The sequence below is a fragment of the Dasypus novemcinctus genome, chromosome 6 (genome assembly GCF_030445035.2).
Source record: "Dasypus novemcinctus isolate mDasNov1 chromosome 6, mDasNov1.1.hap2, whole genome shotgun sequence".
NCBI classification, from domain to species: domain Eukaryota; kingdom Metazoa; phylum Chordata; class Mammalia; order Cingulata; family Dasypodidae; genus Dasypus; species Dasypus novemcinctus.
In genome coordinates, this window is record NC_080678.1 from 65,581,761 (window position 1) to 65,725,939 (window position 144,179).

Here is a 144,179-nt window from a genome sequence, read left to right on the forward strand (position 1 = left end):
GCTTTGGGAAGAGAGAGGATTTAAAGGGGAAGATAACCATGCTATAACTTTCACAATAACAGCCTCTATCTCTTACAGATCTAATCTCTTCAATAGCAAGCATAGTGTCTTGTATACACACAAGGTAATAAACATTTGTCGAATTTTCAAGTAAGTATACAAAGGGTACAATCATATGAGATTGAAAAATAAATACAACACTGTGTAGCCTGGAAATATAACATATCTATGCATTAAGAAATAGAATCAGAAGGAAGTAGACTTAGACAGCTGTAGCAAGTTGCTCTTATACATAGCGCATCATGGGAACACAGGCTTAGGCATGTTGTACTGGAACTAAAATAAACAGACTTTTAAAAAAGGGATGCAGAGCAAGTTTATTGAGCTAAAGTTGCATTAACACAGGAGCAGCACCAAAAGAGGTGCCTGCTCAAAAGATGGAGTTGGGGGACCAGCTTATCTGGCTGCTTGAAACAAAGGGAAGGAGAGGGAATTGAGGAGGGGTGAAGACAATGGGGTACTTGAGCTATGTAAACTACAGGGTGGGAGGGTGTGGTGTCTGGCAGGGTGTCCCAGTTTGTTAATCAGCAACCAGGAGGTTGACGTTAGATTGTGGCCATTTGGTGATGTTGGCCATTTGGTGAAGATCAACAGACTTTACTGGTGCCAGCTGAAACTCTTGATTACAGCTCTTCTTCCTTGGATGGAGAAGAGGTTTTTATCAGCACTTCAAAGGGTAACTGGTATGTCAGCCTGCTTCAGTTAACCTCTGTTTCTTCTTTGAAATTCTCCAGATAAAATAGAAGTTCAAACAAATCAAGATGGTTAGTAAAATAATTTATCATTCCAATTTCACATTCTCTCTTTTTGGTTGAGGGAGTATTTTGACTCCCTAAAGACAAGGTATGACTAGTTTGGGGCTCTATAGACTGATACTCTAGACCTACAGGGGAGAGGAGTAAAAGTCCATTGGCTTTGAGACTCTGTGTGATGAAGTTAGTGATGATGCGAATGAAAACACAGGTGCAAGGAGAAGGATGCTGCATGATCAGCAACGAGACTAGGGAATACAGCTGAGAGGTGTTAGGCTGAAACCCCTTAATTGATTCCCATATGTCTTTTGGTTGCTGGTTTATGCTGTGAAGCCATTTGGCTTGCTTGAAGATTTCCTGGATGTCATTCTCGACTTGCCAGGTGATGTTGATCCAAGTACAACAGGATGTGTTGGCAACAGCACAGATGCCTCTTTCTTCTGACAGTAAGTACTCTAAAGCTAATCAGTTGTCCATAGTTATGGCTCTGAGGGAATTGAGATAGGTAGTTAGGCCTTGCAGGGTTTGTCTTGTTTCTTGAATTAAGGCTTCAAGGGTGGCACTGAGGTCGTGGATGGTGTGTTCTTGGCATCCAAAATCTATCCAGAGGGCTTAAAGTCCAAGTCTGAACCCTATTCCAGCAAGAATTAAACCAATAGTCCTTTTATTTTGCATGGGAGAAGTAAATTTATAAGTGTAGATGTTGGGGTCTGTTACAGAGCCAGTTGTGCACTGTCCCACGAGCTCTGGGTCAGTGAGAAGGCAAGGAAATGCTACAGGCCCTAGAGTGGTATTGCATAGGAAGGCAAAACCTGAAGGGAGACAAAGAAGTTTTTGGTCCATGAGGGAATATGAAACATTTAGGAAGGTCGGGTTGACTTGGGTGAGGAGAGTTGAGCAAGGGTTAGGCCACGTTTTCATCTGGGGGTAGTACTATTGATTAATTGGGCATTGCCAATGGTTTGACCATCTGAATTGGTGGTGCAGATAAGAAACTTTGGTGCCATAAATAAAGAAACAGGGGAAGGGGGGTTGGTTGAGAGGTAGGTAGAATGAGACTCCTGAAGGGAGGTGAAATCTGGTATCTCTCAGGAGACCAATTCCATTCCTGGATCATACTAGGAACTCCCATTGGGAAAGATCAGTGCTGAAAAGACTAGGGAGGGGTAGTCCATAAATAATGGATTGGGCTCCTTGAGGTTGACAAATCCAGCAGTCTGAGAGATTAAGCCTGGAGGGGATAATTTGGGACATGTTAAGGATAAGGTTTTTTTTTTTTCCTAGTTGTAGGTGGGATAGGGGAGACAGAGGAGGAGGCAAAAGAATAAGGTAGAGATCATTTTAGTTAGACCATGGAGGTTAGGGAAGATGCTATTTACTACAATCTAGATAAAGGCAGTGGAGCTAACTGCAGGGAAGGAAAGATAACAGAGTCAGTGAGGATCTTTAGGGGGTGCTCTTTCTCCCAGGCACAACTATGCAAATATTTGAGATCTGGGGTTAGCATAGTCTGCTGGGCTTGTACAGTGTCATTTATGGATGACCCATTTGGCACAGTGCAGAGGGGGAAGGAGGACTGGCTTGGCAGTTTGCCATAGTTCACTAGGTGTTCCATACCTTCCCCTTGACAAGCTGTTGTGTCTGCTAGCACATTTCCTCAGGCTTCTTCTGAATCAGTTCTGCTATGTCTTGCAGTTTTCACTACCACTATTACCCTGTGGAGCAAAAGACTGGAGAAATTCACTTACCCAAAGCTTGTTTTTGATGGGTTGGCCAAAGGATGTAAGGATATCTCGATGTTTCCAGAGCGTGTCAAAGTTGTGGGCTACTCAAAAGTCATGTTGGTAACTACTTTACCTCTCGCCAAATGGCAGGCCAGCAAGTTGCGCCTGATGAGCTGAGGAAGCTTCAGGGAGGGGACTGCTTTTGATTATTTCAGAAGAGGTCATTATGCCATATCCTGTAGCTAGATGTTCCTTTTTATTATGATAGTAGGATCTGTCGGTGAACCAGATATAGGCAGGTTCTTTCAGAGGGGTTTCACTTAGGTCAGGTCTTGGACTGAGAACTAAGTAGAGAAGGGTGATGCAGTTATGAGGCTCAGAGCCATTTTGGTAGCCTAGTCAGGGAGGAAAGTGGCAAGATTGAGAGTCTAAAGACATCAATTGAAATATTTTAGGGTTGCTTAATAGGAAGGCTTCTAGGTGTGCCAGGCAGCTTGCAGAGAAATGCTGGGTATGATGGCTATTTAGCAGAATGTCCCACAATATGAGGCACCAAAATTGTGAGAGTCAAGTGTAGGGTTACTTCAGAGACTGCCTGAGCCAAATTCATAGTGGTAATGACTGCATGTAGACAGAAAAGAAGGCCTTGAGTTACCACATCCAAGGTCTGGCTGTAACAGCCAGCTCATGGGGCAATAATGATCAGCAAGGCTTTGGGTTAATACCCCACATGCATTCCTTTTTCATTCACAAACAGCTAGAAGGGGAGAGAGTAACTAGGAAGTAGGGGAGTTTTAATAGAGCTTTCTGCAAAGACTGGAAAGCTCAAAGGGAGAGGCCAGAGAGTGAGAATGGTTCAGGTTGGGAGTTTTTAAGGCAAACTAAAGGGTCCAGGCAATGGAAGGGACCCACAAATGGCAATATCCAGTGAGCCCAACAAACAGAGTTGTCCTTGGGTGGTGGGTTGGGGGAAGTTAAGGATGGCCTTTATGGGAGAGTGGTCTAGTGAGAGTCTTTAAGAGGAGATGATATGACCAAAGAGGACTGGGCAAACTGAAATTTTTCCTTAGAAGCTTTGTGCCCTTTTAACACTAAAGCCCTTAGGAGTGTTAGGAAATCTTGAATGCGGAATCAGCAGAAGAAGAACAGAGTAGATTGTGGAAGATCATCAACATACTGGAGCAGAGTTGATTATGGAAAAAGAAATGTCAGCAAGATCTTGTTTTAGTGCTAGGGGAGAAATAAAAGGTGGACACGGTATACCCTTCGGGAAGTACAGTGCAGTTGTACTGCTGATTTTCCCAGGTAAAGGCAAAAACATATTGGCTCTCAGGTGAAACCTTCAGAGAAAAGAATGCACTACAGAGGTCTACACAAGTAAAAATTTGGCCATGGGGCGGGGATTTATACTAGAATAAGGAGTATATGTGGATTAGGAACAATAGGTGATTTAGGTAGAACAGTAGCAATAATCGCATTAAGGGCGTGGAGATCATGGACAAGTTAACCATGATTGTTTGGTTTTTGCACAGGGAAGATGGAGGTGTTGTACAGACTGGTGCAAGGACTGATAAGACTTTTAGCAGGTAAATTTTGAATTATGGGTCTAGCTCCCTCAATTCCCGCTGGGTTTAGGGGGTATTGCGGGAAAGAGTATGAATGGGAGAGGTTTAGAGAGGGGGATGGAAGAAAAGACAGTTGGCAATCTCCATGACAGTATAAAGCTCAGTTCTCCAGGGAAACTCTCGGCACAATAAAATGGGGTAGAGGACAGAGAGAGTAGCCCTGGAGACAGTGAGGACAGAAAGGGGGCTACCACAAATGGCCACTGGAAAGAGCACAAGAGTTGTAGCTGAGATGGTAGTTGCCACATAGATGTTAATTTCCCTCAGGCTGAGAATGCGGGGTTGAAAGGTGAAGGAATCTCACTGATTTATGGTGGAGGAGGATTTTTCAAAAATCCCTCTCAGTTATATTTACAGGGACATGTGTTTTTCCAGTGCCCTTTTCCAGTGCCAGGGAAATTTGCAGTAATGACAGGCTCCTGCTCCGAGGGCTGGAGGGAGGCGGCCCCAAGGGTGACTAAAGGAAGAGCTGGGTAATGGTGCTCCTGCTGAGACCGGAGGTGACAATTGCATCTGCAGGAATTTAGTCTTTTTCTCTGTTTCAAATGGAGGGAGTCCTAAAATCGGACAATGGTTCCAAGGAGGGTTTGAACCTATAATTAGCACTATACTTGTTAAATATATATCCCAGAGACTTAAATCTTCCTTTCCATTGTTGTTTAAGATAGGATTGACTGTCAGATATGCTCCCAGCAGTGAACCAGTGGAGAGCATGTCTTTGGTCCACAGTGAGTTGGGCTATTTGAAAGAGGTCTGGGACACCTGGCTTATCCCTGAGACAAAGAATTTCAAATAGCCTTTGAAAGCTGGCTGGGTCTTCACAGAGGTTGGGGAGGCTCTTAGCAAAACTGGCCAGTTCACTCTGAGTCCATGGGGCACTTTTTAATTTTATTTTCTTCATCCCAAACAGTGTGGAATTTGTTTTTAAAGGGAAACTGAGGGACAGGGTTGGGGCAAGGAAGGTTAACTTCGGGGATAAAAATGGGGGGGGGTGCAGAAATGATCAAGGTTAGGCAATGGGGGAGGAGGAGTTTAGAGGATTTGGGCTTGGAATCCAAGCTACAGATTTTACTTTCAGTCATTTCACAGAGGTTTCAAGTTTCTGCTTTAAAATCTTCTACAAGGTCGTGGTTTCTGTTTTAAGGTCTTTTACAAGATTACAAGTTTCAGTTTTAAGGTCTTTCATTTTCTCTTTAATAGATTCTAATTGGCCTTTGTGCTTGTGCTCACTGACTTCTAAAAGCCATTTATTAAAAAGCATCCCATTCGGGGAGCCTAGGAACCTTTTGATGAGCTCAAATTTTCCCTAAGATAATTAAGTTTAGAATGATCAAAACATCCCCACTAAAGCCAGGTAAATTTGGGGTTATCAGATGTTAATTTTATCCCCTTAGTTAAAAAAGAAAAAGAATTTGACCCAAAATTGGGAACATGAAATGAGCGGCTGTCCTTTTTGGAAGCCCTTCTAAAAAAAACTGACTGTTTCCCATAGCAACAGTTAGAGAAACAGTAAAGAAACAGAGAATTCTCTTATTCGATGGCTGAAAACAGAGGCCTTGATGGAGGGCCCGGCCAGACTGTAGCTCAACAAATGGATTTTTACCTCAGCTGCAACATGGTGGAAGCTCAAAGATCTGAGAAGGGTTAGTCAGTGAGCCAGGTGACAAACTCGGGAATACTGAATGTAAAGGATTCCTGCAGGTAAAGGATTCTAGCAAGTACCTTGCTCATCTCCAAGGCAGCAGAGGTGGTAGAGGCGACAGACCAGCATCCACCTTCAGATCTCACTTCTCTACACCGAGAACTGTTGTACTGAAAATAAAATACAGACTTTTTTTAAAGGGGTGCAAAACAAGTTTATTGAGCTAAAGTTTTGCATTAATGCAAGAGCAGCACCAAAAGAGGTTTCTTCTCCAAAGGCTGAGTTGGAGGAACAGCTTATATGGCTGCTTGGAACAAAGGGAAGGTGGGGGGAAATGAGGAGGGGTTAGAATGATGGGGAATGTGAGATATGTCAACTACAGGGTGGGGTGGGTGTGGTATCCTGTAGGGTGTCCCAGTTTGTTAATTAGCAATCAGGATGTTGATGTTAGATTGCGGCCATCTCCTGATGTAAGGCTGTGGCCATTTGGTGAGGATCAGCAGACTTTGCTGGGGTTAGCTTGAACTCTTTGTGACAGTTCTACTTCCCACACTGACACAGGGGTTTTTATCAGCACCACAAATATTATTGATATGTCAGCCTGCTTTCAGTTGACGTCTGTTTCTTCTTTATTATTCCCCAATCAAATGAAAGTTCAAGCAAATCAAGATGGTTAGTAAAATCATTTATCATTCCAATTTCACAGGCATAATGAAGACTTTAAACAAATGGCTACTTTATTACTTACATAGCACAAAAGATCGAAAAGAGTAGGGGAAGAGATCCCATTGTGGCTGGTCTCCCCACATACCAACTGCTCCAGTCAGGGCTGATGGTGGCTCCACATGTCTCACTTCATATCAGAGATGAGAGAACCTGGTTTGCCAAACAGTTTGTATTTATACACCACAGGAAGTAGGTTTTGCAGAGTTCTCATCCTGGAAGCAGTTGGACTGCTTGTTTCCAGTTTCAGATTCAAGGAATAGTCATTCAACCTAACATCTCTCCAAGGTTTTGAATGGAAACATGGAAAACAGCTGCACGCAAAGCAAACTAGGATTTAGGAGAGGTCCAGGAGATGGTTGCTGAGTATTTCTGTGACTTCCCCAGTAACAAGAGGAGCAAAATATGCAACGAGGCTTAAGAAAGTAAAATGGGTATTTCATTGCTAATTTCATGAACACTGAACAGCCACGTCTTCTGGAGTATTTCTTTTATGTATATCATGACATGTTTTTCTGGTCCTCGGATCAGTTCTTACTGAAACAGGGCCAGACTGATTCATGATGGGGTAGAAAATTATTACAACTTAAAAAGTCACTAGCTCTTTCCTATGTTTATCCAAATGAGAATCTGTCCATGTGTTGTGCAACCTGAAGGCAGATCTGATTCTGAGTATTCAGGAAATGAATGAGTAACTAAGTAGTTGAACTTAGGAGTTATCACAGGATCTGTCTATTTCAAAATACTACTTATTTTGAGAATATAAGTATATAATACAATTTTATTACCTTGGAGAAATGAGTGGTAGTTTCATCCCATTTCCATGTATGTTTTATCTTTATCTTTTCCTTTTTTTTTTTTCCTAGAGAATTGTTTACTCTGCTGTTGTTGTTGTTAAATATGCATCCTATTAATTTCAGGATTTAATGCTCAGGTTAAAAACAAACTTGCTAAATTGTTGGAAAGCATGTACATACAGTATATGTAGTTCCTTCAGTAAAGAAACAAAGGAAAAGTTAAGAAAAAAACCTGGTCTGATTTACAAACAAAATATGGAGACTTCTTAGCTGAACTTTACCCTACTACTTTTTAAAAACATCTACAAACACTCTCTATGCTTCAGATATTTAAAAAAAAAAATTACTTCACATTGCCATTTTCTACTTTCTTGTCCTCTTTCCAACGCCATTCCCCTGTACTAAGTTGATAATTGGATATTCTCTATTTTGAAATAAGAATGTATTTTGAAAATAAAATAGTAATAATAAAACCCCCACTAGCACTGCTAGTCAACCTGGGAACTCAAAATTAAATTGAATTCTTCTGCACATTGCCACTATAAAATTTACCATCAGAACTTTAAAAAATGTGCTGATGATGCACAAAGCAAAATGAAATCCATGTTTTGGGGGAAAATAAATTAGCTCTCTGCAGTGGGCAAGCATAGTCCCCAAGCAATAGCCTTGAGTCTATAAAGAACTGAATGCTTACAACGAGAACTTATATAAAATCAGGAGAGTAGATCATATTTTTAGTATATATTTCCAACTTCAGAACAGTGTATACCCTTTTGTTACTCTCCCATGTTAGTCTATTGAAAATTTTCATTCAAGACAAATAAAGGAAAATTTATAATATCTGGATACCAATACAATATAGGCACAAATATATTCTCCAATATACAGGAACTTTATTCTTCAATTATAATTCTGCCAATTATTAACATTTTACTCCTCTAATTTTAATTCTCAAACTGATTTAGCCAAGGATATAATATATTACACATTTTAATTCAACAATCCTATTTAAAGTATTTTAAACACACACACAGAATCTAACCTATAAATAGTTTGGAATAAGGAATATATATGAAATTCAATATTCCATGCTACTCTTCTGTAAAAAGTAAAATATAGTAGCAATTGATGGAAAAGTGCACACGAGGAAAATAAGTTTATTTAAAAAGGTGATTGTAGAAAAGAAAGAAAAGAGCAAAAAAAAGGGGGGGGGACAAAAAATCGAGTATGTCTTTACATCATTCTTTTAGTGAGTAGTATTGCTATGTGATTTCAATAATTGTGATACTCATTATTTGCAATTACTTTGTGCCTCCCCGGAAAGATTCATAAAACTTGTTTAGATTCTTAGATGTGCTACACAAAGACACACACACACACACCCAAAAAGACCTCAATTATTCATCCATCTACCTGTGCATCTAGTGTCTATCCACCTATCTACTCTTGGGATGCTTTCCACTTTGTGGGGATCTCTTCATAATGAATACATGCTCGCCTTATTAATTTTTTTAAGAACTATGTGCTTCTTTATTTTTCTCTCCACTTACTGAGCCTTTTTATGAATTAGCAGTTACTATGTTAAAAAGAAGAATAAGATGTACCAGGTCTGTAAAGATCTCAATTCCATGCTCATAAACATTATGCCAGATTGCTTCCATTAAAAACAAAAGATAAAATAATCCATGATCCTAACTGAACAAGTTATTTAATCTCCTCATGACTCAAATTCCTTCTTCTGTAAAACAGGTTTAGTTAAAACATCTACCTTATAAGGTGATCATGAGAAACAAATGGTGATACACATATGAAACACCTAGGACTGGATTTGATATGTATCAAGTGCTCAAAATTGTTAGCCATTATTTTCATTGCTTCAATTCATATTCTAAGAGTCAACCAGTCATGGTTACTCCTCAGAGTCACTGAGGCCTCAAGGGGATAAAAACTCAAGTGTTGTCAGATGTGCAAACTATTATCAAGTCAAGAGCTCTGGTCCATAGCAAACGAGGGTATTGGCCAAGTTTAGGTGGCACCACTAGCTGTTAATGCTGACTGAGTAAAGACCACCAGGAACATATCTACAATAAGGTCAGATTAGGTTTAATGATCTGGTTCAGCAAGAGAAAAAGGGGTCTAGAAGAACCATGAGCATCTCAAAACGGATGAGTTAAGAAGGGTTGCTTAGAGAACTTGGGAAGTAGGTTAGTCACAGGACGGTTTTGGCAGGGCTTAGTCAGAATTCGTAAATTGACTGAAAAAGTCAGTGTTATCTTTAGAACACAGGACGACATGCTAAATCACTATTAGATTTGTTTCAGGTTCTATCACTAACATATGGGAATTAAAAAGTGTTTGTGCTTAAATAATTTGTTTTTCGTCTTCTGGTTTGGTAAAGTTTATCTGTTTTGTGACTCATATTAAGGTTTTATAAGTTATGGTTTTTATTCAAATCTAAGTTCCTCTATAATAGTCTATCTGCCAACAGGATCATTTTTCGAGTTATGAGCAATAGTTTGGAGACTTCAAGTAGTTCTAGTAAGAAGTAACTGACTTTTAAAATGAAGAGGAGACAAATAGCTAACGTGAGGAATATTTCCTAGGTAGAAATATTTCCTAGGTAGAAATGTGATGAGATGCCAGAGGATAAAAGAAAAAGACTTTTCAGATTTTGCTAGATATCTGAGACCACAAAATTTTATGGAAAATATGCATAAACATACATAGAGCAAAATGCATACCCACCACAACATGTAAAATGCTACCAAGTGTGTAACAGAAAGATTGATATTAAATTGAATGCAAAGGATTATATAAATTTTTGCATATTCCATAGCACAGGTTTTATAATCATGAGTATGTATTTTATCCATTCATTTGAAAAACTGAATTTATTTTACCAGTACCTTATAGTTCCTGAATGGTTTATTTTAGCTTTTTAATGCAATGGTCTAAGCACCCATATTTTATTTAACATTTGAAAACTCCATTGAATTTGATCATTTGGGGGTGGGGCAAATATTTTAAGAATTCATTTTTTTATTTGCATAAAAATTATTCTTCTTCCCTGAATAGCATCTTTGCTGCTATCATATTCCTAATACCTATGCATATGCAAAAGGAACACTTTTAAATAATGCTCAGTATTGGGCCTGTTTCAGAACATTCACATATGCACAGGACAGTGGTAAATCAAAGATCCCTTGTTGTAAGCATTAAGGAAAGCAGTAGAAGAGAATTAAATGAAGCTGAAACTTAGAGCTCCATTAAAAGGTCCAACTATAATCTAGAAAATAATTATACAATGATGTTGGTTTATAAACTAGTTGAAGAACCCTGCTGGTATAGAACATATGTGAAATCTGCCTCTCCAAGGAAATCTTTGATTGTGGTTGTGTCTTCCTTATCTGATCAAGTAATTAAAGAAAGGAATGATGTAGAGCCTTATAATGCAAGCTGGAAAAGCAAAACAAAGTCAGACTCTATTCCCAAATATGCTAGAATATCACCCATTACAGGCTTGTGGTCACTCATTCCAGTTTACCCAGTTAGAATCTTCAGTTCCAGTCAGACTCTTTATCCTTTGGCCCTCCTCCCCTTAGAATGACACCTTCTACTCCTCCAGGTAAAGACTCTCCCTAGGCATTCCCTTAGTACTGGACTAGATGCACAGCCTGTATACTCACACACTGTCACTCGGTATTACCCATTCACATAAAAACCTCTTTAAAAATTTATCTATAATTGCCAAACAATGGAAACAACCCAAATATCCTTCAGAGGGTAAATGGTTAAACAAATTGTTTTGCAGTACATCTGTAACATGGAATACTACTCAGAAATAAACAGAAGTAAACTTAATATACACAAAAACTTGGGTGACTTTCAAGGGTATTACGCTGAGTGAAAAACATGAAATCTCAAAAGGTCAAATACTATATGATTCCATTTATAAAACTTCTCAAAATGACAAAAGTATAGGTACAAAGAACAGATTAATGGTTGCCATAGGTTGGGTAGGAAGAGTGGGTGAGATTATAAAGGCATAGAATGTGGTAGATCTTTGTGTGGATGGAATAATTCTATATTGGTGATGGGAGTGACACAGATCTTCATATGAAATAAAATGGTATAGAACTACACACACACACACAAATGAATATAAAACTGCTGAAATGTGAATAAAATTTGTGAATTGCACAAATGCCAATTTCATAACTTTATATTGTGTTATATAAGGTGCTACCACTGGGGTAGCCTTAGGATACATGAGATATTTATATATTATTTTTACAATGTCTTGAGAATTTATAATTGTTTCCAAATAAAAGTTAAAAAAAAACACTGTAGTGCAATTCACCTTGATAGTGACCAGTTTGGGAACGTGCTTTTGGCAAAACAGATAATGAGAGGAGGAGATATTCTAGGAAGTTTCTTCACTCATAAAAAGTCTTGGGAAAAGAAAATTTGCTTTCCTAGCTTCATCCTTTACTGTCTGGATGTGATACAGAGATCTGGGAAGCCATCTTGAGACCAAGGGAAACCACCATAATGAGAGCTGCCTGGAGAAAAGTGCAGCGTACCCAGGAGTGGCGCCACACACACAGAGAGCCAATGCAGCAAGACGACACAACAGGAAGAGACACAGATTCCCAGTGCCACTGACAAGAATACAAGAGGACACAGGAGAACACACAGTGAACAGATACAGAGAGCAGACAACCGGGGGGGGGGGGGGGGGGCCGCGGGGCAAGGAAGGGGAAAGAAATTATAAATAAACCTTTTAAAAAATGAAAACAAACAAACAAATAAATAAATAACATGATTATAATGTTTAAGAAAAAGAGAGTTAAGGAAAATTTCACTAAGACTGGCAATATAGAAAGATAAGGTCAAAACCCTGCCATTTATAATGTCAGTGAACTTATGAATTAAGGAACCTTGTAATTTTCTTAGCTTGGAACTTCTTTATTTATTTGAAAAATATTTATCGAGCACCGTTTATGTGCCACACACTTGTTACTCCATATTGTTTAAATCACATCAGTAAGATTTTCTGATGAAAAGACTGAAGAGAAGCCAAATAGCATGTGAAGTGTTACACCATAAGTAAGGAACTGAGCCTCATCTTCTATTCATATCTCCCATATGCTAAATTTGGTGTTTTTTTCCAATTATAATGCTAATCTTATATTTTAATGACAATCTATTGACTGTTTAACATCTGTAGCACCACAAACCATCTTTTTAACGATAAAGTACACAAATAGGAAAAGATAGACTGAAATTACGGTGAAGTACACAGAACATTTCAAGTACATTCAGTTTATTTTATTCGTAAGCTGATGCTAGGTACATGAGTTTTCATATTTTTTTCTTCTATTTTATATCCCTTAAATATGTCATGAAAAATTTTAAAATAACAAAAAGTTAAAAAGAATCTCCTATGTAAAATTTAGTTTGTTTCCCTCAACCTAGAAATGAGTGCCAACAAAGGTTCTGAAAACAAAAGCCAACGAAGTGATCTGGAGTTTTGTAAAAGGGCACCCCTGGAAAATTATTTCTAGGTCATCAGTACTAATAGACACAAGTTCATGTAAAGTGAATCTAGAGTTTTCAGCCCACCAACGTTTGTAAGAGGAAATGATTAGGAAGTCTAGACCTTATTTGTGCCACACAAAATGGAACTTCTGCATCATTATGCTTGGTTCTTAAATGAAAACAAATAAAACTTTTCATGAAGGAAATAGTAATATTGTCTGACTGTCTTTTGAACTGAGATAGAAAGAGATTTATCAACATATTATCAGATTACAAACCCCACTCAAGCTTTGTGTGACACTGTCTTCTGTGGTGTTGGGAGACCATGAACTGGGAACGATAGTTACATCCTGACTAGAGTATTATCAGCAACAGTGAAATTAGTCTTTAGCAAGTTTCACAAGTTATAAGTCATGTGTCATCATATGTCCAGATACGTTTTCTAAAATAGTGTGTGTTTTTAAAGATATTGGAACTTCTAGCAAGGCACCCAGAGGGCTATGCTAATGAAACTCCATGATGGTAAGAGAATGAAGAAAAGTTAAAACCCTATATACATGCAGGACAAGGTATATCATCATGATTATTTGTTTTATTCATATGTACAAAAGTCATTATACTTCAAACAAGATGAACTTTGCAGATATGGATTAGTAAAAGATTTATTTCACTAGGGTAAACAGTAAATGACAGAAAATATTTTATTGCATAGTGAAGATTATATATGTGGAGATGTATTTATTAGAATGGATTCATTTGAGAAAAACTTGATTAAATGAATTATGGGTATATATTATTAAGTAAATGTATTCATGTTACAAATTAAAACTGAAATAAGAGTCATACATTCCAAGTATCTTTCTCCCTATCCATAATAAACTGAACTTTAAAAGATGTATTATGTGCTTTTCAAAATGAAACTATTCTTCAACCACTTTGCTAGGCAATTTCTTTTTCACATAATGACTTGTACTCAGCATCATCAAAAATTAAAACTGTCAAAAATTTAATTGAAAATACCATGTATTTTTATACTAACATATGAAAAAATACCAGTCTGAATGAGTTTGACTGGATTTGTGCATATATATGCTTTTACATACATATGCTTTTACATATGCTTTTACATACATATAATGTTTTGATCTATATATTTTCCACTATTATTAATCCACTGAATTATGCTTAGATTTTTTTCTATTCTAGAGTTTTTCCATGTCTTAGTTCAATTTTCTAAAATGATTTTCTTGTACATTCTAAAGATTTCAAAGTGGTTATTTTTTTTTAATTATTCTTGTTTTACTGCTTTTTTAGTTCGCAATTTTTAATTTCTACTTATATATAGAATTATTTCCTTTTGAAGGCTTAAGTATAATTGCTTCAAATTTATTTTAAATTTTCACTATTTTCCTTTTCTAGATGAATTAATTTCCAGAATGCCACTGTATAATTAATTCCCTTTGTTCCCCCATGCATTTGGAATTTTTAGTTTCTAAGTTCTATCTTGATCTTTGCGTATCTTTGATACTCAGCCTTCCTCTTCTGGTATTTGTTCTACAGTTTCCTCCAGACTCCCCCAAGAGGCCCACTGTCCAGAACCAGGTTTTATGATGGTGGCATAGAAAACCTATCCCAAGATGACAGTGTCAGGGATGGCTTTATGGACACATGACCTGAGCAGTCACACAGGGCCCCACCCTTGCTTTCATGCTGTTATCCCCATTTTGAAATTCTGAATACTTTTACCTTTCAATCTGTGTTTTATAAGTGAAATCTGCTGTGAGAATGGGGTGTGCATGTGAGCAAAGGAGATACATACATTGCACATGTCCCAAGTTCCTTGGTGCCTGTTTTAGTTTATTATAAGCTGCCAAGACAAGATACCAGAAATGGGGATTTATTAGCATATCAGCTTACAGTTCTAAGGCTATGAAAAATGTCCAAATCAAGGCTTTATCAGGTGATGCTTTTTTTCCCCCTGAAGACAGGCTGTGGGTGATCCTGGACCCCACCACACAGCAAGGTACAATGGTGGCATCTCTGGTCTCACCCTTCTCATTCAAGTCTCATTGCTTTCAGCTTCTGGTTTCTTTTGACTTTCTCTCTGCTCCTGAGACTTTCTCTCTCCCAAGTTCTATTGATTTCAGCCTATTGCCCTTATGGCTTTCTTTTTCAGATTCTATGGGTTCCTCTCTGAGCTCCTGGGTCTTTTCTGGCTGTCTCTGCTTCTCCATATCCATCCCATTTATAAAGGACTCTAATATGAGGATTAAGATCCCCCTTGAGCCATCCCTTACTGAAGTAATCTAATCAAATTCCCTAAACAGAAGTGATTTAATCAAAAGTTTCCACCCACAATAGGTTCACACCCACAGAAATGGATTAGCTCTTAAGACATGAGATTCTGAGCTACACCTAGCTTCAAACTGTCACAGTAGCCCCTTCACTTATAACTTTTGTGATGCCCATGAACACAGAATTCCAGTGGACTCACCATGAATGGAAGTTCAGCAATCTTCAAAACAAGTATAACATACATGGGTTAGTTGTAAACAGGGGCACTGACTTCCTCCAGTGTCCATGCTTTGTTAGAACCAGAACTTTCTTCAAATGCAGAAAGAAAGAAATGGAGTTCTAAGAAACATGAAAGAACCCTGTAATACCCTCTCTTGTTTGGATTTGATTTTCTTATATTACTGAAAACGAAGAGATGAAAGGGAAGAGAAAGGGTAATCCAGAGCTCCTTTTCTTTTCAATCCCTCCCTACCCATCAATAAACCCAAAAAGTAGAGTGTTGCTAGAATGTATGCATATTGATATGCTCAATAAAAACAGGTGGTTTAGTTTTATACAGTGTTTTCAGTTGGTAAGAACACAATACATATGCATACATGAACTATGAAATAATAAATCGTATAATTTTCATGATTCTCCAATATAATTTTATATTTGCATATTAAACTGTTATTTTGCAATATAAAGATGAATGTTAAAATTTATGCTAACTAAAAATTTTAATTTTTCTTTACTTGAAATGATATTAAATAGTAAATTAAAAAGCACCATGACAAGTTGGAAGAGAGATGGCTGATGAAAGGAAAAAGCTTTAAATTTTAGTACCTATAATACTTTGCTACTGTGTTCTGTACTAGGGCCCTACATTTTAATTTTTCACTCATCTCCACAAATTATAAAGCCAGTGCTGGATATTAAGCTAAAGAAAAACTCAATATTTGAGCCAATAGGCACCTGAGTCCAAGTTATTGTTTGGACAGAAACACTGGTTCCTGCTTAAAGCTGTGAATCTGAATGCCGTTTTAGGAAGTAAGCATGGTCAGGTCCTCTGTTACTCAAGAACTCAGCACAAGCCTCTGCATTTATGAATAAAGACCTTAAAAATCAGAGACCACAGCTTGTGTTTATGTATGCCCCAAAAGAGACAGGGCAGCCCCTCCCTATTACAGATTAGAGAGATTAGTGGCCTTAGCATTTTACACCTTTAACTTTCTGGTTAATGGATATGTTTATCTTGTTTATCTCTAGTGGTTAACTTTTATCTATTTATAGTTTATCTATCAATGCCCTGTATTTGAAGCAGAGTTGGGGGCAGCTGTCTTAATGAGAATACAAACTAATAAAAATAAGGAGAAAGCACAGTTTTATATAAACAGATTTAATGAAATATAGATTAAGCATTAGATATGATATATTTACCATTTCTAATAAAATAAGGAATTATTGAGAGAAAGGGGAAAACCAATGGTTTAGTTTCCAAAATATCTACTACATCAAAATGATTCACCCCAGCTATCCTTCCTTTAGTGATTGTAGAAAAGCTCAAGCCTATAATCAGCATTCATATGAACACAACTCTGTATATCTGATGGTTACTAACAGTGAGTGGCTACTTTCTTTCTTTGCCAGATATTTTAAATTTTAATTTATGTTGCAGACAATGATTATTACATTTAACCAAAAACCTCTTTTGTCCCTATTTAAATTTGTCTCTTGTCATAAGAAAATGACATTGTGAATAATCAGAATATCTTATTAGCAGTCTACACAACTGGAAATAAAGCAAGCAAATTGGGTGCAAGCCATCCAGACGACTTCATCAAAGATTATTATACACATACAAGGAAAGAATTATGACTCTTCCATTTCAGCCAAGGCAGTTCAAAGAACCTTCATATTCTGAAAACTCTAGTCTTCCATAATTACAATTCAACTGAGAACCAGTCACAGGACTATGTACAAAGGAAACTATATCCTTGTCTGAAATCTTTGCAGGAGGTGAGGGTTTGGGGGTGTTGATAATTATGAGCTAATTTCCTGTGTTCCTTAGCTTCCAATGGATTGCCTCTGAAGTGCCCCCAAGCCTATATTTTTATAGTCTAAAACCCTGGTTAGAAGAGGCATCTCTTCTGCCCTGACATAATTTGCATGGCCTGGAAAGCTGAGTTTCAAATGCAGCACTTTCCTCGTATCAAAATTAGCAGGTTAGAAATGGTACAGCCTGTTCATTTTCCAGCCCAAAAATGCAATTGCCACTTGGTGTTTTATCCCATTAAGGCAAGGAAGTGTTTGCTGTCCCAACATGGCTTTGTCAGCTGTGCTTGAGTTTCGGCAGCTGACCTAAACAGCTGGGTCCATGTCTTCCATCCTACCTGACCTGTTTAAGGATTATAAAACGAGATGGATGACCTTGTTCTACATGTATTTATATGCCTCTGAGAAACACCATCTTCCTTGACTCTGTAAGATATGTGTGCCTTCATCAGAAAGGCAAGTGCATTTTCAGTTGGACCTTTTGAATATCTCTATGGTAATCCCTGAACAGGTAGAATTCAATCAATAAAATAGCTACAATGAATACAACCACACTCTGAAGTGAAGCATAAACAGAAAATGTGGAAATTATGAAGTTAAAATTAGCTTTGTGAATCCATGGTCTTTATGTTTGCCTTAAAATAATTGTACGTCTTTGTAATTTATCAACTAAGCAGCATGTAATTCACATGGCATCCATTACCTCAGAGTGTTCTTAGTTGCTATAGGAAAAATTCCTGTGTTCAAATACTGGCATTGCTTACTTAATAACCATTTCATATAATTTTTAAAAACATTTAATGAAATTATATGTTAATGAATTGCAAACATGTCTAAATGCAGGTTGTATGGGTTATAGCTCCAAAGATTCTTATTCAGAATCTCCAGATGGTGTACAAGAATTTGTATTATAATCAAAGCTGCAATGATTCTGATTCAAGTGGCCAGTGGATACCTGAGAATTATCAATATGTAAACCAAGTAGTACAATAGTATAGAGTTAAGGATGCTGCTGATGCTAGCCATTATATAATCTAAAATTAGAACTAAAAGGAAATACTGGTGTTACCTTTTGTTGGTTTAAGTCATGGCCATCTCCCAGCATTTGCCAACCAATCCAATCCTTTTCTATTGTGTGCAGAAATTTCGATATATTTTAATTCGCAGCCTGGGGAGCTGTTAGGTCTAATGAAGTAGCCTGTCCATGTCTTACACCTGGAAACCTTGAACAAGCAGCTGAAGTTATGTATCAGGGTAGGAATTCTCAATGGCTCAGGAAATACCCCGCCATTGGTCAACACAAATTCCTTTCTCCTTTCCAGGGAAGGCAGGGTGTGAAGAGCTGCCGTTTACTGACCCAGACCTGAGCAGGTGACTTTCCCAGGAGACCCGCCACAATAGGATCTCTTTCCCTGCTGTTTTGGACCCTTTGTCTAAAAGAGAAGTCATTTGCTGAAAGTTTCTATTGTGCCTGGGCCAGAGACACCTACCTGGGACCAGCTCAGTTCCAGTTCCACTTTTGGTGTTACTGTCTTCATGTTAAATCTCTGATCCTGTTCATAGATTATGTGTCTTATATAGGTTTGGTGTTTCTGCTGAAAATGTAGGCATGTGAAGTGTAGAGATTTTATTCTCTCCACTGGAATTACTCAGACATTTATATCTCTGGTATTTATATTCCTAAATTCTCTGCGCAAGTCAGAGTGGCAAGGGGATTGATATTAATGCCTTCTTCTGGATGTCTCCCTTTAGAATTCCTGGAAGGCATGAGAATGACCTTCATCTTTTGCCTCTTCTTATATCCATTATTCAAATGTTCTTTCAACCACATCCCCCATTGAAAAGGAAAGTCCCTCCACAGGACAAAAGTAAACCTAACCTGCCCATCTGGAGCCTTGATAGAATCCAGGAGCACCTGAAACGGTTTATACATTTATAAAATGGCCAGAAAAGACAACATTTAGTTAAACAAATCAACTATTCTTTTCTAGGCTCACCAGTAGCCTTCTTTTCTAGCAATCTGGAATGGCAGATATGGACCCTTGTAAACTGGTTGGAACGCAAACTTCTACTATAATGAGACTGTCCAAAGGGTAAATAAAATAGAATATTAGAAAAGTTAGATGGTTTGTTAGGAATCAACTGCAGATCCTTCTCTTTACAGTGCTAAAAGTCCATGACTAGAGGCTCATTTCTTAGATCAGCATTGCAAATTAAGGAATCCCTTATTAAAACTTTCTTGGAAAACTCACTTCAACAAACTTATGTCACATATTAGCAGAGTCTTAAGACAAAGGAAGGGAGTACAGGAAGGGATGCTTCCCAGACTTTGGCAGAATGCCTCAGGATGGAGCGATTTCACTGTCATGTGAGAGCATATACCTGGGAGGACACACTCAAAAATTGGGAGATGAGGGTAGAGTTGAAAAATGAACAGAACTGAACTGAAAATTCAATTATTGCTCAATTTTTCCCAGATATACTGCCCTTAAATCATCCTGAGGGGTGATCTCATTCTGCGCTATGCCCAAGGGTAGGGTAGAAGAATGAGTATTACTTTATATTCTCATCCTTTGTTTAGGAAGAGTGAAAGTAACACCCTCTGAGTGATTGAGCTCCTGAGTAATATGAACAATTTAGATTATTTCATGGTGACTGAAAATTTTTAAATAAATTAATTAAATGATTTCTGTTTTTATGTAAATAATTTTAAGTAGGACAAATGACAAGAATGATTTTCAACAGGAATGGGTTGATTTATTTGTTAAAAGATTTCCTAAATAAATACTCATATATTATATAGTTGTTTTAAATCAAAGTTTTAAAATCATCTGAGTTTTCACTCTGCCTAATGCTTAGTGAAATTGACTTTCCACCAACCACAGAATTGTTTAATTCAGGAATAAGCAAACTACAGTTCATGGCCAAGTTCAGCCTACCATTAGTTTTTATAAATAAAGTTTTATTGGAGCACTATCACACCCATTTTTATAGTGTTTCTGACAGCTTTCTAGCCACAAGAGCAGAGTTGTATAGTTGTAACGTATGACCTGTAAAGTATGAAATATTTGCATTTTGGTCTGTTACAGAAAAAGTCTGTTGACCCCTCATTTCAATGTAATCCTCTCTTAAAACACCCTAAAGTCTAGACATATTTTAAAGGAACCTCAGCAGCCGAACAGTCAACTGACCAAAGGGGTCTTGCAGAGAAGACATCATATTATCAGATGCAAATTTAACATTTTGACTGGAAACCTGATTTTCTCTTCTTGGATATGATTTTGGTGATGATGATTTAATATATGCAAGTGTCTGTGGCCAGCTATTTCATGTAACCCTATATTGTGGGGTCATTACTATGTCAGTGAATACATGTCTATTTTAATATTTAATGAACAAATACTTTGCTTAGTATTCCATACCTTAACTCAGTTACCCAATTGAAATAACGTAGTTAGATTATCTCAGATTTTCTCGGTTTCTGTCACTGATTAGTGATTGAAACAATAAAGTAAGAATTTGAGAGAAGCTAAACATTCTTGAACTTTGAATGCTACTTCTCAGACATTTATAATTGTAACTTTTTATCCTTTCATATGTATTTTGGAGTCTTTTTTTTTCCAAATTTTAACCACTCTTTCCCAAAATAACCTTAAAGGTTTTGAAAATTATTGTATATATAAAGGTATCAATAAATTTTGATAAATTGACAATTTAATAATTTGCAAATAATAAAAAATTCCTCTGAGCACCTCCTCAATTGATGTTTACCATGACTATTACATTTTTGGTATAATAATCATCTTGCGTAACTATGTAATGTTTTTAATCTAATGAGGTATCTTTCATTAATGCATCTTCAATTACAAATCAACTATTAAATTGGCTTTCTTAAAAGATGTTACAAAAGCACACTTCTTGGTATGGATTATATAATTCATCAAAGAGCTAAGTGATCATATAAATAGTTTTTCTTGATCTGTGGATAAGTTGCATAGGTTTCTAATTGTGAATAAGTAGACAATGTACTAGCCATGTTAATCAATATTAAGGAAAATAATTGTGAGTTTTACATTATTTTACAACTTGGAACCAAATGAAAATGTTGCTTTAAATCCCCCTTTGTAAAAGGAGACCCTCAAACTTTGTTAAACTTTTTGTCATTGTAGACATATGGAAAATCATTCTCATCCACTGTACCTTGGATATAAGGAAATTATAAAATTTATTTAAAATATTAGTAGACTTCTGGATAACAAAATGCATACACATATATACATACACATGCATATTATTATACATTAGTATTAATACATATATTAATATAAGGAGGAACAGATTTCTAAAATGCTAATCTAAATTTCTTTCAAGTTAGAGCTAGAAGAGTGATAAGTCCCCTCAACTGTTTTTGATGCTTGCTTGCCCAAATGTCAAAATTAATAAACCCAGAAACAAAAAAAGTTCATACTTATTGGCAGTTAGAGTATCACTGATACAGAGGGAAATACAAAAGGCATAAATTTGGAGAAAAGGGCAGTTGATAGACAAAGGAACATGTAAACCAAGAACTCAATTTTGGAGAAAAGGCTCAAACAAAGAGGAGACTGAGGAGTTGAACACAAATCTCAGAGAATTTATTCATGAAGGTATGCAGATGCACCCCAACCAGGATATGGGTAGTAAAGAATTTGGCATTCTTCAGACAGCAATGTGATTATAGATGTTCTTAGAAGATAACAGGAAGTCCTCGCCTTTTTGCTCTAGAGTCTAGAGTCTTCCTCTCCAAAATAAAATTTTTTCCTATAGACTTCTTTTGAGACCAAATAAAAACAGAAATAATATAACATATATAAAATTATGCGTAAGAGTTATGGCCCCATCAAATACTATTTTAACATCTTTGAGAATAATATGTATTTCTTATTGAAACACTAAAAAGTGAAAGTTTACCTAGAATTATTTTAGCAGACATATTCAGTGTAAATAATGATAGTTAACATAAATAATATTTGTACCCCATAAATAATCTTAACCACTAAAATCAAAGAATTTTGGTTGAATTTCTTACAAGATTACAGTCCATAATTAGAGATCACATAGAAGAATGGTGTCTAATCACATTTTGGCACAAGGACACTGAAAGAGACATTCAGAACTGTACAATTTCAAATCAGGGAAGGGTAATTTAATGTGAAGCATCCTGTCTATGAACAAGATAGAACTCAAAACAAAAAAAAAAGAAAACACATTCAATTCAGTCTCATTTTACAATGTGGCTCTTTTAATCCCCAGGAAAGAAACCCAAGAAAATCAACTTTTGAAAATCCCATTAAATGGATAGTTCAAATATATGCACATTGGTAGTTGATGTTTTTGGATGGGTGGGAACTTTTTAATTTTCTTGTATTACATCAACTTTTTTCCTTTTAATTTTCTGCCATTAAAAATATATTACATGGGAGGTCCGCGGTTCAAACCCCAGGCCTCCTGACCTGTGTGGAGCTGGCCCACACGCAGTGCTGATGCGCGCAAGGAGTGCCGTGCCATGCAGGGGTGTCCCCCGCATAGGGGAGCCCCACACTAGCAAGGAGTGCACCCCGTAAGGAGAGCCACCCAGCATGAAAGAAAGTGCAGCCTGCCCAGGAATGGTGCCGCACACACAGAGAGCTGACACAACAGGATGACACAACAAAAAGAAACACAGATTCCCTTGCTGCTGAGAAGGATAGAAGCGGTCACAGAAGAACACACAGTAAATGGACAGAGAGAGCAGACAACTTGGGGGGAGGGAGGAAGGGGAGAGAAATAAAAAAATATATATATACATATATACATATATACATATATATATATATATACATATATACATATATATATATATATATATATATATATATATGTGGGAAGTGCATGTGGCTTAACCAGTTGGGTGCCCACCTACAACACAGGAAGTCCCGGGTTCGAGTTCCAGTGCCTCCTAAAGAAGACGAGCAGATGCTGCACCCACCACAACTAGCTAGATAGCGCACTGCTGCAATAGGCAAACACCTAAATGAGCAGATGCCTCAAACCAGCAGATGCTGCAGCCTGTGGGGAACAGATGTGGCTCAGGCCATTGGGCACTTGCCTCCCATCTGGGAGGTCCTAGTTTTGGTTCCCAGTGCTCCTAGAGAAAGCAAGCAAAAAAATGAGCAGACAAGAGAACCATCTGGGGGGAGGGGTGAGATAAATAAAAAATAAAAAATAATAAATAAAGTAAATAAGTCTTTTTTTAAAAAATAGTTAGCATCCTTAAAAATATATTTCTCACAGGAATTTCCTTAATATGCTAACTGTAACACAATAATATGATTTTCAGTCACAGGCAAATTTGGGAAATTCTCATATAAAATGCTGAATAACTGAGGTAAAAATATACATGTTTTAGCATTCTGGCATCTATTTTACTAAAAGCATTTGATTTATATTCTAACCCATTATTTGATAATAATATTACTCCATTCTTTTTTTTTAAAATATTAACATATCCCTGGGACCAAAAGTAAATTAAGATGGGGTTATTGACTCAATTTGCATAAAAATCTGTATCATGAGATTGACAAATTACTCCACAAATTCCTCAAATGCATTTAAAAATAATTATATACATTTTCTTTTAGGCACAGGAGTATTTCTGTATTTAACTAAAATCCATTATAGAGATCATTGATTAGTGATTAAAAATTTAATATGAACTTTAATGTAAGCCATTGGGCTTGACCATAAGAGATTTGGGTCAAAGTATTACTTAGAATGGGCCTATACTAGTATCAGGACTAGAGAATCTAACTGGACAATGGACCATCCCCAAAGAAGACTAATGTGTTGAAAAACAACAGGGCATGTTTGTGTGTAATCTGGGCGGATGCCAATCAAAAGAATCAGATCTGGTAGCTAGATATTCCACTCTACATCAAAATGTATACTCAGGAAGGTGGCCAGTTCTGGTCTCTGTGAACTGAACCCCGTTTAAAGCAGGACTACAGCAAACAATAATAGGTGCATCCTCCATTCTCTGTGATATTGGATATGATGGCCAGAACTCTTGCCACGATTTAGCTTTAGCTATACCTTTCATGCTCTGGAATATGATTATTACTGAATGAGAAGAAGATCAAAAACCAAAATCTCCTCAACAGAATTTAAATAAACAGGATGTTCAGCTTTTAACTAACATCTTTATCAAGTCCCAGAAAGTAACATTTCACCTTCAAATGTGGAGGAATAGCTTGCTAGAGTTAAGAATCCACAGGACTGAATTTTTAGAAACTGGACTCAAATCTTATTCTGGCCACTCTGTCTGATGAGAACAAGTCATTTTTTCTGAACCTTTACTGAACCTTGGTACCCTTTCTAGGAAATCTAAAAGGAGAACAGTCCTAGTTATCTCAAAAGACAGTGTATCAGGATTATATGACAGAAGTATTTGAAATTGCTTTGTTTGTGGGAAAATGGCTTTAAAATTTGTGAATTTTTTCACATTATTATTAGCATTGCTAGTGATATCAAAATTTTCCCTTAAACCCTGGCTAATAAATATGTTAATATAGATGCTTAATATGTTGCATGGACTTTGACAAATGTTTTCTTTTATATTCTTCATTTTAACCTATTTTACTTTTATGGAGTAGTTTACTCATTTCTTTTTCACAATGTTTGTGTGTGATGGAAGAGAAGGATGCCATGACTTGATGACTGGCACATTACAAATGGGTCTAACAAGGGAGCATACCTCCTTCATACCTTTTGTAATATCCAGATAACACAACACAGGGCTCAAATATGCCTGTTTATGGCCACCTTGAACTGTGGTCATAACTACGCAGGACATTTGCTTAATGGAAAAGAATGATTAGTACTTAAAGAACCCAAGCCATAGAAGAAAGACAATATTGAACTGGGAAATGTCACCAATTTTTGTATAAAGCCAAGATGCAAAACTGAAAAGAAGATTGGAGAATAAGAGAGGTAAGATGAGAGAGATGGAGTGGAATATAGGTAAGCCTTATAAGAGAGTGGGGAAGGTAAAAAGCAAGGAAATGAAAGCAGTCTGCAAGACAGATCAATCAGTGCTGAATCACCCCCAGGATGTTTCTTTTATAGAGAGGCTACCTCACTGAGGTCAGATAGAAGTGAACTCTTTAAAAGGGTTGACCCGGGCCAGATGCACAATGCTTCAGATGCCTGCTTAGCAGGCAAAATAGACTTTTCAGACCACCTTGAACCAGAGGAGAGGGAGAAAGTTGTCTGATCATGTTTGCAGCCAGCAGACATTCTGCTTATTCTTACTTCCTGAGAGAAAACTGCCTATCCTTAGCACATCACAGGAGGAGAACAGTTTCTACATCAGAATTCTATAAGATGTCTGATAATTAAAATTTGGAAAAGAAAATTATATCTTTAAGGGGGGAAACCCAATAACTGTCTCTAAGCTATCAATAATGACCACATTGATCACTTCTGACTAATTTTTTATTTATACTTATGTTTCTTTTTATAGCCATTATTTAGAGCAATGTTTCTATTGTACCAAAAGAGCTTTCCTGGAAATTACTCATAAGTAGATTAAAAATATGCAGGAGAGGATTGTGGGAAGCTGGCAATGGATTACAGACAGAGCTCAATGCTCTCACAAAAACAACAGAGAAAGAGTGAAAAACTGTCCAAGGGACCTGCTTTGGGGGTCAGCAGACCAGTACAATACTACACAACTCCCAGGAGGGTGAGGGACAGATAGACAAGCCAAAATGAAAACTGGGAATTACCAAGCCCCAGTGGCGGCTGGGAAGGACTCCCCTCCCTCATTCCCAAGATATTAAGCTGAGATAAAATCACTGGCTCATTACAGTCGACTGAGTGGAGAACAGACATCTTCCTCCCTAACAGTTGTTTCAAGGGAAAAGGGAGGGGGAATTGAGGGGGTTTCTTCAGTGAATTCAGCCAGCAGAGTCTGTTTTGTATCTCTGTTCTGGAGATTCAACACAGGAAAACAAGAAAGCCCAGACTGAAACACCACCAGGGAAAGGTGCACTGATGAGCGCCATCTGCTGGATGGTCTGGAAATTGCATGGAAAAAAACTGTCTCCTAGGAGAAAATCTTTACCCTATGAGTCCCTGGCCTGATTTTGATAACTATAGCCAGGCAATTTTAAAGACTTAAAATAAGTTGAACCAAATATCAAAGAAGAACTGTGAAAGAAAAAAAAAATTAGTCAAGGAAGAGAAATTGGCCATCAGAGTAAATCCACCAATTCAGAAGCATAGGCATCAGCAAAAAATTACAAACCATACTAGGAAACAGGAAGAGATGGCCCAGACAAAGGAACTAACCAAATATCCTGAAGAGATACAGGATTTAAGATAATTAATGATAATCACAAAACTGCCCTAAATTACTTCAAAGGATTTAAAGAAAATATGACTAAGGAAATAAAAGATATTAAGAAGACACTGGAAAACATAAAGAACAATCTGAAAGCCTGCAAAGAAAAGTAACAAACCTTAGGAGATTGCATTGATGTGGAGAAAGTGGCCACAGTAGCTGCTGAGTTTAGAGAGAGGGAAGAAGAGATATGATGTGGGGGCATTTTCAGGACTTGGAGTTGTCCTGGGTGGTATGCAGGGACAGATGCTGGACATTTTATGTCCTGCCATGGCCCACTGGGTGGAGGGAAGAGTGTAAACTACAATGTAAACTATTATCCCTGTGGTGCAGCAGTGCTCCAGAATGTATTCACCAAACACAATGAAAGTCTCATGATGATGAAAGAGGTTGTTGATGTAGGAGGAGTGGGGTGAGGGGGGTGGGAGGTATATGGGGATGTCTTATATTTTTTGAATATAACATTTTTTAAAAAAATAAAGAGAGATAAAAAGGAAATATGAATAAATTGTAGATTTTAGTTGATAATAATATAACAGCATTTGTTAATTGGGTGTGACAAATGAATTATATTGATGTAAGGTGATAAAAGGAAATAATATGGAAAATTAAGTGTGGAAAATATGAGAACACTAATATATTTGTAACATTTTTGTATATATAAAATTATTCTAGGCAGCGGACTTGGCCCAGTGGTTAGGGCAGTCGTCTACCAAATGGGAGGTCCGCAGTTCAAACCCCGGGCCTCCTTGACCTGTGTGGAGCTGGCCCATGCACAGTGCCGATGCACGCAAGGCGTGCCCTGCCACGCAGGGATGTCCCCGCGTAGGGGAGCCCCATGCGCAAGGAGTGTGCCCTGTAAGGAGAGCCACCCAGCACGAAAGAAAGTGCAGCCTGCCTAAGAATGGCGCCACACACACGGAGAGCTGACACAACAACAACACAATGATGCAACAAAAAGAAACACAGATTCCCGTGTCACTGACTACAACAGAAGCGGACAAAGAAATAAGACGCAGCAAACAGACACAGAGAACAGACAACCAGGGTGGGTGGGAGGGGAGGGGAGGGGAAGGGAAGGGAATAAATAAATAAATAAATAAATCTTTTAAAAAAATTATTCTAAAATAAAATATTTAAAAAATACATTAAAGGCACATAAGAACTGATTTGAATTACTTAAAGACAGAATTAATGATTTTGAAAACAAAACATCTGAATTGGAAAAGACAGGAGAACAGAAAGAGAAGAGAATGGAAAAAAATGGAACAGAGTCTTAGAGATTGAGTAATAATGTGAATTGCACAAATTTGCATTATCTATTTCCTGGAAGGAGAATAAAATGGAAAAGGGACAGAAAAACTATTTGAGGAAATAAAGACTGAAATCTTCCCAGACCCTATGAAAGAAGTAAATATCAGTATCCTAGAAGGACAACGTACCTCAAATGGAATAAATCACAAGGCTTACCCTGAGATACCTACTATTCAGCATGATAAATATCAGAGATAAATGGAAGATTCTAAAAGCAGCAAGAGCAGAGCAAAGCAGCACATACAAGGGAAAATTGATAAGATTAAGTACTGACCTCTCTTCAGAAATCACAGAGGCAAGAAGAAAGTGGTATGATATATTTAAGGTACTGAAAGAGAAAAACTGACACCCAAGAATTTTGCATCTGGCAAAACTGTCCTTCAAAAATAAGGGTGAGTCCAAAGTCTTCACAGACAAACAAAAACTCATAGAATATACTATCAAAAAACCAGAATTATATGAGATATTAAAGCTAGTGCTGCAGCCCGAAAGGAAAAAACAAGAGCGAGAAATTTGGAGAAGAGTTTAGAAATCAAGATTATTAGGAAGGGTGAGAAGACAAACAATAAAACAATATGACATTAAAGAGTCAAAGAACAAAATGGAAGAAGTAAGTAATGCCTTCACAATAATAACACTGAGTTAATGAATTGAGCTCCTCAATCAAAAGACATAGACTGGATTAAAAAAAAATGAGCCATCTATATATTGTCTATAAGATTTGCACCTCAAATATAAGGTCACAACCAGGTTAGAAGTGAAAGTTGGAAATCAGTAATGGATGAAAAAAAGGAAAATTTCGTAAACATATGAGGATTAAATAACACAATTTTACAGAATCTGGGGGTCAAAGAAGAAATCACAGGAGAATTCATTACATATCTTGAGACAAATGAAAATGAGAACATAACATATCAAAACCTATGGGACACAGCAAAGGCAATGCTGAAAGGGAAATTTATAGCTCTCAATGCCTACATTAAAAAAGAAAAAAAGAGCTAAAATTGAAGATCTAACTAAATAGCTGTAGGAACTAGAAAAAGAACAGCAAACAAATCCCAAACCAAGCCAAAGGAAAGATGTAGTAAAGATCAGAGCAAAAAATAAATGAAATCAAGGATAAAAACAAAAACGAAAGAATCAACAAAACCAAAAGTTGGTTCTTAGAAAAGATCAACAAAATTGACAAACCCTTAGCCAGATGACAAAGAAAAAAAGAGAGAAGATGCAAATTTTAAAAAATGGAAATGAGAGGGGTCATTACAACTGACTCTGCAGATGTAAGAGAGATCATAGGAGGAAACTATTAGCAACTGTATGCCAAAAATTAGGCAATATAGAGAAAAGGACAAATTCCTAGAAACACACAAACCACTTTCACTGGTGGTAAAAGAAATAGAAGACCTCAACAAACTAATTACAAGTGAAGAGATTGAAACAGGCATCAAAAACCTACCAAACATGAAAAGCTGGGACCAGATGGCTTCACAGGTGAATTCTACCAATCATTCAAAGATGATCTAATACCAATCTTGCTCAAGCTCTTCCAAAATATTGAACAGGAAAGAACACTACCAAAGTCATTCTATGAAACCAACATCACCCTAATACCAAAACCAGGTAAAGGTAATACGAAAAAAGAATTACAGACCAATATCTCTAATGAATATAGATGCAAAAATCCTCAAAAAACACTTGCAAACAGAATCCAAAAGCACTTTCAAAGAATTATGCACCACAACCAATTGGGTTTTATCCAAGGTACGCAAGGGTGGTTCCACACAAGAAAATCAATTAGTGTAATAAACCATATTGATAAATTGAAGAAGAAAAATCACATGTTCCTCTCAATTGATGCAGAAAAGATATCTGACAAAATACAGCACCCTTTCTTGATAAAAACTATTCAAAAAATTAAGCCTAGAAGGAAGCTTTCTCAATATAATAAAGGGCATATATGAAAAACCTACAGCTGACTTTGTACTCAATGGTGAAAGACAAAGCTTTCCCACTGAGATCAGGAACAAGAAAAGGATGTCCAGTCTCACCATTGTTATTCAATATTGTGCCACAGGTTCTAGCTAGAGCATTTAGACTAGATAAAGAAATAAAAGGCACCCAAATAGGAAAGAAAGAAATAAAACTTTCACTATTCACTGATGATATGATCCTATATCTAGAATCTCCTGAAAAATCCACAAAAAAACTATTGGAAGTACTAGATATGTTCAGCAAAGTGATGGGATATAAGATTAATATGCAAAAATCAATAGCCTTTTTTATACTATTGATGTGCAATCTGAGGAGGAAATCAGAAAAAAAAATCTCTTATAATAATAACCAAAACAATCAACTATCTAGGAACAAAGCTTAACCAAGGACATAAAGGATCTGTATTCTGAAAAATACAAAACATTGCTAAAGGAGGACTTAAATAAATGGAAGGACATTCTGTGTTCATGGATTGAAAGACTACATTTGTCCTTTTCCCTATATTGTTTAAATTTGGCATAGAGTTGCTAATAGCATCCTCCAATTATTCAATGCAATCCCAATAATAATCCCCACAACTTTATTGCAGAAGTGTAAAAACCAATTATCAAATTTATTTGGAAGGGTGAGGGGTCTCAAATAGCCAAAAATGTCTTTAAAAAAGAAGAACAAAGCTTTAGGACTCTCACTTCTGGATTTTAAAGCATATTAGTCAGCTATAGTGGTAAAAACAGCATGGTACTGGCATACAGACAGACACATTGACCAACGAAACTGAATACAGAACTCAGGTACAGACCCTCACACCTCCAGTTAATTGATTTTTGACAAGGCTGTCTGTCAAGCTCTCCCAGCTCTGTGAGAACAGTCTGTTCAACAAATGGTACTCGTAGAACTCAATATTCATATCCAAAAGAAAGAACCAAGGTCTGTATCTCACACCTTATACAAAAATTAACTCAAACTAGGTCAAGGACCTAAATATAAAAGCAACAATCATAAAACTCCTAGAAGAAAATGTAGGAAAACATCTTCAAGATCTTGTGGTAGGCAGTAGTATCTTAAATACAAAGCATGAGCAAGAAGAGAAAAAAATAGGTAAGTAGGACCTCCTCAAAATTAAACACTTTTCACTTTGAAGGACTCTGTCAAAAAGGTGAAATGGCAGCCGACTCAAGGGGAGAAAATATTTGGCAATCACATATCCGATAAGGGTTTAATATCCATGATATCCAAAGAGAGTAAACAACTCAACAATAAAAAGACAAACTACCTAATTAAAAAATAGGCAAAGAGCTTGAAAAGATGATTGGCCAAAGAAGCAGTACAAATGGTGAAGAAACATGAAAAAAGTTCACCATCACTAGCAATTAGGGAAATGCAAATCAAAACTATAATGCAATATCATTTCACACCTATTAGACTGGCTGCTATTAAAAAGTTGGGAAACTACCAATGTTGGAGAGGATGTGGAGGGATAGGAATGCTTATTCACTGTTGGTGGGGATGTAGAATGGTACTGCCATGGGTGGAGGACAGTTTGGTAGTTCCTAAGAGGTTGAATATAGACTTGCCATGGGACCCAGCAATACCATTACTAGGTATATACCCAGAGGAACTGAGAGCAGTAACATTAACAGACATCTACACATTTATGTTCATAGCAGCATTATTCACAATTGCCAAAAGCTGAAAACAATCCAGATGTCCATCAATTGAAGAATGGATAAACAAATTGTGGTATATACACAAGATGGAATATTATGCAGCAGTAAGAAGAAATGAAGTCGTGAAGCATATGACTACATGGATGAAGCTGGAGGATATTATATCGAGTGAAGCAAGCCAGACACAAAAAGACAAATACTATATGATTTCCCTATTATGAATTAAGTATACTGTGTAAACTCTTGGAGTTAATAATTAGAATATAGATCCAGAAAATAGAAGAAGGGTAGAGAATGGAAAGCTAAGGATTAATCTGTGCAGAATTGGTAAAAAGGTTGTTTGTAAATCTTTGAAAATGAATAGAAATGGTTAAAGCATATCATGATGTTTATAACTAGCAGTACTATTGTAAGTGTACAACAGTGGTTGAAAGGGAAAGGCTAAGGTCATCTATATTACTAGAAGAAAAGCTAAAAACTGTAACATGGGACTATACAAGATAGTAAAATCTCATGTAAAACATGAATATGTGTGATATTACATATATAACACTGTTTTTACAAAATATAAATACAAATATACTAGAGTGAAGTAAAAAGAATTGCAGTTATGCATGGCAGGGGAAACACAGAGATTGAAAGGTGATGAGTTTTGGTTGTTTGTTTTTTGTTTATTACTATTGTTTCTACAATAATGTTACTGCTCTAAGAATGATTCAAGTGATGAATGCACAAATATATGATTATACCAGATACCAGTGATTGTACACTTTGGAGGATATTTCCTTTATTCGTGTGTATCAATAAAATTGATCTGTTAAGAAAAAAAAACTGCTTTTTAAAAAATAATAAATAAGTGCAAGAATAGCCAGAAATAGTAGCTATTTACAGCAGCGGAAGCACAGAGAGACTGAGAAATGATGAAAAGTTTTTTGCTCTGATTTTTGATTATTATTATGATTATTGAATAATGAAAATGCTCTAATACTGATGAATGTGATGAATGCACAACTATGTTATTATACCAAATGCCATTGGCTGTACATTTTGGATGAATTGTATACTTTAATATGTATCAGTAAAGTTGATTTGTTTTAAAAATTTCAGGGTAAAAAAAATTACACTAAGGCTTATACTATTGATCTAGAACCTTGCTACTCCACAGAGGACACAAATTCTTCGTAGAGCAATGGCTAAAAACATAAAATTACAATGATGATCTTGATATTTGTAATGATAACGTTCAGTGCTGTTTATTTTCCATGTGTTTCAGGCATATTAATGTATTATCAAATTAATCCTTCCAAAAACTCTATGAGATATATGATTTTTTAGCTAAAAAAGAAAAGTAAGTCTGTTTTCTCTATAAAATTTTGTATTTCTAATCTCACTTTCTGGCAGCTATAATTATGGGTACATAATGGAATTAAATTAATCAAAGTTAATGCTCACATATCCATATTCCAATACCTAAAGACATAGAATGTCTAATTTAAGGACTGTTCTTCAAACTGCAGCTAAGAAACACAGTTAATAATTAGCAGAATCAAGAGTCTATCTAGATCCAACTAATTTAAATCCAGTGATATTTCCTTGAAGCTTAACTACCCTCAAGAGTCAATGGCCAGAAAACCAAACAGTCTTCTTTCCAAAAGTAAAAGTACTTTTCTTCATGATATAGTTCTAGAAGGAACAAATCTAATCATATTCTTTGAGAAATACATATCTGTTTATCATTTGGAAGTATTATTTTTCTCAAGACTTGAAGCAGCTTTCACATTTCAATTGGGGGGAAATGTACCTAATTCTTTTTACTAGCAATGGAGAGGATCCGATGTTGATAGACAGAAAACACATTTTAAAATTTTGACATTTCAAAGGAAGAAAAAGAATATCCTCTCAGGAAGTCATCTGGAAAAATTTAATATTCACTCAGATTAATAGAAGAAACCCATAAAATTTTTTAGTGTTATGAACAGGAAAGGAAAAAATAGATGTAAGTTAATCACAAATATTGATATTAATTAAAGTATGCTGAGAACGAGGGATAGCATAAGGAACACAGTTCAAAGATTAGCTATACTTTCTAATCACATGGTGAATTTCATTGTATAATGCAGCTGCAACTCTCTAATATGTACATAATTACTAAAATTTCACATTAATATATTTATGCCTGCTAATTGATATGCAGTTACTGGAACATGTAAGTCTTATTGCCTATCTAAAAGAGATGTGTCAATGGCTTAGTGATTGTTTTCAATATGATCATTTCGTACTGAAAAAACTCTAAATTTGAATATAGATTGATTTATAATGTACTCTTTGGCACTATATTCATGTGCAAATGACACTTGGTATTTACAATTTTAACTTTGTTCAGTCTATAGGATTAGATACATTTTCCAAAATAACTATAAATGGCATCATTTGTAGAAAATCCACAGGAAGACATTTGGATACTTAAATATAAAATCATTTCAAAATTAATGGGTCCACAATAGAAAAATAAGTTAAAAAACCTAGGACAATTTACAAAAAAAAAATCAAAAATAGCCCTTGAACACATGAAAAGATGTTCAATGTCACTCATATTTGGAGAAATGCAAACTTCAATTACAGAGATATTATTTTTGATCTTTGACTAAAAAAATAAAAATTATTATGACTCTTGATGAAGCTATGGGAAACAGGTACTCTCACACATTTCTGGTGGTAAAGTAAATTTGAAAGGAAAATTTGGCACTATCTAATAAAGTACAAATTCAGTTAGCTTATGACTGACTTCTAGAAATTTACCAAGAAAAGACAATATGAAAATATGTCTGTACAAAGTTAGTCACTGCAGTAAAGCTTATAATTTAAGAACTTCATAAACAATTCAAATGTCCAAATATAGAAGAGTATTTGTACAGACTTTGGTGAATACTCATAATGGAGTTCTGTCCAGCTACAAAATAATGAGGGATGTCGCTGTAAACTGATGTGGAGTATTTTGCAGGCTACTATTCATTGTTATGTAAATAAAACAAAGTGCAAAGGAGTATCTATAGTATGTTCATTTTGTGTGAACAATAAAATAAATAAATATACAACACAGGAAGGATAAGTCAAAACAAATGGGATCAGTTACAGGGATGAGTCAGTGGGACTGGGTGGAAGAATGAAGGATAGGAAGAGTAAAGAAGAAATGGGGAAGAGAGAGCATTGACACCTCTAAGAATATACTTTTTGGTACAATTCTATCTTTTGAAACAATATTAGTTATTCTTATGCTGAAAAATAGGGTAAATAAAATTATGTAGATTAGAGGTGAGGGGCTTGCCCAAGGAACTTTAAGCACACTATTTGGATTAATGCACTCAGGTTAAAGATAAATAGCTCTAAGCAAATATTGAGTCATAGTTGGTAAATTTCTATTATTCTTTCTTTCACTCTTTTTCTTTCTTTTTTATGTTGTTGAATTTTAAAGGCACTTCTGTGAATTCTAGGATTCAGAAAAATAAAATAAAATAATTCACTTCCTTCACATTTATTCCCTGGTTCATTGAAGCAATATACATTTATTGAATATATAATATATAATAGCAATCGCATTACATGCAGATAATCAAAAGATAAAGAATGGCAAAAGTATTCACTAAGTTAAAATTTTATTTGGGGTATTAGATACACAGAAAATAATTTCAGGTAGATAATTAAATGGATAAAAAAACTATTGGAGAAATTTGCTTACACCTGTATATGCTTCAGAGTGGAGGGTCAAAAAAAATTTCTGGAGGTAAATGGAAATGTGCACTCACCTTCTTAGGTAAAGATGTGGTTGCTCACTCATTTGTCCTGAAATAAGTTAAAAGAGACATTAGCCCAATATAAGTGTACTCTACATGGGTCACTGCTGAAAGTCTCATAATTAATGTAGCTGCCATAATTTCAAATATAAAGACATTCTTTTCATAGACATTCAGCTGTCTTGTGAAATTAGCATAGCACACACAAAAAGAACCATACAAATGATTTAATAATTTATACCTAAATATCTCTCAAGCACTTTTATTGAATTGTCAATAGGCATTGTTTGCTAAGTGATTAATGATGGCCCTAAGAATAAAAGAATACTTTGTAAAAATCCTTGTAATTTACTTTTTTGGGGTATTCACGTCTAGAGAATAGATGACCTTATTGCTCACATTATACAAAGATGTCTTCTAGAGGCAACCATTTTCAAATTGGTTTAATTATATGGAACATAATTTTCATTTATTAGGATTTATAGCTTCTAATCTATTCCATTTCAAATGAAATACAAGACTCAATAAATGTATAATTAAGTATAAAATCTTAGAGAGGAGAGAACATTGGACAAAACAGCACATTTTTTAATGTCACTAGACTTGGACAATTTGTCAACTTGCAAATGAACTATCAGAAGATCAGGTAAGGAAAATGTGCTTTGCATGGCTATCACAAATTTACTTTATGCAAAGAATATTTGCATTCTTATGTACAAGGTAGGTCAGAAAGTAGAGGACATTTTTATGTTGAGTACCATTGCACTATGCAATATCATATCACATCAGGAAGAATTTAAGTATGGATATATAAATACAAGTTTCATATATTCGAGTTGCAAATAAACAAGGATTTAGCACATACTACAGACTGGGTTGTTTCTTGCTACTATTTCAATGAAAAAACTAATGTTCTGTAATGTAAGGCGTTCCCCTCTATGTTCAAACTTGAATGGCTTTGGCTTAGAAGATGTATAAAACTCAATGTTCAGGAAGGAAGTTACTTTGTTTTTCCTAAAGAAGCTATATATGTCTTTGGAAATGCAGCCATCATTTCACTAAAATGCTTCTCCTGTGTCTTCAATGAATATGGCTTTCCTCTTCAAAGAGGGTAAAGATTCAACTCAAAGATTTAAGATTCAGTATTAGAAAGGAAATCACTAACTGAATAGCTTAATCTTCATCTCACAAGTTATTCTTGAATTCTGCCGCTAGTTGCAAGGAAGAATTCTATAGTTTTATATATTAAGGATGCAGAACCATATGTTGACTATTGGTTTAGTACATCTAAAGTATTTCAGAAATGCTGGCTACAAGATAACAAAGATGTTAATGGGTCATTCCATTAATTCCGTTGTCCTATTAGGCCAGTCCTGTTTTTTTCTGCTGTTGCAATATGTGAAAGGATAGGTAGATCTATGATCACTCCTCACTACCATACCTCCTTTACCATAAAATGGATCTCTTGCTATGAGAAAATGCTGTGTGGTATCCCTTGTTGGTAAGTCACACATCTGTAAGCCTTCAGGAAGTGGTGGAGCAGTTAGAGAAACTACAAAAAGGATGAACGATTGTTGCCTACAGGTTGAAATGTGTCTGATGTAATTATCTCTCAACACATGGCTGGCTGGTCACCTTGAGCTATATGGTACCATATTCAAGGCTTATCATTGGTTGTTGCTGGTGGCAGATAGGGAGACAGTTCTGTCATTATCTAGATCATACTTAAAATGAAAAGGAGTCCATGATGTGGAGACCATGCATTGTAACCCTTCCTGCTACCCTGCCTCCTCTATTCCTGGGACTTTTGCACAAGCACTAAAGCAATCAAGGACACAGGATGTCTGAAATCCACTGGAAAAGTCATCTTGTCCAACTGGTTGTCAAGTAACTTTTCATTAGCATATGCTCTGTGGTAGGCATTTGCAAGAGACATAATATCTACAAGTTTTGTGCTCACTCCCATAGGTCTATCTACCTTTTGCTTGCTAGACATCTTTGCTGTTGATTTTTCAATTATCCTCCTTTATGCATTTAACCAAAAGTCAAGCTATTCACAACTGCCTGAATCCATGTATATCTTTACATTGGGCAACATTTTTCTCTGTATATGTGAAAGACCAAGTTAACTGCTCACAGCAATGCCCATTGGGGGGATTTCTCCTCACTGTTATCTTTTAGGACGACTTCCAAAGAAGGGATTTAATAATGATGCAGCAGTCTTTTTTTAGTTCACATCAACATAGTAGTAAAACCCATCCTTATCTAGGCCCAAGATATTTTCCCCCTCTGAAAGGTCACAGTAAAACATTTCCATTGAGGGAAAAGATATAGATTAGGTAATAGCATTGTTGTAAATGGAACAGGTTATGCAAGAGTCAGGGCTACCTATTCATGTAGTATATTTATAAAGATTTAACTGTTCAGCCTAATACAAAATGGAGTATTTCAATTATATGAAGGATTGTTATTGTAATTGCATGGCCTTAAGAATTAGAGTATCTGATATTTTGTAATTTGTTATGTGCCTCTCTGGTTTATTAGTCACTTGCTGTAATAGCATCAAAAAATCAGAACACTAGTAGAGCCCAATAACTCACCAAGAGAGCTATTACAGATATGGTAGATAGTTTGTTACAGGTGATATGGCCTTGTTGACAATCCTTTTGAGGTATGACCAAGAACCCACAAAGCACATAGATCCATCATAAATACCTATAAAAAATATTTGTACTGCCTTTAGATATTCACAGTAATATGTCTACATCCAGAATAGCTTGTACTATAGCCTGGTCTTGCTACAGAGCCCAATCCCTTCTAGGGACAGCCAAATAAAGTTTACATTGTCTCAAAAATCCAAAGAAACCTACCAAGTATTATGCCTTTTTGGTAGAGGTTTAGGGTACAATAACCCATCTTTGCCTTTAGGGGAATGCTTCAGAACATTGAATCCCTAAACATTTCTTTGATGGGGTAGAACTTTAATCTTTGTAGTATTTTTCCTTCCACATTGTGACATGCATGTATCTCACATGTGCTTGCCAATTATGCTGAGATTATCAATATAATGAAGTAGCATGAATCGTTCAGAAAGTCAAGAAAGTAACTTTTCTGTGGCTATATGACAGAAATCATGATAATTAGCATAGCCTGTGGGAAAACAGTAAATGTTTAGTGCTGTCTTTCTCACATAAAAGGGACTTACTTTTGATTTTCCTTAATAACTATACTCCAAGTGCCATAGGCTCAATATTAGCCAAAGCCACACAGAGTTATCTGACAAAGCTACAGTTTTAATCACAAATGAAGTTGAGGGGATGAGAGGCAGTTGCAGCAAAAGTATCTTACACAGAGTAGAAAGCTGATTGTCATTAAAATTAATACAAATTTCTAGCTTGGTGGTCAAAATTCTTTTGAAATCTTTAGTAAAATATTCCATTCTGTTACTCACATAAAAGTAAATCAATGACAAGTTTATGGCCAAGCTAAATGTGTTATCTTTATATAGTATGTGTGTATCACATGTGTGTGTAATAAACAGAAAAATGGAAGCAGTAGAAAAATAAGTATTTCACATTTAAGTATATATTTGGCCATTGCAAGTAAGGTGAAATGGAGAGATATATCTCTGCCTATTGTTCATTATCTTTCTCCTATTTACAAATAGGTAAGTATACACATTAAGCAGTACAGGCTAATTTTTTTCTTTTCATTTCTTAATTTTTAAAAAATACTTAGATTATATAAATGTTACAGAGAATATATAGAGGATTCCCATATGCTCTGCTCCCCATACTTCTCACATTTTCCCACCTTAGCAACATCTTTCATTAGTCTGGTACATTCATTGCAATTGACACATTTTGGAACATTGCAACTAAGCATGGATTATAGTTTACCTTGTAGTTTACACTCTCTTCCACTCAATTCTGTGGCCTGTATCTGTTGTTATAATGTCATTCAGGATGATTCCCAAGTCCCCAAAATGCCCCTGTGTTAAACCTGTTTTTCCCTCTCCCTACCCTCAGAACCTCTAGTGGTCATTACCTCCACATCAATGTTATTTTTTCCATTGCTAGAATCGCAGTTGTCTATAGAATACCAGTAAGTCTACTTTAGTCCATAGTTCCTCAATCCTGAGGATTCTGGGATGGTGATGTCCACTCCAGCTCTAATTGAGAGGGGACTGTGATACAATAGGGCCAATGGATGGGACTCTCTTGCTAGCAGTTGTAGACATTCTTGGTTCCTTAGTAAGGTAGTTGTCGTCACTACCTCCTTGTTATTTGTCCCGGATAAGACCAATGAAATGGAGAGTAGGTGTTGCAACTCCGTTGAGATTCAGGGCCCAGCTGGCACATGGGCAGCCCAAAGATTTAAGTCTCTTGGACAGACACCCATTAACTTTAGTACTAATTATAAGTTCAAAATGAAGGACAGAAGAGCCATGTGTAGGGAAACCACAACTGAGTCCAACTCTGTCACACTGGGGGGCATAAATTGCAAAATGGAGCCCATTGGCAGGGTGCCACTCTCCTGAGCTATCTCCCCTGACTATAGTATCTGGAAGTGTAGGCTAAATTGATGCAACTAGCTGCATTGATGTGAACTGAGCCATAGATAGTTTCTCTATTTGCTGCTCTTTTATTAACAACATTACTAGTTACAAAAAACCATGACCTTCTCTACAGCTTCTGCCATGTCGCTTCTGAATCTATTTAGAATTAAATAAATTCAACCAGAGACTGGCTTTATAACTCAGCATGAACTTCTTAGCCTGATTTGCACAATATCTCCACTTATCTTTACCTTTATCACTCAGTTAAACAAGCTTTAGTGATTTCCCTTGACATCAAAGTCACACATTCAGAGCTACTTAGTGAAATGTCATATTTACTTTTTCATATTTTCCTTTCCTTTTCAATGTATGGATTGCTATGATATATTTAAAGATCTTTGTTCATATTTTGCTCTTTGTTCATATCTTGCCTTAAACAAATAAAAATTCAGTAAAACAAATATTCCCAGTTGTTCAAGTTCACCATCTCTTCTTTCCTAGTAATTTCAGAAACTATTATAAATCTTGTAATGATGGATAGTCTGCATCCAGCCAATCCTCTTGCTAAGAATTACTTTAAAATTTGTATTTCAAATAAACAAAGAAAATATTTGATGTCATTTGCCCCAAAAGGGGGCAAAATGCTGGGTACAGTGGAAAATCACTGAGCTACATCACATATTTTCAGCTGTTTTCCACACATGCATGTGCAAACTGAACTGCTGAAGGCAAACAGCCAGGCAGAAGGTGACCAGAGATTTCTGCAATCTCTTTAGCTAGGGAGATAAACATTTTAGCTCAGTGATACAAGGCAACCACATCTTGAAAGGCCAAGAACCAGATAAAAGAAAGCCAAAATTTCATAATTCTTGATGAAACAAGTATGTTATTTGATTGGAACAAAAACATATGAAAAGGTAATGATATTATATAGACTTTTTCCATTTTTTGAAACTTATGCCAGTCACTGTACGAGACACCTTATATAGTGTAGTTCACTTAATTGTTTTATTAACCCTTTGAGGAAAGTTGGGCTCAAAGAGGTTAAGTTATTTGCCAAAGTCATAGTCATTACCTGGAGGAGTCTGAGATTCAGATTTGGCTGACTGTTAAGTCATCATACTTTCACATAAAAATACCTGATCTTCCACTTGATTACCTGGTACCAGGGGCTTTTATTTTCCAACACTTGGTTTACAGCAACGTTATTTTCACAGTTGGACATTTGGAGGGGGGAAAAGAATAAACATTACAGAGTAATGCAAAATTACAGACTCTACATTCTCTAATAGCTAAAGAAATTAACATATAATAGTACCAATCAGCCAAATTTTATCAGCAGCAACCTACAAGAAAAAAGGAAACCTCCTTATGACAAAAATTCAGGAAGGAGAAAAAAAGAGATTCTGGATCCATAAACAACATGGCTGTGGGCCACAACACTAGGAATCCTCTGAGTATGTTCATCAAACCTTATCTAATCTAAAATCCATTTAACTAAGTAGATGCTCTTACAGTTTACTCCTCTCTCCCTTTTGACAGGTTTGGAATACATATGGATTTTTGGGGAAAGGTGGGTGAAATGGTGAGGGTCTGGTTTATCCCCAAGGCTAATTCTCTTGGTTGAAGTTAAGATCCTGGATTGTGCCCCCCAAAGGTATCTACCCATGAAAATGGGTTTTCCACATTACACAGGGTTCAGTATGAAACAAAATAATGCTACATCTCTTCAGATCATATACATGGAGCCTGTCTTCATCAGAGACCCAAGGTCCAGGACAACATATCTGCTGTAACAGCTCCTCATGAAAAAATCTTTCTCCCTAGTCTTAAACTCACTTAAGTTGGCCTAGACCCATTCCCAGTACAAGCTATAGCACAATACAGAAACAAGAAAAAGTGGTTGGTCTGGATCATCCATATAACTCCAGACATTAAAAAAAAGTCAAAGAACCAAATCAGAAATCAAGGCAACTTGAACCTCTTAGAACTTGGGGTTATTTGGCAACCTCTCAGACCCAAGGCCAAATCAAAGTTCCCTTGTAAAGAGTGAATCCCATTAAAATAATAAACAGCATAGAAATAAAGTGATTTTTAAAAGTTCTATGTTTCCCAGTGCTTTCTCTTCTGGTTTCAATAGATATACTTTGTCTCTTGATACTCTATTATCCTTTATTTCCTAAACATTAAAATTAGATGACCTCAGTCTTGCAGGTAGTAAAAACGAAAATTATTGAATAAACATTAGCGCCACAGATGAGATTGTTCTTTTAAAGTTAAAAATTTTTCCGCTTTATGTGCCTTTTCTAAAGTGCAAGCATTTCAATTTCCTGTTTGCCCTTTCTTCTATTTTAATATATTGAATAAAAATTATGTTCTCTGGATATGTTCTTTTCAGAAAAAGTTAGATAACATATATTCACTAGAGGGAAGAAAATTCTTTCTAAAATTCTTTGCGCAAATTATACTTTGTAACATCCCATTTGTTTTGCACTGCAGAATCCTGTGCGTTGAATGCGTTCTACTAACTCCATGGGGAGTCTTCTCTCTCTCTCTTTTTTTATTTTCAAGGGAAAGGTTTGAATTATCTTAACATTTCTGTATTCTCCTCCTTGGGATTTTCTGAAGTCATCTCTACTCTTATAATTACTAAGTTAATGCCTCCAGCCACATCTTCTCCCCTGAGTTTCAAACTTATATACTTAACTACCTACACAACTGTCTTCATTTGGATGTTTCATAGACATTTCCAATTAGCATGCCCACAACAGACTCCCTGGGTTCTATCTCTGCTAGTGATCATCAATCTCAGTTTTCCCCATATCAGTAAAAGTTACCAACTTTCATCTAGTTCCTTAGGTCCTAAACCTAGAAGTTAATTTAAGTTTCTCTCTTTTTGTCATATCATGCATTTAGTTGTAAGCAAGTCTTTCTTGCTGTCTTCAAAATTTACAGCAAATCTGACTGTTTTTATTGTTTTTACTGTTGGTACCTACTCAGTCCCAACTGACACCACTTAAAACCTATATTAATACAATAACTACTTAATTGGTATCATGGCTTTCATTTTTGTTCCTCTGTAGTCCATACACCACACAAAAGCCGAAATGGACTTTAAAAATTAAATCAAATCATGTCATTCTGCTTTTAAAATTCTTCAACAGGTTTGTACTATGGGGCAGTCCTAGCACAGCCTGCCACTTTTACCTGGAACCCACAAATACATCCTGTGCTCAGGACCAAATGCAGCTGGCTAGATAGGGAATCAATAGATTGATCTGGAACCTGGCAGAGAGCCGACGTGGACATCAATAACCCCCAAGATGGCTGCTGGGAGACCATCTCCAAGACTCTGCCATTCAGGATAGGATTTCCTCTGGAGGCCAGGAGAAGCCCCAGATATTCCTCAAGGACTTTATCGTTGGACCCTCCCAGGGAATTGACAGGTAGGATAATCAATCAAAGCAGCAAACAGCTGGGACTCCTCTCCTGCCATCAGCAAAGAGGTGGAATAATTAATGGTTCCAAAAGCAGGCGCAAGACCTGAATGTACTCTCTCTCACCTTTGGGCCCTGTTCCTGCCCTCTGCACCCTGCTCTGGCCATTTTTCCTCTCCACATGGTCATGCAAATAAAACCTGGGCATTTATAATCTATAAGTGGGGAATTGTAGTCTGTCAATCAGTCTGTTTTATCACTTTTCAGCCCTTTCCTCTCTACCTGGGACCCATGATCTGTTATTTTCTCCCATTTCTCATCCCTCCCGACCTGAATTAATTACTGGCTAACCCATCTGACATGCTCTTGAAATTCATTTCTTCAGCATAGTCAAGAACCTAGACAAAATCTGGTAACACAAGTGTGTCAACTTGCAGGATAAAACATTCCCCTTGAAGATAATCCATACAGTCCTGAGCATATGTAAATATTCACTGGAGGTGAGAAGATGTAGCTGGAGTGGTTGAGTGCCTACTTCCCATGTTCAAGGTCCTGGATTCAATCCCTGGAACTTCCTAAAAAAAATTCACTAGAGGCCATCTAAGTCTGGTGGGCACGTTTTATGACATCCAGCTCTCACACCCAGTGGTATGTATGTCCTTGGTGGCAGGGAGAGAGCATGGTTCTTCCACTGTGACACACAAACAAAAGACTGGGGTGCTACATGCAGTACATTTCCCTGAGTTGGCCAGATTGAGTCTTGCTGGCTATGGGGAACCCATGCCCACTAAAGAAGCTGTGAGTAAAACTTCTTTCCCTCAGAGCCTGTGTGAGTCGTCTTTTTGCTGATGACTCTGAGACCTGTACATGGAGTGTGTTGACATCTCTTTAGGTTGAGCAACAAGATTCTAAGCACACAGAATAAAACTTAAATTCGTACCAAGAGCTATTTTGCTCTTGCCTACCTCTTCACCCTTATATTGTAGAACTGCTCCCCACTCACTACTTCAACAAAACAGGATTTTTTGTGGTCCCTAAATATGCCAATTTTATCCTTGCCTCAAGGGCAATGAATTCACTTTGCTCCTTCCTGGTGTGCTTCATTCCCAGATTTTCAAATAGCTTTTCTCTCGTTTCAAATTTCTTGTTCTGATTTTATCTTATCTACAGTATTTCTCCCTTTCTTCAACCATGACCTCATTAAAACCTCTCACTCTATTTTACTTTCCTCCTTTGCACTCAATCAACTTATTTGTCCTGAATGTATTGCCTGTCATAGCCAATATAAGATTCATAGGGGCAGGAGCTTGGCTTGCTTTATCTATTTATGTACTGACATAGCTCCCGAACTGGAATTCTCAACTGACATTTCGAGCTAAATAATTCTTTGTTGTGAGAGGCTGCCCAGCGTATTGCAGAATGTTTAGTAGGGCTCTACCCTTTCCCCCACTAGTTGTAACAACCAAAAATGTCTGTGAACATCGTCAAATGTTCGGGGCGGGGGGCGCAAAATTGACAGTCCCCTCTAAAAAGCAATCCCCAGCCCCTAAAATTTACCATTGTCTGTCACATAAGAAATACGGCCTCTCTCTTTGTCTCTCTGCCTCACTCATTCTGCTATACATACAAATATCTATACACATATATATAATGTATAAATATATATATTAGACAAATTCACAAAGGATACATTTGAAGATGCATTTGTAATCATAGTTTTTAACATTTAAAAATAAAGTAAGAAAATTTTAACATGAAAAAAAACCAACCCGGAAATGATATTATATTACACTAACAGAACCTAATATTTACAGAAAAATCCAAATGTCCGTGATACCTATTTGAATAAAAATGTAGTTTTTTTTCTTTAGGTCAATAACATGGCACTATTTTAACAGTCTTTTTGTAAATTTGAAATAGTCCTAAAATTAAACAAATTTGTTTAAAAAACAACAAAGAAAATCTCTTTGTCTTTATTTTACCTTCATTCCTGATGGTTGTTTTCAATGAGTTTTGAGTTGTGATTTGACATTTTTTAAATATCTACATTTTAAAAGCAATGTTTCATGTCTTCTGACTTCCATGGCTTCTGATTAGAAATATTCTGTTGTTTGAATTGTTATTCTCCTACACATAATATATTACTTTTCTCTGACTGCCTCTAAGACTTTATCTTGTAGTTTCAGTTTTATTATGATGTTTCTAGGCATGTTTCTTTTTATATTTATTTTATGTGGGTTTCATAGAGCTCAGAACTCTAACTATATGTCCTTCCACAAAGTTGGGAAGTTTTCAGCCATTATTTCTTCAAGTATTTTTCTGCATTATCCACCTCGTCTCATATTCTGGGACTCCAGAGACAACAATGTTGGACTTTTAAGAACATATAATGTTCCACAGGTTTCTAAAATTATGTTAAATTTGTTTAAAAAAAATTTCCTATTGAGGACAAATTGTATTGCTCTATCTTTAAGTTCTCTGACATTTGTGTCTGTCCATTCTGCTATTGTACCCTTTTATCCTCATTATTGTGTTTTTCAGCTCTAAAATTGTCATTTGGTTCTTTTCTACATATTCTATTTCTCTTCTGATTACATTTATCTTGTCATTTATTTTAACACTGTTTGCCATATTTCATGAACAAGTAGCTGCTCTAAAGTCATTGTCTGGCAATTCTAATATGTGCATGATCTTAACATCTGTTGATTGCCTTTTCACTTCAGAATTATTTTGATTTTCCTGGTCCTTTATATTGCAAGAAATTTTGGATTAAATCAAGAACATTTTGAATATTATATTATGAGATTCTGGATCCTGATATCATCTTTTGGAGACTGGTGTTTTAATGTGGCCCACCCATCCTGGTTCAGATTGCATGTCTAGATCTACTTTCTGTAATCTATGGTTCCAATGTCTGCTTGGTTTTCAAAGACTTTAAAGTACTATTCTGGTCTGTTCCATATATATATTCCTCAGGATATATCTAGGACCCTAGTGTTCTACACTAGGGTGGACAAATTATGGCCCATGGTCAGAATCTATCTCACTGCATGCTCATTTTTTCCCATATTGTCCCATTTTGTCTACGGCTGCTTTCATGCAATGACAGAGTTGATTAGCTGCAACAGCAGTCATCTGCAACTGGTCTATAAAATGAAGTAATATTTACTATCTGGTTCATTATGGATAAAATTTCCCAACACTTGGACTAGACCATAGTTCAATTTTAAAAACATTAATTCTGGGCAGAGCCACACATGAGCAACTTGGGGTTGAGCCCAGAACTTCATATATATATTTAAAGGGCCCGTTTTTCAACTTCCTCTTCTTCATAATCTTCCCCGGATTCTTTGGCTTTCAGGTATCCATTTCCTGGTCTTTTGGCTAAGAAATGGAGGTTATCCAGAGGGGTAGCTTCCTACAACAGGGTCCACCTTTGGAACAAGCAGCAAAAAAAAAGTCTTTGCATCCCCTGCTGTTGCTGCCACTGCCACCATGAGAGTGCAGGTTTTTATTAGGGATGGCCTGGCATAGGGCTGGGAGAATCACATTAGCTCTAGCCTACAGGGTTCCTTCAGAGTCCTTTGGCTAGATTGAAAGAATTTATTCTTCGGGAATTTTCTGCTCTTGCCCATTCACTGTTCAAATCCAGGCTACTCTAAAGTCTAAGTCATCAGATATGGCAGAATTAACATATCAAGGAAACTCAGGGCTTTAGAAGTCATTCTTTGAATTTTTAATTCCCTACATGCTTTACCTGCTCTGATTTACGTTTCAATGTCCCCTCATTTGTGTTTTATGTATTCTGACAAGGAATTTTATTGTAATCAGTAAGAGAGAAAAGGTAGAAGGTGGTTACTCTGTCTTAAAAAAAATTTAATCTCATTGTCTTGTACCTCTTCAAAAAATGTTATTAGCATCCTTATTAATTCAGAAGAACAAGTTTAAAAATTGTCAATTCCTAATTTTATTTTTTATATGTTGAGGTAACAGAAAAATTGGAGTAGACATTCATTTATATCTTAGGTTCAAAGTCAAATTTATAAAAGCTACTTGAAAATAAAAAACTTTTATAGTCACATAATTTTTAGATCAGTTTCCTTATTACACTATTCATCTATTTTTTAACTTATCACAGTTTGTGTGTGTGTGTACACATGAATATATGATCAGTGCATCTCTCCCTAACTATACTGTAAATTTTGTGAAGATAAAAGTAATACCTGATTTGCTCATCATTGTGTTCCAAGCACCTAGTTTGATGCTTGCAACAAAGATGTTCACAGTATTTGTTAAATGAATTAATCAATTTGTTTGATTGACTTTTATCCAGCATAATGTAAGGAGTTTGACATATATGGGGAAATAAACAGATAATGTAGTTCCTGCCAGTCAAATTTTGGTCAGTAAACCAGCAATTCAGTCACAGATTTGACCAATCTGTGTGACTACTCTGGGATTCAGAACTCTCACTTAGGTTTTTCAGTATTTTGCTATTTTAAATAAGTAAACAATATAATACTTTAATATCATTTAATAGGATATTTATATGATATTTAAACCTACTATTAGACATAGACTGGAACTAATTAATTATTTAAATAAAATTGATCAGTCTCTACTATTTTCTAGGTTCATGACCAGATGGCTGTGGTCACAAAGATGAGACACATGTCCCTTCATGGCTCTTTAGTCTGGCACTTAAATAAAATGGGACCTGAGAATATTTTAATTGACTTTGCCTATATTGTATCAATTTTATTTACATTCATCAAGCAAAATGTAAGTATTAATTTAGTCATTTCTGTTCTTGTTTCTTCTCACACAGATCCAGAAAGTCCATTAACTTACTGTAACATAATTCACTTTGAATTCTCTCAAACAACAAAAGGTTTTATCTGAAAGGGTTCCATGGGAATATTTGTAAAATTACCATGAAATTAATATCTTTATAACATAGAAGAAGGGCTTGTTGTTTATACTCCAGAAATGTTGTAATGCTGTGTCTAAATGAACTTATCAATTGTTATTTTTATATAAATAGATTCTGTTCTTGTTCAAAGATTAAGTTTTTAAAGTGGCAATGATAATGTGGTTTGGTTTCTGATATTTTACATGAAGTTGGAGAAGAAAGACTAAAGTAAATTTGGAAGGGAAAATAAATACATTTTATGGAATCCAGGTGACCTAGTTTGTGGCAGTTTTACCTTTTAGAAGCTCTTTAAGTAGTCAGGTCACTTCCTCATTTTGGGTCTCTCATTTATAAAGGAAAAAGGTTTGAACTGGATCTTTTTAACTTCTTTTAGTTCTAATATTCTAGACTCTAGATAGAGATTTTATAGTCTACATACATCTCCATATGGTAATATAAAAATATTTAATAATGGTAAGAGATAATTCATCAGCGTTTATTCTCAGGTTTATCCACATTAATAAAGTAGTTCATATTCATGTGCATGTCACTATATATGGCTGGTTAAGCAAACCACTGGTTAGTTCTAAAAAAAAACCCTTACCTTTTGCTTGAGTAGTGACACCCAAATCATGTTACTGTGCCCAAGGTACAGAAAAGTGAGTAATCAGAATTTATTCACTTCTGATGGATAATATTGATATATAGAATGATAATCAGACTTTAAAAATTATTATGAGCATATAACAGATGAGAGGAAGTTATTGTTTTCCTAATGACATTGACATCAGTAAAATGTTCAAAATGGGATCTTAATTTAGCAATCAAATATTTGTTCCATGTAAGCCAAGCAATCCAGTAATGATTTCTAAGTTCTAGTCAGACAAGCAAGTCTGTAAACACAATTTCTATTTAGTCATATTAATTGTTCTCCCATTATTTTTTTAGCTATTTTTGTTTGCTTGTTTATTAATTCAATAATTTTTAGAAACATTATTATACTGAGATTTCTTAAATTTATGTAAAAAAGACTTCAAAATACTCCTCTTATTTTCTTTATAAAGTTTCTCAAGGGACTCCAAATAATGAATGGGCATCACACTTACAGTGTGGACAGCTATCATATCATTGCTTAGGAAGAAAAATGCCTTAATGGAACCTGGTGACTAGTGAAAGAGATATAGTTGGTATAGTTTTCTTCTTAACATCTTTATGCAAAGATTATGAAAAATATAAAATCTAGATTAGTAGTAAAATGATCTTTACTAGTCCTTGGGATCTGTAAAAATTTACCTAAAAACTGGAAAAAATCAAAACTGCTTTCCAACAAGCTTGGAAGTTATCTCAGAGTCATATTTTAGACATGGATATCCACGTTCTCGGAAAAGCACTGGATTGAGTCATGAGAAATGAGTTGGGTCCCCACTTTGCAGCTTCTCATCTCTGGGATCTTGCTGTTATGCACAGCAGCCCTTTATTCATAAAATTAAGGGATTAATTTCTCTTAACAGTCCCAAAGTTCCTTCTAGCACTTCAATTCTGTGAGATCAGAGCTACCTATGAAAAAATATCACCATAGTAGTGTAGTGTTTTCCCACAAAATAATAGTTTTCGTTTCACTTCTGAATTGCCTAACAAGACAGTTTGACATTAACAATTATTAACATTCTAATATAACTTTTTAACTTATAGGTAACTTTGAAAATGGTTTCTGGGAACTAGTTCCCTCAAATTATTCTTCCGTCTTTAGAAGGTAAATTAATAAGCTTAACCCTAACTGCTTGACTCTAACCATGAGAAAATTTTCTAATGGTATACTTATTCTGAAAAGCAAGTCAGGTAGCCAAAAATCTTTTGAAGTAACTTTTTATTATTAAAGTATAAAATAGATACTAAAAACTGCACAATCACAAATGTACAATTTAAAAACTTTTATAAACTGTATACACTATTAACCACCATTAAGATAAAGTAAGAATATTACCAAGATCCCAGAAGCCTTACTCTCATTCCTAGTCATTATCCACAAAAAATAATCCCTTATTTGACTTTTGTTTCTCTAAATAAGTTTTACCTGCTTGTCATCTTTTAAATGAAATTATCTAGTGTGTACTTTATTAAATTGAGATGATTTGACTCAATATTATGTTTTCAGAATTCATTCATGTTATTGTGCAAGAAATGGCTTATTGGTTTTCATTGCTATGCAGTATTCCATTATAAAATATACCACCATTTATTTACTCATTCTGCTGTTGGTAGACATTTGATCCACCTCCAGATTTGGACTTTTACCAAAAGAATGCTGCTTTAAAGATTTTTTCCTATGGCTTTTGGTGTAAGCATATATGCATTCCTTTTGTGTATAGAACAAAAGTGGAAAAGTAGGTCATAGAGTCTGTGCATGTTGACCTTTGGTAGAATCTGCTAAATTGTTTTCCAAACTGGTATCAGTTTATGCTCCCACCAGCAACAGCATAGTAAATTTGCATTTGTACTTGGTATTGTAGATTTCTATTCTATTTTTCCTTTTGTTTTCCCATTATGGTATACAGGTAGTGATATCTCACTGTGAATTTCATTTTCATTTCTCTGATATTTAATGATGCTAAGGGTTCCAACCCAAATCCTGAAGGGTATAAGGTGGTGAGGCCACGAGACCAAAGAACACACCTGGTATTTAGTTAGGCATAAGCATTATTGGGACTTATGGACAGGAGAGAATATTTGACTGAGGTCCCTCAAAGAATGAATGAGGTTAGTGCTCCGTAAAGAGACAGGAAAAATGAGGGGTGATATAAGGGGTCACAGAACAAGGACATTCCATAAGGATGATAACAAGGACATCCATAGGGTATGAGAACAGAGTTGTTGCTAGGGTCCCATGATGGTGCACATGGAGTTTGGTGATGTTTTCAGTACACACATAGGAAGGATGTTTATCAAGGACACTTACTGCTATGGAAAGATTATAGTTTATGATACCATCTATGCATACCCTCCCTTCTGGGGAGGGTTGTTAACCTTTACCTTATGCCTAGGTCACACAGGCAGCTGTGTGCTGTGGATTTAGTGGGGGTCTGGGCTTTGGTCCCCCCACACACACTGAGTATAATTTCTTTTTTAGAGTGTGGATATTTGGATGAGTTGGCATTTGAAATGCCTTTAAATCTTTTGCACATTTCAAATGGGACTTCTGCTATTTTTTGTCAATTCATAGGACTCATTTGTATAATTTAATTACTATACTCTATAGATATATGTATTGCAACTATCTTCTTCCAGTACTATATGTGACTTATATTTTTACTCTCCTACAGGTAACTTTTGATGAACAGAGCTTCCCAATATTAGTGATATACAAATTATTAATCTTTTCCTTTATGGTTAGTACTTTGTTTCTCCTGCTTAAGGAATCTTTCTTTTCCTCAAGTAATATTATTCTTTTAAATCATATTCCAGAAGCTTTATTCAGAATCCATTTCAAATTAGTTTTTATATGTCATATGAAATGATCAAGGGTATAGTTTTCTTTGTGTTTATCTATTGTAAACATTTAATGAAAAGACTATCTTTTTTCCATTTTTTTTTCACTATGTGATGTAAGTCAAGGGACCATATATGTTTGATTTGGTTTCTGGATGCTATTTTTCTATCTATTTTTCTAGCTACAATGATCACTTAATTAGTGTAAATTATATTAGATTACCTTAATTAATATAGATTTACATAAATCTTAATGTCTGATTGTCTAAGTCCTCCAAATTTGTTCTCCTTCTTCTGGATTTTAATGGATATTATGTTCAATCCTTTGAATTGCTGCATTTAATTTAAAACAAGGAACAAATCTATTTTTGTCATAAAAGCAAACCTATTAAGATTTTATTTGGGTTTTATTGAATCTATAGATCAAATGGAGAATTCATTTCCTTAAAACACTGAACATGATATTTATTTTGGGCTTCTTTAGTTTCTTCAGTGAAAATCTTCTAAAAGTTTCATTGATTTTTTTTTCCCCAACATAATATATGTTTTTTAAAAGTAGTTTTATAAATACAACCTTAATGAGTTCAATTTCAAATTGTTTTTGAATTGGTAATATACAGAAATATTTTTGAGATACAACTTATAATACAATAAAGTATAGCCATTTTAGTGTAATGTTTAATGAATTTTGACAAATGTATGTACCCATGTAACCACTACAAGATTGAAATATTGAACTTTTCCATCACCCCAAAACTTCTCCATCCCCCACACTGTTCCCTCCTGCTCGCTCCTTTTCAGTTAAGCACAGATACAACCTCAGGCCCAGGAGGCAACCGATCTGCTCCTGTCACCAAATTTTGTAACTGTCTTTCCTAAAATTTAACATAAATAGAATAATACAGTATGTAGTCTTTTTTGTCTCACTTCTTTTGCACAACATCATGTTTTTGTTTTCATTTTGTTCCATTGTTGTCTGTTTGTTCCAACCTTTGTCATGAAATTTTTCAAAAAATGTATTGAAGTTGAAAGATTACAGTAAGTACATATATAACCACCATCTAGACTCTGCAGATGACACTTTAATATGCTTTATCATATATCTAGCCATCTATTTATTGCGATCTATCCATCAGTCCATTTCTGATGCATTTCTAAGTAAACTGTAGACATCACTACACTTCCCCACCAATACTTCAACATACATATCATGAATTAACAGTCCAATATTTGACTATTGGTTATTTGTTTTCCCTTTGAAGTAAAATTTACTTGCAATTAAGAGCATACTTTGTGTCAGTCGATAAATTATGAAAAGTGTGTACATTTGCGTACCCAAACTCAAGGCAAAATACAGATAATTTTATCAGCCCAGGAATTTTCTTCATTTCCTTTTCTCAGTAAATCCCTGCCCCCCACTTCTAGATTAACCTTTTTCTAATTTTTTCTACTTCATGCAGTTTAGCCTATTTTAGAACTTCACTTAACTCAAGTCATGGAGCATGATTCTTTTGAGTAAGGGTTTTTTCAATCACTAGAATGTTTATGAAACTCATCTACATTGTGCATATCAGCAGTTTATCTTTTTAATTGCAAGATAGCATTGTACAGTATGAATGTGCCTCAGTCGATTTATATAGTTTCTTATTGATGGACACCTAGGCTGATTGCAGTTTTTGTTTATTATGATAAAGTTCTATGAATATTCTTTTAAGATTCCTTTTTTGGAACAAATGATTTTGTATATACATAAATATATTTTTTTAAAAAGACTTGAATAACAGGTTCTCATGATGAGTTTTCACAGAATTCACATTTTAAGAATTTATCATAGCCTAAATAAAAATTTTCATCCCACATTCAGTTCAAACCTTTTCTTCATCTCCCACTCCCCACACCAGCTTAGACCTGATGAGGTGTTTAGGTTGAAGAAATGAAATAGAATTATTAAAATAATTTAAAAATTATTTTCCAGTTTGCTCTTGTACTCATCCTCCCACACTTCTGTTACTTCTTTCCTCTCCATTTTGGGGCAGGGGTAGGGTAGGATAGAATATGAGAAAAGTGTGCAAGCTGCAGATTATGAATCCTTTTGGATTTCTGCCATTTTCTCCATCATACCAGGCATCCCTTGGTCAAACAACATTGGTGGATTCTTCAGAGAACCCTCCAAGATCCTGTCCACTGCAGTTGCTTGACACAAACTGCACAAGTAATATACTAACTGCTGACCTCTCCAGAATTCAGAAACCCTTATTGAATATTCAATTTTTATGACAATATAATTATTTGCATAGGTTTAATCAGAATCTGTCCTCTTTGTTAATAGAATGTAATTGGAGAAACTGGTTATTAACCAAGACATTGAATGGAATGTCATGTTTGAGAATGACGCTCATTTAATCAGACACGATCAGAGACTTTTAAGGAACCAAGGTTGATTTTATGGAGCTAATGCTTATAAAACCCTCTTGGAAATACTAGTGTGGTACCTGGGTGCAGGGTTCCCAGCCTACACATCAGTAAGGAAGGTTACTTTCTGGCAGGACTAGGAACTGTATGATACTTTAGGGACCTCAAGAAAGAGGAATTGACCCAAATCTATATAGGTACTGTCTGTGAAATTTGATGTCACATTTTTGACTTGGCTTGGCTTCCTAGCCATGACACTTTTAAAAGGCTAGTCTGACATTCCTTATGAAAACTACCAGCAAAGCAAACTTAAAAAGACCTACATGGCAAATAACCATTCTTGCTGTAGCAATGTAAATAGTTAGGCCAAATCTAATTAAACCAATTTCATTTTGTGATCAAGAATAATTTTTCTTTGGGATTAGCTTTAGTCAAAAAGAAGAAGACTACAGAGAGAAATTTTGTGTTTCAATAGAAAACTATAGCACACTCATGTGGGTTATCAGATTCTGCTCCTGTTCAAAGACTGTGCTAATTTGTATCTATTGGTAGACAGCAGATAACTGGATGGTTTCATTTTGCTTTTATACTAATAAATATGGTACAGTAAACATATTAAAGGACCAAATTAAGGTGCTTCATTATAACAGTCAGGCTCAAACATTTCAATGGACAGATTTATTTCCTGACTTGGGTTTTTGGTTTATGGGAATATGAGGATACCTAGTACATTTTGGATTTATGCTTTTAGTTGTGATTATCAGTCTATTTGTTTTTATTTCTTGTTGTTCACACCATGTTTCAAGATTCTGTTCAATTCCTTATCACCCTTAAGATAGCTGGTTGCACTTAAGAAAGCTAATCAAAAGGATAATCATATAGAAATGTGACTGTCTCTAGTGGACTAAGACTAAAAACGAATATAATAAACACTTCCATGTGTAATCCCACTATGAAGGTCATAAATGTACTTGAACAGCCACCCAATAAACCTCACTGCAATCAATAAAGGAAATAAACATGAAAAATGGAAGGGAAAAGGAAGAAAATGACTGATCAAATTTACTCGACTCTCCAACAAGAAAAGAAACTTATGGTGTGACAGAATATTCTGGTCAAGCTTCCATGCAGTCATAGAAAAAAATGACCAAAAAGGGGGACTGTAAAATAAAATGGCCACCTACATTGGGTGTTGTCAGGAGTGAACTCTTTTGAAAAAAGGTTTTCCACAAGACCCAAAATTGACCCCTGGAGCTTTCCAAGAAAATGGAACTATGTAATGCTTCCTACAGAATTGCAGATAAGCAAAACCTGGTGATAAACCAGTTTTGACCCAGAAAAGACAGCTTATCAGAATGGACAAATAGACTCTATCTGATCCCCATTCTGTATGACCCCCCCCCAAAGTAAAATGGAAATTTAGCGCCAGCCAATCAGAACCTTGCATCACTTGCTTCCTCTTTGCCCTATGTAAATGTCCCCTTTCCACTCCCTAGGTGGACCTCTTTTCCATGTTTGCTTCAGATGCTGTCCAAATCATGAATCTTAAACTGCTCAGACTCCCATAAGTTTTATCTTTGATATCTTGTCTAATATTTTATTTTAACATAGTTCATATGCTAATGAGATGACAAGTAGAGGCCCAGCAACACCTGCAGCCTTAGGGTGGGGGCTGGCCACCCAGAAAGACCAACCATGAGATGAGAGGATTGGAGCTTTGAACCAGGTCATATCAACCCACCTCCCTGACCTTTAGGAGGAGACATGGGGCTGCAGCTTGAGTCCAACCAGGAGAACGTTGATTCTATCAGTTATAACAACATAATGAGACCCCATATAAACTCAGGGCACTTTTAGCTCCGAGAAGCTTGCATGATTAAGAAAATCTCTCCCTTTCTGCTGTGCTGGGGAGTGTGACATATTCTGATTCCATATAGAGAAGATACAGTATTTCTTATTTCAGACCCTCTCAGACTACACTCTATGCTTCCCTTCTTTTGGCTTCTTATTTATTTCTGTCTGTACTGGCTTCTTTTTAATTTGTATCTTTTTGCTATAATAAAGTTATAATTGCAAGTATGGCACTTTCAGTGAGTTTTGTGAGTCATTCTAACAAATTATCAAATCTGAGGGTATGATGGGAATCCTGGAATTATGAATCCAAGGTGGCCTGGGCCCCCAAACCCACAACTGGTATCTGAAGGACATATTGTAGAGGATTTCCCTTAAACTGTGGTGTCTGGCCTTACTTTGGGTAGTCAGAATTGAATTGAATTGAATTGATTTGAATTGAATTGCAGTCTTTGCAGTTGATGTCAGAAGTTGTGTTGTAGAAGCTGTTGAAGTTGCTGACAGAAGCTTTGGATAAATTACAGCTTCACAGGATCTGATAAATATGAATGAGAGAACCTATTAACTCAAAATGGAATCTCATATTATGTTGTGAAATGTATGTATATGCATATTTAATTATAGACTATAGCTTTTATATCTATAAAAAGCCTTCCAAATTTTGGCTGCAAGTTCTGTTATATGAGTGTTTGGGAGTGTTTTAAGTTTTAGCTAAGTTTCCATGTTCAGTAAGATGTAAAGGAAAATTTTATTATGTTATTGGCAGAATCAAGATTATGAGACTATATTGTATCCATATTTGCTTCTGGACATATTGTGAAATGAACTAAGATCCCAGCAGGAGACCAGACCAGACAAGATGAAAAAAATAAGGACTGAGTTGCACAAGCATGGTGTGTTCAGGTTATAGTTACTCTTTCCCATGCTACTGAGATTAAATGAGATGTCAACAGGTAGATAAATTGAAAAAAAAAAAAAGAACAACAAAAAAAACCACGAAGAGCAATTAGCACTGATCACTTTGTGGTCCTTAGTTTTACCCTAATGGAAGGTCTGGACAGGAATTGGGGGTAATTTGTGAGGATCACCAAGAATCAGATCTCAAGGGATGGATTACACTGATGGTATGTGCATGAGTCCTTCCTGAGTACAGTACAGGGGGATTATTTTTTCCAACAATTTGGACATAGTCATTTCAAATTAACCAAGTGATTTTGTGGAAACCGACAGCTCTACTTTGTCTGCCTATTAGCACTGTTACAAGGAAGGACATTTGATTTGAGAAACAACAGAAATCATTCTCCTAATGGCCTGAGTGAATCGTCTGGGGATTGTAGCAACTTTGCAGCCTGTTGCTTAGGGTGTGCTTTCAGAATCTCCATTCTGCCAAAGAGGTAAAGCCCTCCTTAAAGAAGAAGGGGGGGATAGAATGATAAGTCAATAAGCTAGAACTATAGTGAAACAAAGAGGAAAAGAAATCTAACAGAAGTTTAGGAGAATTATATGCCAGACAATCACAGCTTCTAAAACCCTCTTTAGAAAATCGATAGTAATTTCCAGGCAACACTATACTAAAAGTGTTCCTAAAGCATTTTTAGAATCTTGAACCTTTCAATTGGAAGTTTTGCTTTTAGGCCTTTATCCTTTGACACAATATATTGATTTCATCTCCATTGTCCATATGGTACTTTCGTTTTTTTAAGAGAACTACTATACTGTGGTTCACAAGTTGGGTAGTTACTATTTTTTGTTAATACTCTTGGGTCCACAGAAAGCAAGAGTAAAAGGAAAGAGAAGCCCTGAGCTTTGATTTTCATTCACCAGTAGCCGTATTTCACGTATTAGCTAAAAAAATTTCTCTTTTTTTATGGCTGTTTTCTATTATCTCTTAAAGAGATGCATTATGGAAATAAGGAGCCTTAAAAAGTCTTGCTTCTGCATTTGAAATTTTCATTTTGTCTGAAGGAGCCAGTTGAAGTGTATTTCTTCACTCTAAATCCCTTGAATCTTCTATAAAATCATCATTAAATGGGATAACAATTTTAAGAGAGAAAACAATAATTTAATGAATTTGTCTGATAAATATAGCTATTTTAATAATAATTTTTTATATGACCTCCTTGCTCAATGAGAAATTTTTGAGAAATACTGATTAATTTAACACTTGAATTTGATGAAACTAAAAGGTTTTTCTGTAAAGGGACAGATAATAACTGTAAATATTTTAGTCTCTGTAGAAACTATAAGTTCTCTGTCACAATTACTCAAGTCTGCCCCTGTAGCAAGAAAGAAGCCATAAATAATATATAAACAAAGGAGCATGGCTATGACATGCGAAAAACCTTTTCTCTTATTGTAAAAACTTTACATTTGTTTAAAATTGTAGGAAAACTAAAGAGGAAATACACACCACAATCTTTCCCCCTAAAATATTGATCATTTAAATTAAAACACTTCCCAGATTTTTTCTGCACATTTATATGACAATTAAAAATGATTAAACATATTTCTATACTGTTTTTTATATTCAACATTACCTTGTTTCTTAATATAGACATATTATGGTTTTGAAGACCTCATTTTAACAGCAAAAAGAAAATTAATTTAATGACTACAGCCCAATTTTAGAATCATCACCTACTGTTGAAATTGTGTTTTGTTTTTGAAGTGCCTGTCATAATGCAAAAAAAATTAACTACTCTGGTTTTTAAGGTACATTTTTAGAAGTGGAACACACACATCATAGTGTATAAGCATTTTTTTGTTATTCTGAATGTGCAATGCCAATTATTTTTTAAAAGTATACGATAGTGCCTGTTTCATCACATACTCATCAAGAGTAGCAGTTATTTTATTTAAAAAAAACAACAAAATTCTCCATCACTGCTGTTTCTAAATAAATGAGAGATAGGGGATGGAGAGAGCAAATTTTAAAAATTATTTCTAATTACTGAATGAAGTAAAATATCTCTAATATATTTATCACATGAAACAGAATTTTTTTCTTCTAATGACAAAAGTTTATAATAACTATAATTCCTGGTACTTATTTACAATAAGTTCATTTTTCAATCTCAGTAAACTCCAAGATTGCAGTATTTTCAGAAGGCATCAAAAAGTAATGTTATATAACCTTCATGAAGGAATCTTGACAGACATTCAAGTAAGACCTGAGGGTTCAAGGATTCCAATGTTAGATAAAGCTATGTAACATCACACTTAACAGTGTAGTAAACTGAAGAATGATGTTTCTCAATGCTAAGAGAATTCGAGGAAATTTCCATAGCTATTTTTTTTTTAACTCAGTGGTTAAATTCATTGAAGTATAGGTAAAAAAATAAAAAAGAATTAATTCTATATGAAATAGGGCATATGTATAAATACAAAATACACATAAATAGAATACATCTTGTAGTCATTCTAATAAAACCAGATTATAGAAATATCTTAATCCTAGCTAAGTAGATACTAAGTTATTTTCATTATACCCATTTTTTATTTTTAAAAATAACACTTAAAATTATTTATTTATCTAGTGTATTAGTCAGGGTTCTCTATGGAAACTGAACTGACTGGAGATACCTGTAAGTCTAACAAGATTTTTATGAGAATTGTCTTATGTGACTGTGGAGACGGGCAAGTTCAAGTTTCATAGGACAGGCCAGAAGCTGGGAACATGGATAAAGGCTTCTGATGAATATATATGTAATTAGCCATAGACACAATTAACTTACTGATGATCCAAGTCAAAGCAATGGTGAAATGTGGGAAAACTCCATGTGACCTACTATATGTACAATTGTAATCCAGGCATGAAAGCAGAGAAAGAAGATGAAAGAAAACAATTGACTTGGAGGGGAAATTGCAGACATGCGCAAAAAAACAACAGATATGATGGAAATGAACACCACAGTTCAAGAAATCAAAAATACACTTGCAGCAAATATCAGCAGAATAGAAGAGGCAGAGCAGAGAATTAGTGATGTGGAAGACAGTGCACTGGAAATCAAACAGATAGTAGAAGTGGTCAATAAAAAGGTAGAAAAAATCCAGATAGGACTTAGGGACCTGAATGATAATGCACAATGCTCAAACATACGTACTATAGGCATTCCAGAAGGAGAAGAGAAGGGAAAGGGGTCAGAAGGAGTGTTGCAGGAAATAATGACTGAAAACTTCCCAAATCTACTGAAAGAGACAGAGGTACATATCCAAGAAGCACAGCGCACTCCACTGGTCATAAACCCCAACAGGCCCACCCCAAGACATATACTTGTCAAATTATCCAATGCTCAAGACAAAGAGAAAATTCTAAAAGCAGCAAGAGAAAAGAAAACCATCACATACAAGGGAAGCTCCATAAGATTAAATGCTGATTTCTCATCTGAAACCATGGAGGCAAGAAGGCAGTGGTATGATATAGTCAAGGTACTAAAGGAAAAAAATTTCCAACCAAGAATACTCTATCCAGCTAGACTAGCATTCAAAAATGATGGAGAGTTCAAAATATTCACAGATAAACAGAAACTGAAAGAGTATATCAACAAGAAACCTCCCCTTCAAGAAATTCTTAAGGGAGTTCTGCAGGAAGAAAGGAAAAAAACAGGACAGTCAGAGATGGAGGAGAGTGTAAGAGCAACAAAAAAGACAAAAGTAGAAGGGGAAAATATAATAATACAAACAAAATATAACAAACACAAATCCAACCAAAATATGGCTACCACAAATAATTCTCTGAACGTAATAACACTGAATGTCAATGGATTAAACTCACCTATCAAAAGATTCAGACTGGGACACTGGATAAGGAAATATGACCCATCTATATGCTGTCTACAAGAGACACATCTTAGACCCAGAGACGCATGGAGATTGAAAGTGAATGGCTGGAAAACAATCATACAAGGAAACAACAACCAAAAAAAGGCAGGAGTAGCTATATTAATATCAGACAAAATAGACTTTAAATGTGAAACAATTGTGAGAGACAAAGAAGGATACTACATTTTAGTGAAAGGGACAATCTGTCAAGAAGATCAAACGATCATAAATATTTATGCTCCTAACAAGGGTGCCTCTAAATACGTGAGACAAACGCTGGAAAACCTAAGTGAAAAAATAGATGCATCTACAATTATAGTGGGGGATTTTAATACACCACTATCAACTCTGGACAGAACATCTCAAAAGAGAATCACTAAAGAAACAAAACATTTGAACAGTATATTAGAAGAGCTGGATCTAATAGACATATATAGATCATTACACCCAAACACAGCAGGATATACATTTTTCTCAAGCGCACATGGAACATTCTCCAAGATTGACCATATGCTAGGCCACAAAGAAAGGCTTAATGAATTCAGAAAGATCGAAATCATACAAAACAATATCTCTGACCACAGTGGAGTGAAGCTGGGAATTCGCAAGGGACGGAGGCCCAGACTTCACACCACAATTTGGAAATTAAACAGCACACTCTTAGAAAAACATTGGTCAAAGAGGAAATCTCAAAGAAATCAATGACTACCTTGAAACAAACGATAATGATAACACAACATACTAAAATTCATGGGATGCAGCAAAAGCAGTACTGAGAGGGAAATTTATAGCCATAAATTCACATATCAAAAAAGAAGAAAGAGCAAAAATTGAAGAACTAACTGCACTTTTGACGGAATTAGAAAAACAACAACAAAGTAACCCAACAGGAAGAAGAAGGAAGGAAATAACAAAGATAAGAGCAGAACTAAATGAAATAGAAAATAAGAAAGAACTTGAAAAAATAAACAAGACCAAGAGCTGGTTTTTTGAGAAGATCAACAAAATTGACAAACCTTTAGCGAGACTAACAAAGAAAAAAAGAGAAAAGATGCAAATACACAAAATAAGAAATGAGAAAGGGGATATCACCACTGACCCCACAGAAATAAAGACTATCATAAGAGGATACTTTGAAAAACTATATTCCAACAAAAATGACAATTTAGAGGAAATGGACAAATTCCTAGAAACACATAAGCAGCCCATATTGACGAAAGAAGAAATTGATGATCTTAACAAACCAATCACAAGCAAAGAGATAGAATCAGTCATTAAAAATCTCCCAACTAAGAAGAGCCCAGGGCCAGACGGCTTCACAGGTGAATTCTACAAAACATTCTGGAAAGAACTAACACCAATCCTGTTGAAACTATTCCAAAAATTCGAAACAGAAGGAACATTGCCGAACTCCTTCTATGATGCCAACATTACCCTAGTACCAAAGCCAAACAAAGACACCACAAGAAAGGAAAATTACAGAACAATTTCTCTAATGAACCTAGACGCAAAAATACTTAACAAAATACTTGCTAATCGTATTCAGCAACACATTAAATGAATTATACACCATGACCAAGTGGGATTTATTCCAGGTATGCAAGGATGGTTCAACATAAGAAAATCAATCAATGTGATACACCATATAAACAGATTGAAGGAAAAAAATCACATGATTATATCTATACATGCAGAAAAGGCATTTGACAAAATACAGCACCCCTTCTTGATAAAAACACTCCAAAAGATCGGAATACAAGTAAACTTTTTGAACATGATAAAGAATATATATGAAAAACCTACAGCCAACATTGTTGACAATGGCGAAATCTTGAAATCCTTCCCTCTAAACTCAGGAACAAGGCAAGGATGCCCATTGTCTCCACTCCTATTTAACATTGTCTTGGAAGTACTTGCTCAAGCACTGAGGCAAGAACCAGATATAAAAGGCATTCAAATTGGAAGAGAAGAAGTCAAAATTTCATTATTTGCAGATGACATGATCCTATACATAGAAAACCCTGAGAGATCTACAACAAAGCTTCTAGAACTCATAAATGAGTTCAGCAAAGTCGCAGGTTATAAGATCAATGCACAAAATCAGTAGCATTTCTGTACACCAATAATGAGCAAGATCAGGAGGAAATCAAGAAACAAATACCATTCACAATAGTAAATAAAAAAATCAAATACTTAGGAATAAATTTAACTGAAGAGGTAAAAAACCTATACACTGAGATCTATACAAGACTGTTCAAGGAAATCAAAGAAGACCTAAATAAATGGAAGAATATTCCTTGTTCATGGATAGGAAGACTAAATATTATTAAGATGTCTATCCTACCAAAACTGATCTACACATTCAATGCAATCCCAATAAAAATCAACACAGCCTTCTTTAAGGAACTAGAAAAACTAACTATGAAATTTATTTGGAAAGGAAAGAGGCCCCGAATAGCCAATGACATACTGAAAAAGAAAAACGAAATAGGAGGAATCACACTTCCTGACTTCAAATCATACTACAAAGCTACAGTAGTGAAAATAGCATGGTATTGGCATAAGGAGAGACACACAGACCAATGGAATCGAATTGAAAGTTCAGATATAGAACCTCATGTATATAGCCATAAAATATTCGATAAAGCCATCAAACCCTCTCAACTGGGAGAGAATGGCCTATTTAACAAATGGTGCCTGGAGAACTGGATAGCCATATGTAGAAGAATGAAAGAGGATTACCATCTCATACCTTATACAAAGATCAACTCAAGATGGATCAAAGACCTAAATATAAGAGCCAAGACCATAAAGATCTTGGAAAGCAGCATAGGGAAACATCTACAGGACCTTGTAATAGGAAATGGCTTCATGAATATCACACCAAAAGCATGAGCAGCAAAAGAACTGATAGATAAATGGGACTTCCTCAAAATTAAAGCCTTCTGCACCTCAAAGGAGTTTGTCAAGAAAGTAAAAAGGGAACCCACACAATGGGAGAAAATATTTGGCAACCATATATCTGATAAGAGACTTATAACTTGCATATATAAAGAACTCATATATCTTGAAAACAAAAAGATAAACAACCCATTTAAAAAATGGGAAAAAGATTTAAACAGACACTTCTCCAAAGAAGAAATACAAATGGCTAAAAAGCACATGAAAAAATGCTCCAAATCTCTAGCTATCAGGGAAATGCAAATCAAAACAACAATGAGATACCATCTTACTCCCATAAGATTGGCAGCTATGAAAAAAACAGAAGAATACAAATGCTGGAGAGGATGTGAAGAAAGGGGAACACTCATCCACTGCTGGTGGGAATGCAGAAGGATCCAACCATTCTGGAGGACAGTTTGGCGGTTTCTCAAAAACCTAACCATAGATTTGCCATATGACCCAGCAATACCACTGCTGGGTATATACCCATCAGAACTGAAAACAAGGACACAAACAGATATACATACACCAATGTTCATAGCAGCATTGTTCACTATCGCCAAAAGTTGGAATCAATCCAAATGCCCATCAACAGACGAGTGGATCAATAAAATGTGGTATATACACACAATGGAATACTACTCGGCTGTAAGAACAAATACACTACAATCACACGTGATAACATGGATGAATCTTGAGAACCTTATGTTGAGTGAAGCAACCCAGGCATTGAAGGACAAATACTACATTACCTCAATGATATGAAATAAGCAAACTGCCTCAGAGAGCTAGAGTCTGGAAAAGAGGCTTACAGGAAATCGGGGGGTGGAGGAAGGATGTGAGTTAACGTCTACAGGGGTGGAATATGTGATGAGCTGGCGGTAAGTATGAGCACAAAGAAAGGACAAAATGGGGGCAAGGGGATGCCTTCGGGTGGGGCTTTGTGGGTTTGGGGGGGCTGGGGATGGGAAGAGGGGTAATATTGTTCAAAAATTCGGGGGATGGAGGGGCAACATACAAACATGGGAGAGTGTCAGGTGTCCGGTGAGAACAAAATGTTGAGAAAATCGTATCAAAGTATAAGTAGGAGGGACACCTGGTTAGGATGCTCAGGGGGTATGGTCTGATGCGGGACGGACTCCGGGGGAATAGCTGAAGGCTCATTTTGCCAAGGTGGGTTGTACCATTGGGAAGAGACCCAAGAAGTGAGAGTTGGGGTGGACCCACATCCTGGGGAGGACTAATGCTGTCAAATAGAGAGAATTGTATCTCTTGTGAGAAAGGATGGCTCCCAGGGCATTAGGGCAGTTGAGAAAGTCAGGTCCTGAATACTGCTGCAAGTATCTCTGGACATGGCTTCTTGGGAAATGGAGATTGGCTGGCTTTGTGGGCCTCAAGGTGAGGGGGAAAATGGATGTGGAATGGATGGAACCAAGGTAAATATGGGGGCAAGAGAGGAGCTCTGTGAGAGTACACGAGGATGAATATAAAACATGTAATATTACACCAGAAACATATAGTGGACGACAGACTAATAATGTAAACCATAAGGCAAAACATAGGATAACTAAAAAATTTAGAAAACTGTACAATCTAAAGTATGGACCACATAGTAAGCACAGATGTCACCTTGTTTGAAAGCTATTGTCCCGGAATCTGTACATCAGTATCAGGAAACATGATATGAATAAGCTAAAAGATTATCGCTGTGGAAGGGAAAAGGTTTTATGGTGGATCTGGGGAAGTACTGTATATTGTATATATGAATTTCGGTGATCTAAGACTCTTGTGAAGCTGACATTATGTTGGGATTCACATTACAGGAAGTTTTGGATCACAGAGTGGTTCAACAATGGCAGTGGAGGAATACTGATACAGGATGTTATTGACAGGATATATATGGCTGACAGAGAGTTATACAGGGCATATGCCCAGGGTATATAGTAATGTCTAGATATACTCATAGTGGAAACAATTAAAAACAACAGCTGGGGCGGGTACTGGGCGCCTGGCCGGGGGGTCATGGTCATGGACCCTGGGGAGCAGCAGCAGTCCCCCAGGGGCAACGGCAAGAACCAGGAAGGAAGGAGGGCCCGACAGTGGGTTCCTGATACTAATGGCTATGCTTTTGAGCCTATACATCTGCAATAAGAACAAGGCCTAGAGTAGCACTGTGCCTGGGAGTTTCCTCCTGACAGCCTTCATGTTACTCAAATGTGGCCACTCTCACAGCCAAACTCAGCATGTAGATGCAGTGCATTCCCCCCAACGTGGGACATGACACCCGGGGATGAGCCTCCCTGGCACCGAGGGATCACTACCACATACCAGCTGAAGATGCAACTAGAAAATGACCTTGAATTAAAGGTTCAATACGGATCAGCAGAATATCCCTGTCTACATATAATAACATGACTTCAAAATGCTGTTTGACCTAATATAAGGGGGAAATGGAAAGGAGAAATGAGAATATAAGGCTATGAGTCTCCAAAAAAGAGTCTGGAGGTTGTCAGAAAGAATGCCCTTATGCACAACTGAGCAGAGTCTAAGAGACAGATAAAGTAGATACAACCCCAGGTATTGGTTCTTATGAGGGATAAAGAGACCCACGGGTTCTGTGGTCATGGCAGATGGGGTTCACTGCCATGGCAGATGGCCCTTCTTTGGAGCTGGTGTTTCTACATGATGGAATTGGACTCAGAGGGGATCTCTTCCCACAAGACTTGCACGCTACTTTATTGGAATCGTAGTTGGTGCTGGGGTTTAAGCTATATTTAGGGGATTTGAATCTCTGGACTGATAATAAGACACCCAGGCCCAGAGCCTCAACAGACTTCAGCTCCTACACTTTGATTTATTGGACTGACCCCACTCAGCTAACATGGAGTTGAAGAAGGTCAACCACCACACCATGGAGCCTAGAGTGTCTACAACTGAAAGCAGGAGGATTGCATCCAGTATCCATGTGGAATCTAAGTCCCCACTTGACATAGATGTGCAATGGACACAACCAATCCAATGTGCACAGAGAAAATGTGGAATGGGTGTGGGAAGGGTAGCCATGGTAGCTGCTGGGTTTGGGGAATGGGAGGAAAAGATGCGATGTGGAGGCATTTTCGGGACGTGGAGTTGTCCTGGGTGGTGCTTCACGGACAATTACAGGACATTGTAGATCCCCCCAGGGCCCACTGGATGGAACGTGGGAGAATGTGGGCTATGATGTGGACCATTGACTATGGGGTGCAGTGATGTTCAGAGATGTACTTACTGGGTGCAATGGATGTCTCACGATGATGGGAGGGAGTGTTGCTGTGGGGGGGGAATGGGGGGTGCAGGCGGTGGGGTTGATTGGGACCTAGCATTTTTTTAATGTAATTTGTAAAAATAAATAATTTTAATAAAAAAAAAAGAAAGAAAAAAATTGAAGAAATAATGGTCAAAGCTTTTCAAAATTTATGAAAAATATAAATTCAGATCCAAGAAGCTATCAAACTGAAAGCATAAGAAACCAAAGCCAATACAGACAATTCTCTAATGGTATCTCACATTCCTGTTTCGTGAGCAATGGCACTTGAAGGACTTTCTTCTGGACTATATTTTTCAGTATGTTTGCATACAAAACAACCTTAGAAAATATAGATAATATCCATATTTCTGTGTGTCTGTCTGTCTGTCTCTGTGAAGTAAGGTCAGGCATGCCTACTGCCACTTAAAATATTGAGGTTTCCTTATAAAGCAACTCATCGAACGTGAAGGGGTCACATGGTTCTTGTCAAGTTGTAACCAAGGATTAAGAAATAACATATAATTATGATTACTAAATTACTAAATCATTATATAGATGCCTTTATATTATAAAACATCCAAAGTTTAATATCTAAAATTACTGAAGCTAGCTAGAATGGTCTCCTCACCCCTGTTCATGATTACTCTAGACTTGACCTCACCCTTGTGTATACTTACTATTGTTATGGGAATTCTAGCCAGCCTGACCTTACACTTTTTTATAGTTATTCCAAATCTAGGTTCACCCTTTTGTATGCTTTCAATTGTGATGGTAGCCACTTCACCCTCTATTTAATAGCCATATGAATAACCTTGTAATTGACCTTTGTTCTATATACCCTTATCCTAGACCCTTGTAACTAACCTTGGTTTTGGTGCCCACTCCCATTCTGTTCAGCCCCTTTATATTTATTAATGAAGGAACCTGTCCCAACTCCACCTCAGTTATTTATTAGCATCCTGATGTTACAAAATAACAAAATTAATGCAGTTCCAGGATACAGTTTTTTGGGCCATTTAAGGCAACTGCCCTCCCTTTCTTGTGCAAAGAAATAAATTCTTTCTCTCTTTGAAATCCCTATGTCTCAGGAATTGGTCTTTAAGATACATCAGGCAAAAGAACGACATTTACTCAGTATTAAAGTCTCAATTTGAGAATTGGGTCCTGGAGAACCAATACAAGAAAATGCTGATGCTTAAACAACTGGATATCCATATGGAAAAATATGAACTGCTGTCTTTACATTGCATCATATATCTCATATAATAATGAATTATTATATAATTCTAAATGTCTTTTGGATTCTCTGCTTCAGTTTTTTGGGGAAGAAATGGTATTGCAAGCTCAGATGGTAATTCTATGTTCAACTTTCTGAGGAACAGCCAGACTGATTTGCATAGTGGCTATACCATTTTGCCATCCCAACAATAAAATATATAAGGGTTCCAATTTCTCTGCATCTTTGCCAGCACTTGGAAAGGATTTAAAACAAATTCAAATAATTTGTTTATTAAGAATAAATACATGCACTGATGATTAAATCTTTTATTTCCTAAATGTTGTAAGAAAGAAATCTCCTTCTGGAAGAAAATAAGGCTCACCTGATTGTGGAGAAGAAAAGAATTTATTCTCAATCTTGCAAGAAGAGGCACACAACCAGAAAACGTGGCTGGCACCCTGAACAAAGAAAAATGACACAATTTATACCCCTAAGCCCAGCATGCAAGCCCTTCCCCTGTTTCTCCTTATATTGGATACTTCAGAGGTTACAGCCTATCTGAGAAGTCTAACTTTTCTGTACAAGTTTTCCAGTTTTTTATTAACCACTTCCCCCACCATATTCCAACTGTTTTAGCTTCCACCTGCTCCTTTTGCCAAATAAAGAATGGAATTTAGTGCTGAATTGGTATTAACTTAGTTCTTTCTAGTGCATCCTTTTTACTGGCTATAGGACTGGTTTAAGTTGGTTTTCTTTGTTCCTGCTTAACCTGGGAGTGGGAGATTGAGGCAGTCGGCCGCCAGGTTACATTAATTAATATTTTCTTCCTTTATGTGAAAACTAAACTAATCTCCATTTCTTACAATGTCAAGGACATTTAAAATGAAAACAGTTATTATCTGAACAAATTAAATGAAATAATTAATACCCATTTATAAGGTCAAAATCATAGTATAATCCCACTTCAATATTTTGCCTTAATCATTCTTAATTCTTAGAATTATTCGTTATAATTACCTCAGTTGATAAAACTGAATAAATTCCTTACTTTCTGATATAAATAGGAGGGCTGGAGCAACCTGTAGGGACTTCCTCAAAATTCTCTTTGTCTGGACCTCTTTCCTCCCACCCCTCCCCATTTTCCTTTGCACATTTCTTCTCATGGAGTACGCATCTTTTGCTTTTTAATACACTTTATTTTTTCCATATAAGGCCCTATTTATTAATTGACTCGATACTTATAGAACAATGTGCTCTGGGGATAAGAAGTGAATGAAACAGAAAGAATCTTTTTATTTGTAAAATGTGGCTAATGGCAGTTGTTTTGAAGATAATACATATGTAAAGTACTTAGCACTCAATAAATGTCAATTTTTGTTATTAGTATCTGTGCGATATCAGTTCACTATGACTTTAACTCTTGATGATTCACATGTATACACTTAAATTTCAAATAATTAAAAAATTTCACTCAAAATGGATCTTAGACTTAATGTAAAAGTTAAAATTATAAAACTTGAAGAATAAAACTATAGTGACCTTGGGAAAGGCAAAGATTTCTTAGGACCAAAGGGAAGAATATTATAAATCAGATTTCAAGAAAAGTAAAACCTTCGACTCTGTGAAAAACACCATTAAGAAAATGAAAAGCTATGGAAAAAAATATACCAACTGTATGCAATGGACCATAGTTAGTGGTAATAGTCCAATCCTATTCTTTCATAATCTATAACAAATGTTCCGTAACAATGTAAGGTGTTGGTGGAGGGGAGATGCATAGGAATTCGGCGCATTATGCATGCTTGTTTTGTGAGCTTACAACTTCTCTAATAAAAAAAAAAAAAAGAAAAAGAAATGTATGTTACAGACTAGAAGAAAATATTCGCAAAGTATATATCTTGTAGAAGATATGAATCCAGAATATATAAAGCATAATTACATCTCAATAATAAGAAACCAAACAACCAAACTTTAAATAGGTCAAAAGACTTGAAAAGTGTTGCGTAAAAAGATATTCAAATGGTTGATAAGTGCTTGAGAAGCTGCTCAATATAATTTTAATCAGGAAACTACAAATTAACATCATGATGAGATACCATTATAGAATTGTTAAAATTTAAGGACTTATGGTATCAAGTGCTGACAAGGATGCAAATAACTAGAACTCTTATATTATTGCTGGTGAAAATATATAATGTCACAACAACTTTGGAAAACATTTGGCAGTTTCTTATAAAGTTAAACATGTACTTACCATATTGCTCAAGAATTCTTCTCATATGTATTTACCTAAGAGAAATGAAAACATGTCTTCAAAAGACTTGTATGAAAAACTGTTCACAATGGCTTTATTCATAATCTGGAAAGAATCCAAATTTATAATCGACATGTTAATGAATAAAAATAATTTGGCATATCTATACAGTAGAATATTACTCAGCAATACAAAGAATGAAGTACTGATATGTGTGTTAAGTAGTAAAAGAAGCAGGGACTTAATCATATGAGCTTGATTATTTAACAAGTACTTATGCTGTATTAGACACTATGATAAGCAGTTTTCATGCATTATATTAATTATGAAATCTAGTAAGGCAGAGAAGTGCAGAAAGAGGAAGTAAGCAACATCCTATTTTAACCTCAAAATTGTCAGATGAGGTCCTATACTAAGTTGTTTCATTTCCATTTTTAAATGACATAAGAAGTAAGAATGCAAAATGAATAAAATCTTCCTACATGGAGCATGCAATCTAATAAAAGAGTAAGACATACATATAGAAATGTGATGCTATGTGAAGATAATTGTTATAGAAGGTTAATATAATGTGATATTCAGGAAAATAGAAGACACATTACCCCTGTTTAAGGATGTTGGAAATGTTCTTATGTAAAGTAGAATGCAAACTAGGATTCAAAGAAACAGTGCTCTTTTTCTTTAGCTTATGGACATCCTCATCAGAAAGTAGAAAATGTACAGAGCCACATGTTAAAGCATGACAAAATTTTCTACACAAATACCTGTTAAAAATGTCTCTATTAAATTTGAGATGGTAGCTTTACCAAACCATTGGGCTTCATTAAAAAGGGTAATAGATCTCCAAGTATATGGATAATGAATCTCTGCTGTTATTAGTCATGCAAATCATAATTTAACATGAATAGATAAACATAGTTTATAGTTTTTAACTTTTTAGATGGGTTTCCTTCATTTTGATATCTAAGATGCCTTTGCTCTATAATGATCAATTACAGAAAAAACACTTTTTCATGTGTCTCATAATATATTAGTTAAACATTAGCTTAACCACTAAGTTTATTTCTAAGCACTCAACCCCATGTATCACAAGAAGATTCTCTATCTCTAAATACAATTTGAATGAAGTGAGTGCTAGTATTCGCATTCTTCCACTGCATTTTCCCCACACGTTTTCTTTCTCCTGGCTTACTACTCACCCCCTCCTTCAATTTTTAGGCCTATTTATACAGGCCTTTCTTCTTTTTTTCCTGGGTTTTGTTTTGTATTTTGGGATTTTGTTTGATTCTGTTGCACATTTTTATGAACACCATGGCAGAAGTGGAACATGATAAAGACATATTGTATATATTTTAAGAAGGTGGTTGGTTTATTCCCTTATGAAACTATTCAGATTGGAGATTTAATATTATGCATAAAGTGATTCCTAGAATGGCCTATTTTAGAAAATGGCACCCAGTTCAAATCTTTTTTTTTTTTGTACAATAACCCCATCTGTCTTTTGGAAAGAGGCACTATAAACCAACTCAGTATCACTTGGCTTGCAAGTTCGCCTAAACATTGCTTCCCAAGTCCCAAAATGGATTTGGGACAGACTAGGATCATTCTCAGAAAAAAGAAAAGAAAGTTACAAATGTATGCTTTCTGTCTATTTCAGCAAGATTAGCACATTTAGAAACAACTTTATGAAGCCCCATCTGCAGAAGATTAATAGCATTTTCTTTTCTGGATTTAAAAAGCTCATATTTTATTTATATTGCAATTAAACAATGTAAGTACAAATGGCAAGTTATGTATGAGCACTCCTTGATGGTTTTTCTATACATACCTCAAAATTCAATTGACATTTTGTACTATTTATCCTTCTTATTTATACCTTGTAGTAAACTGTTGCTTTTTGGCTATTTACATTTTATTTTTAGAACTTTGTTTACATTACTAGATGGATCTACCATGCATCATCTATCAATTCTCAAGTGGTCAAACAGGCACGATTGAAAAAAAAACACATTTATTTAAGTGTCATCAGATTAGAATGACTTTGAGATAGAATTTTATATTGTGTTGCTTAAGTTTGGCATCCTTTCTTTCATCTTCCTCAAAATGCCAGGAGATGAAACTAAAATTTTGCACATTCAGTTGATTGCCTAATTGATGACATTCACTTAATTATCATATGAATATAACACAAGGTAATGTCCTTCCTCGATTGATCCAAGTATTTCTCTCTATATAAGTATAATGTGTACTTCATACCCTACACTTGGTTTCTTGATAAAAATTATGAAAGTCAAAATTCTTCTTTCTATGCATAGAAAGACTCTTTTAAGAATCTTGTTGGAAAGGATTTGTCTTTGGCCAATAATTGGAGGTGGTTTCACTTGATTTTTTACTTATTGTACCGTAATTTGTGACTGGAAGGAAAATTATAGAGCAAAGTCATCTTAGATATCTAGATTAATTATTACAGATTTCATTAAATTTATTAAATAAAAATAAAATTCTCATCTTTCCAAACTTTGGCTAACAGTGTAAATGAATGATCTATAGGGTAAATTTTTATAATCTTTCAATATTTGTAATATATATATTTACTGAAAGATGTCTCTTAATAGGCTATTTTCTTCATATTTGATGTGCTATGTGCTATTTGTGAAATGATTCTGTGGTAGTTTGGAATTATTATTGTACTCCAGAAAAACATGTCCTTAAAGTTAATCCTTTCTTGTGGGTGTGAACTCATTGTAAGTAGGACCTTTAGATGAGGTTACTTCAACTAAATTGTAACCCACCTCAATCAGGATGGGTCTTAATCCTATTAATAGAATCCTTTATAAGAGAATGAAATTTAGACAAAGTGAGAGAAAGCCACAGAAAGCAAGAAGCTGAAACAGAAGCCAGAAGAGAAGGGAGAGATCAGGAGACACTGCCCTGCACCTTGCCATGTGACAGCGCCGGCAGCCAGCTGCCCAGAAAGCAAGTCTTTAGGGGAAAACATTACCTTCATGCTGCCTCAATTTGGACATTTTCCTGATCTCAAAACATGAGTGAATACATTCCCATTTTATGGCATTTGCTTGAGTAGCCTAGGAAACTAAAATAAATTCCTATAAGACTTCACTGAATTATAAATACCCAAAGTCACTAATGGCACATGATAACATTTACTAACCTAATGCTTGATCAATAAAATTATTTTCATTATTTCAGGTGTGATATTTACAGACGCATGTCAGTTGAGGAAGTTAATTAGCCATTCTTAAATTCCTAAAAGCTAAATGCAGATAATGTCTTCTGATACCCATCACCAAAATATAAACAGACAAATTTAATAAGTCTTGACTGAAAATATCTACCTGTTGTTGTGTAGTTGTGATATCTTCTTTAGCCAACAAATAAAATACACTTGGAACAAATAAAATACACTTGGAACAATACTAAAATCTAGGCAGTTATTAAAATAAACAATGAAAAGAATTTTCCCAGCCTCGATGAATGATATAACATCTATAATACAAATGCAAATTTTTCAGAGAAAATCTTTGAGACCCCACTCAGGACACCAATTTACATTTCATTCATACAAAATTGTAAACAGACATGAATATTTGGCTTTCCAGATTGCCAATAATATGAGAAGTGACTTTCCTAAATGCAGTGCAAATGCAGTCTGTGAGAAGTGATATAAAGAAGTAAAATAGGAGACTGAAGTTTTATACAGAATTGATCCAAGAATCCTAAAATTATCTGAGATGATTTAATGTAATATGAAGTTGCAAACTCTTTTACTTTCTAAAGGTATTATATATATGTTACTATGGAGCACTACAAAATGAATAAATATGTCCATTTATATTAAAGAAAGCCAATGCTAGTTAAAATAAGGTATGGACAGTATATCCTGCTAAAGGACAAAAAGAATTGTGTGAATTCTTCTGGGTGGTTGCTATCACACATTTCTATGATATTACAAGAAAATATTTCTTGTTTATTCATTTAGGCGGAGTATAAATATATATAATACTTCTCGGGTATATGCATGTGCATATATGGATACACAGCTGTAAGACTTTATGTGAGCAAACTATGAGAAAATGAATAGGTATGTTTCAAAGCTCAAAGTAATGGGGAGTTAAGGAGACACATTTTTAAGGCTACTTTAATAACAAAAATACCACCAAATTATTACTTTCTTACCAACTTTAAAAATGTATAAAATTACTTAAATGGTATCCTAACTACTTAGCAATTTTACTCATATATATATAAAACATCTGCTTCATATCCATAACATATTACATACCTGGATATATTAAATAGCTCTTCATTTTGACTAGGACGAATCTGTTGTCTGCACGAAGGGAAATGGCACATATGGAATAAAACTTGCTTTATTCTATTATTCTTTTTACCTTCTACAATTTAAAAACAGCACATTTTAGTATCATATGCCATTTTGTCATTTCTGTGCTCTTCTCGAAGGCTTGCATTTTTAAATCCACAGCTGTGTAAAATTGATGAGTTCAGACAGTAATGTTGCTGAATGCTAGTTATGCTTTATCCTCATTGTTATTTTCAGCTTCAACCTACTTACATTGATAAATTTCCATCCTCATTCCAACAATTACATTTTTAGTTTAGCTTTTTCCTTGTTTTTATTTGAGTTAGTACATTAAGTGAATGTCATTACACTTTTAAGTATCACCACTTGTTCAGTGAAATATTTTAATAGAGATGAAAATTTTATCAATTCCACATAGGGAAAGTGGGATCAAAACTTGAAAGGTAAAATGAGACATAGAGCAAACTTATTTCAGGTTTGACTCTGTTCTAATACTGGAGGTTCCTTGAACTCTGTTAATTATTGTTAAAATTTATGATATTTACTGATGTCCCTATATTGAAGCAAAAACATCTAGTTATTTTTGTGCTTTTATAATTGCCTACAAATAAATATTCCAAAATTTTATCTAAAATCTTTTAAAATTTCATAAGTTCCTAGAGACAATGAAATACAAAAAGAAAATACTATTTATCTTTCAACTACAACTATCCTCCATATATAATACATCACCATAAACTTGTCATAAACATTCATTAGACCAGGAATCTGAGGCTGTGTGGCAGAATTGCAGTAAAAATAATTACAATTCCATAAATCTCATCATTTGCCATGATTTTACATACAGCATTACTATCTAACTTTGTTTTCAATGCAGATGGGCTTTTTAGAATTTATCTTCTATCCAAACTGGTTGATTAGTACTTATCATTATACCTGGTCTCTTAGCCCTGCAATTTGTGTAGTGGTTTCTCCAGTGTTGACAAAGGGATGTGTTCCTAATTGCCTCCATATTGTTCCTTCATCAATCCCCAATAAGCATTTTGTTTACTGGCTTAATTCTGGTTGCTATTACCTAACATTTTTCTCATACCGCCTACTTCAAATTATAACTGCCTTCACCGTGCCCCAAACTACCCAATCAGAGATAAAACAGAAGTTTATCCCCCTCACTTCAGTCAAGAATAAAGAACTTGTATTATATGTTTATCTTCTCTCTTAATTACTAAAAAATTTGTGTTGAAATCTCTCCCTTCTACTGTGGAACTGTGAATTTGTTTCTTATTCTGACTGGTCACTTCAGGTATCATGAAGCTTTGCTGTTTCCTGAATGTTTCTTGTAATGCAATTCTACTATGAAAAATTTTGTTTTTGTCTAAAAAATGTCATTTAGCTTTCAATTTGGAAAAAAGGTTTCTCTGTGTATACTTTTGAACTTGAATCTTTCAGTGCTTTAACGACTGTTCAGAGTCTTTTTATCTGTTGCATAGTATCTGATAGAGTCTGCTTTAATTTTAGTAGTTTCTCTTTAATGCATTTGTTTGCTATCTATTTAAAGAAGGTACATATTTGAAAATATGAGAAATACATTATACTCAGCGAATGGGAATGAATAATCATTCTCCTGACTGAAACATTTTGTTAAATTATTGTACAATCTTAAATAAAAAAGATATACTATCTCCCTTGAGGCAGAAGCGGCTTCAACCAGTTTCTTAATTCATGCTCTCCAAAAGACATAATCCCTACATAAAATGGAGAAATTTAAGAAAGATTTCTCTGCTTTCCAAATTCTAAGAATCGCTATCAGAGCATGTACATTTTGAAGAAAATTAAAACAAGTAGGTGGAGAAGAGATTATGTAATCTATTGAATCAATGCAAAATGTTTTGGATAATTCCTATAGAGTTCAGAGAAATAAACAGCAACAACAGCCTCAGCTTTTTAGTACTTCACAGAATAGAGAGCAGCCCATGGGGGAAGTAGGTGGCCATGGTGAAATAAACCATGGACTCTGCTTTCAGACAGACGCATTTGTGTCCCAGCCTCAGCACTCACTTGTATTATCTTGAACATATAAACTACAGTTTCAGATTTATAACCTTTTCATTTAGCAGGGAATTATGATAATATGTACCTCATGAAGTTGCTGGAACATTACATGAGAAAGCATAGATTATATACATAGCAAAATGCTTATAGAAAAGAAATTAGAATTCTTTCTCATTTGGGGTAAAATTGCTTCCCTATAGCTGCCTCTCATTTGCCTATTTCTGCCCCCCTGAAGCACAGAAACAACTCAGCCTTTGAACAGCTTTGATGGCTTGCATCTTTCAAGAAAACCATTTAATCTAATTTATGGTCATAAAGTTGTTCTAAGTATTCCATTATCATCCTTCTATTGCTTTCAGACTCTTTAGTGATGTCAACATTCTCATGATTGTTTTTAATAATTTGTTTTCTTCCTTTTTCTCCCAATCAGTCAGGCTAGAGATTTAATTAATTGTTTTAATATTCTCAAACAACCTTTTTTTTTGGTTTCATCGATTTTCTCTTTTGTTTTAATATTCTCAAACAACCTTTTTTTTTGGTTTCATCGATTTTCTCTTTTGTTTTGTTTTTAATTCTTTCATATTTCCTATGATCTTTAGTACCTAATCGGTAGAGAAATAATTTAATAGAAACAGACCCACAAATTAGAACCATGAATAAATTAGCAGACAGAGACTTTAAAATAGTTCATATAAATATTACAAATATGCATGTAGATGTAAAAGTAAGCATGAGCCTAAGGAGAAGGGAATGAAAGATTTAAAGAGTCCCATATGAAATTCTAGCAGTGACAAATGCAATATTAATTACTTCAGTTCAGGGCATCACAACCTAATTTTAGTCACTGCTGTAAGCATTCTCATGGCATACAAACATTATACAGCAACATTTGTTCAAATTAAAACAAAAAATATCCGTATACAAAGCATCAATATCTGTTATTCCAGAATGTTGTGACTTTCCATAAATGAATTGCAATTATAAAGGAATGATAATTCCATTGTTAACTAAAGTTTTTGAGAAAATGTTCAAATACACATATAAATTTATAAACTTGTATAGAAATACAAAGGAAGATCAATGAATCAGCAATTATAATTGTTCTTAAAAGTTTGATTAAAAATGAGGAACTGATCCAGCTTTACTCAACAATATTAATCTTTAGTATTGATGCTACTGATTAATTAAAAATAGCAAATTTAATTGGTTGGCTTTTTGTAAACGGATAGCTTTCTTGGTCTAAACACTTGAGTTTGCTATAACCATCCTCAACTCTAAAATCCTCAGTAGGTTCAAAATGATAGGCTAACAATTCACTTGGTTTTGAGATGGTCTATCCATAAGTCCTTTACTGCAATTCCAGTTACTGCAATATCATGATGCTGCTACCCAAACGTTTTGACTAAATCACCTGGCAATCTGCATAGCTTTAATCATGCCTTGAGTGAAAAAAATTCAAACTAGAAATCAATTGACCTATCCATGATTGCACAATCACAATATGTATGCTTGTACAAATTGTTCTCAAAATGCAATTCTTCTGGAGAAACAAACAGTGCCTGCACAAACAGTATTCATGTGTTAATTATTCTCACTTTGAGCATTTGTCTATTTTTGTCAGGGTGCATATCAAGCTACCAGGGCACTTTTAGACACAAGGGTATTGTATATTCCAAATTATTGAAATTATGAATTCTAGATTCCCTGTCGGGAAAATTAGGGCACCCATCTTATATATGTCAATACATAATAACCATACATAGAAATTACAAATCTAACAAATTGTTTTAGATAGATGAAAATGGATAGGGAAACAGATGTGGCTCAAACAATTGGGTTCCCATCTACCATACAGGAAGTCCAGCGTTCGATGCCCAGGGCCTCCTGATGAGGGCAAGCTGGCCCACATGGCGAGCTGACCCACACAAGGTACCAGCCCATGCGGGAAAAGCCGCCCCATGCAGAAGTGCCGCCCTGCATGGGAATGCCACCCAGAGCAGAAAAGCCGCCCTGCACAGAAGAAGTGCTGGCCAATGAGGAGAGCTGGTGCAGCAAGATGATACAACAAGAGACACAGAGGAGAGAAAATAAGAAGACTTCGCAGAACAGGGAGTTGAGGTGGCACAAGCAAAGCATATCAAATCCAAAAAAAAAGTTAGTTACTTGTAACTGGGAACAAGAGCAAGGGAGAGATTACCAATAGAAATAGCTTTCCATTGTGAGGCAGAAAAAAAAATTCAAAAACAGAGCGGCCACCAAAGAATTTCAGGCTGACAAAGTATAGCTCCTTACGATACAAATCCACGCTATCCACACATAATTGATTTGGCAGAGCTGGAAAAACAGAAACTTTAGGTGGGACCCAAAGATATAAAAGATGATTACAATGGTGGTGGTGACAAGGAGGAGGACGATGATAAAGACTACATAATATACATATGCATTTATTATTTATTGAGCTTCTACTATGTTACATGCTCTCTGATAAGAATATTACAAACATATATATCACAGCTCTGAGTTAATGATTCATTATTCCTTTATTATAAACTAGCAGTTTAAAGTTTAGAATTGCTGATAAATTGCTCTCGAGAGAGAATAGCAGAACAAGAATTTGACCACAGAACTGCCAACTCTAAAGCCATGGCTCTAAGCATAGCTGTAGATTCTGCCATGGCAAATGACAACCATCAGTCTATCTTCCACGTATATTTTCAGTCATAGGCTCTCTGTTGAGCATGCCCATCACTCCCACATAAGGCTAAAATTTATAGAAATTTTCAGAAGGCACCTGCTCTGAATGGATGAATTAGGAAGAATCATCCTCCCACTGAGTATACGCAGTCCCATGCTAGAAGAATAACTCAGCACTAAAAGCACTAGCTGGATAATTGGCCACACTGCCCCTTCATAGGGAAACACAATTTATGGAACGACCTTGGCTCAGACCTGCATGTCCCTCTCTTTCCTAAACACCACTATTCCAGTGTCCCATGGACACCCTTAATTCACTATACCTCATATTAAAAACCATGCTTTTCTTTCTTCACATTTGCTGCTCATCCTCTTCAATTCATTCTTTCCATGAATAAGGAGCCTTAGTTTTCCCAAATCAGAGATTTACGCTTTATTGCTCTTACTTCTCTATTCCTAATCACTTTACATCAAAACAGTAATCAAGTCTAAAGATTATACATCTTTAATAAGGATCATTCCTTTAAAATTCTCTTTATTTGCACTACCTTATCACGTATTCATTCCATGCCTAGATTTCTCCAAAAGCTCTCATGTGGTTACCTTGTCTCCAATAGAGCACTAGAATTTATTTCCATCCTTCTGCCAAGGTATAATTTCTGGGTAGAAGATAAGATGCTCCAATGTACCCTTTCAATATTTAACTAAAAAATATTAATACTTAGGAAAAAAATACCTAGGAATGAATTTAATCAAGGAAATGCAACTTTTGTACATTGAAAACCACAAAATAATTTTGGAAGAAGCTAAAGAAGACTTAATAAATGGAAAGACATCTAGAGTTCATGAATTGGATGACAGTATTGTTAAGATGGCAATAATATTCAAATTCATCTACAGATTGAATGAAATCCCTATCAAAAATTCTAATTGCCTTATCTTACAGTAATATACAATTTAATCCTAAATTTCACATGGAAATACAATAAACCGTGGGGGGCGAACTTGGCCCAGTGGATAGGGCGTCCATCTACCACATGGGAGGTCCGCGGTTCAAACCCCGGGCCTCCTTGACCCGAGTGGAGCTGGCCCATGCGCAGTGCTGATGCGCACAAGGAGTGCCCTGCCAGGCAGGGGTGTCCCCCACGCGCAAGGAGTGCGCCCCATAAGGAGAGCCGCCCAGCACAAAAGAAAGTGCAGCCTGCCCAGGAATAGTGCTGCACACATGGAGAACTGAAACAGCAAGATGACACAACTAAAAGAGACACAGATTCTCCTGCTGCTGACAACAACAGAATTGGACAAAAAAAGAATATTCAGCAAATGGACACAGAGAACAGACAACTGGGGGGTTGGGCGGGAGAAGGGGAGAGAAATAAATTTAAAAAATAAATCTAAAAACAACAACAATGAACCATGAATAGTCAAAGCAATCTTGAAAAAGAACATGAAGTTGGAAGATGTACATACACTTACTTCAAATTTAAAACAAAGATACTCTAATCTGAAGAGTATGGTACTGTTATAAGGATAGATATATAGATCAATGTAATAGAATTGAGAGCCTGGAATAAACCCATACATCTATATTCAACTGATTTTTGAAAAATGATGCCAAGACTATTTAATGGGGTAATGATAGTCTTTCCAACAAATTGTGATAGAACAATTGAATAGCCACATGCCAAAGACTGAATTTGGATCTCCACCTAACACCATGCACAAAAATTCATTCACAATGGCTCAAAGATCTAAATGTAAGATCTAAACTATAAAACTCTTAGAAAATAGAAGAAACATATAGATCTTCTAGAAGTTGGATTAGGCAATGGTTTCTTAAATATGACACCAAAAATACAAGTAGTAAGATTAAAAATAGATAAACTGGATGTCGTCAAAATAAAAACTTTTGCATGTCAGAGGATACTACCAAGAGAGTAAAAAGACACCCCACAGAATGGGATAAAATATTTGCAAATCATATATCTGATAAGCATCCAGTATCAAGAATATTTAAAGGACTCTTAAAACTCACCAGTGAAAAGACAACCCAATTAAAAAATGGAGAAAGGTTTTGAAGGCACATCCAAAGAAGATATACAAGTGGTCAATATGCACATGAAATGATGCTTCAATTTCATTAGTCATTAAAAAAGTGCAAATCAAAATCACAATACCACTTCATACCCACCACAATAGTATAATTAAAAATAATTTAAAAATGAAAAATAGCAACTGTTGGTGAGGATGTGGAAAAGTGGAATTCTCATGTGTTGCAGGTGGGAATCTGCATTATTCATAAAAGCCAAAATGTGGAAACAACTCAGAAGTTCATCAGGTAATGAATGGATAAACAAAATGTACTATATGCATACAAAGGAATATTTTTCATTCTTAAAAAGAAGGAAGTACTGATACATGCTACTGTATGAACGAACCCTGAAAACATTATACTAAGTGAAAAAATAGTCAATTAAGACCAAATATTGTATGACTCCATCGATTTTAAATGTCCAAAATGGGCAGAACCATTGAGACAGAGGTAGATTAGTGGTTTCCAGGGATTGTGGGAGAGGGGAAAATGGGAGCTAGAGCTCCTTTTGGGGTGATGGAAATGTTCTGGAATTCAATAGTATTGATAGCTGCAAAACTTTTTGAATATACTAAAAACCACTGAATTGTACTTTCAAAAATGGTTATATAGTGAATTTTTTGTTATGTGAATTTTATCTCAATGTATTTTTTTAAAAATATCATTACTTGTAATTTTCAAAAGTATATTCATAGGTTGTTTACAGCATATGGGGCATTGATGCCCTTCCTCTGCCATTGTTTCTAGCCTCATTTCCACCAATTCTTAATACACATCCTTTATACTATTACAATTAATTATTGAATATTTTTTATAACATTATGCTGCTTAATGGCTCTGTCTCTTTGTTACATTGCTTACATTGTGTCTTATGCCTGGAATTCACTTTTCCTAGCAACTTTCTAATACCTATTCATCCTTCAACCTCAAGTTCATCACCTAGGATGGTATCCTTGGTCCTTGGATTGATGTATTTATTTCTACTCTTACTCCCTTTTCACTGTGAGTCATATTTCTTATTCCACTAGCCTGAAAATTTGGTTTATTTGACTGTATCCAATATGAAACCCTTAGGTGCTCGATGGCTAATGAGCTGAAAATAAAACAAACAGAATTAGAAAGGGGGGGGGGGGGTGCTGGGTAAGTTTATTGAGCTAAAGTTGCATTAAGGTAGGTGCAGCACCAAAAGAGGTTTCTGTTCAAAAGATCCAGTTGCATGGGGCAGCTTATATGGCTGCTTGAGACAAAGAGAAGTAATGGAGGGGAATGAGGAAGAATAAGGGGGACAAGATTTATGCTACTTGGTACATGTTTTCCATACATTCCATGTACTATGAGCCTATGGGGCTGTTTGAGCAGGGCAACCTTGAGGCCCAGTTCATTAATTAGCAAGCAGGATGTTGATATAAGCTTGTGACTATCTGGTGAAGATCTGCAGCCTTTCTGGTGTCAGCTTGAACTCTTGGTTACAGTTCTTCCTCCCAAACTGGGGCAGGGGGTTTTATCAGCACTGCAAAGGATTATTGGTATGTCAACTTGTTTCAGTTAACCTCCATTTCTTCTTTATAACTCCCTGGATAAAATGAAAGCTCAAGCAAATCAAAATCGTTAGCAAAATAATTTATCTTTCCAATCACATCTAAGGAACCCTTAGTTCCTTAGTTCCTCTCAAAACTAACAAAGAGCTTGACACAAAGTGGCCACGTAAATATTTGAAAACTCAGGAAAAGAAAGGTGAAAATAAGTTGGGGGAGAGAGGGGACCTTCACATGTTCAGATATTGCTTCCTAGAGTACAAAGCATGTTAATTTTGCAAAATAAGAAAACTTGGAAAGAGTTTAAGTAAAATACTTAGGATTATGAGGAAAAAAATACAGAGAGATCAGGAAAAAACTACATGAATGAATAGTTGAAAGACTGGACATCTCTGGGATTGGAACCAGAATAAACAAAAGCACCCAGGCAGGAAGCCTAGTTTGTGTTCAAGAAATAGAAAAGTGAAATTTTAATATGTTTGCGGTATACAGAAGTTTCAGGCAATAATGGTGGATAATAAGGCATTTGTGGTCATGGTATAAAAAATCTTTGGTATCCAATGGAGAAGTCTATAATTAATTCTGACAGCAATAGAGAGTCATTTAAAATTTCGGTTCCTTTGAGACATGACAAAATCCTGGTTTAAGAAAACCATTTAAAAGTCTGTTTCATCACTAGGAAAAATGCTTTATCAATATTTGACTTGTTAATTTTATTATAAAATAGTTAATACTATCTCAAATGATTAATAAAGCATAAATATATTGAAATAATTATATACTGTAACATAATATAGGCAATTTGGAAGATGAAATGATCTGATTTAACTTCATGGTTTCAAAGCCCCTAACATTTAGTATTATGCAGAGGAGGTAATCAATGAATGCTTCCTGATTAAATACTATGCTGAAGTTGTTGCTCACCACAGAGCTGACACTGAATAAATATATGGAACGGAAATGAACCTATATCTATTTTGCTTCTTTTTTCTATTTTTGTCAGTTTCTAATGCACTTCAAGATTTTCAAAGGTATTGGCAATCAATATAATGAATAACATTCACTGTCTAGTAGAGGAAAAATATATAATGCTTTTGTAAAATGTCTTTTGCATTCTGAATAAATCTCATTCAATCTTCAAGAAGATTTGTGTTGTTACTATGATATTAAACGATTCCATGAGTTTTCTCTTCAAGATAGTAATTTATATTTTGTCTGAAAAATAGTTCCTATGTCCCTACATTATGTTATCTCTGTAGGCAGTTGTACTTATTTCACTTAAAATTTCTCATACTAACTATTTAACAGGCTATAAAAATGAAAGCTATGCAAAGGACTGTTATTTCTGTTTCATAGTTAATATAATCTTTATTGTGTTTTCAAACCTCCTGTTTAATTGGCTACATTGAGGACAACTTGATTCAAGACTAGGGGAAACGGATAGGGTCAACAAAAGATAAAATTAAATGTGATTCAAGTGTGAATCTAGATGAAGCCTGTATACAATATTTTAAGATACTTCTATGCTGAGGGACATTATACTCCTTCTTTTTTTTTTTTAAAGATTTATTTATTTATTTTCCCTCCCCCCCCCCCCACCCCACCCCAGTTGTCTGTTCTCTGTGTCTATTTGCTGCGTGTTCTTCTTTGTCCACTTCTGTTGTTGTCAGCGGCATGGGAATCTGTTTCTTTTTTGTGTATCATCTTGTTGTGTCAGCTCTCCATGTGTGCAGCGCCATTCCTGGGCAGGCTGAACTTTCTTTTGCTCTGGGCAGCTCTCCTTATGGGGCGCACTCCTTGTGCGCGGGGCTCTCCTATGCGGGGACACCCCTGCATGGCATGGCACTCCTTGCACACATCAGCATTGCCCGTGGGGCAGCTCCAGATGGGTCAAGGAGGCCCAGGCTTTGAACCGTAGACCTCTCATGTGGTAGATGTACGCCCTAACCACTGGGCCAAGTCCACTTCCCTATACTCCTTCTTGACTTAAGCATTACGTTATTTTCTTGCTTCATTAACATTATTGTGATTGTAGACCAAACAAATAAAAAGAGATCAACAAAATTGAGAAGCTTTTATGTGAAAATAACTGTATGAGATACAGGGGTGAGGCAGACTTTCAGAGGTGTCAAAAAGAAAAGGGATCACAGCTTTGTAGGAGTTTGCAATTCTTTTCAAAATGACCAACATAGTCTTGCCCTCAGAACAGGAAAAATAAGTTTGTATTTCTGTGGTGGGTCCTTCACCAGCTAGCTAACTATTCATGCCTCCATTTTGGTCATTGTATGGAAAATTTGAAGGGTTCAGTTTAGCATTTGGTGATATAATTCATTTGGAAAAAGAAGAGAGAAGGAAAGAAAAAAGAAAAGATAGTGAGATAGAGAACTTTGGGCCTTTTTGTCTATTTAACCTCAATACCTCCAGCCATGTGTTATGTTAAGTATTATTAGGTTTCCAATGCATTAGATACCAATAGGAGCCTAATATGAGATTTAATTTAAGGAAGGAAACATAAATGAGTAGCAAGGTCAATTTTGTTTGAATAATTGATCTCTTGTTCAGAGTAGATGGTCCATAGATGCCTTTTGTCCAATACTTTCATTTTATGGATGAAATAACCTGGGGCTCAGGTATTGGTGGCAGAGTGGAATAAGGATTAAAGACTCCATGTCTTCTAACTCCTAGCAATGGATGATCTTATTGTATAACGCACTGTCTCTGAGGCCACAATCCCCAGATAGTCCAATATGCAGTTCATTTAAAAAGAAAAATAGGTTAGTGGATGTGACTCAGGCAGCTGGGTGCTCACCTCCCACATTGGAGGTCCCAGGTTCAGTTCCTGATACTTCGAGAAACAAGTAGACAGGGAGCAAAAACATAAACACACATGCAGCCTATTACTTAGTTTATTTAGCAAGTAAGTAAAACTGAAACTTGCCTAAAAAACACGTGGGGAAAAAAAAAACACACACAAAGTATACCCAGTATAATACAGACAAATACTATTGCTTCAGAGCAGAGAAAGAAAGAACAGTATGGATTCTGAGCTTATCTCCAAACAGAGTAATCTACCTAAAAGAAAGATATCCTAATTAGAAATTTTGCCTCTTTGTGTGGTGTTTAGTTTGACTTCAGTAAAAATTAATCTTCTTGAAATAAGATTTTCTGCCATGTTTGGTAGCCCAGCAGGTGATAGAACCTGAAATGAACAACGATTGTAGTTTTCTAAATTAAGTCATTCTCATTACCTGCTTCCTAGAGTCACCACTGTCAAGGGAATTTTACATTTACCCATAGGAAATACTGCATCTGGACACCAGATTTCTTATAGCATTCATAGGCATCCATAAAAATAGGTCTAGAAAGGAGTACAAACAATTCTGTGTTTGCTGAAAAATTGCTTCAAAAAAGTTATTAATTTGGCTTTTAAAATTTTATTAGAAACCTAGGATGAAAATTTAAATTTAAGTGTGTATGGTTTTCCCTGCCTCCAGTTTGTGGTTTCAGGCAAATCTCACATTCCATAATCACTGTCAGTCCTGAAGCAGTCAGGAAAACTATACAAAATGACAACCATCACTACCACCATGACCACAGCAACAAAATCAAAATAGTAAGACTTTTAATCCATATTGTGCTATATATGAAGACTATCAAAACGTACTGTCTATTTATCCAGAGTTACCACCTTGGTAATGTTATTTTACATCAGTAATTTTTTCAGATAATTAAATTTAAGTTTTAAAAATATCAGTTATTAAAGTTTTAAACAATTTTCTATGAAAATACATCATAATAACCCTTGACATCCTCAGGGACTGTATACTAATACTTCTGCAAACCCTAATACTTTCAAGTAGTGAACAATTGCTATATAAAATACAGTCATGTATACTATGTAGCAGAATTTGTGAGTAAAACGTTTACATTGAGCAGTAGATATTGAGCAGTAAAAATAGTGTCTTATGATCTACCATTTCTATTTACACACTGGCCTTTATCTTTGAAATATGTATTGTATATAAATTGCAAATAACTACATGATCTTCAGGTTTGTGTCCAAATAAACTATGCCACAAGTGTGAAGACCAAAAGAGTCATTCTGGTTGCTCATTATCCCATTCAATGATTCCTTATTTTCAGAATCATGATCTCAAGAATTAAGGCTGCCTAAAGGTAACCTTTAATTTAATATGTTTACCTTCAAAACACATTGCATACCAAGCAAATTTCAAATAAAATCACACTGTGGGAAAAACATAGAGAGCAATAAAAATAAATATCAACCTTGTGAAATGTTTGAAAGAGGATCAAAACCAGGTGATCTTACAAGCATGTGTATTCTTGAATTGAAGATGATCTAAAACTGCAATTTTTTCAAACTTTCACTTAAGATTAGAATAGGTACAAAGGTATCTTAGGAATGCATCAACTAGCAGTTAGCAAGGCTTTATGAAACAGAATAGTTAAAAGTAGCATAGTGTAGTGGTAAAAGCATGAATTTGAGAACTAAAGAGACAAGAGTAAAAACATCAATATCAATACTTACTAGCTCTATGACTTTGAACATGTTAACTAATTTTCTAAATTTGAGTTTCCTGATCTAAAATGTAGATACAATTTTAGTAAAACCACAAGGTTGAATGATGAATGAGATAAGATATGTAGTATTTAGAAGAGAGTCTGACACTCAAACAACATGCCAACATTTGCTAACACTCAATCAATGTGTTTTTCATTATGCCATTTTTGATATATGGAATTTAACATTGAAAAATGTATTATCAAAGCACTAAATGTGAGCCCACTGGAAAGTTAGTAAAGCAGACGTTTTTTGTTGTGGTCTGCAAGGCCTATATAAAAGGTATAGTCCCCACAGATGAATTCATCAACAAAATTTTGATATCTATCGTTCTAAATGCTTAGGATAGGGCATTCTCCATGTCCATTGGTTATTTGTAACTAGGAAAGAGCCCTGGTTCTCGGGCCACAGTAGGAAAGTATAGTTCCCCCACACCCCTTCTGTTAGATGAAAATGTAACCTTAACTTTAATATACAAACTATTCCTGCTAGCGATAACCAGTAATTGTACTGTCAGTGCCAGTTCCAAACATTTCCTGCCTAACATGGCCTTAATAATTAACTTTAAAATTTGCCCTCACTTGGCAGCAATTCAAGGTCAATTACATCCCATCTTTTTAATTATTAGCAAATAAGTGTCAAGTTGACGTTTTGATTAGTAGCCTTCCAGGAATACAGAAAATACAAAAACATGCACAAACATTATAGATTTTTATAAACCTCATCCTTAGACATCATTTTATTTTCTTGAATATATACCGGCCCATCAATAACTAACACTGCTAGAGAGAGTATATGGATTCTAACCTCTTTTGAAGTTATCCAAGCTTAAGCTAGTTTCAATATGATATACATGCTATTCTTGTTATAACAAGTTAAAAGTAATAGATATCTGTTTGCTTATGTGAAGGCAGTTGTTATTGTAAATTTGTTTTTAATAAATCAATAAAATCCAAAGTCAAACCATGTGGTCAGTAGGTATTAAATTGAGACCCCTCCCTTTGGCCTGTGAAAATATATCTTAATAGGGACCTGAGCTTGTAGGGGAGAATTAAAGGAGTCTTTGAAATTTGACCTCATACTAAATGCTTTGGAAGAAATTATGATGCTGTAAGTAGCATAATATAAAAAAGAAAGAAAATGATGACTATTAGGAAGATGATAGATTTTTACATGCATTAACCCCATTAATTTATGATATGGTACTTTTACATCCTTTTGGCAGATAAGGAAACAGAGGCTTAGTGAATTTATATCTTGAAAAAGTATATCACTGCTAAGTGGCCAAACCAGAAACAACTCTAATTGAAGATCATTAATCTTCTACATAAGATAAATTTTACCACCTGCACTATTGGTTGGAGGAAAAATTTCAGTGTGTATGAGACAGAATACAAGATAACATGTGCAGAATATAAGATGGAAGTATTTTTAGATTTATATACTAACCCAAGGTTTAATTATTTGCGTTGGGAAATTCTGATCACTTCAAAACAATATACCATCTTCTGAGTAGCCTTTTACTCTCCATAACCTTAGCCAGCTGGTGCCTCTGATGCCCTCCATTTACAAACTCTGCTTAAACCAAATAGCTAGTCAATCACTTTTACAGTCTTAGCATTTCAAGAAATGAAGATCGGGCCTGGTGTCTTAACTACTTGGAGGAAGCCTTGAATATCTGTCAAAGTGTCAAGAACTGTTTATACTCTTCCATGATGAAGTCAGATGCTGAAAATGAAGCCATACTCCATAAGGGAAATTAAAGTGTATTCCAAGTCAGATAGGCTAGGTTTGACTCCTAGCTCATGATTATTAGTTATATGATCTAGAAAAAGTTCTTTGTGAAAAACAGAGTTTGTGAATATAAGAGGTCTGCCTTATTCTAGACACACAACAAGTTAACAATATATGGCTGGTGTTTTTATTATTTAATTACCAAATGAATATGTGCCTCAGTTTCTAATGCCCAGAAATCTAATTGCCCAAGTGGGACAGAATTCTTGCCATTGACTGCAGTTCACTTAATGACAGTCATGTTGATATATTTTCCTTTCAAGTCTACTACTGTGGCATAGCTGAATTCTAGTCCTCTTACGTCCTGCAATCTTATATATGTGTATTTCTGTCTATGGCTATGAAACTAACAAACCTAAAATTTTGTGGCAAAAGTAACAACCATTTAATTATGTTCCCAATTTTATTGGTCAGGAATATGGATGGGTAAAGCACAGCAAATATTACTCATCTTTTCAATAAAAAGTGTGAGACCGTACTTGGGTAGCTCAAATGATTGGAGATGCCTGGGACAGATTGGGAGGTGCCATATGTCCCGGGCTTCTGTTCCATATGTTGGGTTGGATTACCCAGTATTCCTCCATATCATTGGTCATCTCTGTTGTGGTCTAGAAAGCACTTGATGGTTTCTCCATTCACATTTCCAGTACATGGTCAAGGATGGTTCGACCAGCTAGGGCTGGCCAGGCATCTCAGTCTTCTTCTGTCTCCCCACATAGCTAGTGTGAAGTTCCCCATAGCCTGGTATATTAGGATAATCAGACTTTTTACATGGAGGCTGACTTCCAATGTCCAGATGGAAGCTAGAAAACTTCTAATGACAACCTTGGAGTCACAGAATGCCATTTCTGCCTCATGCTATTGGTCAAGCAAGTCTACTAGGCCAATCCAAACTTAAGGGAAGGGGAAATAGTCTTTACTTTTCAATTGCAGAAGTAACAAAGAATATGTTATCTTACATCCACCAGAAGCTACAGGACTCATTAGGAACTATATAGACATTGGTTGCCTTGACTGCCTAATAATTTATCTACTAGCAAGCTCCAATTTTTAAAATGAAATTTCCTAGCTTTGTGGCCGTAAGCATGTTACTTCACCTATATGAATTTAATTTTCCTTCTCTCACATTGGGAATAATGGTGACTATTCCATAAAGCTGATGTGTATTGAAGGTAAAGCTCAATATGTATTGAGCACTCAATAAATGGTAGCTGCTATTATCATCATCATCATCCTTGTCATCAGTATTGTAGTTATAATACATGAATAGATATGGTCTTCTTAAACCAAACCCATGCTCCTTGTATCCCTTTGATCACTGAACTTTGGAGGACTTAGCTATCACCACAAAGAACAAATCCATGGTTTAGTACTACCCACCTCTTATATCCCCTTCTGACAAACAAATTTTCTTGACCCACAGAATAATTTATGTTCAAGAGTACCTGAATTACAACAATGTAAAATAACTAACAGGATTTTTCTACAATTTAGTTGGAAAAGGGTGAACATATTGTCTGGTGCCCCAGTGGATTGAGAAATTGTTCCATCCTCACCTAAATGGAATGTTCTTTTTATTCAACATTCCTGGTATCTTAATCAACCTTACTATAAGTTTTAATTCTATATAGACCTTGGAATATTAAAGGCATGAAATATAAATATTTTCTCCCTCCCATATACTTAAATTTGCTGTTCTGTATCCAAGTTAACTCAATCCCTACAGAAGGCTCATCCTACTGTTCACCTTACCCACTTTCCCAAGGAAAGTTCCATAAATGTGGCAGCTAGAGAATAGTAGGGAAGAAAAGTGGCAGCCATTCCTTCTCAAGCAAGAGGCTGTGCCTCAAAACTCTCCCTCATTCCTTCTGATATTTTTTGATATATCCTCAACAGGAAAGGGAAACAGTATGCACTTAAATACATTACATACATTAAATACATTCTTTTCTACGGTGTGGTCCTAACTTTTATTATTACAGGCTGCTGTGCCTAAAAGTGACATCATTTTTGCAAGCCTCAAGATAGCAAAGATTGGATATGCTTTTGCTCATTATTGTATAATCATGGTAAATATTAACATAAGTAATCAAATAAATGTAGTACTAGGGGAAGCTCTGTCATGTCTTCCTGACAGTTTCATCATGTTGATTTGCCCATGAACAATGGACTAAAGTAGATATTATTATTCAACTATAGACTCATTATTATTCTATCAATAAAAGAACTCTTAACATTGATATAAAGGCAGTGGCCACCAGAAGTTCTGAGGGATGGGAGAGGGAAGAATAGGTGTAATATGGGACATTTTCAGAACATTGGATTTGTCCTGCATGATATTGCAGTGATGAATACAGGCCATTGTATATTTTGTCATAACTTACAAAATTATGCAGGACAAAGTGTAAACTATAATGTAAATTGTAGTCCATGGTTACTAGCAATGTTTCAGTATGGGCTCATAAATTGTAACAAATGTATCACATTAATGAAGGATGTTGTTAATGTGGGAAAGTATCAGAGGGAGAGGGAGTGGTCATAGAGGAATCTCTTATATTTTTTTTAATGTAACATTTATGTAATCTAAAGCTTCTTTAAAAATAAAATAAATTAATTTTAAAAAAGAGTAATGGAAAACTATTTGAATAGCATTATATGTGGTGGAAGTCAGATTTCAACGTTAAAAAGAACAACTTGGATACTAGGTGAATAAAATATAGGAAAAAATTAAGAGTGTACAGAATAAGACCAGGTAGAGATTATTTCAGTGGTCACAAGGAATGGGCCAGGTTAGCCTGGAACTCATACTATTCTGATGGAGTCATGGAAGTGTTAAAGTGGAAAAAATGGCTAGATTAAGTTGATAAAATCCATATGTCTAACCACAACTTGTAAAGCAGTTAAGGGTTTGGTTAAACAATGTGTCAGATGCTTCCCAGGATAGGATGAATGGCAATTTTCTGAGATAGTTATCAAGTTAAAATTATCTGGTTTGAGATTGCCAAAAGGAAGGACATCAGGCTTTGAAAAAAATTTTTATTGTTATTCATCTTATTGTCATTATTATTTAAATACTGAGGTTCAGGTGCTATCCAGGTGAGTGTGTGGAAAAGGCATTCAGAAATGTAGGTTTGGAGTTTGGAGGAAAGTAAAGTCTATAAGTTATTGGTGTAGAGGAATTCAAAGTCATGTATGTGGGTGATATCATCTAGGAATTTAGTAGAGTAAGAAGAAAGTCTAATATCTGAGTAATTCCAGCACATAATTGACAGGTAGAGAAAGGACACACCTGTAGAAGGAGATAAATGACTAGAAAGCTAAAGAGCAAGCAAGCAAATAGATAAGAAAGTGTGGTGTACTGAAGCTATTTCAAGAAGTTGTTTCTCTTCAAAAAGGGAATCTTCACTATGCCAAATGGGCTGAAAGATCAAAGACGATGACTGAAAAGTGATGACGGGATTTAGTAAGAAATGAGGGCCCTTTTGTTGGACTGTATGTCATATCAGAATTGAACACACTGAAGAGCAAAAAGAGTAAAAGTGTAAAAATGAGGAGAATGAGAATTAAAATATAGACAGTCATTGGGCGAAATTTGCAAAATGAACTAGGACAAAGTTTCACTGATTCCTAAGTAAGCCATTTTTCCCCTACTCAAAAGACTTAATAAGAAATCATGCATTTTTGTACTCAATGCTATTGCAGTTTTTCATACACATACAGCTAAAATAGTGAGAAATGCTTTCCATATAGGGTCTTCTTGCTTACCTATTAGAATTATTTCTGGGTGTTCTGCTTTAAAAGGCCTTCTGGATGGTTATATCTGGGTTTTAATTTAATACTTTCTATATCCTGGGCATATGATAAGGTGGAAAATGTGCTACCCCTCTAGGTACTAATTTGATTAAGATAGTTTATTACTTTGCTCTTGCTGTAAAATAAATGATCACAAATTTAACAGCCTAAAAACATCAAAATGCAGAGAAACTGGATGACTTGTACATTGCTGATGGGAATATAATATCATAGAGCCAATACAGAAAATAGTATGGCAGTTTCTTGTAAAACCAAATATGCAATTACCATATGCAATCACCATATGACTCAGCAATTGCACCCTTGAGCATTAAGCACAGAGAAATTAAAACTTATTGAGGTAGCTGAAAAATGACCCCCTAAAGATATCCACATAATAATTCCTGGAACCAGCAAAAGTTGCCTTATTTGAAAAAAGAGACTTTGCGGATGTAAGCCAAGGTTCTTGAGAAAAGAAGGCAATATGACCGTGGTTACAGAAATTGGAGTGATGCAGCCAAGTGAAAGAACGTTCGCAACCATTGGAAGCTTTAAGAGGCAAGGAAGGGGTATTGCCCTAGAGCCTTTGGAGGGAGTATGAATTTGATGACACTTTGATTTCAGCCCAGTAGTACTGATTTTGGACTTCTGGCACCCAGAACTATGAGAGAATAAATTTCTATAATTTTAAGCCACCATCTTTGGCAATTTGATTCAGCAGTCACTGAAAACTAATACACATATTCACACAAAAACCTGTACTTAATTTTTTTTTTTTTGTAATACAGCTTTATTTTTAATATCCCAGACTGGAAATATCCCAGATGTTTTATAATGGGTGAGTGGTTAAACAAACTGTGGTACATCCATACCATGAAATACTAATCAGCAGTAAAAAGAAATGAGCTATTGATCCATGTAAGAACTTGGATGAATCTCAAGAAAATTATGCTGGGTAAAAAAATATTCATCCCTTAACCCTGAACCTGGAGGACATTGTTACATGAATCAAGCCAGACACAAAAGGACAAATCCGGTATGATTGCACTATTATGAACTAAATATATTATGTAAAAGCATGGAGTTAATAATTAGAATACAGGTCACCAGAAAATAGAAAGAGGGTAGAGAATGGAAAGCTGAGGGTTAGTCTGTGCAGAATTAATGAAAATGTTGTTTGTAAATCTTTAGAAATGAATAGAAATGGTGAAAGCACATCATGGGGTTTATAAATCAGCATTGCTAGTATCTGGGTATGACAATAGTTGAAACGGAAAGCCTAAGGGTCATGTATATTACTAAAAGGAAAGCTAAAAAATGTAACATGGGACTGTATAATTTAGTGAACCTCATCTGAAATACAAATTTGGGTGATATTGCATGTATAAGACTGTTTTAACAAAATATAAATACAAATAAACTAGAGAAATGGAAACAGAAAAACAGCTGTATGACAGAGAGAGATTGAGAGGTGATGAGGATTTTTTTGCATTATTATTATTATTACTGGAATAACAAAAATGCTCTAAAATTGATTGAAGTAATGAATGCACAACTATGTGATTATACCAAATACCATTGACTGTACACTTTGAATGGATGTATACTTTATTAATATCTATCAACAAAATTGATTTGTTAAAATCCATCCCCACAAGGTTACATCTATACAATTCCATTTATGTTACATTCTTGAAATGACAAAATTTTAAATTAATGCTTTCCAAGGGTTAGGAAAAGGAGAGGATTGTGGAGGGGAGGTGGATATCGGTATAGAAAGAAATCATGAGGGATCCATGTGGTGACAGAAATGTTCTGTATCTGCCTGTAGTGATGGATACAGTACATAATATTCCATCATATGTATACACCACGATTTGTTTATCCATGCATCAGTTGATGGACACCAGGGTTGTTTCCATCTTTTGTAAATAACACCAATATGAACATCACTGTGTAAATGTCTGTTCATGTCACTGCTCTCAGTTCTTCTGGGTATATACCTAGTAGTGGTATTGCCAAGAAACATGGCAAATCTATATTCAACTTCCTTAGGAACTGCCAAACAGTCCTCCACAGTAGCTATACTATTCTACATTCAACTTTGAATAAGCATTCCTGTCTCACCACATCCTCTCCAACACATAGTTTTCAGTCTTTTTCATGGTGGCCATTCTAATAGATGTGAAATATGTTGTTGTAGCTTTGATTTCCATTTCTCTATGCATTTTTTCACGTTTTTTATATATGCATTTTTTTTCATGCTTTGTTGTGGTTGTTTATTTGCTGTTTGTATTTCTTCTTTGGACAAATGTCTATTCAAATATTTTGGGTATTTTTAGTTGGATTGTTTGTCTTTTTATTGTTGTGAGATAGAATCTCTTTATATTTCATGGATATTAAATGCTTATTGGAATATGATTTCCAAATACTTTCTCCCTTTGAATTGGTTGCCTTTTCACCCTTTAGACAGTCCTTTGAGATACCAAAGTGTTTAATTTTGAGAAGTCCCATTTATCTATTTTTTCTTTCATTGTACGAGCCTTGGGTGTAAGGTTTAAGAGACCCCCACCTACCGCATGATCTTGAAGCTGTTCTCTATATTATTTTTTAGTAGTTTTATGGTCCTGGCTTTATATTTAGGTCTTTGATCCATTTTGAGTTGATTCTTATAAAGGGAGTGAGATATGGGTCCTCTTTTATTCTTTTGCTTATGGATATCCAGTTCTCTCAGCACCATTTGTTGAAAAGACTGTTTTGCCCAGTAATGTGGGCTTGATAGTTTTGTCAAAAAACAATTTTCTGTAGAGGTGAGTGTGCCAATACCATGCTGTTTTGACCACCATAGCTTTTTAATATGTTTCAAGTCCAGGCAGAGTCCTCCCACATCGCTCTTCTTTTTTAGGATGTTTTTGGCTATTCAGGTCTCCTTTCACTTCCAAATAAATTTGGTAATTGATTTTTCTATTTCTGTAAAGTAGGTTGTTGGAATTTTAATAGGTATTGCATTGAATCTATAAATCATTTTTGGTAGGATTGACATCTTTATGATATTTAGTCTTCCACTCAATGCCATGGAAAGTTTTTCCATTTTTGTCTTCTTTGATTTCTCTTAACAATGTTTTATAGTTTTCTGGATAAAGGTCCTTTCCATCTTTGGATAAATTAATTCCTAGGTATTTGAGTCTTTTTGTTGCTATCATAATTGGAATTTTCCCCCCAATTTCCTCTTCAGAGAGTTCAATACTAGTGTATAGAAACACTACTGATTTTTGCTTGTTGATCTTGTATCCTGCCACATTGCTGAACTTGTTTATTAGCTCAAGTAGCTTTGTTGGAGATATTTTGGAATTTCTAAATATAGGATCATGTCATCTGCAAATGAGTTTTACTTCCTCTTTTCCTATTTGGATGCCTTTTGCTTTTATTTTTTCTTGTTAATTGCTTCAACTAGAACTTCTAGCACAATGTTGAGTAACATTGGTGATAGTGATCATTCTTGTTCCTCACCTTAGAAGGGGATGTTTTCAACCTTTTTCCATTGAATACAATGTTTGCTGTGAGTTTTTCATATATGTCCTTCATCATTTGAGAAACTTTGTTTCTAGTCCTATCTGTCAAAGAGTTTTTATCAAGAAAGGATCCTGGATTTTGTCAAGTGCCTTGTCTATGTAAACAGAGATGATCACATGGTTTATTTCCTTCAATTCATTAATGCAGTGCATCATATTAATTGATTTTCTTGTACTGAACCACCCTTGTATACCAGGAATAAATCCCACTTAATCATGGTGTATAATATTTTAATATGCTGTTGGATTCTATTTGCAACTATTTTATTGAGATTTTTTGCATCTATGTTCATTAGAGAGATTGGTTTGTAATGTTCTTGTCTTGTAGCATCTTTATATGGCTTTGGGATTAGGGTGATGTTGGCTTCATAAAGTGTGGTAGGTATTTGGTATTAATTGGTATTAATTCTTCCCTAATTGCTTGGTAAAATTCACCTGTGAGGCCATCCATTCCTGGACTTTTCTTTGTTGGGAGATTTTAGATGACAGAGTCAATCCGTATAAATGTAATTGGTCTATTGAGATCCTGTATTTCTTGTAGAGTCAATTTAGGATGTTTGTGAGTTTCTAGGAATTTGCCCATTTCATCTAGGTTGTCTAATTTTTGCCATAAATTTTCTCATAATATCCTTTTATGATCCTTTTTTATATCTGTGGTTCAGTTGTAACATGCCCCATTTCATTTCTGATTTTATTTATTTGCATCTTCTCTCTGTTTTTCTTTGTCAGCCTAAGGTTTGTCCATTTTATTGATCTCAAAGAACCATGTTTTGTTGATATTCTCTATTGTTGTTTTAGTTATTGCTATTCTCAATTTCATTTTTTCTGCTCTAATCTTTATCATTTCTTTCCTTCCATTCGCTTTGGGATTGATTTGCTGCTCTTTTTCTAGATCCTCCAGATGTTCAAGTATGTCTGTGATTTTAGCCCCTTCTTCTTCTAAACTTAGGCATTTAGGACTATAAATTTCCCTCTCAGTACTGCCATCATTGTATCCCCTAAGTTTTCATGACCTTTGTACTCATTTTCATTCATCTCAAAATATCTGTTAATTTCTCTTACAATTTCTTCTTCGGCACATCAAATGTTTAGGAGTGTGTTGTTTAGCCTCCACACATTTATGAATTTCCCCCTTTCCTGCCTGTTATTAATTTCCAGCTTCATTCCATTATGACCTGAGAAGGCATGTTGTATAATTTCAATCTTTTTACATTTATTGAGAACTGCTTTGTGACACAACATTTGGTCTATCATGGAGAAAGATCCATAAATAGTTGAGAAGAATGTAGAACCCGCTAATCTGGGATGCAATGTTTAGTATATGTCTGTTAGGTCTAGCTCCTTTGTCATATTGTTCAAGTTCATTTCCTTGTTGTTCTTCTTTATTGTTCTATTAATGTGAGTGGCCTGTTGAAGTCTCCAAATAAAATTGTAGAGATGTCTATTTCTCACTTTGGTTTTGCTAGAGTTTCCCTGTGTATTTTGGGGTACTCTGGTTAGGTGCATAGTTATTTATGACTGTTACTCCTTCTTGATTGATTGTTTCTTTTATTAATATAAAATGGCCTTCTGTATTTCATGACTTTTTTTGCATTTAATGATTGTTTTGTCTGACATTAGTTAATAATATAGGTACCCCTGCTCCTTTTTAGTTATGGTTTGCATGGAATATTTTTTTCCAGCCTTTCACATTCAGCCAATTTGTATCCTTGGATCTAAGGTAAGTCTCTTATAGACAGCATTGGAAAGTTTAATCCATTTGTATTCAATGATATTCCTGGAAATGTATTATAATTCCTCCATTTTATGTCATATAGGAGTTTAATATTGTTTATGAATTCAAAAAATAGATATTGGATTATGTTTGTACATTGGTCAGTTCCTCTGGGCATATTAGATTATATTGGACTCAGAGGTTTCACTTTTACTTGATTGATGGTTATGGCTTTGATTGGGCCATATCAGTAGGACATTGATTCCTTGCCCCTTGGTGGGTGGGGACTCACAGAAAAACCATACCATAGAGAAGGGAGGTTGGAGTTTTAATGCTGGAGGCCCAGGAAGTAAATACACAGAGAAACCGATGTGTGAGGAAAAGAAGGCGGCTCCATTAGATGCGTTAGGGGCCCTGGGAAGAGAGAGATGAGCTGTTCACCTGATTGTTTATAGCTTGCCTTGTGGAGAGAAAAGAACACCTGAGCCCGGAGGAAAATGAGCCCTGGGAGAGAGATGAGACTTTCCCAGCCTACAGCTGATATTGGAAGAAGCTGAAACCATGGAGCCTTAAGAGGAAAGGGGAAGCCGAACCCTTGCAGATATCAGCAGTCATATTGCTCCAATATGTGGCAACAGACTTTGGTGAAGGACATAACTTACACTTCACAGCCTGGTAACTGTAAGCTTCTACCCCAAATAAATACCCTTTTATAAAACCAACAGATTTTGGTATTTTGCATCAGCTTTGGCTGACTAATACATGTCATATCTTACTTCTGTCTGTCATTTTACCTTTTGCTTACCCTTTCTGTCAGTTTTCCCATCTACACTCTCCTCCAAGCATCTCTCTCCTTTCAGGCTATAGAGCCCCCTTTTGTATTTCCTGCAGAGTTAGATTATTTTCTATGAACTCTCTTAGTTTCTGCTTATTTGTGAATGTTTTAACTTACCTTCATATTTGAAGCACAACTTTGCTGGATAAAGAATTCTTGGCTGGCAATTTTATTCTTTCAGTATCTGAATTATATCTTACTATTCTCTTCTCACCTCCAAGGTTTCTGATGAGAAATCTGCACTAAGTCTTAATGGTATCCTTTGTATGTAATGGTTTGCTTCTCTCTTGTTACTTTCAGAATTTTCCCTTTATCTTTAACATTTGACATTCTGAGTAGTATCTGTCTTGGAGTAGGTGTATTTAGATTTATTCTGATTGGAGTGTGCTGCAATTCTTGGACATGTAAATTCATTTCTTTCATGAGTGTTGGGAAATTTTCAGCCATTATTTCCTCAAATACTCTTTCTACATCTTTTCCCTTCTCTTCTCCTTCTGGAACTCCCATGACATGTACATTTTGCACTTCAACTCCCTAAGGCTCTGCTCATTTTTTCCTATTCTATTCTCCCCTCAGTTTCTCTTTCTTCAATTTCAGCTGTTCTGTCTCTTATTTCACTTATTATTTCTTCTATGATTTCTAGTCTGCTGCTGTATGCCTCCAATGTTGTTGTTTTTTGTTTTTGTTTCTGCAGTACCAGGGATTGAACCTGGGACCTCATACATGCTAAACCACTGAGCTACATCTGCTCCCCTCCAATGTGTTTTAATCTTACGTATTGTGTCTTTCATTCCCAAAAGCTCTGTTGTTTTTCTATTCAAGTTTTCAAATTCTTTTTTCTGCTTTCCCAGTGCATTCTTGATGCCGTTGATCTCTTAAGCCATATTGTCTTTCAACTCATTCATCTGATTTGGGAGATTTGTATGAATTTCATTGATTAGTTGTCTCAAATCCTTTTTCTCATATGGGGCTTTGATATGTTCCTTTGCTTAAGCCATATCTTCCATTTTATTAGCATGGCTTAAAATTTTTTGCTGATGTATAGGCATCTGATTATGAGGGTGAGTCTATTCTGATGCTAACTTCTCTCTCCTGTGTAGGGATTTAGTGGAAGGAAACTGTGTTCCTGGTATTTTTGTGATTCTTGGTTCAATGTGTCCTAGCTCTTTATAATTGTGCCTTTTTAGCTGCTCAAATCCAGGCCATGGACCCAGTTTTGGGGTGCAGACCAGCTTCCAAGGGCTTTGAGCAGGGAGGCTGTAAAGTCCTCATTTTCCTTGCATGTATTCCCTCTGTCTGCCAGTAGAGGGTGATCTTAGGCACACTTCTCTGTTCAAACCCTTATTAGAATGTACTTCTTGTAACCCTGCCAGGAACAATTTGACAGAGGATCCCATCTCAGGACTATTTGCTTACAAATCAAATGATCTCAGAAGCTGTTCTCTTCCCTTTGCCGGAAGCCATCTCCCTTTTCTCAGGTAGGAAATAATTCCATACCCCTCTTTATCCTCAGCAACTTGTCCTGGAAAGTAAGAAGGGTGTTTGAGAGGGTCAGACCTCTTTAGTCCCCTGCCAGATGCTAAGGCAATCAACAGTGCAGCCCCACCCAGCTGGAAAGGGCTTGTGGGCTTAGCAGACAAAATTTGTAGGCCAAAAGCTGCTACGTTCTCTAATAGAGTGGCAAGAATCCCCTGAATGCATGGGCAGTGCCTAGCTAAGGAGGACCGACCATTATGCCAGGACCCTGATATTGATGGTTGTACTTATGAAATGCAAACTCAGGCTAGTATTATATATTCCTTAAGAGTTACTTACTGAAAGCCTCCATGTTGCTCAGTTATGGCCTCTCTCCAAGTCAAACTCAGCCTATAAGCGCACTACCTTTCCCCCAGTGTGGGACATAACTAAGCTGCCCTGGGACTGAGAAATTATTATCAAACACCAACTAATGATCCATTTGGAAAAAGACCTTGGCCCAAAGGGGGAAATGTTAAATACAAATGAGTTTTTATGGCTAAGAGATTTCAAAGTCAGTCAGGAGGTGTTTCCAGAGGTTACCCTTATGCAAGTCTCAGCAGGATCTTATTGACTGCCACAATAAACAGTGCCTCTAACAGCAGGGCTCCTTAGGGCTCTAAAGACATCTAGACAGTATAGGCAGGGCAAACAATCTCAGGAATTCAGCAACCTATTAGTGGACCATGCTTTGGAATATATGCTACCTAATGTAACAGAGTTAGACTCATTTATAGGTTTCCTAAACATGACTCTTCTACCCCTTTCATTTGAACCCATAATTAGTATTATACTTGGTAATTATATGTTCCATAGACTTAAATCTTCAGACTGTTCATATAAGGTTTGAGCCCTGAATCTCAGCAGAGTTGTGACAGCTACTCTCCAATTCATCAAACTCACCCAGAACAACTAACAAAAGAATGATGATGGACAATACCCATGTCAAAAGGAGAGAGTATCTACATCTGCAAGCAAGACACTTCCTTCATCTGCCCCATGGGATCTAAGCCAATTCTTATTCAGAAACAGAGTGGGCATCACCATCCCCAAATCCTTACAATTGAGGACTGAACAAACATAATGGGGAAATGCAATTATGGACTAAAGTAAACTTACTATTATTCTAGCAATGGAAGAACTTGTATCATTGATATAAAGGTAGTAGCCACCAGAGGTTCTGAAGGGAGAGAGGGGGCAGAATAGGTGTAATATGGAACATTTGGGGACATTGGAATTGTCCTGTATGACATTGCCTTGATGGATACAGACCATTACACTTTTTTGCCAAAACCTATAACATTGTGTGGGGTAAAGTATAATGTATGTATATGTATATACACACACACATATTATGTATATATATAGTATATACATATACATGTATACATATATATACATATATACACATATCCATTATGTGTGTGTATATATATACATTATGTGTATATATATTGTGTGTGTATATATATACTATAATGTAAACTATAGTCCATGGTTAGTGACAATGCTTCAATATGTGTTCATCAATTGTAACAAATGTACCACACTAATGAAAGATGTTGCTAGTGTGGGAAAGTATGGGAAGGTAAGGGAGGGTATATGGGAATCCCCTATATTTCTAATGTAACATTAATGTAATCTATAACTTCTTTTTAAAAAAATAAATAAATACTGGATTTGATATTTTTTTAAAAAGCTGAGTCAGCCTTAGGCTGCCTCCCTCTCTCTGCGCCCTTTCCTGGGGAAGTGTACCCCTGCAGCCCCCTCTGTAGCCACTTTCCAGGGACTGGAGGGCTCATTGTTAGCTGCTCCAAGGGTGGGAGAATGGGTGCCAGCAGCTGCAGCATTTACTCACAGAGTTTTCCTATCAAGTGTCTTTTTCTTTGCCCCTCTCTCTTCTAAGGAGTGCCCAGCCTTTCTCTGGTGTTCCATACCACAGAAATTTTTCCAGACAATTTCTGCCTGTCTTCTAGCTATTTTTCTTCAATTTGTTGACAATTTTATAACAACATAGTTAAGGGTATTAGGCCCTGTCTTAGTTTGTTAGAGCCTACCAATGCAAAATACCAGAAATGGATTGACATTTACAATGGGAATTCATTAGGATGAAAAGCCTACAGTTCTGAGGTTGTAAAAATGATCAGATCAAGCCATTATCAAAGATGCTGTCTCACCAAATTTCTTCTACTGGCAATCCTGGACTCCTGCCACGTGGCAAGGCAAAATGGTGGTTAGTGTCTGTATTAGTTATCTAAAGGGGTGCTGATGCAAAATACCAGAAATCTGCTGGGCATTATAAAGGGTATTTATTTGGGGTAGGAGCTTACAGTTACCAGGCCATAAAGCAAAAGTTACTTGCCTCACCAAAGTCTATTTCCACATGTTGGAGCACGTTTCCTTCACAAGGTCAGCTGTAGACTATGAGGCTCTGTCGGCTTTGTCTCTTTTCACAAGGTCAGCTGGAGACTACCAGGTGAATGGCTCAGCATCAAACCCCAGCATCAAAACTCTAACATCAGAAACCCTCAACTCTGTTCTTTGCCATACCTTTTATCTGTGAGTGCCCCCCACCAAGGGGACTCAATGCCCTAAAATCATAACTCAATCATGCCCAGATACAGATCAGATTATAAGCATAATCCAATATTTCTTTTTGGAATCCATCAATAATATTAAACTGCTACAGTCTCTATGTATTTCCCCAGGCTCATGTTCTGCCTGAGCTCAGCTGTAGATGATCAAGCATATAGCTCATTTCTTCCCTCTCCCCTCTCAGTTGATTCCAGCCTCCAGGCTATCTCTCAGCCTCTTGGGATTTTTCTGTCTTTCTATGGCTCCAGGTGATACTGGAGTCATCTCTTACATGGCAGGGTAAAATGGCAGCTTTTCCTCTCCCCTCTCCTCTGTTTATATAGGACTCCAAAAAGAATTAAGAGCCACCCAACTCTAATCAAAGGCCCTTAGGGAGCAGACATCTTCCTCCCTGACAGCTGTTTCAAGGGAAAAGGGAGGGGAGATCAAGGTGCTTTTATTCAGTGAATTCAGCCTATGCTGAATCTCTGATCTGGAGATTCATCATAGGAACACAGAAAAGTCAAGACTGAAATGCCTCCATGAAAGGTGCACTGACCCGTGCCATCTGCTGCCAGCCAATCTGGAAACTTCATGGACAAAAACTTCATGCTCTCTGTATCCAATCCCTCGGAGAAAATCAGTACCCTACCAGAGAGTCTCTGGCCTGATTTTGAAAACTTAAGCTGAGCAATTTTAAAGACTGAGAATAAATTGAACCAAATATCAAATAAGAGCTGTAGGGAAAAAAAAAAAAAATAGGCAAGTGAGAGAAATTCACCAACATATTCAGATGCCCAGACGTGAGCAAAATATTACAAGCCATACTAGGAAACAGGAAGAGATGGCCCAGCCAAAAGCACAAACCAAATATCCTGAAGAGATATAGGGTTTAATATAATTAAACAGTCATAATTACAGCCTAAATCACTTCAAAGAATTTAAAGAAAATATAACTAAGGAAATAAAGGATATTAAGAAGACACTGGGAGAGCATAAAGAACAATTTGAAAGCCTACAAAGAAAAGTAACAGACCTTATGGGAATGAAGGACACAATGGATGAGGTTAAAAATATATTAGAGGCACATAAGAGCAGATTTGAATTGCTTGAAGACAGAATTAGTGATTTCAAAGACAGAACATCCAAACTGGGAAAGGCAGGAGAACAGAAAGAAATGAGAATGGGAAAAAAATGGAACAGAGTCTCAGGGAATTGCATGACAAAACAAAATACACAAATATTCACATTATTGGTGTCTCAGAAGAAGAAGTGAATGGAAAAGGGGCAGAAAGAATATTTGAGGAAACAATGACCAAAACCTTCCCAACCCCTATGAAGGATATAAATATCAATATCCAAAAAGGACAACACAACCCAAACAGAATAAATCCAAGCAGACATACTCCAAGACACCTACTATTCAGAATGGCAAATATCAGTGATAAAGAGAAGTTTCTGAAAGCAGCAAGAGAAAAGTAAAGCATCACATACAAGGGAAACTTGATAAGATTAAGTACTGACCTGTCATCAGAAACCATGGAGGAAAGAAGAAAGTGGTATGATGTATTTAAGGTACTAAAAGAGAAAATCTGCCAACCAAGAATTCTGTATCTGGCAAAGCCACCCTTCAAAAATGAGGGTGAGTTCAAATTCTTCACAAACAAAAACTGATAGAATATGTTACCAAAAGACCAGATTTGCAAGAGATACTAACAGGGGTGCCATAGCCTGAAAGAAAAAGGGAAGGGCGAGGGATTTGGAGAAGAGCTTAAAAATGAAGATTATTAGAAAGGGTAAATTAAAGGATAAGAAGACAAACAGTATAATGATATGACAACAGATTGCAGAAGGTCAAAATGGATGAAATAAGTAATGCCTTTACAGTAATAACACTGAATGTTAATGGATTGAACCCTCCAATCAAAACACGCAGACTAATAGAATGGATAAAAAAACATGAGCTGTCTCTATGTTTTCTACTAGAGACCCACCTTGTACATAAGGATGCAACCAGGTTAAAAGTGAAAGGTTGGAAAAAGGTATTCCATACAAATAGTAACAAAGAATGAGCTGGAAAAGACCAGATAAATGTTAAAATAACAACATTATAATATATGAAAAATAGTTACACAGTACACCTGGCAAATTGTTCCTGTGATCAGTAGTTTGTAATTTTTCTCATACAAAATAAATAGTGCTTTTAATCAAGGAGGGCTGGAGAATAGATATATTTTTGGATACTTCATTTTTCTTTAACCTTTCTTATTCATACTCTTTAATTAAAATAATCTATCCGGATCAATAATGATTTAGGATGACTACTGTTGAACAAGATTTTGAATTTTTCTGCCTCAAAAAATTATGAGTTGGCAAGTTGTTATCTGCTATAATTCATTCCAATAAGAAGTGAAGATTTCCCAAATAGGAATTTGGTGATCTAGAAAGAATTATGGCCTAAAAGAAAATGAAATCACTAGACCAATAATTTATTGCATTCTTAGAGATTATTATGTCCAATAGTTAGAGCTGTATATAAAAAATAGAATTATGTTATAATTAATTTCTATTATATTTGAATTATTATTTATATTGATAAAGGTTTGTTGCTATGCTATTTTTATAATTGATTATACTAAATTTAACCTGGCCTTGCACTCTTGTTTAAAATTTGTAATTTCTTAATTTCTTTCAATCTATTTTTCTATTTATTTTATAATTTTACAATTAAGGATTTTTCAACAGCTAAAAAAAAAGCCATTTATTATATACTTTGGATAGCTCATATGGTATGTAAATTTATCTCAATATAACTGCTTAATAAACAACAACAAAAAAGTGATCTAAAAAAAGGTCCCACAAAAGGTCCCCCAGAAATATGTTTACATGCACAGGAATGAGTTCACTTTAAGAACAGGAATTTCTGGGGTCCAGAAAACACTCAAACAAGTAAAGTCCCTCTGATCTATTTACTGCACATTCTTATGGGAATTGCCTCATATACAACCCTTTTAATATATACAAAAATACCTCACAATATACATTTAAATTAATTTTGGAATAAAACAAAGAGGAAAGAAAAGCTAGACAATGAATGTAAATCAAAATAACAGGCTTCATGCTGATGATGTATAATAGAACTTTAAAGGACACTCCACAAATTTGCTGTCTCTACATACACCCCTGCTTAGAACTGACTTGGAGGGAAAAGCTGTGGGTTTTTAATGAAAATGATGTTGTTCAAACACACTGCTCATATGGTTCTAAACGTACACATTGTTCTAATTTCCTTTTCCTCCAAATGCTCTTTTAAGTACATTAGCTATTTCATCGTACATTATGTACAAAAAGTTAAAATGTGCATATTAGCAGGCCTGCCTCAAAGATTCAGAAAGTTAAAAAAAAAATAATCACTTTGTTCTAAAGGAGCTGTTAAGTATATAATTCAGAAAGGAAAAAGAAAAGGGTATTGGTTTGCAGCTCATCAAGCTCTAATGGCTCCATATATCAAACACAAAAGTCCTATGTTGCTCAACCAATCTTCCTCTGATGCAGAAAATAGCATAACCAACAGGAAGGAAAAGAGAATTCCTTTAAGCATGTAATTTATATGGGCATTATCTTTACATTATTACAATGGGAACATATTCCAGAATCAATGAACAAATAGAAAATAAAAATTAAAAAAAAAATCTGTTCTTGGAAATAGCAAAATTTTTCATTCATTTTGAAACTGCTTTTGTGTAGCACTTGGGAAAAAGCTCTGAAAATATTACTTACATTAGCACTCAAACAGAAAATCAACTTTAATTAGGACAGCAGGATGTGTTTGGGAGCAAATTCACCAGAGATTAATGTAGAATTATATAAACATAATAATGAGGCGAGAAATATTTTGCAATAAAATGTAGAAAACTTGCCTCGGCTTCTTTCCAGATATTAAAACCAGCATCCCATGCCTTTGGAACCTGTTGCTAGTTGGATGAGCACAAATGTATTTATTTGGTTTATCTAGCTTGCCTTCAGTTTCCATTGTAGAAATGGAGACTATAAGAACAGTGTATCTTTGTCATGTGGCAAATCTATCTGAAAAATGATCAGAAATTGATGAACTAAATCATATATATTAATATATATTATTAATGAAATATTAATAAAAAGGAATGTTTTAAAATTTTTTGTATTTTTTTGAATTTAATGTCAACCATCTATTAAAAATAACCCCTGATTTCTTGCCACCTAATTCATATTGCCTCTGATTTACCAAATTGCAATTGCCCAAACTTTAACACTTTTTACCACCTAGAAAGCAAAATTGGAGGCCAGCCCTTTCCAGTTTCAGAGCTCACTGTTATATTTTTGGCACAATAGACTTCTTTCAACCTCTTCTCTTCCTTTACACATTCCCCTATTATTCCTTCTTCCCACCCTCCTCCCAATACCCAATTTTATGGTTATGGCCAATATCTACTGAAATTAGCAATTTCAAATCTCCAGTCCATGAGAGAAACTTGCTAAAAATGTTAGGCTTTGTGAATACAATGCCTGTTAGGCAAGACTTGTTTCTATCATTTCTCTTATGATCTAACAGAGAAATGCAATCTGGCCCATTTGGTACAATATTAAAAAGACATTTTAATACTTAGCTTTAATGTTCTAATTATTTAACCAAAGAGGTAATGAAATTCACCATTTGCCGCTAATAAAAGCATTTATTATGAACATTATTACGTTGCACTGTCTAAATTTTTCTTAATTTTACTTATGCTACAAGGGATTATAAAACACGATGTATCTGACCAATACTTCTGTTATAATTAATTAAATTATACTATTTTGTGCCTCATTTGTGGCACTAATTGTTTTATGTTTGATTGTTTACAATTTTTTTGGCTGTGAATATTTTTTCTGTGTCTTTGAAACAAATTGCATTACTCCACTTCCTGTCAAATGTTAATCGGTTTTAATCCTAAAGGATTAAAAATCTTTATAGTTTTTACATTACACATAGATGCATTGCAAATTGGAGGTCTTATGTATATGTATATATATGTGTATGTAAATATATATAGATAAGACATGCATCTCTCTAAATTTAGGTTGCCAATTTAGGCACTAGACACATGGAAGCAATAACAAGCAAGGCATGATTTATGATAAAATAATATGGATATGGATATAAATATGGGAACTGATATAAATATAGTGTTAGAGAGAAAGTCAAAGATATAATAGATATAACTCTATTATTGGAATACTTAAATTCAATACATTACAAAAATAGAAAATATATATATTTCTTGAGAATGAATGGATGTTGACATCCAACAAGGATGAATTACCAGCTAATAAAATCTTAGGTCTTGAACAGTCTTTCTTGGGGACTTTTCATGAAGATAGGTTCGTATACTTGTATCTCCCTTGCCCATTATATTCTGGAATATTTCCCAGGCATCTGACAGAACCAAATATTAAACTCTATGGGACTTAAAAAGTAGGAAAGAAGTTCTCAGAGCCCACCTTAGGACCTGTGAGGGTTAGACTAATATGTCAACTCAGCCAGGCAATCGTGTCCAATTGTTTGGTCAAGTAAGCACTGAGCTAATTGTAATAAAAGGATATTTATGGACTTTAGTCACCAGTGATTTTACTGCATAGATAGCTGATTACATCTACATCAGTCAGGGAGATTGCCATCAGCAATTTGTGATGCTTTATCCAATCAGTTGAATACATTAAAAGGGGAGTGATTTCAGCATTCAGAGAGAATTTTCCAGCTCATCTTTGGACAACCAACATCTCCCAGAAACCCAACAAGGACCTTCATTGGACTTTCATGAAGCCCTGGTTTGCAGCCTGCCTGTCGAACCTGGACTTGTGCATCCCTGCAGTCTTGGGAGAGACTCTTACAAAATCTCATACTATTTACAGATATCTTCTGTTGATTCTGTTTCCCTACAGAACCCTGACTAATACAGATTGATACCAGGAGTGGTTCATAAGGAACAGAGTCTTAAACATGGGATGTCTGAGGTGGTTCTGGGAGTTTTGCAATTGGCTCTCTACTCTAATTGGATTCAAAGGTATTAATGACCCCCTTTGCAACAATGAAGAGGCCGCTAACAGTCCATGGCATGAATTGACAATAGCGATACACAAAATATCATCTCTGATTCCCCTACTTCCTCGTTTATAAGAAGAAAGGATCTAGGTGAGAGTATTTTTAACACCTTAACAGAGTCTTGTGGAGTCAAAAGGTATAATGATGTTTGCTGGCTACTGGCTCTTCCTAGATACTCTGGATACAGTTACAAAAGAAAGAGATGAGCTGAAGCCTTTAAATTTGCAACTTAAAAACCACATGAGTGATGTGAAAGTTTCTATGTGTGCTCTGAAATAAAACCTTGTGTCCTGCAGCCACAGGCTTGCGATATCTGAGAACCAAACTCAGAATCTCATTTAACAAGTAGAAAATTACAATGGAAATTAAAATCTCAACCCCACAGTGTTTCTGCAATTAAAGTGAAGGCATTGATTGGAAAGGAATGGAACGCAGAGGATTGGATGGAGACAAATGGGATGATAATAATATTGAGGGATATATTGGAACCATAAATTCTGCTGAGTCTTTACCAGATAAACCTGCAATGGCCTGCCTTATGGAGACCACACCTTGTCAACCTTGTATCATCCAGCCTCCAGCCTGCCCCAGGGAGTCCGGACCTCCTCCCAGCCCTGAGGCAGGTACCAGCCAAAATTCAGCACACACAGCCCAGTCTCCAGTCTGCTCTGAGAAATCTACCCCCCAAACCCTGCCTGAAGAGATTAATACTGTCTCATCAGAAGAAAATGCAAAGGAATGCCCTGAGGTCAGTAGCTTGCAAGGCATTTCAAATCCTTCTCCTTACCCATCCCTGCCACCCCTTTTGTCTTGGAGACCTATTACTAGACTAAAATCACTACAAGCCCCCAAAGGTGAAATACAAAGAGTAACCCATGAGGAAGTATGCTATACTCTGAAAGAACTACATGAGATTTCCAACTTAGATAGGCAGATATCAGGGCAATATGAGTGGGAATGGATACTAAGGGTATGGGATAATGGTGGAAGGAATATAAAGTTGGATCAGGCTATATTTATTGATATGGGCCCACTAAGCAGAAATTCTGGATTCAGCACTATAGCTCAAAGGGTTAGAAAGGGCTCTAACAGTTTGTTTGGGTGGCTGACTGAAACAGGGACCAAAAGATGGCTTAGCATGTCTGAGGTTGAGATGCCTGATTTGCCCTAGTATATAGTAGAAGAGGGAATTCAAAGGCTTAGAGAGATTGGAATGCTAGAATGGACTTACCATTTGAGACCTGCCCACCCCAGGAATGTCCAGAGAATACCCCTTTAACCAGGACTGTGGAGGAATAAATTTGTAAGACTAACTCCATCTTCCCTGAAGAGCTCTTCTCTGTAGTCCAGATATTACTATAGGAACTGCTGCAATGGAACTAGAATCCGTAATCATTATGGGGATAATTGGATCCTGGTCTGGTAAAAGTCAAGTATAGGCAGGAATCACCAAAGACAAGGTGGGCATGGCTACCCCAATGAAAGGCAAATACAAAGCAGCACACAAAATAGTCTGAGTCACATAGAGTTATGGGACTGGTTAATACATAATGGGTACCTAAAAATGAAATAGATGAGCAGTCTAGTAAATTTCTTCTGTATAAACAGAAGAGTTCTAGGTCGAGTGAACAAAACCTTAATTCAAATTACAGATGCAGAGAATCATGGTCCCTTAACCAATTCCCACACTTAAGACAGTTTACAGAGCCAGAGCCCCTTGAATGAAGAGAAGGCCAGGCCCCCTTGGGGAAGGAACCTGTTAAACTGCCAAAAAATATATACTGTTAATCTTTCCCACCTTTCCCCAAGGAGACCTACAACCTTTTACCAGAGTAACGATGCATTGGGGAAAAGAAAATGATCAGACATTTTGGGGATTATTAAGACACTGGTTCAGAAGTGACATTAATTCCAGGAGACCCAAAACATGACTGTGGTCCACCAGTCAGAACAGGGGCTTATGGAGGTCAGGTGATTGATTGAGTTTTAGCTCAGGTCCATCTTACAGTGGGTCCAGTGGGTCCCCAGACCCATTCTGTAGTGATTTCCCCAGTTTCAGAATGCATAATTGGAATAGACATGCTCAGTAACTGGCAGAATCCCCACATTGGATCCCTGACTTGTGGAATGAGGGCTTTTATGGTTGGAAAGGCCAAGTGGAAGCCACTAGAACTGCCTCTCCCTAACAAAATAGTAAACCAAAAGCAATACTGGATTCCTGCAGGGATTGCAGAGATTAGTGCCATCATCAAGGATTTGAAGGATGCAGGGGTGGTGATTCCCACCACATCCCCATTCTACTCTCCTATTTGTCCTGTGCAGAAAACAGATGGATCTTGGAGGATGACAGTAGAGTATCATAAACTTAACCAGGTGGTGACTCCAATTGCAGCTGCTGTCTCTGATGTGATATCATTGCTTGAGCAAATCAACACATCCCCTGGGACCTGGCATGCAGTTGTTGATCTGGCAAATGCTTTTTTATTAATTGCCATTACTAAGGACCACCAGACACTGTTTGCTTTCAGCTGACTAGGTTAGCAGATACCTTCAGTGTCCTGCCTCAGGTATCAACTCTCTAGCCTTATGTCATAATAGTGTCCACAGGGACCTTGATCATCTCTTCCTCCCACAAAACATCACACTGGTCCATTATATTGATATCATGTTGATAGGACCTCATAAGCAAGAAGTAGCAAAGACTCTAAACTTATTGGTAAGGCATTTATGTGAGAGAGGATGGGAGATAAACCCAACAAAAATACAGGGCCTCCACTTTGGTGAAATTTTTAGGTGTCCAGTGGTGTGGGGCATGTTGAGATATTCCTTCTAGAGTGAAGGATAAACTGTTGCATCTGGCCCCTCCTACAACCAAAACAAGGTGCAACACTTAGTTGGTCTCTTCAGATTTTGGAGACAACACATTCTTCATTTGTCAGCCCATTTAATGAGTGACCAGAAAAGCTGCTAGTTTTGACTGGGGACTGGAACAAGAGGAAGATCTGTGACAGGTCCAGGCTACTTCCCAAGATGTACTGCCATTTGGGTCAAATGATTCAGCAGATTCAGTGGTGCTAGAAGTTTCAGTGACAAATAGAGATGCTGTCCAGAACTTTTGACAGGTGCCTATAGGAGAATCACAACACAGACTCTTAGGATTTTGGAGCTGGAACAAAGCTTTGCCATCCTCTGAAGATAACTACCCCCCTTTTGAGAAATAGCTTTTGGCCTACTACTGGATCTTAGTAGAGACTGAATGCTTAGTCATGGGCCATCAAGTTACCATGAGACCTGAGTTATGTACCATGAGCTGGGTATTGTCTGACCCACCAAATAAGGAAGTTGGGCATGCAGAGCAGCACTCCATATAAAGTGGAAGTGGTAGATATAAGATACGGCTAGATTGGGTCCTGAAGGCATAAGTAAGTTATGTGAGGAAGCAGCCTAAATACCTGGTCACCACCACTTCCATATTACCTTCTCTTTCCCAGCCTACAGCTTTGGCCTCTTGGGGAGCCCCTTACCATCAGTTGACTGAGGATGAGAAAACTTGGACCTGGTTTATAGATGGTTCAGCCTGATATGAAGGTACCACCTGAAAGTGGACAGCTGCAGGACTGCAGCCTTTTTCTGGGACATCCCTGAAGGATAATGGTGAGAGAACTCCTTCCAGTGGGCAGAACTTTGAGCAGTGCACCTGGTTGTTCATTTTGCTTCAAAGGAGAAATGGCCAGAGGTGCATTTGTACACTGTTCATGGGCGGTTGCCAATGGTTTCGCTGGATGGTCAGGGATTTGGAAGGAACATGATTGGAAAATTGGTGACAAAGAGGTCTGAGGAAGATTTTTCTGAGTGCTCAAAAAATATGAAAATATTTGTGTCCTATGTGAGTGCTCACCAGAGTGATATCAGCAGAGGAAGATTTTAATAATCTTCTGTAGCTAACACTCAGCCTCTTTCCCCAGCCACTCCTGTCATTGCCCAGTGGGTTCATGAACTAAATGGTCATGGAGGTATGGATGGAGATTATGCATGGGCTTAGCAAACTGAACTTCTCCTCACCAAGGCTGACTTGGCTATAGCCACTGCTGAGTGCCCAATCTGCCAGCAGCAGAGACCCACACTCTGCCCTCGATATGGCACCATTCCCCAAGGTGATAAGCCTGCTGCCTGGTGGCAGGTGAACTACATTGGGCCACTTCCACCATGAAAGGGGCAGCAATTTGTTTTAAAGGGAATAGACACATACTCTGGATATGGGTTTGTATTTCCTGCACACAATGCTTCTTCCAAAACTACCATCCAAATGTCTTACCCATCACCATGGCATTCCACACAGCATTGCTTCCAATCAAGGAACCCATTTCACAGCAAATTATGTGCAACAATGGGCACATGCCTATGGAATTCACTGGTCTTACCATGCTCCCCATCACCCTGAAGCACCTGGATTGATAGAATGGTGGAATGGCCTTTTGAAGACTCAAACAGAGCACCAATCAGGTGGCAATACCTTGCAGGACTGGGGCAGTGTTCTCCAGGAGGCTGTGTGTGCTCTAAATCAGTGCCACTCTATGGTACTGTTTCCCCCATAACCAGGATTCATGGGTCCAGGAATTAAGGGGTGGAAATGGGAGTGACACAACTCCCTGTTACCCCTAGTGACCCACTAAGGAAATTTTTACTTCCTGTTCCTGCAACCTTAAGCTCTGCTGGTCTATAGGTTTTAGTCCTGAAACGAGTGCTGCCACTAGGGAACACAACAACAATCCCATTGAACTGGAAGTTAAGACTGCCACCTGGCCACTTTGGGCAATTTGTACCTCTGAATCAACAGGCAAAGAAGGGAATTACTGTAATGGGAGGGTGACTGATCCTGACTATCAAGGGGAAATAAGACTGCATTTACTTAATGAGGGTAAAAAAGAGTTTGCCTGCAATACTGGAGATTCTCTAGGGCATCTCCTAGTACTGCCATGCCCTGTGATTAAAGTCAATAGGAAATTGCAACAACCCAATCCAAGCAGGACTAACAATGGTCCAGAATCTTCAGGAATGAAAGTTTGGGTCACTCCAATAGGCAAAAATACCATGGCCAGCTGAAGTGCTTACTGAGGGTAACAGGAACATGGAATGGGTAGTGGAAGAAGTTAGTGATAGATATGAACTTCAGCAACGTGATTAGTTATAGCAATGAGGACTGTAATAGTCATGAATCTTTCTTCCTTGTTTCATTATGAGTATGATTTTATAAGTACAGAAAATGAATTTGTTTTCTTCCCCAACCTTTTGCTTTTCCCTTATCATATGGCAAGTTGTAGAAGTTCCATGTCAGAATATTTAAGGGTGTCAAGTTTAAGAGTGAATATTACCCAAGGACTTTCACCCTATTCTGTAGGGAACTAATGTTTCCAGTTATACACAGGAGAGTTGAACATTGTTAGGCAGAAATATATATATACGCTTGTCTGTTATTGTTCTTACTTAGAGACTAAGTATGGTTTAGGGTAGTATATATGGTTGTTGAGCAGACAAGGGATGGACTACAATGGTTAGGCTAATGAGTTAACTTGGCCAGGTAATTGTGCCCAGTTGTTTGGTCAAGCAAGCACTGTGCTAACTTTAATACAAGGACATTCATGGACTTTAGTCACCAGTGACTTTACGGCACAGATAGCTGGTTACATCTACATCAATCAGGGAGACTGCCATCAGCAATGAGTGATGCTTTATCCAATCAGTTGAATGCCTTAAAAGGGGAAATGATTTCATCATTCAGAGAAAATTTCCCAGTTCATCTTTAGACAGTCAATATCTCCTGGAAACTCATCAAGGACCTTTGTTGGACTTTCATTGGAGCCCCAGGTTTGCAGCCTGCCTAAGGAACCTGGACTTGTGCATCCCCACGGTCACATGAGAGACTCTTATAAAATCTCTTACTATTGACAGGTATCTCCTGTTGATTCTGTTTCCCTAGAGAACACTGACTAATACAGGCCCTTTTATGTGTAATTTCTGCACTACAAGAATGGCCTAATTTTGTTCTAGGTACTAGGTAAGTTTGCCTCATTGCATGCTTTCCTGGGACCCATGAAGGAAAGGAAAGGAAGCAAGATTGACCTGGAGTTGCTGCCAGACTTCAACTCAGACCAGATGAATCCTTTTCTAGCCCAATGGCGAGCTTCAGAGCAAAGATTGCTAATTAGAGGAATGTCTCCTTGCCCAGCCATTGGCTGGGGGTCACTCTGAAAAGACTATAACCTAATTTGAAAACTGAGACAAACACTGAAAGAGCTCTTAGATAGTAGCTAAGTTCCTCAGAGAAGCAGTGATTTTTTTCCTGAAAGGATATCTGGGCCATACATTTCCAAGTCTGCCACACTCCTCAATACAATTTTGGGTGGGAGGTAGTCTTTGTTCAGGATTCAAAGCCCTGTGCTTTCAATTTCATGACAAGCCAGAATAAGACCTCATTTCTCTTCATACCACTCTCTCCAGTACAGTCTTATGGAAGGTCCCCGACCCCCACATGCTGTGCTAGATGCTGTCGGCCTGCTCCACTTGCCAACCTGAAGGAGGGTTTCTCCTAACAAAGTAACTGCTTCCCATGTTCTCTAGGTTTTTTTGGTGGTATGTTTTGCTGCATACAAGACATCCTAAACTCCTTCAAAAGATAAAAAGGATGCTTCTTTTTGATGTACATGATGAAAAGAGAATGTACCAATCTGAGACCATCTATGACCCACAGTTAGATATGTTTTCTCTGCCCTTTGTTGCTTAATATCTTTATTCATATCCAACTATTTTATCACCAATTTCAGGATATCTATAGAATTACAGACATTCCAGTCCTCTCATGTGAACCTCACAGATGCCTTAGATCATTGCATTAACAGGCTCAATACTTTGTTAGGTCAGAGTAGGATCCTCATTGGGAGTAGGGTGGTCAATATTTTGTACGATTTCAAGCTCATCTTTCAGAAGGTAATCCAGAGAGCTTCAGCAAATAAGGTTACTGTCAAAAACAAGAAGCAGAAAGCATGTGAATGAGCCAAATTGAAGGAGAGTAAAAGCTGAAAAGATTTTGGAGGGGACCTGTAAGAACTAGGGCTCACCTGGTAACAAAACCTCAGCTCATGCTCTGCCTGAAAGAATTCCCAGAATTCTTTGCTCATTGTAGAGAGAAAATTCAATTAAACTTGCTGTTTTAGAAATCAACCTGCGAATTCCTGCTAACTTGACCTCTCTATTGGACAACTGTAAACAATGGTCTTACAACGAAGGCAAGAACTAAGGCTACGAGTGCTGTGGCAAACAAGGCTTTTAACTAGAAACTTCCCTTCCCTCAACAATGAAGTACTTTACCTTATAATAAAATGTTCTGTCTATTCTGTACATGAGGAGTTCCCTCCCAACAAACATATTTATTTCAAAATGACTATTGTTTATAGTGAAGATCTATGCAAATTTTTACATGAATTACATCCACCCATTGGCTGAATAATCATGGAGAAACATGCCATTTTTGAGATTTCATATGGCAACTTGCTTGTTTTTCATTTCTTAGAAGAAAAATGAACTGAACATTTGTCTTTAAAATATGATCTCTTTTTCTGTATTCACATTAGCACTTTATAATTAATAATTTTGTGTGATAAGTGAACTAAAGAATATTAAGATATTAAAAATTTCAGGAGAGTGGATGAAGCTTAAGTGGTTGAATGCTCACTTCCCATGTATGAGGTCCAGAGTTTGGTCCCTGGTACCTCCTAAAAACAAACAGAACCAAACAAAAAACCCAACTCTCTTTAGAGCAGATGTAGCTCAGTAGTTGAACGCCTACTTACCATGTATGAGATCCTGGATTCAATGCCCAGGACCTGGTAAAAAAATTTTCTTTTCAAAACTAACCTAAGAACAACCTTTTTCTTGGTTTAACCATAATGTGGTGTTGAAAAACCTTACTAACATGAAAAAGACAATATTTTTATCATATGAGACCCTGCAGCAACATCATCAGTAAATGTCCTTAGGAATTATCTGGAATTCTTAGCCTGATAAGTCTTTCTATCTGTAGATTAATTTCTAGCAAATAAACAGTGATAGGATAAGATCTAAAACTAACACTTTCAGAAAGAATTCTCTTCTTAAATCAGAGGTTGACATAATAGCCTCATCTCATTTCAAAGGGAAAGCTCAGAGGATAATTTTAATAAGCTAAATAGACCTATGAGAAAACATTCAACAGGAGGGGCTATGCTTAGTCTGGCAAAACTAGATAATTTGCTGGAAAAATAGTCTTTTTCCACCAAGAAATTGCAAAAGTTAAAAATATTTTACAATGCCCCCTCTCTGAGAATCTCTAGAGACAAACCACCCTAGTGTGTTAAAAAAAAAAAAAAAAAAAACGTGCCAAATTCAAAGCAGACTTCAATGTTTTCAACTTTGACCAACTGAGCTAATCCCCCCAGGAACACTGCGTGGATTTTTACGCTTACTCTCTTATTTAATTGTCTCGGCAACTCTGTGAGTAGCTTTTATTACCCACAATGTTAATAGAGAGAAATATTAGATCCCAAATGGAAAGTGAGGACAGACCACTAGTAAGTGGTAAAGCTAGATTTGAACCAGGTCCATATTATGTACAAGCCGACTCTCTCAGTTACAGATCTAAGGAGAATTAGATGTGAGATGTGTTCAGCAATAAAATGCTATCTTTGTGAAAGCCACTTTTTTCTAGTATTCACTTGTGAATCACTGTTATTTTCCCTCAGTAAATTTTGGTAAATTGATTTGAAAATTCTTTTGATGCCATTTGTTTTTCTGCACCTAAAAAACATTGATAGTGTCTTTCCCCATTAAGATATCAAGCATACATCTATGACTCTTTGAAATATTGAATTAAAATTCAGTAGACTCCATAACATCTCAGGTAGGAGGTATTTTGGTATCCATAGATTTGTAGATAACTTTCAAGCTACTTTATTGTAATTGTTATCTATGCTACTTCCTCTAGCATGCTCTGTTTTCTTAGCATCTACCTTCACCATTATTGTCAGTAATGTACATATTATAGAGGGACAGGATAAGAAAAGAATGAATTAGAGTCATTCAGTATTTCTTCTATCACTTATGAATTAACTGAGAAAATTAAGTATTAGCAGTTCTACAATAATTAAGAACATCTATAACAGAATGTCAAGTGCACAGAATTCAGAAATTTTATTCTATTCTGGGATTAGAAAAGATGTTTGAGCAGGTTTTAATTCTCCCTCCATTTTTGAGCTCTAAGTTATATATAACTGTAATCTGAAAAGCTACAGAATCTTTGCATATAGTCTATTATGAAAGAGCCCAAAATATGCTCAAAAGTACATACTACAGCTTTCTGTCCTTTTCTAGGGTTCAAGATGCTGAAGAAAGGACTTGGTGGGTCATCCAGTGCAAAATTCCGGATTTCCCTGGGTCTCCTGGTAGGAGCCCGTGATCAACTGTGCTGACAACACAGGTGCCAAAATTCTGTATATTATCTCTGTAAAGGGGATCAAGGGATGGCTGAATAAACTTCTTGCTGCTGGTGTGGGTGACATGGTGATGACCACAGTGAAAAAGGGCAAACCAGCTCAGACAGAAGGTCCATCCAGCAGGGGTCATTCCACAACAAGAGTTGTATCTGAGAAAAGAGGGTGTGTTCCTTTATTTTGAAGATAACACAGGGGTCATAGTAAACAATAAAGGTGAGATGAAAGCTTCTGCTATCATAGGACCAGTTGCAAAGGAGTGTGCAGACTTGTGACCCAGGATTACATCCAATGCTGGTAGCATTGCATGATTCTCCAGTATATTTGTGTAAAAGAAAAGAAAAGAAAAAAAAACATTAAAAATTATTTGCTTTCATGCTTTTCTTCGTGTTTATTTCTATATGTTTAGGTTCTTGACAACCTACAATGTCTGTAAAATGAAACTACTCAGGAAAGAGCAAGTACTTGTGGGGAACAGATGTGGTTCATGGCATTGAGTGTCCACTTCCCACACAGGAGGTCCTGGGCTTGGTTCCTGGTGCCTCCTCAAACAAAACAGACAATAAGCAAACAAACTTAAAGAAAAACAAACCTCAGGGAAGCTGAAGTGCTCAGTTGTGAAGCACTGGCTTCCCCCATACAAGGTCCTAGGTTCACTTCCCAGCCTTGATACCTCAAAAAAAAAAAAGCTCTTGCTCTTTCTGAGCTTATAGCTTTTGGGGATTTCCAATTTCTGTAAAAGATTTAGGTGTTTGAGTATCAAATCCCTAAAATTGTAGAGTAGAAATTATTTGGTGACAGATTACCCCATGTAACTCAGTAACTTTTAGTTGGGCAGTTGAGACCCAACAATCATTGAAAGCCAGATCATAGCAATAGCCAAAAGATGGAAGCAACCCAAATATTCATCAGCAAATGAATGGATAAATAATGTATATACAATGTGCAATGGGATATTACTCAGTCATAAAAAAGAATGACTCTGATGTATCTACTACATGGGTGAAACTTGAAGACATGTTGAGTAATGTCAGATACAAAGAGATAGATATTATATGATTTCCACTTAACATGAAATAGCTAGAATATGCAAATTTCAGAGTGCAAGTACAGTACAGGTTAGCAAAGGAGGGAGGGGTTGTTAAATCATGATGGGTATGAGGTTTGTTTGGGGTGATAAGAAAGTTCTGGTAATAGATTGTGGAACATGATTGTGAATGTCATTAATTCCACTGAACTGTATGACTGGGAGTGGTTGAGAAGGGAAAGTTCATGTTTCTATGTTTTCACAATTAAAAGACAACACCTAAATACAGTACATAGCCCTCGATTGAATTTCATGAAGAAAATGCCCAAAAGGACATAATTGAGACTTAGGGAAAAAATAGAATGTAAACTAAGCTTTTAATCACTGCTAAAATTTCTTCATAACTACTTAAGGTTTACACAAGAGATTATTTCTTATGCCAAATTCAGCCATACCACCTCCAGAGGAGCAGCTTTACCGCATGGTATGTGGCAATAGCATAACAATGTCTGTTACCCAGAACAATCCTACCCCATGGTTTCAGGGGTTACCAGCATAGGTCAACTTCAATAGTGCCTGTCAAACCAACACAGCTAGTGAGTCTGCTGTCAGATGTCCTGTGTACCTCCTCTGTGCTAGGAACAGATAAAGCTGTGGAGGTGGGCTAAGTGCCATAAAACTTGCATACTTCAGGCTGGGAATGTTTATAAATGTGCTCAGGGCAAAAGGGAAAGGAACGCATGGGCAGACCACTAACTGCTCTGGGATATACCCAAAAAGGGAGTCAACCCATATTTATCCTGTCCTTGAAGCCCAGGCAAAACATCAAGTCCTGAGTACAGGGTCTAATTCTGGGTTCCAGGGAAAGATGGCAGGTCGCACTTGGCTTCCACACTTGTTCTTGTGATTAGGTTCACAGAGCACGATGTATGCAATCTACTCACAAATGTTTAGAAAACAGTTCAGTAGAGAGGTGGGTAGACAGAATGATACAGCAGAGGTGGTAAGATAATAAAAACTGGTAAATCTGGGTGGGGGATTTGTGGGAGTTCTCTAACTGGGTTTTCTATGATTTTTACATCTGTCCTGTAAGTTATTTAAAAATACAAAAATTACTTACAAAAAAGGTATTTAAGATAAGGTCAAATGGTCAGATCAGGGACATAAGTCATGAAGTTCAAGGAGGGATGTGGGTAGGAGCTAGGTCTGTATACATGCTAGCAGTTACAGGTTTTCATTGGGTAAATTGGTGTATAAATGAGTTTAGTATTTGTAAAACTTAGTACATGGGGATTGCCATGTAAATTTCCTTTTATGGAAGATGATTAAATTGCTAGTAGTGGGAAGAGATGGCTCAGGTGACTGGGCTCCTGCCTACTACATGGGAGGTTGCTGGTTCAGATCCCGGTGCCTTCTAAAGAAGACTGAGCTGGCAGGAGGGGCAAGCGCAGCAAGGTGACTCAAGAAGAAAAGACATAATGAGAGACACAAAAAAGCAGGGCACAGAGGTTCCTGGTGCCTCCTAAAGGAGTCGGTGAGCTGACCTGCAATGAGATGACACAATGAGACACAGACAGCAAGTGACAAGGGGGTGGGGAGAAATAAATAAAATACATCTAAAAATTTTTTGCTATAATAGGAGCAAAGACTCAAAAGGACATAAAAGTATTTTAAAAATTGGGATATATAAGTTTTATATCATTGTTTCTAGAACTTGATAACTGCACTTAAGGTAAACATCTTTGGTGAAGCGGACTTGGCCCAATGGATAGGGTGTCCGCCTACCACATGGGAGATCTGTGGTTCAAACCCTGAGCCTCCTTGACCCATGTGGAACTGGCCCATAGGCAGTGCTGATGCATGCAAGGAGTGCCATGCCACATGGGGGTGTCCCCCGCGTAGGGGAGCCCCACGCGCAAGCAGTGCGCCCTGTAAAGAAAGCCACTCAGTGCGAAAGAAAGTGCAGCTTGCCCAAGAACGGCACCGTGCACACAGAGAGCTGACATAACAAGATGATGCAACAAAAAAAAGAAACAGATTCCCGGTGCCGCTGAAAAGGATAGTAGCAGTCACAGAAGAACACACAGCAAATGGACACAGAGAGCAGACAACTGGGGAGGGGGAAAGGGGAGAGAAATAAATATAAATAAATAAATAAAAATTTAAAAGATAAATGTCTTTGTTCATCGGAAATGTACATGGAAGTATTATATGTTCACAGAGTATGATGTGTACAACCTACTCTCAGATGATCAGAAGATGATTGATGTGTGTATATATCTGGGGTGTGCGCCTATGTTGGAGTTCTCTGGGGTTTGTTTTACTTTTGTAACTGTCCTGTAAGTTTGAAATTATTTCAAAATAAAAGGTTAAAAAAAAAGAAAAAAAGTACATACTACAGATTAGGTCATGTTTCCAAAAGCATGAACCTCTACAGAGTTTTTTAAGTCAGTTATGACTTAGTGTTTTTGCCTTTCACAATTTTCTTTCATTTTTCAATGTTGCCTGGGACAATAAGCTTAAATTCCTAATTCTGGGTTTTATTAAAACAACAATTAAGAAGAAACACCATTCTAGAGGCTAAACATTTAGTTTACATTCTTACTGCTCTTGTGGGACCTATGATGCTGAGAGGGAGAGTTTTAACTGATATTAGCTGGACTTGTGCTTTTATGGTTTTTCAAGTCAAGATATGATATGTTTTAGGAAGGATCTCCATGTTTATAATCTATATTGCCAATCAAAGTACAATTCTTGCATTAGCTTGCTATTTTCAGATGGAGAGTTTCTAACTTAAACCTAACCAAGTCCCTACAAAGATTTGTCATTCCTTAAACCATACTCACAGTTCAAAAAATCCATGTGATGTGGATATGGACCATCCAAAGGAAATTGTAAGACTCCTGAGAAAAAAAATTCTCCTATAGCATGTGTCCATGAAAGCTTTGATTCCTTTCTAATCATGATCTAACACTCCAGCTTCTTACTTTGTTTCCTACTGGTAAAGAACCAAAACATCAGGATAAAAGTTTAGAGGCTAGACAGATTATTTTTAAGCTCCAAATTTCTTTTTATCTACAGCTGCATTTACAATCATGATATAATCATGTCCATTGCTTTGATCTGATTTCCATGGAGGTTTTGGCATTTCATCTACTGGAGTCTCTCACCAAAGAAGAGTAATAGAATGCCTTACATAGCTCAAGCTAAATGTTAAGTTAATTTGGTAATTTGGTTAATACTATTTATGGCTAATGAAATTTATGGAGAGGCAGCTAATATCACAGAGGAAGGTAAAGTGTGAAAAAGAATAGTGAGGTAAACTAGGAATATTTCCATGCCATTCAAATAAAAAAATATTAGATATTTGGAATCTTTATTCCTAAGTATGAAATGTGTGCTTACTCTATATTATCACTATAGAAATTATTGATCACATTGGGGAAAAATGCTCTCCATATGTTTATTATATTCAAAAGATATGATTCTTCAAATAACTTGAAACTTTATTAAATAAGCGCCATTAATATATAAGAAGCAGAAGTATCAAACTGTTCCACAAACAACATAACTGCCTGCAACAACAATGCCTAATAATCCTTGAAGAAAGACAACAACATCTAGATACTCAACATGTCCTTAACCTTTTCTAATAAAGTTAAATATACATTTACCATACAACCCACAATGCCACTCCTGCAATTACGGATTAAATCGTGTACCTCACAAAGATATGTTCAAGATCTAACTCCTGGTCCTGTAGATGTGAATAGGATATTGTAAATAGGATATTGAAAGACCCTATTAAAATCAGGTTGAAATGAATCAGGGTGGCCCTTAATCCAATTTGACTAGAGGTCTTATAAGCAGAGAAAATTTGAATACAGGAGGTAGGAGACAAAATTGACAGATGGTCACATGAAGAAAGTAGAGGGCTGACAAGCCACCATCAGAATGCTACAGACTTCAGACAAAGCATGACTTGTTGACATCAGAATTTTAGCCTTTCAGCCTTCAAAATGGTGAAACAATAAATTACTGTTGTTTAAGCTAACCAGTCTGTGATATTTGTTACAGCAACACTGGGAAACCAAGACATCTCAGTATTTACCCCAATATTGAAAATATATGTCTATATAAAGACTTAAACAAGAACATTCATAGCAGTTTTATTCATAAGACCTACAAACTGACAACACAAATGTCCATTAGCAGGTGAATGGACATATGAATTGTGGTATATATACAACATCATGGATGAAACTCAAAAACAATATCCTGAGAAAAGAAGATAAAAACAAAAGAGAATATATTTTATGATCTCATTTATATTAATGTCTAGAAAATACAAATCTAACTTATTGTGAAAGACTAGATTCAATTGTTTTGTAGGGTCAGCTGGGGACTAGGTATCAACTGGGAGGAAGTAAAAGGGATCTTTTAGGGGTGATTAAAAGATACTATATCTATATTTGTTGATGGATACCAGAGTGTAGATACTTGTAAAACTCATTGAAACATACATTTAAAATGAATTTTTTACATGCAAATTAGATCTTAATAAAACTCTCTTATTATATTTTTTACTCTCTTTATTCATTTTCACAGGTGTTTTGTACTCTCAATTCCTAAATCCCAATTTTTCTGCTTCATAAATAAGCTATCTTTTCCTATTTGGCCCTGATTCAGGCATTTAGATTTTAGCTTCCCCTGTTCTATTATTTTTTCCACCTTTTAGTAGGTAACACATTCTCTCCTCTCTGCTATTGTCTCCCCTCCTATTCTCCATTTCATTGTAGTCTTAAAACCTTTTTCTTTAATTACTTAATTAATTTTAAAGAAGCTTTAGATTACATAAATTTTCCCATCCTGGGAAGTCTTGCTACATTCTCAATTAGAGGAACAAGAATCCTTTAAGAACATAATCAATACTCAATAAAAGAAAATAGAGGATTGCAGGAAGGTGGCAATGGACTAACAGGCAGAGCTGAATACTCTTACAAAAACATGGAGAAGACCCAAAAGCTGTCCAAGAGACCTGCTTTTGGGGTCAACAAACCAGGACACCACCACACAACTCCCATGAGAGCGAGGGACAGAGAGAGATGAAAAAGCTGAAAAGACAAACGTGACTTACCAAGCGCGCACCGCAGCCATGAAGGGCTTCTGTGCCCCACCCCCAAGACATCAAGCTGAGTAAAATCCCTGTCTCACTATAGCTGACTGAGAGAGGATCAGACATCTTCTTCCCTGTCTGTTGTTTCAAGGGAAAAGAGTGGGAAAGTTGGGGTGCTTTTCTTCAGTGATTTTGGCCAGCAGAACCCTCTTTGAATCTCCAATTTGGAGACTCAACGCAGGAACACAGGAAAGCCCAGATTGAATCACCTCCATGGAAGGCGCCATCTGCTGGCCAGTCTGGAAACTGCATGGACCAAAACTCTTCATGCTCTCTGTATCCAACCCCTGAGACAAAATCTACACCACACTAGGGAGTCCCCGGCCTGATTTTGAAAACTTAAGCTGGGAAATTTTAAAGACTGAGGATAAGTTGAATCAAATATCAAAGAAGAGCTGTGGGGAAAAATAGGCAAGAGAGAGAAATTAGCCATCAGATTAAAAATGCACCAACATATTCAGATGCCTAGACATTAGCAAAAAATTATAAGCCATACAAGGAAAACAGGAAGAGATGGCCCAGCCTAGAGAACAAAACAAATATCCCCAAAGAGCTAGAGGATTTAATATGATTAATCAGTGATAATCACACATCTCTCCTAAACCACTTCAAAGAAATTAAAGAAAATATAACTAAAGAAATAAAGGATAATAAGAAGACACTGGGAGAGCATAAAGAACAATTTGAAAGCCTGCAAAGAAAAGTAGCAGACCTTATGGGAATGAAAGACACAATGGATGAGATTAAAAATACAATAAAAATACATAAGACCAGATTTGGATTCCTTGGAAGACAGTGATTTTGAAGACAGAACATCTGAACTGGAAAAGACAAGAGAACAGAAAGGAAGAGAATGGAAAAAATGGAACAGAGTCTCAAGGAATTGAATGACAATGCAAAACACACAAATGTTTGTATTAACAGTGTCCCAGAAGGAGAAGAGAATGGAAAGGGGGCAGAAAGAATATTTGAGGACATCATCACTGAGAACTTTCCAACCCATGAAGGACATAAATATCAATATCCAAAAAGGGCTACACACCCCAAAAAGAATAACTCTGAGTAGACCTACCCCAAGACACCTTCTATTCAGAAAAACAAATATCAGAGATAAAGAAAAGTTTCTGAAAGCAGCAAGAAAAATGCAAAGCATCACAGACACAGGCAACTTGATAAGATTGAGTGCTGACCTCACATCAGAAACCATGGAGCAGACAAGAAAGTGGTATGATGTATATAAGGTACTGAAAGAGAAAAACTACCAGCTAAGAATTCTGTATCTGGCAAAGCTCTCCTTCAGAAATGAAGGTGAGTCCAGAGTCTTCACAGACAAACAAAAACTGATAGAATATGTTACCAAAAATTACAAGAGATATTAAAGGGGGTGCTGCAGCCTGAAAGGAAAAAATAAGGGTAAGAGATTTGGAGAAGTGTTTAGAAATGAAAATTATTAGGAAGGATAAACTAAAGGATAGGAAGATAGGCAATATAACAGTATGACAACAGAGAGTCAAAGGACAGAATGGATAAAGATAGTCAAAGTTTTTAAGTAGCCCTTCACATCTATCCAATGAAACCTGATATATGGAAAGAAGACCTTTTTGTGGAGCAAGACTCTTCAGGAGAAGCAGAAAGTGGCACAGAGGATTAAAAAGAGTAAATCATCAGCAGAAGTAACAGATTTCTCACCAAAGTCAATTTCTGATTATGAAAGTGATGATATTGTTGCTGTTTGTGTGGCTATTGCTGAGAAACAGAAGACAACGTCAACAAATAAAACAATGGTTCTTGTGTCTGCTTCTGGGACTGTAGAGACTGTAACTGAGAAGGAAGATGGTGCTCCAACACCATATGGCTCTGTTTTTATCAAAGCCTGCTGAAAGACAATGCATAGTATGACTTATTTGAATGTGTCTTTTTAAATTATCATTTAAAGTTTTAGACAGGGATATTTATTCTGGAGAAAAAGGGCAAAACTCCTGTTTGCAAGATAAGTTTTTCAGATGAAGCTTATAAATCTAAATGGTAGCATTATTGTATAGTGTTTGGATTCTGCTTTGATAAATTATGGTTTTTGCTTAAAATTAGAATTCTGAGCAGAATGTTTTTGATGTATAAATTTAATTTAATCCAAATATATGGATGGATACATTTTAAAGACACAACTTGAAAGCAAATTCTTGAATAGTAAATAACTTGGTCAGTGTTATTAAAATGAGGACTGATTTGACTTTTGTTTTATGATAAAGGAAATAAGTGATTGCTTTCTCTCCTAGAAATATACTGCTGTTACTATTCACTGTTTTCCTTGCTTCTGTAGAGTAAGTTCATCACAAGCCTTAAAGAATCTTAATATTCACTTTTATTCAAAGTTGTAGTTTAGTTATATGTGGAATCTTTGGAAGTTCAGTCAAAAATGCATGAAAATGTAAACATTTTGAAGTTTCTCTTAATTCTGATTTTTGCTTAAGTATGTGGCTTTAAAGAAGTAGTAGCAATGGTAGTTGCCTCCTTCAGTATTTGTTAGATGTGTGAAGTACTGATAAATGTCACAATGATGGTTTTATCTTTTAGATTATTTACTGTAGGAAGGTTAGTCATTACCACCATGAGTCATTTTTAAATAAGTGGATTTTACAGATACATCATAATAAACTGTACTACTACGTTTTAAAAAATGGGATGATGTGGGAGAGAGATGGGGGTGCATGGGAATCCCTTATACTTTCAATGCAACTTTTCTGTAATCTAAAACCTCTCTAAAGATAAAAAAATATGTATTTAAAAAAAAGAAAATAGACCAATATGTCAAGCCCTCAATATTATTGCAAGTAACTATGAATCTTATTCTTCAAAAATTGAAACTTAGGGGTTACAATAGGTTCTGAGGGGAGAGGAAGGGAAGAATAAAATAGATGGAATGTAGGGTACTGCTAGGGCATTACAATTGTTCAGCATGATCGTGCAATAACAGATACAGGCCACTTCAAATTTCATCAAAACCTATAAAAGTGTACAATCCAAAATGTAAACCATAATGTAAACCATTGACCATGGTTAGTAGCAATGCTTCAATATTTGCACATCAATAGTAACAAATGTACCATCTGCAAGTAATATATTAATAAGAGAGCGGGGGAAAGGGGGAGGGTGTCGGTGTATGGGAATCCCCTACATTCTGTATGTGGCTTTTCTGTATCCTAGAGCTTCTTTGAAGATAAAATGAAAAAAATAAGATACTGGGGGAATATATGCAAGAAAATGTCACTGTACATATGAGACGACAGATCTTCAGTGATGAAAGACACGATGTCTAAACATTTTTAAAAAATTTTATTATTTCAAATTATTGTAAAATCGTGTTTTATTGGTTATTTTTTAAATTATTTCATTTTATTATTCATTTTATTTGATTATTTTGTTGGCTTCATTTTTTGAGAGGTTTTGCATCACAAGAGAGTCACAGCAGTGGCAGGGAAGAATCACTGGTGCATGGAGTCAGTGGTAGGGGAATGCATGGGAAAGGGTTCACCTGAGGAATACCTCCAAGGCATATGAATATGTTCTTCAGTTTGTGGGGCCTTGTCTTAGTGGGTGGAGATCCACACGATAACCAAAAGAATACTGAATTCCCATCTGCTACATTCTCTAATAGGACAACAAGAATCCCCTGATTGCAAGGTCAGTGCCTAGTGAAGGAACACAGACACTTGTGCCTGGCACTTGATATTGATGATTGTACTTATGAACCTTTCCTTGTAAAATTGAAACTTAGTCTAGTATTTTATACTGCCTAAGAGTTACCTACGGAAAGACTCCTTGTTGCTCAAATGTGGCCTCTGTAGGTCAATTCAGCACATAAATGCCCATCCTACACACACATTTTCCCACATTAACAACATCTTTCATTAATGTGGTACATTGGTTACAAGCGATGAATACATATTGAAGCATTCCTACTAAATGTGGGCCATTGTTTACATTATAGTTTACACGTTGCCTTGCACAATTTTATAGGTTTTGACAAAATGTATAATGACCTGTATCCATCATAGCAATGTCATGCAGGACAATGCCAGTGTCCTAAAAATGCCCCCAAATTACACCTATTCTTCACTCTCCCTTGCTTCAGAACCTCCAGTGGCCACTGCCTTCACATTAATATTACAAATTCTTGCATTGCTATAACAATAATAAATCTATAATAGAATAATAGAACAATAATTAATCTACTTTAGTCCATTTTCATTCCCCAATCTTGAAGATTTGGGGATGGTAATGCCTACTCCATTTCTGATTGAGAGGGGACTTAGATCCCATGGGGAAAATGAATGGAACTGTCTTGCTTGCAGTTGTAGATACTCTGTTTGTTGGGATGTGCATTGTCCACCCATTATCCTTTTCTTAGTTGTCCTGGGCAAATCTGATGAATTGGAGAGTAGGTGTTGCAACTCTGCTGAGACTCAGTGCTCAACTGGCATATGAAAAGACCAAAGATTTAAGTCTCTAGGTATATAATTAACAAGTATAATGATAATTATAGGTCCAAATAAAAGGGGCAGAAGAGACATATGTAAGCAAATTTTTATTGAGCCTGTGTTACACTGGGGAGCATATATTCTAAAGCAAGGTCCTCTGATATGTTGTCCAATTCCTGAGGTTGTCTGCCCTGCCTATAGTTTCTAGATGTCTCTAGAGCCTTTAGGAGGTCTGCTGTTTGAAATACTGTTTACTGTGTCATTCAATGAGATCCTGCTGAGACTTCAATAAGCATAACTTCTGGAATGACCTTCCAACTCACTTTGAAATTTCTTAGCCATAAAAACTCATTTGTATTTAATATTTCCCTCTTTTGGTTAAGGTCTTTTTTCAGATGCATCACTAGTTGGCACTTGGTAATAATTCCTTGGTGCCAGGGAGGCTCATCCTGGGAGTCATGTCCCATGCCAGGGTGAAGGTAGTGTGTTTTTATGCTGAGTTTGGCTTAGAGAGAGGCCACATTTGAGCAACAAGGAGGCCCTCAGGAGTTAACTCTTAGGCAATATATAATACTACGCAATGTTTCAATTTCATAAGAAAATGTTCATGAGTACAATCATCAATATCAAGGGCCTAGAGTAATGGTCTGTCTTCCTTCACTAGGCACAGCCCATGTACTCAGGGGATTCTAATAGCTCTATTAGAAAGTGCAACAGGACTCTCCATGATAAGAAGTTAATATATATTCAGTTATTATGTGGGTCTCAACCAAGCGAGACAATGCCCCATGAATACTTGAATGTATTCATATGCCTTAGTAGTATTCTCCATGTGCACCCCTACTCACATATCTCCCCATCACTGACACCCCTTACCACTGATCCTCCCCTGCCATAGTTGTAATCCTTTTGCAATCTAAAACCTCCCCCAAAACAAAGCCAAAAATAACCAAATACAATTAATAAGAAAACAAAATAACAAATAAAATACAAAAATAAAAAATAAAAATTTTTAAAAACTGAAATTAAAAAAAATTTGTTCAGTGTCTTTCTTCACTCTAAGATCTGTTGTCTTTCATGTACAGTGACAATTTCTTCCTTATGTTCCCCCAGTGTCTTAATTTTTTTTTGTCTTCAAAGAAGATTTAAGTTAAATAAAAGTCACATAGAAAATATAGAGGAGTCCCATATATCCAGCCCCCACCCCTCTTCCACACTTCCCTATTAATAACATTTTACATGAGGATAGTACATGGTTAAACTTTTTTATAGCTCTTTTATTTTATTTCTTGTGAAACACAGGCATAAATCCACCATTTCTAACTAGTCATTCTCCCCCACTAAGTCCCACCAATACATTATTCCTATTTTATTTCATTTTATTTTACTGGAATCTAGAAGACTTTTCAGAAGTGTTGATTTCAGGTATTTTATGAGCAGAGATAAGAAACTTGATGATGTATCCCAAAAGATTCACAAGTGCCTTAAATATAAAAATAGTTCATTTACCCTTAAGTTCAGGGACAAAATAGTGCTGCCAACTTTCATCCCTGCTGCTCAACATTGTACTGGTTTTTTTATTCTGAGCAATTAAGCAAGAAAAAGAAATACAAAAGCATCCAAATTGGAAAGAAAGAGGTAAAACCCTTCCTATCTGCAGATGACATGGTCCTATACATAGTATACCTGATTAATATATAAGAATGCTACTAGAGCAAATAAATGAATTCCACAAAGTGGTGGGGTATAAAATCAATGCACAAAAAACCAAAGGTCTTTCTACACACAAGCAATGAAGAATCTGAAAAGGACATCATCAAGAAAAAAAGACTCTTTTCCCTCTGATTTGTGGTTTACTCATGAGTTTTCTTAGTCTGAATGAGCAAACTTTTACTTCACTCAAGCCTTGTCTCCTCTGGTTCTGCTGGCACTCCATAACACGACAGGTGACCAAGATCTCAGATGCCTGCTTAAAGGAAACTGATTCATGGAAGTTGCAATCTGCTCATTACTCCCAATATTTGATAAGTGACATTGAGAATCTTATCTCAGGTGTCATGACTCCAAGACTTTATATTAGTCACATATCTTGAGGGAAAATTGAGTGATTAAAACAATTCCATTGAAATTTTCCATTATTAATCTATTTAATGGTAGAAAACAGAGAAAGATAATACTTTTGATTATTGATGTATTCTTGTAAAATTGCAAATCATTGTGAAACTAATTTTGTTTTATATATTTTCAACTCACAATCAGACATTTCTCTTAATTTGATCATAATCCGTCTGTAGAGAGAACTGCAGGATAATTTCAGGGATGGAAGGTATCAATTCTGGGAGGTACTGGAAGTTCAGGAAAATGCCATCTATGCAAAGAGCAATGCAATTATGTAACTATTATTTCAGCTATATTCTGTAGCTCTGTCATTCATTTTACTTTGTGCTGCCCACAAGTTCATTGCCTAGGGGAATAAAAATAAAGAAATGCAGTGCCTTTGGTTAATGTCTCTTTAGCAAAGTTTTCACAAATCAATTTAAGACTATGTTTCCCATTTAAAGCTTAATAAAAACCACAAGTGACTAATATCTCAATTGCTACATAAATACATTTTACGCTATTTCAAGAAAGCAATTATTTAATCTGTTGAGAGGAAAACATTAACAAATTCATCCTAGGAATACTCCTTCACTGTGGGAATATAGAATGGTACAGTCTCTGTGGAAAACAGTATGGCAGTTCCTCAGGAAGCTAAATATAGAATTGCCATATGATCTGGTAAACCCTCTACTAGGAACATATCCAGAAGAACTGAAAACAGGGATTCAAACAGACATTTGCACACTGATGTGCATAACAGCATTATTCACAATTGCCAAAAAATGGAAACAATTCAAGGGTCCATCAACCAATGAACGGATAAACAAAATGTGGTATATATAAAAGATGGAATACAATACTGCTGTAAGAAGAAATGAAACTGTGATGCATATGATAACATGGATGAAACTTGAGAACATTATAATAAATGAAATAAGCCAGACACAAAAGGACAAACACATTATGGTATCACTAATATGAACTAAATACGAAGAATAAGCACATGGAGTTAAAACCTAGACTACAGGTTACTAGGAGATAGGATGAGGGCTGAGAAGGGTACTGATGCTTAACATATGTAGAATTTTCAACTAACTTCACTGTAAATGTGTGGAAATAAATAACGTTAATGGTAAGACATTATAAAGAGCATAACTAACATGGTGGGTTTATCAATGGGATTGTGGCTGAAAGGGATATTCCAGGGATATAAATGTCAATTGAAAGAAAACTAGGAAATAATCTAGGGACTAAATAACATAGTGTGTGCAGAGGTGAATGAGGATTTTGGTTAATAGTACAAATATAAGAATGCTGTTCTATGAACTAGAACAAATATATGTCACTATTACAAAGTTGTAAGAATGTGGTGGTGCATGGGAAAAATACAATTAATGTAACTTATAGACTATAGTTAACAACAATATTGTAATATTCTTGCATCAATGTCAAAGAAGGTACTATATCAATGCCAAGGGTCAATAATGGGGAAACAGGATTTTTTTTTCCTTTGGACTATGAATAACATTCAAAAATTTACTGTGACAATGATTGCACAACTCTGTGATGAAAATGAGAGCCACTGAGTGTACACTTTAGAGAGACTGTACATGCAGGAGTCTGTATAACACAGTGAGCCATGTGGTAGAAGACAGATTGTAGTTACAAATATGAGGGTGTGTTCTCTCATGAGCTATAAAAAATGTACAATACTGGTACATGGTGTTAATAATAGGGAGTATGGAAAAAATACACCAAATATACACTATGGACTGTAGTTAGTGGTAATATTCTGATGTTTGTAATCTATATCAAATGTTCCACAACAATGTAAGGTGTTGGTGGATAGCTATTGCATGGGAATTCTGCACGTTATGCATGATTGTTTTGTGAGCTCACAACTTCTCTAATAAAAAATATATATCAAAAATCCATCTCATGTAGCTAACTTTCTCATCCTTAAGTGTATGCATTGTTAAAGTGGAGAAGAAAGGCTTATTCCTGTAGTATTCCACTTTGACTTATGAGATTAACTTCACCTGAGTTGTTCTGCCTCTTTTTCTTTTAGATAATCAAGAGGACCATGCTCATTTTTTACCATAGGTTAGTCGTAACCTAAGAACACTACTTGGGCAGTCACCTATATAATCTTATTAAAGCGTTCTTGGAAATTGCCATAATGTCACTTGTATTAGGGTTCTCTAGGGAACAAAATCAAGAGGAGATATCTGTCAATAGTATGAGATTTTATAAGAGTCTTTCACGTGACCATGAAGATGCACAAGTCCAGGTTCCGCAGGCAGGCTACAAACCAGGGCCTCCGATGAAAGTCCAGTGAAGGTCCTAGATAAGTTTCCAGGAGACTTTGACTGTCCAAAGATGAGCTGGGAAATTCTCTCTATGATAAAATCACTTCACCTTTTAAGGCATTCAACTGATTGGATAAAGCATCACTCGTTGCTAACTGCAATTTCCGTGACTGATGTAGATATAATCAACTATCTATGCAGTAAAGTCACTGATGAGTAAAGTTCATAAATGTCTTTGTATTACAATTAGTCCAGTGCTTACTTGACCAAACAACTGGGCACAATTACCTAGCAAATATGACACATTAACCTAACCATCACATCACTCTACAAATTTTCCCACAACTATCCTAAATCCAATATAAGTGCTCATTCACTGTATAAGGTAAGAGTTGTATGGAAAAGTTTGATGCCTGAAGTTTATTATCAGCTGGCAATACCTTAATTTATCTAATCATTTCACATCAATAATCATAACAGACACATTAATCTTAGAGGAGAGATAATATATTCATCAGATATTCAATAAATAATTACTAAGCAAACATTCAACTCCAGGGTCTGTATTAGCTGCTGGAACTAAATATAACAATGAAAAATATTAAATCCAAACCAAGTAACCCCAGTAAAGAGGAAAGGATGGAAAATTTACTTAGTTAGAGGTCTTTGATCATAATAAGGAATGAGCTGTAGAATTATTTATTTGATTTCCTTTTGGTTAAATTTTACCATCAGAGTTAGAGGAGCCTACTAGTAGAAATATCCAAAATATAAATAATAAAACTTTAAGGTTTTCCATGGCAGCTGAAATTAATTCTCTATTATGACCATATCTTCATTTTAGTTTAAGAAAGAATATTCATTGGGAACTCTTGGAAGATATTTGTAGGAGCAAACATTTCAGGAATCCTCTCTCCTCAATTTCCCTCAAAATACATATTGATTATAATAATATTCTCCATTTCTGAAAGCTTAATATATAAGAGGCACTTTGATAGAACATATTTTAACTTATTTAATGGTCATAACACCATTTCAAGAGGATGAAACTGAAATTTTAGGAGAAGAATTGCCCAATGTGACTGATGACTGTTTGGACATGTTCTTGGTCTTGTCTGCATTCTGGGGAGGTGGACCTATATTAAATAAGATATTTTCAAGTTGTCACTTTATAAGCAAAATGAAAGTCAGATGGAGAGAGAAGCCACAAGGAGCAGCCAGAAGCTAGAAGTCAATGGAACCCAGCAGAGAAAGGAGAAGATGCCATTGTGTGCATTGTCATGTGATGAAAAGCCAAGCAACCCGCAGGATGCTGGCCAACCTGAAGATACCAACCATGGGAGGAAGCAAGCCTTCTAGCCTCTGAAAAGTAAGCCAAGAAATTCCTGTTTTTAAGCCAACCCACTCTGTGGTATTTGTTTTAGTAGCCAAGAAACAAAAAAGTGACATAGATACAAAACAGCAGCGCTGATAATTTAATCCAAATCTGTCTGTTTCCAAAGTATACCAAAGCATTCCAAATATTTGGGTAGTGTCTAGCTATCTTCAATTTTCATATTAATTCTGAAGCAATCAAAAATTTGAAAAGCCTTGAATTACAAGCACTGTTGTATAGTTGGTAGAACTTGTAAGCTGACAGTATTCCATATTTCCTGAATCAGGGTCCCTGAGTGTAGTGTCTTGAAATCCACATTTAATATGAACCCCAAACCTGCCATTCCAGAAGGACTAAATGATTTTTATAAAATTAATAGTATTATATATTTGCCTCAACATTACATATTACATATTACATAATATATTATATATATTAGGTCTGGACAATCAAGAAACTTATACCATACCATGATATTTTTATTTAAAGAAAGGAAATTATATGTAGTGGCATTTTATAATGTCTTAGAAATAACTATAATCTTTAATACAATATGATAAAGTCTATCAAATTATTTCCAGTCCTGCAGTCAATTCAACTTTCAGCAGCTCAGTTAATGCAACTTGAAGATCAAGGGGAAAATCTGCACAAGTTCAAGCTTAAGGCAGAAGGTACTCCTGCTAAAACACTTCTTCTAACTGTATTGATGGTCTGCAGAGATAACAAAAAAATTGCATCCATTTTACCAATTAAAACAAAACAATCTAAAAGGAAAAAATATTTCTTATTTCTAGTTTATCTTTCACAAAGCTATATGTACTTTTTGTCACATAAATTCATAGGTCTGTCTATACATAAGAAAATTTATCTCCTATTCTTGCTTAGTTTCATCATGGAAGAGATTTTCTTTCCCTTTAAGACTATTTTTATGAATCTATAAATTACCATTTTAGCTATGTTATTTTGATTAATGCCTTGATAGGAAAGGTAATCCAGTTTTGGTTCACTGTCAAATGTCATTTAGAAGAATTTCAACTCACTGAGGACAGACAGGGAAAGGAGAGAAGGCATGGAAAAGTCTTTGATCATAATTTCCCAACAGAGTAGGGAAACTTGTCTAGGTTAAAGTAGGGAAAGGTATTTCATTGATATTTAAAATCATACTTTAATGAACCAATATAATTATAGAATATCACATTTCTTTCACTTATAATGCAATAGGTATTTCTTAATCTTCACTCTATCACCTGGTGCCTAATTATGCAATATGGTTACACACATTTTTGCATTATTAATCATAGAATTAAACACATGATATACAAATTCATAGAGCTAGCTATATAGCATTTTCAGTGAAAGATATTAAAATTGAATCTCAGAAACATACGTTGCTTGTTGTGTTTTGTTCTTTTTTAATAAGGTTGAGGACCACCCTAGCTGATAAAACTTAACTGAAACAGCCCTTGACAATAATGACATTATACCCATATGTTCACTGTCATCACCCTTAAGTCACACTGCTCCTTTGCTATTAGCAAAATAAGAAAACCATACATTTAAAAGAAACATTACATGAGATATCAGCAAGTTAGAATTCGCAAAGAAAAATGATTCAAACAGCATGGCAGAATAAACTCATACAAAAGAATATTATTCCTGTTGATGCAAATAAAAATACTGAATAAAATGAGGTATCAATAATAAATACATCATCCAGCTCAAAAAAAATAAAGTCAAAAGTAATTTCCTTGTGTCAGAACTAAAAAGAGAACTGAAAGTCTCCCAGAGAAGTAGAACCTAAACAAAGTTTCTTAGTAATTAATGTCAAGGTAAAAGCTTGGGCAGGGAGCAGGTAGGGCAATAAATCTGAAGCCCTACATAAAACATAGACCTTCTAAGGCCTGGGACATATATAGTTGTAGAATAGAAATGCTAAGACATCAATGAGTAGTATGTCAAGAATGAAAATTAAATGCTAAAAGATGTAAAACTACAAAGCATATGCAAAATCATCATACCATTAAAGAGCATTAACTGATAAGAGAATTAGAAAATCAAAATTACATGATTTTGAAAAACTAAAACAATCTTACAGTAATTATAAAATCAGAATATAAGAAAATATAACATTATTACATTGATGAGAAAGAACAAATGATGAGGAACAGAAATGCTTTAACTAGAAAAGGCTTATTTGTAAAATATTCTAATAGAGTTTCTAAAAATAAAAATGTAACTCTTGAAATTAAACATTCAAAGAATGAATTAAATGGCTGATTAAACAAAGACAATTAGTAAACTTGAAGATAGATCTCAACAAGTCACTTAGAATATAGCATAGAAAGAATTGAAAGGATTTTACTCAAAAGAATATGGAGGATAGAATGTAAAGCAACAACGTACATTTACTATAAATTCCAGCAAAACAGAATGGAGAAAATTAGATAAAGTCTATATTTGAAAAAAATGGATGAGATTTTAGAACTGAAGTAAAGAATCCACTTTAAGAAAAAGAAAGTCTCAAAGAAGATACATTTAAATAAATATACACCTAGACACATTAAGATAAAATATAGAATATTAAAGAACAGGAAAAATCTTAAAAGCAGTCAGAGAGAAAAGGCATAGCAAGTAAAGCACAGCAATTAGACAGATACCATATCTCTCATCTGCAGCAGTAGATGCCAGAAGTGCTAACAGAAGATTGCTTGATAAAGAGCATTAAAGTATATATCAAACTTAAGGAAAAAATAATTTCAGAAAATAACTGAAAATATTTATCACTCACAGAGCTCCAGTGAATTAATATTGTAGTAGGTGGAGCAATGGCTCCCACCAAATATCCATGTTCTAATTCCAGAATCTCTGAATGTGTTGCCTCACATAGCAAAAGGGGTTAAGGACTTTGCAGATATTATTAAATTAACTACCTTGAGATGGGGTGATTATCCTGTTTACATGAATGAATCCTATGTAATCATAAGTGTCTTTAAAAGTATCAGAAAAGGCGATGTGTAAACAGAAGCAGAGTTCAGAGTGATATTTATTGCTGTCATCAAAGATGGAAAAAGGGGCCACAAACCAAGGAACATGTGGGGACTCTAGAAGTTAGAAAAGTTAAGGAAGTGGATTCTTCTCTAGAGACTCAAGAACAGACAACAGTCTTCTTCACACCTTGATTTTGCCCAGTGAAACACATTTTGGATTTTTGGCCTCCAGAACTGTAAGATAATAAATTTTTGTTGTTTTAACCTGCTAAATTTGTGGTAATTTGTTACAGCAGCAGTAGGAAACTAAAACAATTATCCAAGGAATATTCTTAAGGAAGGTGATTGAAATCAGAACAGAATAATGAAATTCAAATAACACTGTGAGTAAAGAATATTTAAAAGTATTCAATTTGTTTTTGTATGTGTGTGTATTCTTTACTCACTGTGTTTATGTGTGTGCATGTGTGGATAGAGAGAGAGAGAGAGACAGACTTAGAGAATTTTTAAAAATTAAGAAAGAAAGAAGGAACAAGAGTACTGAATATACCATGATGCTAACATGGAAAATGGAAGATGAAATTCACAGTTAGATTACAGTCTTGGAAGAGGATGGAGGATAGTAACTAATTTTAGATTATGTTGAATAGAGTATGCTATTAAAGATTTTAGAAGAAGGTTCTAAAATAATATCAATAAAATATAATTTTACACCTGAAAGTGGTTAAATTGGGAAATTTTAAGTTGTGTATATGTTACTAAAATTAAAAGTTTTTTTAAAAAGCTAGAAGGGACAACATGGAGATAACAACAATCACTTCAGTGAGTGCATAAATGAAATAAAACCACAAAAATGCAAAGAGAATGCATGATAAATAGAAAACACAAAATTAGATTGTATAAAAGATTATTCCAGCTACATTAGTTTCATAGCAAATGTAAATGGGTTAACCATGCTGAAACACTGTGTGGGTCTCTCAGGCCTTCTTTGAGACTTTTGGCAACCAACTGCTCACTATGCTCAGCCTGGTTTCCTACTTTTCCTTTCATGGGTGTTGATCCCAAAAGCATTCCCTAATAAACTTCCTACATGTTAATTGTCTCAGAGCTTGCTTCCAGGAAAGATAATGGTAGAAGTAAAGCAGATGCTAGATAGGTTTTATTGGATGGGATTAGCTGCCAAATGGCTTACAATGAAAACCCCATCACTGGTGGTATGTAGAGCACAGACAGCATGTGGCACAAGATAGCAGTGCAATTATTAAAATTTTTACTGGTGGTGAACTGGAATAGTATTCTGCAGAAGGATTAGACATTTAGGAAATTTCAGGAAAAGGGTTTCTATGAGGAGAGAGGAATTGGGTAGCTCATACTAAGCAAAGTTGCATATAATGGAAGCTGTGCTTCCTGCTCAGACCCTCCTTCAAGGATAAAAGAATTATTCCCACTGTTGTAGGAAGCACTGCCAACAGACAGTCCTAAACTGTAGGCCCTCTTTAGGAACTTCCTCTGTTACAGAGAACTCCCAGTCAAAGGGCATGATCTCTTCCTAGGGCAGCCAACATCCAATGACTGATGAATGCAGTCATATAAAAACCCACAGCTCTTAACCCTATCTGGGCCATGTCAAATTTAGAATACCTTTTAGGGTCATCTGAGGCACTGATGAAACTGGACCTCAGTCTAATTTCTACCTCTGCCCAATCTTCATTCCATCCCTTCCTTCCCCTTCTACAGGTGTTGACCTCAAAGGAAGTCCCTATTAAACTTCCTGCATAAAAATCATGATTTCACTGTCTACCTCCTAGGTGAGCCAACCTGCAACAGATGGGTATATTATGTGATGTTTTTAATTTGAAATGAAAGAGATGCATGTGTGCTAAGATTTCAAAGTATTGATTTTATTTGAAATTCCTGGTATTAGTTGAAATAGTAGCATTTCTATTTCCTTTTGGAACTATTCTCCTTTATAGTCATACCATTGTTGTTTAGTCACAGGAGTATCTGTGTTTGATATGATACCACTTCTGACCATAACAGATTGGTCAGAGTTGAGTATCTGGCCAAGCTGGAACAATCAATCAATTCCCAAGGAACACAAGGGGAGCCATTCTCTTTCTAGAGGCTGACATAATAAGATATTAACCTTAGGATCTGTCAACTACTATATGTTCTGTCATATAAAACTGAGAAATGGATGTAGCAGAATTGAAAAAAAAGAGAAAAGTAGGAAGCTAATATGCAGAGAAGAAAAGTGAAAAATGGAGATCCTTAACAGTGGACATGACATCAGGGATAGGTGTTTCTAATCCCAGTTACATTTCATTCAGTCTGTGGGTTTGATGAGACAACCAAGTGTCCTCATAACAGATTCCACATTTAAATGCAGCTACTCCAACATGGTTTTTGTTATTAACAGCAAAAATCTAAATGAATGCCATTGAAAGTGTTTGTGTATATGTTGTAAAATATATTCTACTTTCCCTGAATGATACCAGGTTGAAATCTGTAGTCTATCTGTTGTTGATAACCTGTGGCTCATGAACAGCAATCTTTACATTGGACAATGGGCTCAAACCAAATGAAAAATGTTATCATTAATTCATACATTCATTCTGCTTTTTGATCTCTCAATTGCATGGATAAATGAAACTTAAAGGATCAGACCTAGAGCCAGCCTCAGTGCTCATGGGGTGTGTTGTCAACAGATCTCCTGGCAGGCTGTTGAGAGCAGGTTGTGCTGGAGGCCAGAGAGGGATGCAAGAAGACTAAAACGGAACATCTATCAAAATGCTGTCAATTGGAAAATGTTTTATCATTCAAAGAACATTGTTCAGAAATTCACCCCAAAACCTATTTTTGCTAATTGCTGTGACCACTGATTTATTATATGATCAGAAGCAAATCATTTCCTTACCTGTGAAATGAAGGCTTTGTATTCAATTAGTGTTTCAAACTTTGTGTTACTCAGTAATCCTTTCTTCAAGTGAAATACTGAGGAATCTGTATAGTAAAATAGGTGAAATAAGATCTACCTTAGCTGAAGCAGAGCAGATATGGGAGCCAAATCCCAAACCAGTCAGTATCTCTCTTTCTTTCCCTACAGTAGCTACAGAGGTGATTCCACTTTGTCTGCAGGGCTCCAAAGAACATTTTAAAAACTGATAAAATTGATGATCTTAAAGATACTTAAGGTGCTAACATTTTGTTTTTGTAAGTGCATAAATTAATAGTGCTAGATCTAGTTTAACAATGATGAAATAAGTAGCACTTTCATTTTAATTGTTTTCTTATGATACACAATCATTTAGTTGCCAGCTTCCTTGAAGAAAATATTTTTTAAAAGATTAAAGCTAAGTTATTTGTGATAGAAGAGGTACTTTAGTCCTCAAAGTAAATGCAATGCTCGTGGCCTGAATAGACTTTGCAGCATGCATAATAATGCTGCTTCTTTGAAGGATGAAATTCAAAATCACATTATCCTATATAGATATAAGAAATTAGAGGTGGCGGACTTGGCCCAGTGGTTAGGGCATCCGTCTACCACATGGGAGGTCCGTTTCAAACCCCAGGCCTCCTTGACCCATGTGGAGCTGGCCCATGTGCAGTGCTGATGTTCACAAGGAGTGCCCTGCCATGCAGGGGTGACCCCGCGTAGGGGAGCCCCATGCGCAAGGAGTGAGCCCCGTAAGGAGAGCCGCCTAGCCTGAAAGAAAGTGCAGCCTGCCCGGGAATAGTGTCGCACACACAGAGAGCTGACACAACAAGATGACGCAACAAAAAGAAACACAGATTCCCATGCCACTGACAACAACAGAAGCAGGCAAAGAAGATGCAGCAAATAGACACAGAGAACAGACAACCAGGGTAGGGGGAGAAGGGGAGAGAAATAAATAAATAAATAAATCTTTTTTAAAAAATGAAATTAGAATGATACTTTTTTCTCTCACAGTGAGAAACTGATTCACAAAAATAAAGAATATACTACTAAAGCAATGTAATCTTATAGACAACTTGATATGCTATCATGAATAAATGTTTAAATTGTGTAGACTAACAGTAGAAATCTCATTAAAGACAACTGTGATGAGTCCATCATGTATTTATTTAAATGTATATCTTTAATATCCCTTATATTTAGTGGAGATATTTGTGTTAATAATACCCATTTTTTCCATGACTCAAAATATGGACACAGAAACACAAAACAACAACACAAGAATGACCCCATTTACATTGCTAAACATATGAAGTCCTACAAGAAAGATAACTAAACTACGGTCAAATACAGGTTAATACATACAAAGTCCTTTGCATGGTGTCAGGTACAAAACGCTCACAAAATGTAGGTAAAACTTAATTCAAAATAAACAAAAGGAATGTGGGACTATTTTTGAGTGCCTCATACTTTAGCATTACAGTGCAATGCCTAAGAGGAAATTTGTTAAATTGAATATTACCTACAAGTGTGTTACGGTAAGCATTGTGCTAATAATGTAGTGGAACTGAACTGACCATATTCACTTCAATGATTTCTGATCATGAAGTTCTAAACTTTCATAGTATTAGGATAAATCACCAAGATGCTTATTACTGATTAAAGCCCCCAGATAGAGCTTGGAGATCATACAGGTTTAAATATTTTAATAATACCCACTATATAAGAGATATCATATATGTTTAGAGAAAGGATCAAATGTGAAGCAAATATGGACCCCATTCTCAACGACAAGCTTATAATCATGTAAGAGATAGAAAAGATGTACAGGAACAATAAATGAGAGCAGAAGTTAGGATAAGTACAATGATTTTCTGTGTGGTGATAGGTTTTCCTCTTCTGTCCTTTGTGCCTCCTTACCCTAAGGATAGGTTAGGAAAGGATTAGGAAAATTGCGGAAGGGTCATAAAACCAAGCAAAGCAACTGAATATATTGATAACTCCATAGATTTTATCCTTTTTTCATTCTTTACCTTCTTCAAAAGCACCGAAATTACATTTTTCCCAAAAATTTGTGGCACTTTCTTCAACCAACCATGACTTACACAAGTGAGAGGATTTAAAGGGAAAAAAATGTACGTTTGCATTTCAAAAATAGGATAAAAGTTACCAAAGATGCATTTTATGCATATTTTTAAGTGAAAACAGTTTTTGACCTAGCTCTAAGGAAACAAACATGCAAGGGAAAATAAAAAGAGATAGAGATGCTGGTTTTTTTTTTTTTTTTAGAAAATGGGAGAAATAGGCCTATTATTTAAGACCTAGTGGTAGCCTCATTTCTCTTTTTGGTTATCGAATGTAGCACAACTGCCTTCCCACTAGTGAAAGTGGCTTTCACCTCACAGTTCACACCTTCAGGCCCAAGGGCATCTGTACTGATACTGATTCTAACTTATCTTTACAAGAAGTGTCAGAGAGACTGCTGGGTCAAAATTCC